Genomic DNA, 144,179 nt, shown 5'->3' with positions numbered 1-144,179 from the left:
TTAAGGTCAAGAATGTATACATAATTAAAGATAAACTCAAACCATATGACCGCCTAAGGTTAAGTTTTGGTCTACTAAGGGTCTATAATCAAATTCAAGCAATCTTATTTAAAATAATTATTATATTATATTATATTATATTTGTGGTTGCTAAAACTTCTTCATTTACCTTAATCTGACAGTGGTTTTTTTTCATTGGTACAACATCCTCGAGAAGTATCTCGAGGATGCCCTTGAGATCTCAATGCATGCAATTGCTCATGAAGGATTAGGGTTATGCAGGGGGTTTGTTAAGTTGTGCCTGAGGGTAATTTTATATATTTTACACAAACTAACGAACAAAAAGAGTTAAAATTAATGAAGTTGTACCAGAGAGTAATTTATTTTTTTAATACAAACTACTGGTAAAAAGAATTAAAATTTACGAATACTTTTTTTAATTGATGAAATCAAATTATAAAAATATTTTAATTTAATTTAAAAAATAAAAAAAATAATTTAATTAATTAAATTAGATTATTAATACACGATAATAATTATTTTTTTTAATTTTAATTGCAATAGATCTTTCTCTTCTTTTTCGATCATTATCAATATATCAAAATAAGTAAGATTAAAAAAAAATTAAGATCCTACTATTTTTTATATTTAAAAATAGAGAAAATCATTAAATTTTTTAGTAAGGGTGTTTTGTTTATTTTATTTTGTATTTTATTAAGTTTACCATTAAATTAAATTAATTAAAAATCTAATTTTGATTAAATTTATTATAATCTAAATGGACGTGAATTAAAAAAAACCATAATAGATAGAGAGAAAACAAAAGGGCATAGGAGAAGAAAAAGAAGATAGAAAGATTTGTTTGCTGCTAGCTTGCAAATTCCAAAATTTCTTTTGATTTATTTCTTAGTGTACCTATGGTGATCTTTCTCTTCCGTTTGCATGTTTATTTTGATTTTTGAGAGATTCTCTGATATTATGACGTCAATAACTTGAAACCGACTGCTAAGTACGGTGGCTTTCGCTCCCATAAGTTAGTTGATCAGCTAAAGTTTTACAGCGTCGCCTCCCTATTGGTTTGACTAGAGATGTTCTCATGTGGCTATGCCAATAGCCTTTCATGTGTCATTTCTCTTCTGTTTGCATGTTTATTTTGTTGGTGTGTTCCAGTTGTCATTGCATTAGCTTGATTGGTTGTTATTGGTATGAATTGTGTTTCATTATACTTTTGGTGCCTTTACAGTGGCGACTCAATGCATGTGTGTTTGGATGATTTTCTGAACAGTAGCCGATTCAATTTGTAATTTGTAATTTATTAGATTTTAAATTCAGTACTCTAATTTGGATTGATATATTTATGCACTTTGAATTTCTATTTTAAGTTTCTAATTTGAGTTTGAACTATTATAGTCTGTTTGGATATATGGAAAAAGGGGATGAAAAATAAAATGAGGAAAATAGCAAGGAAAAACTACTTTTCATTGTTTGAAAAAATGGTGGAAAATAATTTTCCATCAGTTTTTTTCTTCCAAAACTGAGAGAAAGTAAGAAAATCAAAGTAAAAAGTGTCTTGATATTTGTGAAATAACATGCATATCCCTTAATTTTTTTTTTTTTTAATCTATGCTTAACTTGTAGGGTTTTTTGGTATAGAAATTCTAACCTTAATATTTATAGAATTTCATTATTAAAAATAAAAAGAAATATTTCTTAAAAATTGTATGATTGTTATTATTACATGGTTAATTTTTAGTATTTTTTCATTTTAGTTATATAATAAAAATATAATTTATAAGATTTTAATGGGTATGAGAATATATTATATTATTTTATAATAATTTAGTTCTTTAATAATTTTTATTGTATAAATTTTTTGATTTTATAAAAAAAATTCTATAAAAATGCTAAGGCAAACTAATAATTTTAATAAAATATTATTATTTCATTGTTATCATCTTTTTCTATTTTTCAGTTTATTTTCCATCCATCTAAACATATAAATGGAAAATAAAGGGCGAAAAATAAAATATGTTTTTCTTTCTATATTTTCTTTCCTCCCCAATTATTTATCTAAACAGGCTGTTAGTCTTGTATACAGCCCTTTTATCCAGCAGGCCTTATTAATACAATATATTTATATGGTAAGAAAAGGACCGCCTTGTGAAATTTTTTTAAAAAGTTAAATGATATAATTTAAAAATTCTACATCATTATTAGCAATTTAAAGATTTACTATTTAATTTTTAGATATTATTATTATTAAATAAATTAATTTCTATATTTTCAAAAATTTATTAAAATATTCTTATCTTTTCCTTCTGTCAATAAAATAGTCTTTCCGTATATTTATGATGTTAAAAATATAATAAAAGACTAAATTATCATCCTCCTTCTTCTTCTTCATCTTCTAGATGTCTCCTCCTCCTCCTCTTCTTCATCTTCTTCTTCTAGACGCCTCCTCCTCTTCTTTTTCTTCTTCTTCTTCTTTTTTTTTTTTTTTTTTTTTGAGGAGAAGGAAGAGAGATAATTTCGTTGACAAATAGAAAAAAAAAAGGATATTTTAATAGATTTGAAAAAAGATAAGAAAGTTTTAATAAATTTCTAAAAATATAGGGACTGACTTGTTATCCAGGGACAAAATAAAGGGTTTTATTTAACGGCAAATTTGGGTTTTAAAAAATTTCTCTCTCATTTTTCATTTATTTTTAATGAAAAAGATGATGGAATGACTATTTTATTAACGGAGAGAAAAGATAAGAACGTTTTAATAGGTTTCTGAAAATATAGGGACTGACTTATTAATAATGAAAATATCCAGAGACTAAATAGTAAATCTTCCTTAATATAAATTGTTATATTTATAAATATAAAATGAAAATGAAATTTAGCGACTCACATGAAAAGAAATATATTTGTAAATGTCAATAATAAAATTATTATTAAAATTTTTTTAGAGATAATACGAAAAAATTTGATGTGGCCCAAATAAAACTATGTTGCGATTGGCTAATCCTACAAAAAAGAGAATGTGAGGTGATTGGCGTCTATGACAGCCACTCTGACATTCGAGTCAGTAAATTGAAAAATAGAGCGAGTATAAGAAATTGCTTAGAACTTAAGAATAGTTGTGTAAGAATTGTGTATATTTGTCTATGTGATCATTAACTTTTATACTGTAACAAGATGAAGTGAATTACAACATCTCCTGAAAATCTGGTTGGTATTGGCTACTTGTTGGGGGATCCTGTGATTGTAGGTGCAACGAGAATCTGCTGGATGATATACGCTAATGATAACTTTGTGTGAAGATTCCACTTATTTAGGAGAGAATGAGTCTTGATGAACAACTGAGTGCTACAGTGTCCGAGTCTTCCTTTCCACGAGTAGGACCGTGTATCGGCTTATCAGATTCTTGCTACGTGTCTCTATTTTCTGGTGACAGCTCATGGCTTACTCTGGGTGATTATTGTGTTACATCAGAGGTCCCCTGTTGGTCTTCGATTCTTCATATTTAAAGGTGGCGATTTGTCTTCTCGATCGAGGGCACATGGCTAATTTAGATTGGTCTTCCATGCTCGCGTCATTTTTTCTGCTCCTGCCTATAAACAACGATTGCCTTATTTCTCAAGCCGCATTCAAAATTTGATGGCAAAGCCATCGTATAAAAACCCTTTTTCCTCCACTTTTGCTCACAACTGATATTTGTGCTTTAGGAAAGACTTGACCACTCCTCTTTTCCATTCTCACTTCTTTGATTCAAGGTAATTCCTATTTGCTTTTTTCTTTTATAGAAATGAATAGGAATACTTCCTCTTCTTCTTCTCTTCTTTTGGTGAAAGTTCTGTCTCGAGCTCTTCTTCCGATGGCCCTATTCGTGCTCCTATTTCCATCTTTCCACTAAGGGCATTCTATGAAAGCGAAAGCATCCTGATCAACAACATCCCTTTCATACCATCCGAGAAGGACATAGAACGCCTTCATGACCAATACTGCATCTCTCGAGAAATCTTTCGAGTTTACGCTCCATCTCCTGGGGTTCGCATGAATGACCAGATCCATGTGGAGGATACCATTATGGTCCATGAAGAGCAGCTGAAGGCAAGTCTTCATGAAGGTGCAAAAGTGATCGAGAAACATGTTGTCCAACTCTGTGTATTGGCTGAGGACTACAATCAGCCTGACTATATTAAAATTATGAAAGGGCTTTGTGATGGTCATGGTGTTGGCCTCTTTAACGGTTCCTAGTGCCAAGACTCTTAGGGAGTGGGTTAGATTATGTAAGATTAATTTTGAGGGCAAGGCCATAAAGGTATTCGGGAAAGTGGTTCCCTTCTGAAGACTTTACCTAGATAGACAATATCTTCCTGGAGTAGGAAGGCGATGAGGACAAGTAAGAGGAAGATGGATAAGTTGAGAAAAAATCCCACCGACGGAGTCTTTGTAGATAATGTAATAAATGTAGAAAACACTAATGTAATAGAGACTCGAGAGGAGGAAACTGAAGACATCCCTCCTCCCATGTAATTTTTTGTAGTTTTCATTGTCATTATTTTCACTAGGTGTTTATATGTTCCGTACTTGTCTCGAACCCTCATCCAACCGTCGTCAATAAAGACTTAAAATAATCTCTTTAAAGAATTTGCTAAGGGGTTAATACCCGACCAAGCACCTGGCATCCTATGCTTTTTTGCCATAAGATAACTTTAAACTTTCTAATGGGACTTACCCCCGCCTTGTGAATCATTTGGAGGATACACTCCTTGTGGCTATAGAATAAATAACTTGGGAAAAATAATAAACTGATCAAATATAATTTAGCCACATTTTTACTATTATTATTAATGCTAAATTATACATTTTTCTAGCTAATTTTGTATTTTTATAATATTTTTGTAGAAAAAGATGAAGAATGAAGAAATTAGTGAAAAATAGCCTTAAATGCATGAAGAGTTGATTTGGCGGAAGTAATTTGGGCAAATCACTCCTAATAATGGCCAAGGGAGCTACACAAATAAATGGGAGCAAGATGCTGAAACACAAGGACTTGATTTGCCAGAAGCGATTTGCCCAAATCACTGGGCAAATCAACTGTTGCAAAATAGAGAAAGCACATACTCGCGATAAGAGCAAACGATTTACCCAAATTACTGGGCAAATTGAGCACCACAGGACAGAAGAGTGCAAAAGGCGGAAAACACCAGAATTCAAATTTCAAGAGCCCTTTTCCATCTCAAACACGCCAAGACTCATCAGAAACATATCCAACACTGTGTAAAAAAAAAATTCTTCACTCAATGAAGTCTATTTATGAAGAAATACAAGCAAGAAGGAATCAAAAACCAAGTCAATAGAAATTTCAGCTCATAAAGAACTGATTTAGGGTTTCTCATCTATAAAAAAGCAGCAACCAGCAGCATAAAAAATCATCAATTTTTCGCAGAGTTTCAGTAGTATCGAGTCTCCCTGTAATACCCGGCTAGATTCCGACATCGGGATTCCTGCCTTCCGGCGGAATCTAGGGTGTTGGATCTCTCTAGAAGGGTAAAATGTGTTTTCTAAAATGTTTTCACTTGATTTCATGGTTTTAAATGAAAAAGAGTTGAGTTTTGAAAAGAAAAGACCAAGGAGGCTTTTGCCAGGTTCGGCCATCGAAAGTGAAGTTCGGCCGCCGACCATGGAAAGGCTTCGGGAGCGCCTTTGGCCTCCGAAAGTCTTGTTTGAACGAGCCAAGGTTCGGCCGCCGAAAGTCAAGTTCGGCCGCCGAACATGCATGAGTTTAGGGGGCACGTTAGGCCGCCGAAGGTCTTCGACCAGGCCACCTATAAAAGGCCCTCAGACCGAAAATGGGAGAGTTTTCTCCCCATTCTCGAGCTCAGGTGAGTTTATGTCCTCCCTTGGTCGATTTCAAGTTTTCCTTTGACTTTCCAAAGTATTATGAGTTTTATCCTTGGTTTTGAAGAGTTTTAAGCTTGGATCAAGGATTTGGAGCTTGGAGACCCCGGAGCTAGTTTCCTCCACATCTCCAAGGTTCGGGTCACACCAACCCTCGATCTCCAAGAGGTTAGTGTAGATCTCTGCTTTTCTTTATGTTTTAATGAGTTTTAAGTAAGTTTTAAGGAGATTTGATGTATGTGTTTGGGTAGATATGCATGATAGGGTTTATGTGAGTTTTGTGCCCAATGTATGATTACATGATGTTTTGTTGGGGTTTTAAGTTAGTTTATGCCCCTTTATGCATGTGGGAGTGAGTATGCATGTTTGGGAGAGAGTATGTAAGGATTTGGGGTGTTTTGAGTTTGGTTTTTGGCTTGGCAGAATCGGACCTGTCGTCCAGAGGGGACCAGGTTCGGCCGCCGAAAGGAGTTTCGGCCGCCGAACCTGCATGGGAGGCAGTCTTTCGGCTGCCGAACGTGCCCCCGAAGGCTGAGTTTCGTTTCTGTCCTGGGGTTTCGGCCGCCGAACCTGCCGCCGAACCTACCCGAGTTTCGTCTCTGGAAGGGACTTTCGGCCGCCGAAGGTGCCGCCGAAAGTGCCCTGTCCAGCCGTTTCTTGGGTGTTTTCTATGCATGTTTTGGTGATGTTTAGAGGGGTTTTTGGGGGTATGTTTATGAGTTGTTTAGAGTGTGTTTGGCACCTCATTCGAGTCCACCTGTGTAGGATCGGACCCGAGAGACCGAGGAGGCCAGTAGTGCTAGCTGTTGCCGAGTCAGTCAGCGTCGGCCAGAGGTGAGTAGAACTAAACTTAATCTTTATTTTATGAAATCAAATGCCTAAAGCATGCTCATGCATCATGTTTATATGTAATTGGTTGATTGCACTAGTTTCACGAATATGGCGCATTGCATTATTTGATGTTGATTCAGGAGGTTTGGACCAAGGCGACTTCAATAGCCCATTTCTGTCATTGAGTCTTGGGTGAGTCCTTTGAGAGCCGGACAAGTACATATAGGAAAGTCCCTGTGAGCTCTCTGTGGACTAGGCACCCTGTCATGTATGTGAAAGTCCTGTGTGAGCTTCCTTGGGGGAGCCGGGCACCGACAGAGGGATTTTTGAGGTCATGTCCGATCCTTGAGAGTAAAGGATGCTAGCAAAGAAAGAAACTCTCAAAAACAGTCCGTGGGGAATATTTATTTGCATGAACCCCGAGACGGAAAAGATACAGTTATGTGATTTCCTTATGTTATGACGCATTTCATGAGAGCATGTAATTAATGAATTGTTTTCTATGTTTCTACTCACTGGGCTTTTTAGCTCACCCCTCTCCCCTAACCCCAGTGTTGCAGGTTTGAGGTTGATCGGGAAGTCTCAAGAGCAGAGGTTATGCCTTTTGTAATAGTTATAGATTAGTACTGTTAGTGTGGACATGATGTTATGTAACTGAGTTATTGTAATGTAAAGTTAAGTGGAGTTATGTTTATGGATTAGAACTGTGCTTGGCCCTAAGACTTGGTTAGTCCCTGTTTAATACATGATGTATGTAAAGTTTTAAATGTTGAGTTGTGTTGAACTGAACTTGTGGCATGTGTTGTTTACCACTTTAGAGATTGATGAGGGCCCTACAGGAGGTCTTATGTTTGTGGTTTAATGCATGCACAGGTTAGGTTCTAGTTCTTTAGATGTAATCCCAGCTTGATGTATGTTATGTTGACCCAGCTAGAGTTTTGTTGAGGGCTCTAGTAGGGGGTTCTTTATGTTTTCAGTTATGTTGCATACAGGTCAAGCTCAGTTTGAACATCAGATGTTTCAGTTTTTATGTTAAAGTTTCGATCATGTATGGGATTTGACCAGGTGATAGGAGGTATGTTTGGCTTGCTACGGGTCCTGGCGGCCTTAAGCCGATCTGGATCCTAGCGCCGGTGGCGGTTCGGGCCGTTACGGTAGGGTATCGGTTTCCGGGTCGTTACAGAATGGTATCAGAGCTTTGGGCCTCGAGAGTACGGTGTGTTGCACATCGGAAAGAGGTTGGTTTAGAGGTCATAGAAGGGCAAGCACAATAAGAGAAATCATGTCCACTAGGATAGGATGTAGAGTCTTGTCTTGTTTGATGATGATGTGATATGCCATGATGATATGCTATGTATGCTATGTATGTGTTGTAGGTTCATGTGTTTTCATATGAACCGTATGATGCTAATGATTGTTTGTGTGCTTGTGTGTTGTTCTTCAGAGGAGCCAGAATGCAAGGTGCTCGTCGATCTGTGAAATCGACTGGAGTTCCATCTGAGAGGGAAGGTATGGACACCTTTCCCCCTGCTCTGCCTAGAGCGCAGTCATGGGGAGTCAGCAGATGGGGAACATCAAGGGACCCTGGAAGGTCTTTTGATGCAAGCAGAGAAGGAATGGCTCCAAGAAGGATGTCAGCTAGTATGAGGGAAGTGGAGTTGGATGTGCAGAGAAGGGATGTCAGTTTGGGAATCAGAGTGCCAGAGGAAGGTATGGGAGATTCTCAGGAGGATGCTCAGACTCAGGATTCCAGAATCTCAGGTTCAGGAGGGATTGATCCCTCCACTCTGAGTACAGCCTCCACGAAAAGCAAGAAGTGGGGCAGAGGCCTCAGAAGGTCGAAGAAGAAGTTTTGGCATCATTTGAAGGCTAGTCTGGGTTTTGGTGGCTCAAGCTCTGGCTCAGGCAGTTCAAGGTGCTTGAGGTGCGGAAGGCCGCACAAAGGAGTCTGTCGGGTTGGGACGACAGCTTGTTTTAGGTGTGGACAGGAAGGACACATAGCACGTGAGTGTCCTACTGTGCCCCGGTTAGCACAGTCTCAGCCAGTAGCTCCAGCCGTGTTTCAGGTTAGTGGTCGAGGCAGAGAAAGAGGGTCAGCCTTTCTTTCTGAAGGTTCCCGTGGAGAAGGTCCGTCAGCTCCAGCTCGGATCTTCACCCAAGCTCAGCAGGAGGCAGACACATCGAACATGGTGGTGTCAGGTACGCTCACTTTTGAATGTTCTGATGTGTATGTTTTTGTGAACCCTAGTGTTTTTCTCTTTCTTTAGTTGCTCTAGGAGCCGTCGAGAGGTTGAGTTGATAGCTTCTGGGCTAGAGTGTTCTCTTTGGGTCAGTGGACTCACGTGTGATCCATCTGTGGCGGAGTCAGTCTGCCGGTCCAGTTCAGTGTCAGTTGAGGGTAGATGCCTTCCACTCGACTTTGAGGTCCTAGACTTGACTGTCTGGACGTCAATCGAGGGATGGATGGGTTTCTGCTCGTGATGCTATCTTGGTCTGTAGAGATAAGGTAGTCAAGTTCAGAGGACAGGATGGGTCAGAGGTAGTCTTCTGAGGGAACACAGTAGGGATGCCTAGAGGTTTGATGTCAGCCTATCAGGTTCGTAGGGTACGTAGGAGGGGTTGTCAGAGGGTTCTAGCTCTTGTTTGAGAGTTTAATAGTCAGGTCAGGGAACCAGCCTCATTGCCAGTTGTTAGAGAGAGTTCTTAGATGTCTTCCCAAGCGAGTTGTCAGGTTTACCATCTGTCAGGGAGTTAGAGTTTGGTATAAGAGTGGTGTCTGGACGCAGAACCATTTCTGTCCTTCCCTATAGGATGGCACCTGTAGTTGAGAGTTGTCAGAATAAAGGTGAGGCTTGGTAGATAAGGGTTTTATCCGACCTAGTACCTTACCCTGGAGTGTTCCAGTGTTGTTGTGGGAAACGAAGGGTAGATCCTTGAGACTTTGTAACAACTGTAAGCAGTCGACCAAGGTCACTACCAAGGGCAGGTATTCCCATGCAGGATGGATGATCTATTGGGACAGCTTGTAGGAGCTGTTTGTTTTCCAAGATAGATCGGAAATCCGGGTACTACCTGTGAGAGTTAGAGTTAGTTTTGGGTTAGCAGTGAGAAGAAGCCAGTTGGTAAAGGTGAAGAGGCGAAGAAGAGAGAAGAAGTAAGGATCAGAGTAGCGCAGCAGAAGATGGATGAGCAAAGGAAGTTGGGTATTGCTAGAGGTGTCTCCTATTGGAAGAGTGTTCTTAGGAGAACCAGGAGTTTTGACTCCGGCAGTGCCGTGCCTCTTTTAGGAGAGAGTTTTGAGATCTTGCTTGCTTGCTTGGTGTTATGTACGTTTGATGCCATGTTTTTATGTATGTTTGTTTGTGGAACATTCGGGGACGAATGTTCTTAAAGGGGGGGAGAATGTAATACCCGGCTAGATTCCGGCATCGGAATCCCTACCTTCCGGCGGAATCTCCGTTGGAATCTGGATTTCTGAAGATGCCAGAGGCTTCTAGAGGGGTAAAATGTGTTTTCTAAAATGTTTTCACTTGATTTCATGGTTTTAAATGAAAAAGAATTGAGTTTTGAAAAGAAAAGACCAAGGAGGCTTTTGCCAGGTTCGGCCGCCGAAAGTGAAGTTCGGCCGCCGAACATGGAAAGGCTTCGGGAGCGCCTTTGGCCTCCGAAAGTCTTGTTTGAACGAGCCAAGGTTCGGCCGCCGAAAGTCAAGTTCGGCCGCCGAACATGCATGAGTTTAGGGGGCACGTTAGGCCGCCGAAGGTCTTCGACCAGGCCACCTATAAAGGGCCTCAGACCGAAAATGGGCGAGTTTTCTCCCCATTCTCGGGCTAAGGTGAGTTCATGTCCTCCCTTGGTCGATTTCAAGTTTTCCTTTGACTTTCCAAAGTATTATGAGTTTTATCCTTGGTTTTGAAGAGTTTTAAGCTTGGATCTAGGATTTGGAGCTTGGAGACCCCGGAGCTAGTTTCCTCCACATCTCCAAGGTTCGGGTCACACCAACCCTCGATCTCCAAGAGGTTAGTGTAGATCTCTGCTTTTCTTTATGTTTTAATGAGTTTTAAGTAAGTTTTAAGGAGATTTGATGTATGTGTTTGGGTAGATATGCATGATAGGGTTTATGTGAGTTTTGTGCCCAATGTATGATTACATGATGTTTTGTTGGGGTTTTAAGTTAGTTTATGCCCCTTTATGCATGTGGGAGTGAGTATGCATGTTTGGGAGAGAGTATGTAAGGATTTGGGGTGTTTTGAGTTTGGTTTTTGGCTTGGCAGAATCGGACCTGTCGTCCAGAGGGGACCAGGTTCGGCCGCCGAAAGGAGTTTCGGCCGCCGAACCTGCATGGGAGGCAGTCTTTCGGCTGCCGAACGTGCCCCCGAAGGCTGAGTTTCGTTTCTGTCCTGGGGTTTCGGCCGCCGAACCTGCCGCCGAACCTACCCGAGTTTCGTCTCTGGAAGGGACTTTCGGCCGCCGAAGGTGCCGCCGAAAGTGCCCTGTCCAGCCGTTTCTTGGGTGTTTTCTATGCATGTTTTGGTGATGTTTAGAGGGGTTTTTGGGGGTATGTTTATGAGTTGTTTAGAGTGTGTTTGGCACCTCATTCGAGTCCACCTGTGTAGGATCGGACCCGAGAGACCGAGGAGGCCAGTAGTGCTAGCTGTTGCCGAGTCAGTCAGCGTCGGCCAGAGGTGAGTAGAACTAAACTTAATCTTTATTTTATGAAATCAAATGCCTAAAGCATGCTCATGCATCATGTTTATATGTAATAGGTTGATTGCACTAGTTTCACGAATATGGCGCATTGCATTATTTGATGTTGATTCAGGAGGTTTGGACCAAGGCGACTTCAATAGCCCATTTCTGTCATTGAGTCTTGGGTGAGTCCTTTGAGAGCCGGACAAGTACATATAGGAAAGTCCCTGTGAGCTCTCTGTGGACTAGGCACCCTGTCATGTATGTGAAAGTCCTGTGTGAGCTTCCTTGGGGGAGCCGGGCACCGACAGAGGGATTTTTGAGGTCATGTCCGATCCTTGAGAGTAAAGGATGCTAGCAAAGAAAGAAACTCTAAAAAACAGTCCGTGGGGAATATTTATTTGCATGAACCCCGAGACGGACAAGATACAGTTATGTGATTTCCTTGTGTTATGACGCATTTCATGAGAGCATGTAATTAATGAACTGTTTTCTATGTTTCTACTCACTGGGCTTTTTAGCTCACCCCTCTCCCCTAACCCCAGTGTTGCAGGTTTGAGGTTGATCGGGAAGTCTCAAGAGCAGAGGTTATGCCTTTTGTAATAGTTATAGATTAGTACTGTTAGTGTGGACATGATGTTATGTAACTGAGTTATTGTAATGTAAAGTTAAGTGGAGTTATGTTTATGGATTAGAACTGTGCTTGGCCCTAAGACTTGGTTAGTCCCTGTTTAATACATGATGTATGTAAAGTTTTAAATGTTGAGTTGTGTTGAACTGAACTTGTGGCATGTGTTGTTTACCACTTTAGAGATTGATGAGGGCCCTACAGGAGGTCTTATGTTTGTGGTTTAATGCATGCACAGGTTAGGTTCTAGTTCTTTAGATGTAATCCCAGCTTGATGTATGTTATGTTGACCCAGCTAGAGTTTTGTTGAGGGCTCTAGTAGGGGGTTCTTTATGTTTTCAGTTATGTTGCATACAAGTCAAGCTCGGTTTGAACATCAGATGTTTCAGTTTTTATGTTAAAGTTTCGATCATGTATGGGATTTGACCAGGTGATAGGAGGTATGTTTGGCTTGCTACGGGTCCCGGCGGCCTTAAGCCGATCTGGATCCTAGCGCCGGTGGCGGTTCGGGCCGTTACGGTAGGGTATCGGTTTCCGGGTCGTTACACTCCCTTCTTTTCTTCTTTCTTTTCTTTTATGTATTATTTACCCACCATGAGAGGCTAAACACCTTTTCTTCTAGTTGGAGTTGGAGAAATTTCAGTTTTGTTATGAATTAGGAGAAGTGAAACTCCATTGTCAAACTTCTATTTTTTCAATATTTATGCAACTTTATTCTTCATGTTAATATTGCCTTACTGTTAGAATCAATAGGGCATGTTGCTTTTAATTGTAAAGTAATAAATTATTAGTTTGAATATTTTAACTCCGTAATTATTTAGATTGTTCAAACACAAGTAACACATAGTGTAACAACTAAGAAGTTGCATGATCTAACTGAACCACGTAGTTGGCTAAGTTAGAATTAGGTTTTTCTATTTCTTAAAGCAATTAACAGATAAAAAGTAAAAACTCTTAAGTACGTTCCTTAGCAACTTGTTAACTAGTGTTTGATTAGCAAACGTTTCCTAATCAAACTAAATCTAAGGAGAAATTTGATTGTGTAGAGCGTCTTCCACAACCTAACTAATTTGTTGAAATAAACTGAAGAATCAAGGTATCGATGATCAATTCCCAAACTGAAATGGATCCTATGCTTCAACTAGAGTCTTTTTATCATTGATTTACTCTTCTTTTAATCACTGCTTTCTTATATTACTTTAGTTTTAGTCTTAGTTCATCATCATCAAAAACCATCCCCCTTTATTTTACTTTTATTAATTTGTCCGAGTCATTGTTAGGAAAGTCCTAAGTGTCAAATCCTTGTGGATTTGACCTTATTTGTAACGACCCCAAAATGGACCGTTACCGGCTCTAGGATTCAGGTCGGCTTAAGGCCGTCAGAACCCGTAGCAAGCCTGCTATACTCTCTGTGTACCTGTAAATCTCATACATGATCATACATTTTCTGTGAAAATAAAAACTATTTTCTGAACCAAGGCTTAACCTGTGCATGCACTATCTCTGTATTCTGTACTCTGTACTCTATACCCCTGACTAGAGCTGGCTCTAGATGGGTTAACTCATACCTGTTAAGCCTGATTTTTTTTTTTTCACACACTCTGTAAAACAGTTATATAAACAGACCATGTATACAACAGATTTACAACACAAACATAACTAAGTCAAGCACAACTCTAACTTTACACAACTGTTACATTTCGTTAAATATTACATGTCCACATTATTCTAGTACACAACTCTTCTCTCTTCTTGTACTCTGCTGGATTTCCTCTGTACACTGTACACTGAACCTGTAAGACTGGGGTTAAGGGAGTGGGATGAGCTCTATAGCCCAGTGAGTAGAACAGTAAAACAAGTCATTAACACATGATCTTATGGAATGCATCAGATCACAGACAATCCACATCAAGGGTCAACCTGTCACCACATAGTCCCGGTAGCTTTATCGTGCCCGGGCGTGGAATCGAGCACCTGATCTTCCTGTCATATATGTATAAATGTATATTACACCTATGTACTTACCACTGCCAGGGCGTAGTCAAAGGCTCCTGAACTTTTCTATACCTGCCAGGGCTTAGTCAAAGGCTCCTGGACTTCTCTATACCTGCCAGGGCGTAGTCAAAGGCTCCTGGACTTCTCTCAGAGACTATTGGATCATTCAGCATTTACCCACATCAACAAATAACTATGCAATGCAACATATTCGTGGATTCTAATGCAAACAACCTACTGTATACTCATGATATATGAATTATCCTAAAAGCATTGAGTTCTTCATTAAAAGTCTTAAGTATAGTTCCACTCACCTCTGGCTATCTGGAGTGACTCTGCAGGCTCTGTACCCTCTGGAGCAGTACTCACTGCTGCTCTCTCTGGTTCCTCTGGTCTGTGTAAGCACAGATAAACTCAAATGAGGGACCAAACGAACGCAAGAACAACTCTATGAACCTCCCCAAGACTCCCCGTAAACTCACACAAACAGCCATGCAAAGCGTGCAAAGGAAGGCTGGACAGAACACTTTCGGCGGCAGGTTCGGCGGCCGAAAGTCCTCTCCAGAGCCGAAACTCTTGCACCTTCGGCGGCCGAATCTCAACTTTCGGCAGCCGAACCCTTTCGGGGGCACGTTTCGGGGGCTGAAAGGCACTCCAGAGACGAAAGTCTCTAACCTTCGGCGGCCGAAACTCCCCTCCAGAGCCGAAAGTCCAAAAGCTTGGGGGCAAGCTTGGGCAGCCGAAGCCACCTCCTCAGCACATTCGGCGGCCGAACCATTCTTCGGCGGCCGAAGCTGGGTTCATCAGCAAGGCAGAAACGTGCTCTGCCTCTCGCCAAAATGCACAAAATCTTCCCAAACGCAACACCTCAATTCCTCAACTTGCATACACCCAAGTATATGCGCAACGGGGCAAAAACTACCTAAAAACCCCAACAACACAAAACATATAACACAGATACAAGCTTTTCTCACAAGATCATCAAAACCTCTCTTTTAACCCTATTCCCCCAAAACCTCAAAAAGCTTCCATAAAACATGAAAACAAGCTCAGGATCTTCACTTACCTCTTGAAAACAAGAAGATGAACGATCCTAACGTGGAGTTTTGAAGCAACTCTCCTTCAAACTCTCCAAACTTCAAAATCTCAAGTATTTAGCTCAAAACCTTCCAAATACCATAAAAATCAATCAAATCTTTGCATGAGGTAATGAAAACATGAAGAAACCTTCAGAAGGACAGGGTCTCACCTCAGAAAGTGAAAGAAAACAGCAAGAGTTATCCTTTCAACAGACTGAGGGCCTTTTATAGGTGGCTGGCCAGACCACCTTCGGCGGCCACACGTGAAACCGAAAGCCATGCATGTTCGGCGGCAGAACCTGGCTTTTCTGCCTTGGTTCATTTCTCTCAAAAACTCATTTCCTTATACTTTAAAACTATGAGATATAGCAAAACATGGTAGAAAAACATAAATCGGACCCTTCTAGAGACTTTCGGCATCCTGGCCTCTATCGGAAAGTAGAATTCCGATGCCGGACTCTAGCCGGGTATTACATTCTCCCCCCCTTAAGAACATTCGTCCTCGAATGTTCCTAAACACATAAACACACAAAAAGGAGGAAACTAACCTCAAAACAAATATGGATACTGCTGGAGCATAGACTCCCGCGTCTCCCAGGTGCACTCTTTGAGATTATAGTGGTTCCACAGCACTTTCACCATTGGAATCTCCTTGTTCCTTAGCTGTCTGATCTGTGTGTCCAGAATCCGCACTGGCTGCTCTACATAAGTGAGATCTCCTAGAATCTCCACATCAGGCTCACTAAGAACCTGATTCGGATCTGACACAAACTGCCGTAGCATAGAAACATGAAATACCGGGTGAATTCTCTCCATAGAAGCAGGTAAATCCAGCTTATACGACACATTCCCGATCCGCTGTAAGATCTCAAAGGGTCCAATGTATCGTGGAGCTAACTTACCTTTTCTTCCAAAACGAACCACTCCTTTCATTGGAGACACCTTCAGCAATACCATACTACCCTCCTGGAACTCTATCTGCTTTCTGCGTACGTCTGCATAGCTTTTCTGTCGACTCTGAGCTGTTCTGATTCTCTCTTTGCTCATAGACATAGTTCTACTGGTAATCTCTACTAACTCTGGCCCTGCAAGAGCCTTCTCTCCTACCTCTTCCCAGCAAACAGGTGATCTGCTCTTCCTCCCATATAATGCTTCATAAGGAGCCATCCCTATGCTAGCATGATGGCTGTTATTGTAGGCAAACTCCACCAGAGATAGATGCTGCCTCCAAGAACCGCCAAAGTCTAACACACACTTGCGAAGCATATCCTCTATGGTCTGGATGGTCCTCTCTAACTGCCCATCAGTTTGTGGGTGGAAAGCCGTGCTAAAATCCAATCTCGTGCCCATCGCACTTTGCAGACTTCACCAAAATCTGGAGGTGAACTGAGGTCCTCTGTCTGAAACTATAGACACTGGAACTCCATGTAATCTCACTATCTCCTCTAGATATACCTGTGCTAACTTATCCACAGAATAGTTACTCCTAACTGGAATTAAATGAGCAGATTTCGTGAGTTTGTCCACAATCACCCATATAGAGTCTATCCTGTTGGACGTTGCCGGTAAGCCCACTACAAAATCCATAGCTATGTTCTCCCATTTCCACTCTGGAATCGGCAGTGGGTTAAGCATTCCAGCCGGCTTCTGATGTTCCAGTTTCACCCTCTGACAAACCTCACAGGCTGTCACGAACTGTGCCACTTCTTTCTTCATGGCCGGCCACCAATAAACCCTCTTCAGATCCTGATACATCTTGGTGGCTCCTGGGTGAACACTATACCTTGCATTATGAGCTTCCCTCATAATATCTTCCTTCAGACTGCTACTATCTGGTACACAAAGTCGACTCCCATAGCGGAGGATCCCTTTGCTGTCAAATCTGAACTCTGCACTGTTGCCTGACTGAACAGTCCTGGCAATTTTCATCAACTCTGGGTCCTCGTGCTGTTTCTGAGCTATCTGCTCCAGAAACACTGGTGTCACTCTCATCTGTGCGATCAATGCACCTGTACCAGATAACTCTAGCTGTAACCCTTCCTCTATGAGCTTATAAAGCTCCATCACTACTGGCATCCGCTCTGCTGCTATATGGGATAAACTGCCTAGTGACTTCCGGCTTAGGGCGTCTGCCACCACTGTAACAGCCCGGCCCCGTACGACCGGCCCTGTTACCGCTCACAGCCCGTGACCTTCCTCTGGGCCCAGCCACTGTGAGCAGCTCTTAACATCCCTTCACCCTCACGGGTTCCAGGCAGGATTTGTCCCCTTGGGTTCTCGACAAACGCATCCTTCCCCAAGTGGATTTGGCCCAAATTTCCCTTAGGAAATTAGGTCGCCTCCCCCACTACTCGAACCCTTGACCTCCCACTTTAAGGGAATAGTCTGGTGAGAGTGAGTGCCATATGATATAATAGATCCAACTATAAAACCCATTAAGCAACCTTTCACAAAAATGATACCTCCATCACAAAATCCCATAGAAATAGTAACACTAAGTCCAAAAACAGAATTACATGATATGTCAAAATACTTACAAAACATAATAAAGGAACAAAGTACTTCCCCAAAACCTACAGGAGGCGTTAAAATAAAAGCACCTACACAAAGTAAGATATCAAGTGAGAATATGAACAAAGATAAAAATAAAATAACTATTTTAACAGAATATAATGACACTTCTGCTTCAGAGGAAGATACCATCTATAATCCCTTGGAAGCATCAGACTCTGATCAAGACAATGTTATTCCTTTAAATACCATAGGCAAAAGACAATATGAAACCAGACCAGATGATTTAAAAATATTAGATAGAAAACAAAAACAATATAATGCAAAAAATATTTATGAATGGAATATAGATGACTTATCTGAAACAGAAATAATACAAATCACCAAGGAAATGGTCATTGTAGGGAATATTTACAAACAAAGAGTTGGCATTACAGAAAAAGATGCCGCTGAAAATATCATATTAGGATTTACAGGAGAATTAAGGACATGGTGGGACAAATTATTAAGCAATGAAATAAAAACAAATATATTAAATGCAAGGAGAATAGATAGTACTACTGGAGAACCAGTAATTGATCAAACAACAGGACAACCACAATCCTTTACCTTAGCATACTTAGTAAATAATATTATATCACATTTTATTGGAGACTTAGATTTATATACAGAAAGAAACAGTGAAATATTACAAAATTTAAAATGTAGAAAATTAGAAAATTTTAGGTGGTATAAAGATAATTTCCTAAAACGAGTTTATGCTTTGGCAGACCCTAATGCATACCATTGGAAAGAAAAATTCTTAACAGGACTACCAAGATTATTTGCAACAAAAGTAAAAGAAACAATTGAACAAAAATTTGGCCATATATCATACGACGATTTAACATATGGAGATTTAATAACATGTGTAAATTTAACAGGTATCCGACTATGTAGAGATATGAAACTACAACAAAAATTAAAAATGGAAAATAGACAATCTCGAAAAGAATTAGGAAATTGGTGTGAACAATTTGGATTCGGAACCATAAAGAAACAGAAACATAAAAGATATAAACCTTTTAAAGAAAAAATTTATAGACGATATAAGTATTCTAGGAAGCCATATGATAATAAATATAATAAGCAAATTACTAAAAAACCTTTTACAAAGAGACCCTTTAAAAGAAATAATTATAAGAAAAACAATTTTAAAAGATCCAATGATAAAACTAACATAACTTGTTATTTGTGTAACCAAAAAGGACATTATGCAAAAGAGTGTCCTGCAAGAAGAAAAATACATGAATTAGGTTTAGAATTAAAAATAGATAACATAGAACAATTGTTAGAAAAAATTGACCAAATCAAGTTATCTTCTTCAGAATTAGATGATGAATATAGTAGTGACGATTCATCAGATACAATAAGTAGTTCAGATAATAACCATAATTGTCAAGGAGAAATTTGTAATTGTAACAATAAAGTAAATGTCTTAGCAGAATGTCAACAAGTTTTAGAACAAATCGAACAAGTACAAGATTCTAATATTAAGCTAAAAATGTTTAAAAAATTAACAAAATTAATTAATGAAGAAATAAGACAAGAAATTGCACCACCAACTAAGTTCGAAGATATTGAACAATTATTTAAACAGAAGAAACCCGTAACAACAATTTCTTCTATAGATTTACAATCAGAAATAAAACAATTAAAATCAGAAGTTAGACAATTAAAATTAAGATGTGATTATTTAGAACAAAATCAAAAGCTACAACAAAATTTAAATGAAAATCAAAATATAGGACAAAGTTCAAGAAAGGACAAAACTAAGATAGAAGAATTAATAAGCACAGACACAGAAGAAGAACAAGCATTAAAATTCAATGATATTACAAGAATAAAATATCAAAAATGGTATGTAAAAATAAATTTAACAATTAAAGATTTTACATTAGAAACTATAGCCATGTTAGATTCAGGTGCAGATATGAACTGCATAGACCAAGGAATCATACCAAGTAAATATTTTCATAAAACTAAACAAACATTATCTGCAGCAAATTCAACCAAAGTAAAAATAGATTACAAAATACCAAGTGCACATATTTGTAATCATGGAATATGTTTTAAAACCAGTTTCATGTTAATTAAAAATCTCAATACACAAATTATCCTAGGAAATCCATTTTTACAAATGTTATACCCCTTTAAAGTCACACAATTAGGTTTAGAAACCAATGTATTAGGACAGGATATTATATTTCAATTCATAACACCTATTAATTACCATGATGTTAATTTATTTCAACAAGAAAACATAAGTAAAATTAATAATTTAGAAAACCAAATAAGATTTTTAAAGAAAGATCTACATTCTATTAAAATAGCAGAACAGTTAGAAAATCCAAACACTAAGCAACAAATTATAACACTCCAAGAACAATTTGAACAAGACTTATGTTCAGATTTATCAACAGCTTTTTGGGATAGAAAACAGCACATAGTGACTTTACCCTATGAACCAGACTTTAAAGAACAAGATATACCAACTAAAGCCAGACCTATACAGATGAACCAAGAAATGTTAGAATTCTGCAAAAAAGAAATTCAAGATCTATTAGTAAAAAATTTAATAAGACCAAGTAAATCACCATGGTCATGTGCAGCCTTTTACGTAAATAAAAATGCTGAAATAGAAAGAGGAGCACCTCGACTAGTTATCAATTATAAGCCTTTGAATAAAGCTTTACAATGGATTAGATACCCAATACCAAATAAACAAGATTTATTAAACAGGTTATATAAAACACAGCTATTTTCAAAATTTGACATGAAATCTGGATTTTGGCAAATTCAGATAGCTGAACAAGACAAATATAAAACTGCGTTCACAGTACCATTCGGACAATATGAATGGAACATTATGCCTTTTGGATTAAAAAATGCACCAAGTGAATTTCAAAAAATAATGAACGACATATTTAATCCTTATAATTTTATAATTACTTACATTGATGATGTTTTAATTTTTAGTGAAAACATAGATCAACATATTAAACATTTAAATATTTTTTATAAAGCTGTAAAGAGAAATGGCTTAGTATTATCCAAACCAAAGATGAAATTATTCCAAACAAAAATTAGATTTTTGGGTCATGAAATTTATCAAAATACTATAGTACCAATTCAAAGAAGTATAGAATTTGCTGACAAATTTCCCGATGAAATTAAAGATAAAAACCAACTACAAAGATTTTTAGGATCATTAAATTACATCTCTGATTTTTACCCACATTTAAGAATATTTTGTAAACCATTATATAATAGGTTAAAAACAAATCCTAAACCATGGACAGAAGAACATACAAAAATTATTCAGGAAATTAAAAGATATGTCAAGAAGCTACCATGTTTAAATATTTGTAACCCTGATTTTCCTAAAATAGTAGAAACAGACGCATCCAATCAAGGATACGGAGGTATTCTTAAACAAAACATAAATGGTAAAGATTATATTATTAGATATTATTCAGGATTTTGGAATCCCACACAAGAAAAATATTCTACAATTAAAAAGGAAATTTTATCAATTGTTTTATGTGTAACAAAATTTCAAGGCGATTTATTAAATCAGAAATTCACAATTCAAGTAGATTGTAAAGCTGCTAAAGATGTTCTTACCAAAGATGTAAAAAACTTAGCAGCCAAACATATTTTTGCAAGATGGCAAGCTTTTTTATCTATTTTTGACTTTGATATTATTCATATAAAAGGAACTGACAATTCTATTGCTGATTTCCTAACACGTGAATTTTTGCAGGGACAGCATGACTGACAAAGGAAAGGAAGTTGAAAAAAGAATTTCTTTACGATCACCAATAATTAAACCATGCAATATAAACTTACTACCTTCAGGACAACATAGTCCTAGACCAATTTATACCAGTACCTCTTCTATTCTACAAAGACCAATGAATCCGATATCTAGTGCATTAGTAATACCAACTTCTCCAAGACCAAGGTTACCCAGTTTTGCTTCTACCAATAGATTCAGCCCATTACAACCAGCACTTATATCACCATCCACTTTCAAACAAGCAGTTACCGGCCCACCTGCCACAGAACCATCATCTTCCAATCCACTATTAACCCAAGAACCAACTCAAACAGAATACAGTTATAAATCCATAGCCGAATACATTTTGACCATTGAACCCGAATATTGGGCTCAAAATCCCAATTTAAATATTTATCAATTATGTAGTACGATTTTCCCAAGAAATCATTACTACATACCAGACAATTTCCAAAAATCTCAACAGTTCTATGAAACAATTCTCAGCAATACTTGTTCTATCGTTATGCATAATAATTATGATCCACAAAATCCCAACAAATTAAGGTATTGTAAAGTCAGAATTTTGAAAGTATGGACTTTAACAGATTGGGGTCTTGAACCTCACAAAATGAGAGAGATGATTATGACTATTGGACAAATAAAACAAAATATCAAATATAATTACTATGATTATCAGATTGCTTGGGAAAGAACCTTTTTCAAGCAAAATGAACAATTGTCTGTGTCATTCTTTTTCTTTTTTGATGACAATTTTTCTTATCCTTTACCATATTGGTTCTACCAATGGTGGAACAAATTTGGTTTTTGCGAAACCAATTGTAATACCCGGCTAGACTCCGGTATCGGGATTCCTACCGTCCGGTGGAATCTCGGTTGTCGGAAACCTCTAGAAGGGTAAAACTATGATTTTATGAAATGTTTTCATGTATTTCATGTTTTTAAGTAAGAAATTAAATGACTTTTTGCATGAAAAATCTTTGGAGAAAAAACCCAGGTTCGGCCGCCGAACTCCGAAGTTCGGCCGCCGAACATGCATGCGTTTTGGAGGCACGTTAGGCCCCCGAAAGCATGAGTGAGGGAAGTCAAGGTTCGGCCGCCGAACCTCATGTTCGGCCGCCGAACATTTGCATAGATGCGGAGGCACATTCGGCCCCCGAACGTGGTCTGGCCAGCCACTATAAAAGGGTCCCTTAGCCGAAAATGGGCGAGCTTTTTCTCCCCATTTCGGCCAAGGTGAGCATTCCGCCATCCTTCCCCAATCTTGAGTTTTTCCTTCCTTTTTCCCTGATTTTTACAAGTTTATAACTTTGTTTTTGAAAATCTTGGAGCTTAGAACGAGTTTTGGAGCTTGGAGACCAAAAGTTGGAACTTCCCCCATCTCCAAGTTTAGATCTCCTCAACCCTCGATCTTCAAGAGGTAAGAGCCGATCTTAAGCTCAATGTATGATTTAAACAAATTTTATGAAGTTTTAAGGGGTAGAATGCATGTTAGGGTATATGTTAAACCTATGGGTTTTTGATAACTTTTTGAACAATGTAGCTTGATTGTGTGTGATTGAAGTGTTGTAGTTGGGGTATATGCATGTTTGAGGCCCCTAGGAACTTGTATGCATGCTTTGGTTGAACAATATGCATGTTTGGAAGGTTTGGAGGCGAAATGTGCTAAGAGAGCCAAGTTTCTGCCCTTTGGCAGAAACCAGGTTCGGCAGCCGAAGGTACTTTCGGCCGCCGAACATGGCTGGGGAGGCAGGCCTTTCGGCTGCCGAAGTTGCCCCCGAAAAGAGACTTTCGTCTCTGTCTGGCACTTTCGGCCGCCGAAGGTGCCGCCGAACCTACCTGAGTTTCGTCTCTGTCCAGGACTTTCGGCCGCCGAAGGTGCCGCCGAAAGTGCCCTGTTCAGCCATTTCTTGCATGTTTTCATGTGATGTTTTCAGGATGTTTTAGGGGGTTTTTGGGGAGTATTTCAGAGTCATGTTCATGTATGTTTGGTGCCTCATTTGAGTCCACCTGTGTAGGTTCGGACCCGAGGAACCGAGACCCCCGGTTGTGAGATAGTCGTTCAGAGTTCGTTGTTAAAGCTTCAGTTACCAAGTGAGTGGAACAACCCCTTAAGTTTTAAAGTAAATGAATAAATGAATGAATCATAAAGCATTGCCCATGCATCATTATGCCATGCAATATTAGGTTGTTTGCATTAGAATTCACGAATATGTTGCATTGCATACTTTGTTGTTGATGTGGATGAATGTTGAATGATCCATTAGCCCTTGTATGTCATGATAGCCTATGTGAGTCCAGGTGTGCCTGCTACGGCTCTACGCCCCTGGCACTATGACTGATTATGGAAGTCCGGGTGTGCCCGCTACGGCTCTACGCCCCCGGCATGTATAAGTAAGAAAGATTGGGGCTAAATGGTGACAAGTTCATCCTTGTTGTGAAATGTTTGTGTTATGGCGCATACATGAAAGCATGAATAAGAAAAAGTTATATGATAATAATAATAATAAAATGAATAATAATATACCTAAAAATGGAGGAATTAAAACAAATGTTTTTAGTTTCTGCTCACTGGGCTCTAGTAGCTCACCCCACTCCCTTTATCCCCAGAGTTGCAGGTACAGGAGAGATCAAGAAGTCGGCTAGAGTGAAGTCAAGTCATGTATGTTGTAATAGATAGTAGTGGACATGAACATTGATGCAATGAGTATTTATGACCATGTGATGTAATGAATGATTTGATGATGTATTGAGGATTATAGTAGTGCTTGACCTAGAGGTGTGTGAATCCCCATTATGTACAGAGTGTTTAATGAGTAATGATGTTAATGACCATGATTATCCAAGCTGTTATGTATGATGATGATACCCCATTGGAGTATTTGATGAGGACTCCAGTGTGGGGTTTATGTATGATTTTGGGCATGCACAGGTTTTGCTTGGATAAGAGAAAAGAAAATTTTTTACAGATCATGTATATGTTGCTATGTATGGGATTCCACAGGTTTACAGGAGGTATGTAGGCTTGCTACGGGTCCCGGCGGCCTTAAGCCGATCTGGATCCTAGCGCCGGTAACGGGTCGGATTTCCGGGTCGTTACACCAATGTCCCAAACCAAATCGTTATAGCAAAAGAACAATTCTTTGAAAAACAGCAGTTACCCGAAAGTGTTTCTATAGCCCCATCCTGGCTAATATATAGTCACCATTTTCATATTCCATGGATACTCATGATCGAATACCAAATCAAGGACCAAGCTATAGGTATTTTTCAAGTTCCCACTATAGTCAGAAGATTCAAAACAAAATGGTGGAATAAAACCAATTTACATGGCTGTAACACTAAAGCCATTGAACAATTCTTTCAAGACCACCCACAATTTTGCAAAAAACCCAGTATTTCTATCATCACCAGACAAGAAACTTTCTTAGCTCGAAAACAGCAGATCATGTCTCAAATGGCTGCATGTACATCCGAAGAAGAATATGACCAATTAATTAATGAATTAAATGATGTTAGAAGCTCAGCAGCATCTCCATCACCAATCAGCCTGGATAACGACAATGATGATTTTTTCACCCAGGCAGAAATCTAATACATCAGAAGACAACAAAAACAATGATGCAAGCAATGATGACACCCAGACAAGTGGCAGACAAAGACAAAAACATTGGGACCCACAAAGCACTCAACCGACACCAGAAGCCAACAAAAACAATGATGCAAGCAATGACGTCACCTAGACAAGTGGCAGACAAAGACAAAAACATTGGGACCCACAGAGCACCCAACCGATAAAATGGCAGACAAAGGTGGCAGACAAAAATAAATGGTGGAGCCCACATAGCACTTACCAGAAGATGACCGCTGAATTCCATTTGAAAAAATTTGACGTTCGACGTCTATAAAAGGAAGAGTCCAAGACCAGTTGAAAAACACACCGAAATTTCACAAAAGAAAATTTCTCTCTATGTATTCAAGCTCTAGCTTAGTTTTATGCTCAATCATTTGTAAGGAGTTCCAAGTTTACAACAACTGGAACGTAGCAGTTTATTTTTAATATTTATATTTACAAAGTTTGTAATTTATAATACAATTTGTATTATACCAACTGTTACTTTGTAAGACCGTGTTGACGGCAACTATTTCTCTCTCTCTTCGATCATCACTCTGAGTTATTTCTGGGAACTCCAGGATAACGTTGCAGGAACCCTGACCAATATAAGTATGCTTTGTGCTTGCAGTTTAAACTGATCTGGCACATCAGAAATTGTATTCACCATGATAATTGAAATAGGAATATTTTATTGTTCTATTTGTAACCAATTTTATATTAAATATTATTGTTATAAATGTAGATGTTTTTATACTGTTGATATTATTGATCCCTATTGTACTCTAAATATTGCATAAATAATAAAATATGTTTGTTATTCTATTTGATCATATTGAATTACCAAATGGATATATTCTTAAATATTATATTTCAACAAGAACAGAATATGTTATTATATATACTCATTACGAATATATTAATTAAGTAGAAATGAGATTTATAAAATCAGCATTAGAAAATTTAAGTTTAATTGATTTAACCAATAGACAAGAAGTAATAAGTTTTAAAAATTGTTTAATTCAACAAGGCAGATTCATTAGTGATTATCATACTACCAATCATAATGAATATTGCGATTGTAGAGAAATAGAACGGACATTAGAATTATTTAATTCTATGCTTATGTATCTTGAAATATTATTAAGTAATAATAATTTTTAAAACCATGCTTATTCACCTGTATGTATTTTTATATTTATCAGGTATACTGTATGTATGGACCATTGTATGTATACTTTATGAATTCTGTTTCAATTATTGGTATTTTGCTGACAATGACTTCTAGAATATTAGAATTTTCTGGTTTTCTATCATAATATCATAAATTTAAATCATATTTAAATCATACCTGGGATCGTGAAAAACACTTTACAAGCATATTAGAATAACGCTTTTGATAAAAACGTCAAAAAAATTATATTTTTTTAAAATATATTGGCTGAACATTCTAAATTTAGTTTGGCATCGCTGTGATTAGTTTTTTAATTATTAATATATTATAATAATACATTTATATTATATTAATTTGATAATATTATTTATAATATAACTTTTTATAATAATAAATTTTTTATAATAAATTTTATTATTTTTAATATATTATTATATTAAAATAATACTATTTATAAATTTATTGATAATGTTAGTCTTTATATTTTATTATTATTAATGTATAAAAATATTATAAAAGTTGATAATAAAAAATTATACAGAAAAATATTTAGAATTATAATATTATTTTATTATTAAATATTTATAAAATTACTGAATTAAATAATTTATTAAAGAGAAATAAATAAATTAATTAATTAATTACTATAAATATCTAAAATTATAAAAATTAAATTTATATTTAATTAATTGTTTTGTACAACCTATATGTGCAGAATAATATTAATTCTATAATATTAAAATTATATAATATCAATAATATTTTTAATTTCAATATTAATAATAAAATATATTTAATATTAATATATTAATATTTAAAATTATAAAATCACATCATGTTGAGATTAAATGCTTTATGACTAAATTATTTATAATTCATCATATATTTTATTTTTTAACATATTAGTATAATAATACTATAATTAAATAATATAATTATAAGTTTATTATTACACAGTTATTATATTTTTTAATTACAGTATTTTTTGCAGAGCGACTCAATAAAAATTAAATTAAATTAAATTTTTGTATTTTAAATATTTATATTAATTTATTTATTTATTAAATATAAACAACTCAATAATATTATACAAAAATTAATTAATTAATTAGTATAAATATTTAAAATATAAAAATTAAGTTTAAAATATTTTAATATTATTTATAATATAAAATTTTATAATGATAAATATTTTAATATTATTTTTAATATTTTATTATAATAACACTGAAATTAAAAATAGTATCAAGTTTATTAATACATAATTATTATATTTAATATAATTTATTATACTTACTATAAAATCCATAAGAAAAAGTTTAGAATTATGAAATGATATTACCCTTTAATTATTATAAAATATTTTATTATTTTATTTTAAAATATAATATAATATTTATTTCATTTTCATCTATATTTATATTATTCATACAATATAATTAAATTTAAAAATATTTATTATTTAATCTCTAAATATTATTATTAAGTCAATATTTATATTTTTAAATATCTGTGAAAATATTTTTATTTTTTATTAATAAAATAATTATTTTATTCTTCTTTCCATTAAAAATAAAAAAATTTTTTAAAATGTAATTTTACATTCAATAATCTCCTTTTTCTTTTTTTTTTTCCAATATCTCAATTTTTTTATTCAATTAATCTAATTTTTAAAACTTAATTTTTTAAATTTTTTTTATTATTTTACTATATTTTACTATATATTTAATATCTGTAATTTGAAAAATTTTATTAATTAAATTTTCAATTTTATAAAATATCTACTAATAATTATTTCTGTATAAAAGTATTTTAATTTTTTTATAATATTTACAGTTAAAGAATAAGCTAATTAATATATTTTTTATAACGTTAAAAATATTTTAATATATATTTTAAAATTAAAAAATTAACTAATAAATTTATTATAATATAAAAATTAAATAATAAATATCTAAAAAATTAGACTCGTTCTCGGCACAAGTATGCTTGCAAATAATCACTATTCGATACATTATTTATAGGAAGAATTCCTATAAGTAGGTCAGAGTTTTTAAAATTACAGTGTACATATATTTTATAAAATTAAATTATTTAGCCTTTATCAACCAAATTATTATTCAATTTATTTTATTTTTAATTAAAGAAATTAAATAATATAAATATTAAAATTATATAGATTAAATAATATGTATAGATATTGATAAACAAAATAATATGTATAGTTAAAATTATAAAATTTAAATAATATAAATATTTAACGCGACTAACAATTTTTTAATAAAAAATTAAAGATTTTAATTTCATATATAAAAGAATAACAACACCAAAATACTAATGATGCTCCACTGAGGAAGAATAAAACACTTTGCGGTTATTGTGCGAGATTTACTTAAAAATTAAAACTAAATCGATGTTTAGTGAAATTTTAATTCGATTATTTCTTGTTTTGATTTCAATTCGTTATGATTTTCAATTCTTTAATTCTATTCGGTTTCGATATAATACGTACTTATTATGGTTATACAATAATTTTAATATAATTTTTAATGAAAAATAAAAAAAAATTAGTAATATAAACTATATTTAATATAATTTTTAATATTTTAATATAATTTTTCGATTCATTCCGATCCCAACAACCATACACAATCCTATATTTAATAATAAGTGTAGATAAAGGAACAAAACTTAAAAAATAATCTAAATGAATATAGATTTAAGTTTTCTTTTGGAGAGATTTAGAGATTATTTATAAAAAAACCATATAAAAAACTAAAACAAGAAATTGCCGGAGAAAGGAGGAGAGCCCTAGCGAAAAATTCACCGATGGCCTCCAAAAGAATTGAGAGAAAAGAAGAGTGAAAAAAAGAGAAGAAAGAATAAGGAAAAAAAATGTAAGGGGCCATGTGAGTTTCTATGGATTTTTATTTATCCAATTGATTATTTTTTTTAGAAAAAAAAAATTATTTCATTAACAATAAACAAAGTATAATAATAAATAATGTTATTTTAAGTGATAATTTGGATTTCACTTAATTTATAAAAAAATATTTATTTATATATATAAAATTTTTAAGGTAAAATAATATTACATATATACTCACTATTACATATGAGTTTTTAAAAGTTTTTAATACGAGTTCTCACTATTATCCATTAAAAATACTATTTAATTTTAATATTTTAATCTATATAAATTTTATAAATTTAAAATAAAAAGGTGAACTATTAAAATTATTTTTTATTTATACTAAATAATAGTGTTAAATTGTTATCGTTTAATCTTATCAATTCATAAAAAATTAAAATACAATTAACAAATTTAAAGCGTAATTAATAATATATTTTGATTAATTTAGAAACATCAAGCATTACATTATTTCCAAGTTTATTGTACTTTTGGCTAAACATAACATATATTTGGATATGAATACCAAAGAGTTGGTTTGAAAGCTTCTTTATCTGCAGTTAGTTTAATATCTTATTTAGGTATTTATTTATTTAGTTTTTAATACTTTATTCTTTAATTTTTTGCTCCCTTATACTGGGTCTTCTTTTTCTGATTGCTTGCCTTTTATTCCTTTTTTTAATAATTTTTTTCTTTTCTAATTATCATAGTTTGTGCTATATCCTATGCATTTATCAACACAGGGGAGGAGGAGATATTTCTAGATTCTAAAACGGTTATAGAAAATGATGGTAAATGTGGTATTATATTTACTTTTGCTACTCTCATTAGGTGTCGTATGGGCAGAAATTCAATTGCAGATAATATATATATATATATATATATATATGTGAATTGCCACAATGATATTGAAAATTTGGTATTGAAAGGGTTTTTACGTGGAAAGTTTTAGTTGGCAACATGGATTGCAGTAAGCAAAGTTAATTACATTTCTATCTATTATATGCACCTCTTATTTTGGAGATTACTCAATCTTATCCTTTTTTAATTTTATTATCATTATTTTTTAACTTTAGTATATTTTTCCAGTAGACGAGGATTAATTAATTTCATGTGTTTTTATTATATAAGTTGTGAATTACTTTACCTGTGCTATATTTTATAATCTTCTCTTACTTTACTAAAAACACCATATTAAATTTTCTTTTTTTTTTACAGGTTAATTTACTGACTATATGGTGCTTGTACATGGTGTCAATAATATTTGGCAAAAGATGCAAATGGTGGGCAAAAAGAATTGTTGCATCAATTGTTACTGATGATGAGAAGAACAAAGTGCCTCTTGTATATATGATTGTTGTCCAAGAACTTGATTTTAATATGTAATTTACTTTATTTTTCTTATAAAGATTAAAAACTTTGTATGAATCATTTAATTTTAATAATATTTATGATTTGTGTATTAAATAAGGTTATCATGATTGATATCATATTTATTTATATATTAGTTTGCAATTATAACAATAAAATGTGTAAATAAATAAATTCAATAATAAATTGTATGAAAGCATTTTAGTATTTTTCTGACGGATTTGCAACAGATTTGGAAAAGAATTTTAATCGAAAGCAGAGCAATTTTCTGATGAATTGGCTATTAAAAGCTGGTGTTGCTAAATTTAGCGACAAAGATTTTCCGTCGCTAATATTTCCGACGGATAAAAAATCAGTCGGAAAAATTAGCGACATGACTTTAAGCGACGGAATTTTGACCGTCGCTAATCCGTCGCTAAAGGTATCAGCAACGGATTTTAGACTATTAGCGACGGAATTTTCCGTCGCTGATAGTCTTTTTTTTGTAGTGTAAATTAAGTTTCAAATAACATATCAGGATCCTAAGAATATTACTAAGATTATTTATAATTTTTAGGGTCTCACACATTAATAAGCAGAGATCATTGCTTATACTCTCATTATTGATCACAAGCACATGTGGTATAAATCTCATGTTACGGTATCCTTTCTGTTCATAATGGAGCGTATGTCTCTATTTACAATATTGTACAGATGATAGTTTGAGCATACTTAATTTTTAAATTTAAGTTCTCTAAGCTACTATTTTCTTATCAAAACTCCATCTGACTATTAAGACAGATAATGTGACTTATTCACATAAGATTTATATATTTAGTATAATAATCTCTCACTATTATTCTTAATCTTTTTTAGATGACAATTCGTATTAAGTTTTTGAGCTATCAATTTTATCCAATGATAAAATAAAATTTATAATTATCTTACGTTTTATTGTCTCCCTAGATAATAAAATCAATTTCATATGAGCAGGTATTTGTTATCTGTCTGACACACTTCTCATAATTATATCCCTTAATATAAAATAATATGTATGAATTATACTATTACAATAATATTTTATATACGTTAATTCAATATTTTATCATCTACCTAACTCAATTACTTTACAATACTGTATAAAATATCTTTACTAGTCTTTATTAGAGAAACCAAAGTCATTTCATGCGTAGAAAAAGTTTTCATGTTATGTATATCTATGTCCCTAATATAGTAAATAGAGCTTTTAACTATAATTTCTTACTTTTTCAGAAGGTACATCATAAGTGTAACGACCCGGAAATCCGACCCGTTACCGGCGCTAGGATCCAGATCGGCTTAAGGCCGCCGGGACCCGTAGCAAGCCTACATACCTCCTGTAAACCTGTGGAATCCCACACATAACAACATATACATGATCTGTAAAAATTTTTCTTTTCTCTTATCCAAGCAAAACCTGTGCATGCACAAAATCATACATAAACCCCACACTGGAGTCCTCATCAAATACTCCAATGGGGTATCATCATCATACATATCAGCTTGAATAATCATGGTCATTAACATCATTACTCATTAAACACTATGTACATAATGGGGATTCACACACCTCTAGGTCAAGCACTACTATAATCCTCAATACATCATCAAATCATTCATTACATTACATGGTCATAAGTACTCATTACATCATGTTCATGTCCACTACTATCTATTACAATATACAAGGCTTAACTTCACTCTAGCCGACTTCCTGATCTATCCTGTACCTGCAACTCTGGGGATAAAGGGAGTGGGGTGAGCTACTAGAGCCCAGTGAGCAGAATAATAAAACATCAATTTAAATCATGCTTTCATGTATGCGCCATAACACAAACATTTCACAACAAGGATGAACTTGTCACCATTTAGCCCCTATCTTTCTTACTTATACATGCCGGGGGCGTAGAGCCGTAGCAGGCACACCCGGACTTCCATAATCTGTCATAGTGCCAGGGGCGTAGAGCCGTAGCAGGCACACCTGGACTCACATAGGCTATCAGGACATACAAGGGCTAATGGATCATTCAACTTTCATCCACATCAACAACAAGGTATGCAATGCAACATATTCGTGAATTCTAATGCAAACAACCTAATATATCTCATGGCATTCATGATGCGTGAATCATGCTAAAACGTTTCATTAATTTGCTTTAAAACTTAAAGTTTATTCCACTCACCTCTGGCTAGCTCTGAAGAGACTCTGAAGCAGCTGGCTCACAGCTGGGGGTCTCGGTTCCTCGGGTCCGAACCTACACAGGTGGACTCAAATGAGGGACCAAACATACATGAACATGACTCTAAAATATTCCCCAAAAACCCCCTAAAACATCCTGAAAACATCACATGAAAACATGCAAGAAATGGCTGAACAGGGCACTTTCGGCGGCAGGTTCGGCGGCCGAAAGTCCCTCTGCAGCCGAAAGTCATGCAGGTTCGGCGGCACTTTCGGCGGCCGAACCTCCCAGACAGAGACGAAACTTGAGTTTCGGGGGCAGGCTTCGGCAGCCGAAACTGCCTCCACAAGGGGGTTCGGCGGCCGAAAGTCACTTCGGCGGCCGAACCTGAGTTTCTGCCGAAGGGCAGAAACTTGGCTCCCTTGTGTCCACAGCCTCCAAAATGCCTCAAAACATGCATAAACTTGTTTCTACACATGCATACACATCATACATCACACCTAGGGGTCTCAAACTATAATATACCCCAACTACAACACTTCAAACAACACATTTCCAACATACATTGTTCAAATCACAACATAAACCCATAAACCTAACAACAAGCCTAAACATGCATTCTACCCCATCAACTTGCATAAAACTTTCATAAAACATAAAAGAAGCATAGATCGAAGCTTACCTCTTGAAGATCGAGAGGAAGAACGACCCTAGCTCGGAAAATGGAGGGATTTAGCTCTAAGACTTCCAAGCTCCAAAACTTGTTTCAAAAGCTTAAATCTTCAAAACCAAGGGGAAAACAAGTGAAAATCTTGAAAGATTTAGAGGAAGAACATCAAAAATGGGTGAGGGGCGGCGGAAAGCTCACCTTGGCCGAAAATGGGGAAAAACTCGCCCGTTTTCGGCTAAGGGACCCTTTTATAGTGGCTGGCCAGACCACGTTCGGGGGCCGAATGTGCCTCCGCATGCATGCCATGTTCGGCGGCCGAACATGAGGTTCGGCGGCCGAACCTGGACTTCCCTCACTCATGCTTTCGGGGGCCTAACGTGCCTCCAAAACGCATGCATGTTCGGCGGCCGAACTTGACTTTCGGCGGCCGAACCTGGGTTTTCCTCCAAAGACTTTTCATGTAAAAAACTCATTAAATTTCATACTTAAAATCATTAAAATACATGAAAACATTTTATAAAACATGTTCTTACCCTTCTAGAGATTTCCGACGTTCGAGATCCCACCGGACGGTAGGGATTCAGATACCGGAGTCTAGCCGGGTATTACATTCTCCCCCCCTTAAGAACATTCGTCCCCGAATGTTCCTCAACTAACATACAAAGCATGGCATCAATCATAACATACAACATAGCATACAATATATCATACATGCAACACATAGAACAACTAACACTCACCTCAAAACAGATGGGGGTATTGCTGGAGCATAGACTCCCGTGTCTCCCAAGTGCATTCTTCTATGTTGTGGTGGTTCCAAAGGACTTTCACCATTGGGATTTCCTTGTTTCTTAACTTTCTGATCTGAGTGTCAAGAATCCGCACTGGCTGCTCTACATAGGTGAGATCCTATTGGATCTCTACATCAGGCTCACTAAGAACCTTGCTCGGATCTGACACGTACTTCCGTAACAGAGAAACATGGAAAACCGGATGGATTCTCTCCATCGAAGCAGGCAAGTCTAGCTTGTACGACACATTACCGACCCTCTGAAGCACCTCGAAAGGACCGATGTACCGTGGAGCTAACTTACCCTTCTTCCCGAACCGAACCACTCCTTTCATAGGAGACACCTTGAGCAAAACCAAATCCCCCTCCTGAAACTCTAGCTGTCTTCTGCGGATATCTGCATAACTCTTCTGCCGACTAGCAGCAGTCTTGATCCTCTCTCTGATTATGGGTACCACCCTGCTGGTAAGCTCTACTAACTCCGGACCCGCAAGAGTCCTCTCTCCTACTTCCTCCCAGCAGATAGGTGATCTGCACTTCCTCCCATACAAAGCTTCATATGGAGCCATCCCTATGCTAGCATGATAGCTGTTATTGTAGGCAAACTCCACCAAAGGTAGATGCTGCCTCCAAGAACCGCCAAAATCTAGCACACACATTCTGAGCATATCCTCTATTGTCTGGATGGTCCTCTCTGACTGTCCGTCTGTCTGTGGGTGGAAGGCAGTACTGAAGTCTAATCTGGTACCCATAGCGTTCTGCAGACTCCGCCAAAACCTGGAGGTGAACTGGGGCCCTCTATCTGACACTATAGACACCGGGACCCCATGCAGTCTGACAATCTCATCTACGTACACCTGCGCCAACTTGTCCACAGAGTAACCACTCCTGACAGGGATGAAGTGAGCAGATTCGGTGAGTCTGTCCACAATCACCCATATAGAGTCCAATCTGTTGGACGTCGCCGGTAACCCCACTACGAAGTCCATAGTTATATTCTCCCATTTCCACTCTGGAATCGGTAGTGGATTCAACATTCCAGCCGGCTTCTGATGCTCTAGTTTCACCCTCTGACACACATCGCAGGCTGACACGAACAGTGCCACGTCCTTCTTCATAGCTGGCCACCAATACACTCTCTTCAGATCCTGATACATCTTGGTGGCTCCAGGGTGAACACTATACCTGGTATTATGGGCTTCCCCCATAATATCTCCCTTCAGACCAATGTCATCTGGCACACATAATCTGTTCCCGTAGCGGAGGATCCCCTTATCATCAAACTTGAACTCATTACTCTGGCCTGACTGAACCGTTCTGGCTATCCTGACCAACTCTGGGTCCTCATGCTGTTTCTGAGCTACCTGCTCCAGAAACACGGGTGTTTCTCTCATCTGAGCCACTAAGGCACCTGTGCCAGACAACTCCAACTGTAATCCCTCACTCATAAGTCTGTGGAACTCCTTCACCACCGGCCTCCTCTCTGCTGAAATGTGGGATAGACTGCCGAGTGATTTCCGGCTTAGGGCGTCTGCCACAACATTCGCCTTACCCGGATGGTACTGAATCTTGCAATCATAGTCACTCAACAGCTCTACCCATCTCCTCTGCCTCATGTTCAATTCTCTCTGACTCAGGATGTACTGCAGGCTCTTATGATCTGTGAAGATCTCACACTTTACCCCATAAAGGTAATGCCTCCACATCTTGAGAGCAAAGATCACTGCTGCCATCTCTAGGTCATGTGTGGGGTAATTCAGCTCATGCTTCTTCAGCTGCCTAGAAGCATAAGCGATCACCCTCTCATTCTGCATTAGCACACAACCCAGTCCCACACGGGACGCATCACAATATACTGAGAAGTCATCATCACTTTTTGGCAGAGCTAACACCGGTGCTGAAGTCAACCTCCTCTTAAGCTCCTCAAAGCTTTCCTCACACTGATCGGTCCATATGAACTTCTGATTCTTCTTTGTCAATTTGGTCATAGGAGCAGCAATCCTTGAGAAGTCCTGAACGAACCTCCTGTAGTAACCTGCTAAACCCAGAAAACTCCTGATCTCGGTCACTGTGGTGGGTCTAGGCCAGTTAGCTACAGCCTCTACCTTCTTGGGGTCTACTTCAATACCCTGTTCTGACACAATATGCCCCAAGAATGAAATGCTCCTAAGCCAAAACTCACACTTGGAGAACTTGGCATACAAGCCATGCTCTCTCAAGGTCTGCAAAACTGTCCTCAGGTGATGGGCATGCTCCTCTGCATTTCTGGAATACACTAAGATATCATCTATGAAGACAATAACGAAGTGATCCAGGTACTGACTGAATACTCTGTTCATGAGGTCCATGAATGCTGCAGGGGCGTTGGTCAACCCAAACGGCATCACAAGGAACTCATAGTGCCCATACCTGGTCCTGAAAGCTGTCTTCGGTACATCTTCATTCCTTATCCTCAACTGATGGTACCCTGATCTCAGATCTATTTTGGAGAAACAACCTGCTCCTGCTAGCTGGTCGAATAGATCGTCGATCCTCGGCAAAGGGTACTTGTTCTTGGTAGTGACCTTGTTCAACTGTCTGTAGTCGATACAAAGTCTGAGGGATCCATCCTTCTTCCTCACAAACAAAACCGGAGCACCCCAAGGTGAAGTACTCGGTCGGATGAAACCCTTATCTACCAGCTCTTGCAACTGTTCCTTCAGTTCTTTCAATTCAGCTGGTGCCATCCTGTAGGGAGGGATAGAGATCGGTCTGGTACCAGGCATTAACTCAATCTCGAACTCTATCTCCCTAGCAGGTGGTAACCCTGGCAGCTCGTCTGGGAAAACATCTAAGAACTCACTCACCACAGGCACTGAGGCGGGCTCTCTGACATGACTATCTAACTCCCTCACATGAGCTAGAAACCCCTGACATCCCCTCCTAAGCAACCTACGAGCCTGAAGAGCTGAGATCAGACCTCTAGGTGTACCCCTCTTGTCTCCTCTGAAGACGACCTCTGACCCATCCTGATCTCTGAATCTGACTACCTTGTCTCTACAGTCCAAGGTAGCACCATGGGTCGATAACCAATCCATCCCTAGAATGACGTCAAAATCTGTCAAATCTAGAACCACAAGGTCGGCGGAAAGGCATCTTCCCTCTATGAAAACTGGACTACATTGGCAGACTGCCTCTGCCACTGACGGGTCACACTTGGGTCCACTGACCCATAGGGGACACTCTAACCCAGAGACCATCAATCCTACCCTCTCCACGACTCTCGGAGCAATAAAAGAATGAGATGCACCCGGGTCCATTAAGGCGTACACATCAGAACAACCAATGATGAGATTACCTGCCACCACAGTGTTGGATGTGTTGGCCTCCTGCTGAGTCATAGTGAAGATCCGTGCCGGAGCTGATGGACCTTCACCTCTGTATCCTGCTGATGAAGAGGCTGACCCTCTCCCTCTGCCTCTGCCACTGGCCTGTGTTGCGGCTGGAGCTACTGGCTGCACCACACTGCCGGAGGCTGTCTGCTGAGACGGTGCTGCAAAGGCTGCTCTAGGACAATCTCGAGCCAAATGACCCGCCTGTCCGCATCTGAAACATGTGTTTGTCCCTGCCAGACATACTCCCTTGTGTGGTCTCCCACATCTCATACATGCTGTAACCTCTGCGCCAGAGCTTGAGCCACTGCCTAAACCCAGACCTGACTTGATCTTGTTCCAGAACTTATTCTTCTTAGATTTTCTGTGGCCTCTGTCCCACTTCTTACTGCCTGCAACTGCTGCACTCAGAGAAGAAGAGTCTAACCTTTCCCCACCTGGGGTCTTGGAACCAGAAGACTGTGCCCCTGACTGTTTTACCTTCCCCTCAACGATAGCACTAGCCTCCATTCTCCTAGCCATATCCACTATGGCATGGAAACTCTCCCTCTCTACTGACTGTATCAAAGAGGAATACCTGGAGTGCAGCCTCATAATATATCTCCTTGACTTCTTTTGATCTGTGTCCAAATTCTGCCCAGCATATGGCAACAACTCCAGGAACCTGTCTGTGTACTCCTCCACACTCATCTGTTCAGTCTGCCTCAACTGTTCGAATTCTATCATCTTCTGCTCTCTAGAGCTCTCAGGGAAAGCCCATCCTGCAAACTCATTTGCGAACTCCTCCCAGGACATACTGTCCGCTCTCGGGTTCACATAGTTCTTAAACCAACCACGTGCCTTCTTGCACTCCAGTGTGAACCCAGCCATCTGAATGGCTCTACTGTCATCAGCCCCTATCTCATCTGTAATAGTCTTGACCCTGCTCAGATACTCAAATGGGTCATCACCTGCTCTGTACTGAGGAGCACCCAACTTCACGTAGTCGGTCATCTTGACCTTGCTCCCTCCAGATGAGGTAGGTTTGGGTACTTGTGTTTCCGGGACAGTAGGTACTGGTGGTGGTGGAGGTGCAACATCCCCTGGGGTAGGGTTTGCTGTACTGGTATAGGGAGGTGGAGGTGGGTACATGGGGTACTGAGAGTATGGTGGGTAGTAAGGTGGGTATGGCATATGTGGAGGATAAGGGCTAAAACTGGGGTTATCCGATGTACCTCCCATCGAATACCCTGGATGGTGTGAATAGGGTGGGTAGTGATGTGGCTGGACATAACTCGAGGCCTGAGTGCCTCCTTCTGATTCTCCCATGCCCTCTTCCGGCATGCTCACACCGAGACTGCCATCCCTCCTCTGGTCTACTTCCATATCCTCAGACATTCCTTCCTGCACTGTTCCCCTTACTGATCTGCTTCTACCCAGATCCAAAGACCTTCTAGGGTCTCTAGCTACTCTGTCTCTGTTGGACCTACTGGACATTGCCCTAGGCAATGCTGGAGGACGGGCATCAGTGCCCTCGTCCTGAGGTGGCACTCCAGTCAATCGTGCAGATCGACGAGTTCCTCTCATTCTATCTTCTGAAAAACAGCACATAGCACAAGCAATCATTAGCATCATATGGTTCATGTGGAAACACATGAACCCTCATCACATACATAGCATCACATCATAGCATTTATGCACATGCATATCATCATGGCATATCATATCATCATATAGACAGGACTCTACATCCTATCCTAGTGGACATGATTTTCCTAGTGTGCTTGACCTTCTAGAACATCTATGAGCCCGACACTCTAGGTCCGACCATATGAACCTAGGGCTTTGATACCACTCTGTAACGACCCGGAAATCCGACCCGTTACCGGCGCTAGGATCCAGATCGGCTTAAGGCCGCCGGGACCCGTAGCAAGCCTACATACCTCCTGTAAACCTGTGGAATCCCACACATAACAACATATACATGATCTGTAAAAATTTTTCTTTTCTCTTATCCAAGCAAAACCTGTGCATGCACAAAATCATACATAAACCCCACACTGGAGTCCTCATCAAATACTCCAATGGGGTATCATCATCATACATATCAGCTTGGATAATCATGGTCATTAACATCATTACTCATTAAACACTCTGTACATAATGGGGATTCACACACCTCTAGGTCAAGCACTACTATAATCCTCAATACATCATCAAATCATTCATTACATTACATGGTCATAAGTACTCATTACATCATGTTCATGTCCACTACTATCTATTACAACATACAAGGCTTAACTTCACTCTAGTCGACTTCCTGATCTATCCTGTACCTGCAACTCTGGGGATAAAGGGAGTGGGGTGAGCTACTAGAGCCCAGTGAGCAGAATAATAAAACATCAATTTAAATCATGCTTTCATGTATGCGCCATAACACAAACATTTCACAACAAGGATGAACTTGTCACCATTTAGCCCCTATCTTTCTTACTTATACATGCCGGGGGCGTAGAGCCGTAGCAGGCACACCCGGACTTCCATAATCTGTCATAGTGCCAGGGGCGTAGAGCCGTAGCAGGCACACCTGGACTCACATAGGCTATCAGGACATACAAGGGCTAATGGATCATTCAACTTTCATCCACATCAACAACAAGGTATGCAATGCAACATATTCGTGAATTCTAATGCAAACAACCTAATATATCTCATGGCATTCATGATGCGTGAATCATGCTAAAACGTTTCATTAATTTGCTTTAAAACTTAAAGTTTATTCCACTCACCTCTGGCTAGCTCTGAAGAGACTCTGAAGCAGCTGGCTCACAGCTGGGGGTCTCGGTTCCTCGGGTCCGAACCTACACAGGTGGACTCAAATGAGGGACCAAACATACATGAACATGACTCTAAAATATTCCCCAAAAACCCCCTAAAACATCCTGAAAACATCACATGAAAACATGCAAGAAATGGCTGAACAGGGCACTTTCGGCGGCAGGTTCGGCGGCCGAAAGTCCCTCTGCAGCCGAAAGTCATGCAGGTTCGGCGGCACTTTGGGCGGCCGAACCTCCCAGACAGAGACGAAACTTGAGTTTCGGGGGCAGGCTTCGGCAGCCGAAACTGCCTCCACAAGGGGGTTCGGCGGCCGAAAGTCACTTCGGCAGCCGAACCTGAGTTTCTGCCGAAGGGCAGAAACTTGGCTCCCTTGTGTCCACAGCCTCCAAAACGCCTCAAAACATGCATAAACTTATTTCTACACATGCATACACATCATACATCACACCTAGGGGTCTCAAACTATAATATACCCCAACTACAACACTTCAAACAACACATTTCCAACATACATTGTTCAAATCACAACATAAACCCATAAACCTAACAACAAGCCTAAACATGCATTCTACCCCATCAACTTGCATAAAACTTTCATAAAACATAAAAGAAGCATAGATCGAAGCTTACCTCTTGAAGATCGAGAGGAAGAACGACCCTAGCTCGGAAAATGGAGGGATTTAGCTCCAAGACTTCCAAGCTCCAAAACTTGTTTCAAAAGCTTAAATCTTCAAAACCAAGGGGAAAACAAGTGAAAATCTTGAAAGATTTAGAGGAAGAACATCAAAAATGGGTGAGGGGTGGCGGAAAGCTCACCTTGGCCGAAAATGGGGAAAAACTCGCCCGTTTTCGGCTAAGGGACCCTTTTATAGTGGCTGGCCAGACCACGTTCGGGGGCCGAATGTGCCTCCGCATGCATGCCATGTTCGGCGGCCGAACATGAGGTTCGGCGGCCGAACCTGGACTTCCCTCACTCATGCTTTCGGGGGCCTAACGTGCCTCCAAAACGCATGCATGTTCGGCGGCCGAACTTGACTTTCGGCGGCCGAACCTGGGTTTTCCTCCAAAGACTTTTCATGTAAAAAACTCATTAAATTTCATACTTAAAATCATTAAAATACATGAAAACATTTTATAAAACATGTTCTTACCCTTCTAGAGATTTCCGACGTTCGAGATCCCACCGGACGGTAGGGATTCAGATACCGGAGTCTAGCCGGGTATTACAATAAGATAGATTTAAGCTCATCTAAATCTCCTTTTCCGATCTGCATCCTTATAGCCTCCCATTTGTAGGCTATTTTCTTGATAACATAATAAACTATATAATATTGTGTCTAAGATATCTCAATATCCATTTCATTATATCCAGTGTGCTCGCCTAGTATAAGATTGATATCGACTTACTATACTCATAGCATAGAAAATATTCAGTCTTGTACACTTTATAGCATACATTCTACTCTTAACCATATTTGTATATGGAACATTTTCATTTGAGATCTTTCTTCTGAAGTCTTAGGACGTAAACTACGACTTAAAACTTTTCCTTTGAAAATAGGAGTATCTATAGATTTGAAGTCTTACATATTTAATCACTCTAAGACTTTCATGATATATTGCTCTTGAAAAGAGACAATAATCTTCTTACTGATCCCTTAGAATCTTGACTCTAATATTATGTGTAACTTTTTCATCCCTTTCATCTCAAAAGACAATAACCATTGTGATATATTTATTATCATTTTTAGCTATTAATATGTCGTCTATATACAATAACAAGATTATTAATTTATTTTTGGATCTTTTTAGTATATTTACAATGATCCTTATTGATCCCAGTGAAGTCATAAAATCCGATTGTATTATGAAATCTAATATATCACAATCTCAAGATTGTTTATAGCCCTAGAATGACTTCAAGAATCTCACTACAAGAAAACTATGAATTTGGGGCTTTTTTTTAAGCAATAATTTTTAAAATGTCCCAAAAGTAGGCTTTTAGGAACGTTTATTTTAAAGATGTCACTAAATAATAATTTATTTATGGCAGTCCTTCATATAGTCTCTAAAACCTTTAGACACTACAAAATAACAGACTATCAGCAACGGCTTTTTCTGTTGCTGATAGTCAAAAATCTGTCGCTGATACTTTCAGCGACGAATTTTCAACGGACTCAAATCTGTCGCTTAAAATCATGTTGCTAATTTTTTTCCGACGGATTGGAATTCCATCGGAAATAGTAGCGAAGGATTTTCGATGGATCTGAATTCCGTCGGATAAATTTGCGATGGCTTTTCCGACAGATAATTCCGTCAGAAATTTTTGCGACCAACGTTGTTCGTCACTAAATCTGTTAGAAATTTCAAATTCATCCGATGAACAATCCGTCGCTAATCTGTCAAAAATATTAATACATTTTTAACAAAAATTCTCACAAATCCGTTGCTAATCTGTTAAAATTCGATCACAAAAAATAATTTCCTGCTTTTATTTAGATATTCCTTGTATAATCAAATAATTTATAATTAAGAATCATATTTAATATAAATAAAATATCATTCATAATAATTATAATTCATGTTCATAATATTTAATAATGGTCATAAAATTTAAAATAAATTTATAATACTTAACAATGTTTATAAAATTTAAAAGGAAAAATTACTTTTTAGTCCCTGAGGTTTAACGTAATTAACACTTATGTCCCTCTATTTTGACGACCCAACACTTAAGTCCCTCACTTTCTCTTCCGTCCGAATTCGTAGTCCTTCCGTCTAAAATAACCATTTGGGACACGTGAATTGACAAAATTGACCCTCACCAAAAGTCCCTATACTTTAAAATCACGATGTAACGACCCGAAAATCGGACCGCTACCGGCGCTAGGATCTAGGTCGACTTAAGGTCGCCGGGACCCATAGCAAGCCTGTTATACTCTCTGTGTACCTGTAAAATCCCATACATGATCATACATTTTCTGTAAAAACATAAAACTGATGCTCTGAACCAAGGCTCAACCTGTGCATGCACTATCTCTATACTATAAAACCCCTTACTAGAGCTTGCTCTAGACGGGTTCAACTCATACTCTGTTAAGCCTGGTTTTTCACATACTGATAAAAACAGTCACAGCACATAAATAGACCATGTATACAAAAAGGATTTACAACATGGGTCAAGCACAATACTCTACACTATACAATACTAAACCATTTCTTTACAATATTACATGTCCACACTATGCTATTACAAAATTCTTTACTCTTCCTGAACCCTGCTGAACTTCTCCTGACCTCTGATCCTGCAAGACTGGGGTTAAGGAGAGGGATGAGCTATACTAGCCCAGTGAGTAGAACAGATCAAACATGTCAATAAAACATACTCACATGGAATGCATCACATCACAAGTAAATCACCCATCTCAGACGGACTGATTCAAAAATCCCTCAACTGTGCTCGGCCTGCGAAGGAGCTCCTCAAGACTTTATTACGCACCCTAGGGTGCCCTGTGCCCGGCCCTCTCAGGGCTCCTCAGGACTTTACTACGAGGGCTAATGAATCCACTATGTCCGATCCGTACAAGCATAGAATAATGCATCACATTAGTGTAGTCTAATGCACTCAACCTAGTATATAGCATGATGCATGGTAACATGCTAAAAGCATTTCATTTCTCAATTTAAACCATGAAGTTTAGTTCCACTCACCTCTGGCTGACTCTGAGCTGACTCTGAAGCAGTGCTCACTGCTGACCTCTTTGGTTCCTCTGGTCCGTTCCTACACAGATGGACTCAAATGAGGGCCCAAACTAACTCAAGAACAACTCTAGAAAACTCCCCAAAACAAAAGAATCAAGAAAAACATGCAAAAGAAGGCTGGACAGGGCACTTTCGGCGGCAGGTTCGGCGGCCGAAAGTCCCTTCCAGAGCCGAACCTCAAGCACTTTCGACGGCACTTCGGTTGCCGAAAGTCCTCTCCAGAGACGAAAGTCTCTAACCTTTGGCGGCACCTTCGGCGGCCGAAACCGTCCTCCAGAGCTGAAAGTCCAAACTTTTGGGGGCAAGCTTGGGCAAGCTTCGACAGCCGAAACCACCTCCTTGCATGTTCGGCGGCCAAACCCTCTTTCGGCGGCCGAAACTGGATTCTCCAATAAGGCAGAAACGTGTTATACTTCATGCAAACCAACCCAAACGCCACTCAAACATGCAACCAACAACTTCACAACCTGCATATACTCAAGTATAGGCACAAAGGGGTCCAAAACTAACTTAAAACCCCAATAAACAACACAATTAAACACATAAGCATGCTTTGAACACAAATCAACCAAAACCTCAACTTACTCTCAACATACATCTCTACCCATAAACCTCCATAAAACCTTCATAAAACATGAAAAGAAGTTCAGGATCTTCACTTACCTCTTACAACAAGAAGATAATCGATCCCAACGTGGAGATATGGAGAAACTCTCCCTCAAAGTCTCCAACTTCAAAACTTTTGGTTAATTTGCTCAAAAGCTTCAAAACAACATAAACCTCATCAAAACTTTGCAAGATTTGAAGAAAACATAAAAATCACCCAAGGAAGATCATGGTCTCACCTCTGGCTGTGAAAATGGAAGAAATCTTATCCATTCACCGACCTAGGGCCTTTTATAGGTGGCTGGCCAGACCACCTTCGGCGGCCTAACGTGAAACCAAAACTCATGCATGTTCGGCGGCCGAACTTCACCTTCGGCGGTCGAACCTTGCATTTCTTCCTTGGATCTTTTCTTTCAAAACTCATTTCCTTCTGTACTTAAAACATTAAAACATACTAAAATCCTTTACAAAAACATAAAGCTTACCCTTCTAGAGGATTCCGACATCCGAGATTCCACCGGAAAGTAGAATTCCGATGCCGGACTCTAGCCGGGTATTACACACGAAACCCTATCGCTCTTTCTTCTCCCTCTTTCTTCTCTCTCTCATGCTCTCTCTGTCTTTGTCTAAACTTCTCTCTCTCTCAGTTTTGTCCGTTTCTCTCGCGCTCTCTCTATCTCTCTCTATCGAAACTAAACCCCTCTATCTCTATCAAAACTTATCCCTCTCTCTTGCGCTCTGTCTGTCTCTGTTGAAGTCTTGTCCCTCTCTCGCGCACTCTCAGTCTCTTTCTCTATCAAAAGTTCTCTCTCTCTATGGTCCCATTGTCCTTTATTTTCTTAATCTTCTTAAGAAACACTGAACCCACCATATTTCGAAGGTGGAATCAGTGTTCATATAAGCAGAAGAAAACAAAATTGTGGTCCACTTCAAAGGTACGAAAATCCCTTTTGTTTTACAGTGAAGACAAATTTTTTGCTTTATTGTTTAGATTTTTTGAGTTACAATTAATAATTTTTTATTTATTTATTTTTTTAGGGTTTACTGTTAAGATAAGGGGTTTAATGATTTGGGAATTAATTTTGTAATTTCTTTTTTATTTTTGCAGATAGCAATAGATAAATCTAAGAGGTGTGCAGGTTGTGAGTTTTTTGTTGGATATATTAAATGTGAAACATGTTTTTTTTTTTTTTTGACAGATTTGGTGAGTTTTAGCTTAGTCCAAATTGGATAAAATTGTGATTTTTTTAGACATAATTAGCATTCACCTTTTGATGTTTGTTTTTTTGTTTTACAGATTTCATTTGCAGGTTTTTGTTTTTTTTTTTTAACAGATTTCATTTGCAGATTTTTGTTTTTTTTTTTTAACAGATTTCATTTGCAGGTTTTAAACATGTATTGGTCTTCTTGAGATCTTTTGATGTGCAGCTATTTTGGATATATACTGCTCATTTCAGATATTTTGGACAACTTTGGAGAATTTAGATAGATTTTTTATATATATTTTGTGATGTAATGGAAAAAATTTTATTTGTAATGTAATGAACTTGATCAATGGAATGATAAGACTGATGTTGTCATTCAAATGATCAAGCTTTTATATGAATGAATATTCAGTTTTTTCACATTGTGTGTATACATTTACATTTCTTGTTGGCTATGTTTTTATAACATTTTTATAGGTAAATAAGGATGAAGTATTTTGTAACAAAATAATATATCTGTGAATGATACTGTCACTTAATTAACTAAAAGTTTATAACATTATAGTCCTCATACATTTAAATATTCAAACACTATAATCCTCATATTTTTAAATTTGTAGACACTTTAGTCCTCATATGTTTAGTTTTTTAAATACTTACGTTATCATAAAATTAAATATTCAAACACTTTAGTCCATCGTACTACTGTAAATTCAAAATATATATTCACAGTAAAAAATGTAATTTCTATTATCTAAATTCTTTGTTCTTCCTTCATCTTCTTCAAATCATTCTTCATCTTTATAATATTTTCTATTACCTTCTCTAGCATGTGAGGGAGAAGAAAGATATGAGAGAATAGAAAGATAGAGAAGATGTGAGAGAGAAGAAAGATGGAAATGAGAAAAAAAAAATCAACAATGGCCAAAAGGAAATAGAGAAGATATGAGGGAGAAAAAAGATACGGGAGAGTAGAAAGATATGAATGAGAATAAAGATGGAAAAGAGAAAAAAAAAAGAGAGAATCAACCATGGCCAAAAAGAAATAAAAAAGATATGAGGGAGAAGAAGGATGGAGGGATTGTTGGAATGAAAGGGGTTTTAACAAGTTCATTAAGGGCATTTTTGGTAAAAAATCTTACCTCTCACCTTAGACTCTTTGACCAAACGGACTATTTTGGACGGAAGGATTACGAATTCGGACGGAAGAGAAAGTGAGGGACTTAAATGTTGGGTCGTCAAAATAAAGGGACAGAAGTGTTAATTATGTTAAACCTTAGGGACTAAAAAGTAATTTCTCAATTTAAAATAAATCCATAATACTTAATAATGTTCATAAAATTTAAAACTAATCCATCAACTTGTCGAACTATCTAATAGAGAAGTAGAATCTGCAGTTGTGTTATACGATGAAAATCTTTTTTTGTTCTTCAATAATTTCATCTGATCTTTTATTTGCTTTTCTATCTGCATTCGCATTTGCTCTTGCATGTGCTCCGTGTCTTCTTTTATTTTGATTTAGTTTTGCTTTAATATTTGTTCAACCTCCTCTAAAGAAAATATAGTTTGAAAAGGTCCTCCAGAATGAGCTGATGTGCATGAGAAAATGGTAGTTGGAGTTCCTGATTTTGCAATATTAGAAAATTCAAAACCATAAACCCTCCCTTTACTACTTGCATGTAACGACTCGGAAACCGATACCCCTCTGTAACGGCCCGAACCGCCACCGGCGCTAGGATCCAGATCGGCTTAAGGCCGCCGGGACCCGTAATAAGCCTAACATACATCCTATCACCTGGTCAAATCCCATACATGATCAAAACTTTAACATAAAAACTTAAACATCTGATGTAAATACCGAGCTTGACCTGTATGCAACATAACTGAAAACATAAAGAAACCCCCTACTAGAGCCCTCATCAAAACTCTAGCTGGGTCAACATAACATACATCAAGCCGGAGTCACATCCAAAGAACTAGAACCTCACCTGCGCATGTATCAAACCACAAACATAAGACCTCCACTAGGGTCCTCATCAAACTCTAGCGTGGTAAACAACACATGCCACAAGATTAGTTCAAACACAACTCAACATTAAACCAATACATACATCATGTACTAAACAGGGACTAACCAAGTCTTAGGGCCAAGCACAGTACTAATCCATAACACAACTCTACTATACTTGCATTACATTACATTCCATTATCTTACTATACATTATCTCAGTTTACATTGCATGTCCACACTAACACTAATCTATTACAAGCATAACCTTAACTCTTGAGACTTCCCGATCGACCTCATACCTGCAACACTGGGGTTAGGGGAGAGGGGTGAGCTAAAAAGCCCAGTGAGTAGAAACAAAGAAAACAGTTCATTAATTACATGCTTTCATGAAATGCGCCACAGCACAAACAATTCACATCACGGATTGGACATGACCACCAAAACTCCCTCTGACTGTAACATAACATGGTGCCCGGCCCTTCGGGCTCCTCAGGACTTCATTATGTCCGGCCCTTCGGGCTCCTCAGGACTTCATTAACATAACATATCTAGGGCTATTGGGGTCGCCTTGGTCCATCCACATCAACAGTAAATAATGCAATGCGTCATATTCGTGTAACTAGTGCAATCAACCTATTACATATAAACATGATGCATGAACATGCTTTAGGCATTTGAATTTCGTAAAATAAAAGATTAAGTTTAGTTCTACTCACCTCTGGCAGACGCTGGACTGACTCTGCAACAGCTAACATTGATGGCCTCCTTGGTCCCTCGGGTCCAATCCTACACAGGTGGACTCGAATGAGGTGCCAAACACACTCAAACAACTCATAAACAACTCCCCAAAAACCCCCTAAAACATCACTTAAACATGCATAGAAAACAACCATGAAAAGGCTGGACAGGGCACTTTCGGCGGCACCTTCGGCGGCTGAATCCTCTCTCCAGAGACGAAACTCGGGCACCTTCGGCGGCACTTTCGGCGGCCGAAAGTCCCTCTCCAGAGACGAAAGTCAGGCATTTTCGGCGGCCGAACCTTCCTTCGGCGGCCGAAAGTCTGCTTTCAAGCCAAAACTCAACTTTCGGGGGCAAGGTTAGGCGGCCAAACCATGCATCCACAGGCAGGTTCGGCGGCCGAAACTACCTTCGGCGGCCGAACCTAAGTTCGTCCAGAACTCAGCCTCTTATGCATACAAGCCTCCCAAACCTTCCAAACACCCCAAACCAAGCACCCAACCTCCAAAAACATGCATAAACCCTTAACCATGCACAAAGGAGCTTAAACAAGCTTAAACTCCAACAAAGAACATCAAAAAGCATACTTAATTAGCCTATGACCGACATAAGCCAAAACACTCAAAACCTCACTTGCTCTTTCCCAATCATGCATACACTCTCCCACATGCATAAAGGAGCATAAACTAACATAAACTCCTCAACACAAACATCACATAACATACATAAACAGGCATAAGCATACATTGAGCATAAAACCCACATAAACCTAAATATGCATATCTACCCATTAAAACTCCAATAAACTTACTTAAAACTTCATTAAAACACAAGGAAAGCAAGGATCTACACTTACCTCTTGAAGATCGAGGGGTGGTGCAATTTCTAACTCGGAGGTGTGGAGGATCCAAGCTCCAAAAGCCTCCAAGCTCCCAAAACTCCTACTTAAGCTTCAAATCTTCAAACACAAGGGTAGAAATCATGAAAAACTTGAGGGATGGGTAGAGAAAACATGAAAATGACCAAAGAAAGGCAAAGACTCACCTGAGCTCGAGAATGGAGAGAAAACTCGCCCATTTCCGATCTAAGGGCTCTTTATAGGTGGCCTGGTCAAAGACCTTCGGCAGCCTAACGTGCCTCCTAAACTCATGCATGTTCGGCGGCCGAACCTTGGCTCGTTCAAACGAAGCTTTCGGAGGCCAAAAGCGCTCCTGAAACCCTTCCATGTTCGGCGGCCGAACTTCACTTTCGGCGGCCGAACCTGGCAAATGCCTCATTGGTCTTTTCTTTTCAAAACTCAATTCTTTTTTGTTTAAAACCATGAAATCAGTAAAAACATTTTAGAAAACACATTTTACCCCTCTAGAAGCCTCTGGCATCTTAAGAATTCCAGATTCCAACGGAGATTCCGCCGGAAGGAAGGGATTCCGATGCCGGGATCTAGCCGGATATTACATTCTTCCCCCCTTTAAGAACATTCGTCCCCGAATGTTCCACAAACAAACAGGCATTCTAAAATCATAGCATCAAGCATACATAAATAAGCAAGCAAACAAGCAAGCAAAACCTAAAACCTCTCTCTAAAGAGAGACACAAGTACTGCTGGAGTATAAACTCCCGGGTCTCCCAGGCACACCTTTTCCCAAAAGAAACACCTTAGCAATACCCAATCTTCTCTTAAACTCCACTGGCTTCCGCTGCGCTTCTCTGATCCTTACTCTTTTCTCTTCATTTTTACTAACTGGCTTCTTCTCATTGCTAACCCAAAACTAACTCTAACTCTCACAGGTAGTACCCGGATTTCAAATCTATCTTGAAAAACAAACAGCTCCTACTAGCTGTCCCAATAGATCATCCGTCCTGCATGGGAATACCTGCCCTTGGTAGTGACCTTGGTCAACTGCTTAAGTTGTTACAAAGTCTCAAGGATTCATCCTTCGTTTCCCACAACAACACTGAAACACTCCAGGGTGAGGTACTAGGTCGGATAAAACCCTTGTCTACCAAGCCTCGCCACCATTCCTACAACTCTCACAACTCTGCAGGTGCCATCCTATAGGGAAAGATAGAAATGGTTATGGTACCAAGTACCACTTCCATTCCAAACTGTATTTTCTTCGCTCATTCCATACATATCGAATTTACAAGTAACAATCAGTGTTATGTAAATTTAATAAACTTAAAATGCATATTAAAAATTTTAGAATATCAGTTGTATTTACCCGAAAAAGTTTGAAGAGCTCGTCTTTTGTCTTTAAAGGTATTTTTGACCAAGTTTTTCATGGAGCAATGTAGCGCATCTTAATGTCATTAGTGATTGATCTAGTAACTGTAAAATCTAAAGAACTACAATATTTATATATATAATGAGTAGTTATAAGTAATAATACATATTAAATCAATAGTAAAAAGTTGTATATTACTTACACATTTCCTTTCAACCTAATCAATTGTCGATCAGACAGGTTTGATGGGATAGGATGTCCCAAGTTCGAACCTCTAGTTCGAACTGATGATGATGAGAATGCATTTGCTTGCCCCCCTAATGCTTATGGAGTGTGTTCCAGTGTTTCCTCTTGCACCTGTACTGGTTCATCTGTTTCATTCATAGAGAGTTGTTGGCTATGTCCTCTACCTCTAGATGATATTACTCTTCGAGGCATCTGAAAAAATAATTGTTCATAAGTTTATAAGTTGACATCATCATCTTTTAAGTTGACATCATCAGAATACATATAAAAATATGATATACTTTATCATTCAAAATCATCTTCTAAGTTGACATCATCATCACTATCAACACCATCAACTTCTAAATCGTCATCTGACTCTTCAGTGTCCTCTTCCTCTACATTGTCATCTTCATCTTCCACCACTCCAAGTGGTTGTTGCACATGTTGCAATTCATTAACATCCACCTCAACTATAATACTTGAATCAAGTAACATTGTGGGATCATTAAGCTCGGTTGGTGGTACAATTTCTTGAGGTCTTGAGACATCATCATCCTAATAAGCAACATCATTGGAGTATTACTCATTTGAATTGCTATTAACCATGGAAGGTCTAATATTGTAAGTGCTCCTAACTTTGGTTTTGAAAACCGCACACCATTCAACTCTTACTTTATTGATTTTAGGGTATTTAATATAGCAAATTTGATGAGCTTGTTAAGCTAAAATAAATGGATCAGATGATACTAGTCTTAATTTGACATTGATTTCTACAAGACCATGTTGAGGATGGACTCTTACCCCTCTATTAGTGTCAAACCATTCACACTTGAAAAGGATTATCTTGTTTCTCTCTCCAAAGTACTCTAATTCTAATACTTCATTTAGCAAGCCATAGTAATCATTTTCATATTCATTATAACAACATTCTTTCACCCATACACCACTATTTAATATTTTTCGCTTTCTACCATAATCATGTCTATGGAATTCAAATCCATTTACAAACTATCCTCCTTTATATGATTGTACTTTTCGGTTGGGCCATTGAGCTATTTGATAAATGCAATTATCAACTTCTTTCCTTCCCACCTAATGTTGAAACATTAAGTTAGAAGTCAACAATAATGCACATGTTAAAATAATCACTTGCAATACTTACATAGTCTTTTAACCAATTAGCCAGTTCTCGCTCTCGCATTCACTCAATTTGTTGATCGCTGATATTTATTGTTTCTCATAAATGAGAATAAAAAATCCTACACAAAAAATTAATTTTTTGTATCATAATTTATTTTATATGATTAATATGTTAATATTTAATTTAAATCACTTACTCAATAAACGGATAAATTTCATGATAATTCAACAACACATATAAATGTGTTGCGCAGTACTTTTCATTTGACAATATTTTGTCATGACCCAAATACCCAAAAGGCCGACCTGCATGAGTGAAAATCAAAAGGCGTTCCATAGGTTCTACATGTCCACCATCATCATTTCTTGGAACTCTATTTAGCCTTGTCGAGATAGATGGCTCAAAGTAATGTGAGCAAAAAGATTAAATTTCCTCAATAAGATATGCCTCAACAATTGAACCCTTAACATAAGCTATATTTTTAACTTTTTTCTTCAAGTCAAAGAGGTATTTAGTAAAAGAATAACTAGATTGTTAGTTGAAGAATAACTAGATTGTTAGTTGATTTATTTGACATTTATTTACAATACACCATATGTAAAAATTTAGTATTGCATTTATCATTCAAAAGGATACATCCAATAATATTGCACAGGTCCACCTACTTTTGCCTCGTATGCCAGGTGAATAGGTAAATGATCCATTGAGTCAAAGAAACCGGGTGGGAATACCTTCTCCAACTTGCAAATGCTCTCAACAATATTTTTTTCTAAGATATTCATATTTTCTTCTGTGAGTGTAGTTACAGTTATGTCTCTAAAAAAATGACTCAACTCAGTCAAAGCATCCCAAACTGCTTTAGGCAATATGTCACGAAATGCAATTGGTATCAATCTTTGCATCAATATGTGGCAATCATGGTTTTTTAATCCATAAAATTTACAATCATTCACACTAACAGACTGAACAATGTTCGAATCATAACCGTCGGGCAACCTCAAATCCTTAAGCCACTAACAAATTGACCATTTCTATTCTTTGTTCAAAGAATAAGTGGCTTTAGATTTGTATATTTTACCATTATTATACAATAATTCTAACTCGAGACGATTGCAATAGACTTTCAAATCTTGTCTTGCCTTGATATTGTCCTTTGATTTGTCATTCACATCCATAATTGTGTAGGATATGTTATCAAACACATTCTTTTCTATATGCATAACATCCAAATTATGTCGAAATAAATTTGATTGACAATATGGAAACTCCCAAAATATACTCTTTTTTACCCAATTATACTGTACTCCAAATCCCGGTATTATTTGCTTGCCAGCAGTTGTTCCAAACACAACATCACTCAACAAATTAACTCGATGTTGTATAACATACCTGCCATACGAGGAGGAGGAGGAGTTTTTTCTATGAAATCTTTTCTAAATTTATCTTTCTGTCTTTGATATGAATGGTTAATAGGAAAGAATTGACGATGACAATAAAAAAAAGATGCCTTCCCACCATGCTGCAGTACAAAGGCCCTACTATTTTCATACAATATGGACATGACATTCTACCATGTGTGCTCCATCCAAATAGCATACCATATGCAGGAAAATCACTTATTGTCCATAACAGTGCTGCTTTCATTTGAAAGTTTTGATTAGAATTAGCATCATGAGTCCAAATTTTTTCATGCCACAACAATTTCAACTCATCAATCAAAGGCCTAAAAAAAATCCAAGCTTTTTCCAAGGCTTTTAGGACTTGGAATCACCATATTTAGAAACATGTAAGGTTTTTTTCATTGCCATCCATGGAGGTAAATTGTAAAATATAACAATTACGGGCCAACAAGAATACGGATTAGACCGTTGTCTAAAAGGATTGAATCCATTAGTACATAATCCAAGCTGAACATTCTTGGATTATATGCGATCAAAATGTTTTCATGCCTCACTATCAACAAGATGCACCATACTACTATCTACATGTTGGTTAGAAGCATGCCAAACCATATGTAGAGTAATTTTGGATGACATAAAAAGTATTTGGAGTCTGAGAATCAAAGACAGATATCGCAACACTTTAAATGGTCTCTTTTTCTGTCGCCCCATAAATAATTGTATTGGTTTATATCGAGGGTAACCATATATTGTACATAATATTCTATCGATGTTTTCTTGAAAGTATAACATACAATTGTTTACACAAACATCGATTTTTGTATAACCAAAGTCTAGAGTGGACATCATCTTCTTCGTATTATAAAAGTTATCTGGTAAGAGGTTTTTTTTCTGGTAGCATACTTTTTACTGTTCCTATAAATTTATTAAAACAACTATAACTAATGTGAAATTCTGACATTAAGTTCAGTAATTGAGATACAGCAGATAACTTGGTATGATTATTGCAGCCTTCCCATAATGGCACATCCGCACTATGTAACAATTCATAGAATTTTGAAACTTCTAAGTTCGGCTCCATGGTTTTATTACCCATTTCAGAACTACCAACTATAAATGTACCATAATTCATATCCATTGCTTCTATGACCATACTTCTAAATCATTGACATTGTTGGTTGTAGCAAGATAATCAGAAGACTGTTCCTCAAGTTGTTTAGAATTTATTTCATGAGTGACAGATTCACCATGCGCAATCCACTTAGTATATCCTCCAACAAATCTATTTTTACAAAAGTGATAAGTGACATCTTGCCTATTCTGAAATTTTCTATTCTGACACTTAGAACATGGATAATGAATTTTATTTTGGCATATAAATTGTACTTGTATATAGACAAAGTTTAGAAATGTCTCTACTCCAATCTCAAATTCAGAATTAAGGAAGCCATTTTGATCTAGTCGCTTCTACATCCAACTAAGATCTACGGACATGATAAACATATTCTGAAATATAAATAAATTCAACTCTAATTATATGCTAATCAATAAATCAAACACACTAATCAGTTTAACAAATCAAACATACAAATCAAATATTTTTCAATTAAAGAGGAAATTAAGCCTTTTTTAAAATTATCTTCTCTAATTTAAAAAAGAAAAAGATATTTTTTTTAAACTAAGAAATTAAATACTAAATGTTATGGAGGTTAAAATGTAATGGAACAACTATCTTTAATTAACTTAGAGAGAAAAGCAAATTCTGAATTACTTTGTATTCCATATTTCACTTAACCACTTTAACCTAGGGTTTTAAGTCTCAAAGCCAATTCTCTTTGATATTCTTCTTTCAATCTAGGGTTTGAGTCCCAAAAGTACTCTTCCAAAATCTTCTTCTACATGGTATCTAACTAATTATTATTATTAAGATCAAAATAGGGGAGCTTGCCTGTGAATCCTTAATTTTAGCAAAAAAAACTCATCAAATGGAGGATTGAAAATGATAGGGTTATTTCATGGGATATGATATAACAAAATAATAAGATTGATTAGCAAAATCATTGGCTTGACTAGTCCTTGTACTAAGTAATAGTTTATGGAATGCCATATATATCATGCATCTTTCATTATAAATATAGACTGTTCTTTAATGTCAATATAACTTATCAAGGTAAGTACATATTCTTATAATAATGATAAAGAGATAAATATATTTGACTTTAGAGTAAAATAACTCAATAATTCTCCCTAAATATAATTTATTCCAAGCTGAATTTATTATTTCAAGCTCAAATTTGTTTTTTATTATCATCTATTATATTTATTTGATGTAATAACTATTAACTCATCGAGTTTTTCTGTCTTCTCTAATAATATTTTAATCTTTATTTTTTGCACATGTTACTCTTCAATTTCCTTTGTCATGTTGATATTAAGAAGTTTTTATGTTTTCTCAAAGAATCAACCAATTACTCTTTGAGATTTCGATAATAATTGTAACGACCACTACCGGCGCTAGAATTCAGATCGACTTAAGGTCGCCGGAACCTGTAGCAAGCCTACCATGTATCCTGTGTACCTGATAAAATCCTATACATGATCATATATTTTTATAAAAAAATTTAAACTTTTCATATACCAAGCTCAACATGTGCATGCACCATAAACTGTATACATAAAACCCACACTAAAGCCCTCATCAAATGCTCTAGTATGGTAAACATCACATGCCTCAAGCTTGGTTCAACATAACTTATCATTAAAACTTTTACATAAAGATCATGATAAACAGGGATATACAAAACATAAACTAGGGCAAAGCACAAATCTAATCCATTACATAGTACATGTCCACCACTATTCTATTACATAAACTTATACCAACCTCTAGCCGACTTCCCGAGCTATTCTTGACCCTGCAAACCTGGGGTTAGGGAAAAGGGATAATCTACAAGAGCCTAGTGAGCAAAACGTAAAAACAGTTTAATAAACATATGCTCTCATGGAATGCATCACAACACAAACAATACACATCAAGGATGGACTTGTCACCAGTAACCCCCTACGTATTCCAAATCAATGCCCGACCCTCGACGGAGCTCCTTAGGACTTCCTCTTAAACATAACATAACATATCCAACTGTGCCAGGGGCATAGAATGGGCAGCCTTGATCTTTCCCTTACATAGTGCCAGGGCGCGTAGAATGAGCATGTAACGCCCCGGAAATCCGGACCGCTACCGGCGCTAGGATCCAGATCGGCATAAGGCCGCCGGGACCCGTAGCAAGCCGAACATATACCTGTAAACCTGCTCAATCCCATACATGATCAACCATCATTCAAAAAAAAAAAAAAAATTAAAACTTTTCTTTTATACATGTGATCAATCACCAACTCAACCTGTGCATACTCTGAACATATACATAAAAGAAGTCCCTCTGTGGGATCTCATCAAAGCCTCGGAGGGCTATACATCATGTGTTGAGTTAGTTTTGCATAAACATCATCTCATAAGATCATGTACTTAAAATAAACGGGATTAGCAATACATTGTAGTCAAGCACAACTCTATCCTCAATAACATAATTACACAACTGTTCAAAACTCTACATTACATTCTTATCATTGTCATGTCCACAAACTCTAACTATTACATACATATGACTTTTCTCTTCTTTGCTTCTCTATCAAACCCGTACCTGCAAACCTGGGGGTTAGGGGAGAGGGGTGAGCTAGATGCCCAGTGAGTAGAACTATATAAAAAAAGATAGTTAAAACATGCTATAATGGAATGCATCATTGCACAAACATTTCACATCATGGAAGGACCGACCCAAAAATCCCTCAGCTCCATGCCCGGCCCTATTATGGGCACCACAGGACTTCGTATTGCCCGGCCCTATTATGGGCACCACAGGACTTCGTAAATCGGAGCTATTGCCCGGCCCTATTATGGGCACCACAGGACTTCGTACACAGGACTAGTGAGTCGTGCAATGTCCCTCCTCATCAACCACAATACAATAATGCAATGTAGCATATTCGTGATTCTAATGCAAACAACCTATATTATAGTCATGATGCATGAAACATGATAAAACATTCACTTTATTAATTTAAAAGGTTAAGTATAGTTCCACTCACCTCTGGCTGACTCTGTCAAACTCTCAGCAGCTGGCTCACTGCTGGGGTCCTTGGTTCCTCGGGTCCGAACCTACACAGGTGGACTCCAATGAGGGACCAATATATATAATCATAACTCTAATGTATCCCCCAAAAACCCCCTAAAATATCATGAAAACATCACAGAAAATATGCATGAAATGGCTGAACAGGACACCTTCGGCGGCACCTTCGGCGGCCGAAAGTCCTGGACAGAGACGAAACTCAGCTAGGTTCGGCGGCACCTTCGGCGGCCGAAAGTGCCAGACAGAGACGAAAGTCTCTTTTCGGGGGCACCTTCGGCAGCCGAAAGCTGCCTTCACAAGAGGGGTTCGGCGGCCGAAACTCCCTTCGGCTGCCGAACCTGGTTTCTGCCAAATGGCAGAAACTTGGTTCAAATGAACCTCCTGCCTCCCAAAGCCACAGATCATGCATATTTCTCAACCAAAACATACATACAAGTTCCTAGGGGCCTCAAACATGCATATACCCCATCTACAACACTTCATACACACACAATCAAGCTACATTGCTCAAAAACTCAACATAACCCATAAACTCAACATATGTCCTAAACATGCATTTCTACCCATAGATCTTACTTAAAACTTGTTTAAAACATAAAAAGGGTTCAAGATCGACCCTTACCTCTTGAAGAAACGAGAGGAAAGTGATCCTAGCTTGGAGATGGAGAGATTAAGCTCTTTGAACCTCCAAGCACTCAAAACTTGCTCAAAACTTGCTCAAAGCTCACAAATCTTCAAAACGAAGTTATAAACTCGTTAAAACCATGAAAGATCTAAAGGAAACACTCAAGATCGAGGGAGGAGCGGTGGAGACTCACCTTGGCCGACAATGGGAGAGAAAAAGCTCGCCCGTGCGGACCTAGGGGACCCTTTTATAGTGGCTGGCCAGGCCACGTTCGGGGGCCGAATGTGCCTCCGCATCCATGCAATGTTCGGCGGCCGAACATAAGGTTCGGCGGCCGAACCTGCACTTCCCTCTCTTAGACTTTCGGGGGCCTAACGTGCCTCCCAAAGTCCATGCATGTTCGGCGGCCGAAAGTGAGTTTCGGCGGCCGAACCTGGGTTTTCCCTTAAAGAAATTTTCATGCAAAAACTCATTTAAAATCATACTTAAAACATTAAAAACATGAAAACATTTTATAAAAACATGCTTTTACCCTTCTAGAGGTTTCCGACACCCAAATTCTACCGGACGGTAGGAATTCCGGTACCGGAGTCTAGCCGGGTATTACATTCTCCCCCCCTTAAGAACATTCGTCCCCGAATGTTCCTCAACTAGCACATGCATAGCAAAACAACATAACATACATATATAACACATAGAGACTAACCTTAAAAGAGATGGGGATATTGCTGGAGCATGGACTCCCGTGTCTCCCAGGTACATTCTTCCATATTGTGGTGGTTCCAAAGGACTTTCACCATCGGGATTTCCTTGTTCCTTAGCTTTCTGATCTGAGTGTCTAGAATCCGCACTGGCTGTTCAACATAAGTGAGATCCTCTTGGATCTCCACATCAGGCTCACTAAGAACCTTGCCCGGTTCTGACACGAACTTCCTCAACATGGAAACATGGAAAACCGGATGGATTCTCTCCATAGAAGCAGGCAAGTCCAGCTTGTACGATACATTCCCAACTTTTTGCAAGACCTCAAAGGGTCCGATGTACCGCGGAGCTAGCTTACCCTTCTTTCCGAACCGAACCACCCCTTTCATTGGGGACACCTTGAGCAATACTAGATCCCCCTCCTGAAACTCTACCTGTCTCCTGCGGATGTCTGCATAACTCTTCTGCCTGCTTGTGGCAGTCTTTATCCTTTCTCTGATCATGGGCACCACTCTGCTGGTGATCTCTACAAGCTCGGGCCCTGCTAAGGACCTCTCTCCAACCTCTTCCCAGCAAACGGGTGACCTGCACTTCCTCCCATACAAAGCTTCATATGGAGCCATCCCAATGCTAGCATGATAGCTGTTATTGTAGGCGAACTCTACCAAGGGTAGATGTTGCCTCCAAGAACCGCCAAAATCTAGCACACACATCCTGAGCATATCCTCTATTGTCTGGATGGTCCTCTCTGATTGTCCATCAGTCTGGGGATGGAAGGCAGTACTGAAATCCAACCTGGTACCCATAGCATTCTGCAGACTCCGCCAAAACCTGGAGGTGAACTGGGGCCCTCTATCTGACACTATAGAAACTGGGACCCCATGCAGCCTGACAACTTCATCCACATAAACCTGCGCTAACTTATCCACAGAGTAGTTGCTCCTAACAGGGATGAAGTGAGCAGATTTGGTGAGTCTGTCCACAATCACCCATATGGAGTCTAGTCTGTTGGATGTTGCCGGTAACCCCACTACAAAATCCATAGCGATATTCTCCCATTTCCACTCTGGAATCGGCAGTGGGTTAAGCATTCCAGCCGGCTTCTGATGTTCCAGCTTCACCCTCTGACATATTTCGCAGGCTGACACGAACTGTGCCACTTCCCTCTTCATAGCTGGCCACCAATACACCCTCTTCAGATCCTGGTACATCTTGGTGGCTCCAGGGTGAACACTGTACCTTGCATTATGAGCCTCTCTCATAATGTCTCCTTTAAGCCCGATGTCATCTGGTACACATAGTCTGTTCCCATAGCGGAGGATCCCCTTATCATCGAATCTGAACTCACTGTTTTTGCCTGACTGAACAGTCCTGGCAATCTTCACTAACTCTGGGTCCTCGTGCTGTTTCTGAGCCACCTGCTCCAGAAACACGGGGGTTACTTTCATCTGTGCAATCAAAGCACCTGTACCAGACAACTCCATCTGTAGACCCTCATTGATGAGTTTATAAAATTCCTTCACCACCGGTCTCCTCTCTGCCGTGATGTGGGATAGACTGCCAAGTGATTTCCGGCTTAAGGCATCAGCTACTACATTAGCCTTACCCGGATGGTACTGGATCTTGCAATCATAGTCACTCAACAGTTCTACCCATCTCCTCTGCCTCAAGTTCAGCTCTCTCTGGTTCAAGATGTGTTGCAGGCTCTTATGATCTGTGAAGATCTCACATTTTACCCCATAGAGGTAATGCCTCCACATCTTGAGGGCAAAGATAACTGCTGCCATTTCCAGGTCGTGTGTGGGGTAATTCAACTCATGCCTCTTCAGCTGTCTAGAAGCATAAGCGATCACCCTACCATTCTGCATCAACACACAACCCAGGCCTACTCTGGATGCATCACAGAACACTGTGAAATCCTCATTGCTGTTTGGCAGAGCTAACACTGGTGCTGAAGTCAACCTCTTCTTGAGCTCCTCAAAGCTTTCTTCACACTGATCGGTCCACTCGAATCTCTGATTCTTTCTGGTTAATCTGGTTAAAGGAGCTGCAATCTTAGAGAAGTCCTGAACGAACCTCCTGTAGTAGCCAGCCAAACCCAAGAAGCTTCTGATCTCTGTCACTGAGGTGGGTCTTGGCCAGTTAGTCACAGCTTCAACCTTCTTGGGGTCCACTTCTATCCCATTCTCTGACACTATATGCCCCAAGAATGATATGCTCCTTAACCAGAACTCACACTTGGAGAACTTGGCATACAAGCCATGTTCCCTCAAGGTCTGTAATACAATCCTCAGATGCTGGGCATGCTCCTCTGCATTCCTGGAATACACTAGGATATCATCTATAAAGACAATAACGAAGTGATCCAGGTATGGTCTGAATACTCTGTTCATGAGGTCCATGAATGCTGCAGGGGCGTTAGTTAACCCAAACGGCATTACAAGGAACTCATAGTGCCCATATCTGGTCCTGAAAGCTGTCTTTGGTGTGTCTTCTTCCCTTATCCTCAGCTGATGGTACCCTGATCTTAGATCTATCTTGGAGAAACAACCCGCTCCTGCTAGCTGGTCGAATAGATCATCGATCCTTGGCAATGGGTACTTGTTCTTGGTAGTGACCTTGTTCAACTGCCTGTAGTCAATACAAAGTCTGAGGGATCCATCCTTCTTTCTCACAAAAAGCACTGGAGCACCCCAAGGTGAGGTACTCGGTCGGATGAAGCCCTTATCTACCAGATCTTGCAACTGTTCTTTCAGTTCCTTCAATTCTGCTGGTGCCATCCTGTAGGGAGGGATAGAGATCGGTCTAGTTCCAGGCATCAGTTCAATCTCGAACTCTATCTCCCTAGCAGGTGGTAGTCCTGGAAGTTCTTCTGGAAAGACATCCAGAAATTCTCTGACAACTGGCACTGAGGCTGGCTCCCTGACCTGACTATCTAGCTCTTTCACGTGAGCTACATACCCCTGACATCCCTTCCTAAGCAGCCTACGAGCCTGTAGGGCCGATATCAGACCTCTAGGCGTACCCCTCTTGTCTCCTCTGAAGACAACCTCTGACCCGTTCTGATCTCTGAACCTGACTACCTTGTCCCTGCAGTCCAAGGTAGCACCATGGGTAGATAGCCAATCCATCCCTAGAATGACGTCAAAATCTGTCAAATCTAGAACCACAAGGTCGGCGGAGAGGCATCTTCCCTCAACAAACACTGGACAGTACCGGCAGACTGACTCTGCCGCCGTCGGGTCACACTTGGGTCCACTGACCCATAGGGGACAATCTAACCCAGAGACCATCAACCCTAACCTCTCAACTGCCCTCGGAGAAATAAAGGAATGAGATGCACCCGGGTCCATTAATGCATACACATCAGAACACCCAATGATGAGATTACCTGACACCACGGTGTTGGATGTGTTCGCCTCCTGCTGAGTCATTGTGAAGATCCTGGCTGGAGCTGATGGACCTTCACCTCGGGAACCAGAAGAAGAGGCTGCCCCTCTCCCTCTACCTCTGCCACTGCCCTGTGTTGTGGCTGGAGCTGCTGGTTGTGCCACACTACCCGAAGCTGTCTGTTGGGGCTGGCCCATGAAAGGTGCTCTAGGACAATCCCGAGCTATGTGTCCCTCCTGGCCACATCTGAAACATGCATTGGTCCCCCATCGACACGCTCCCTTGTGTGGCCTCCCACACCTTTGGCATTCTGCACCATCTGAGCCTGAACTCGAGCCACCGCCAAATCCTAGACCGGATTTCAGCTTGTTCCAGAACTTGTTCTTCTTGGGCTTCTTAGTGCTACTCCATCTCTTACTACCTGAACTCTGAGTAGAGGGTCCTAGCCCTCCTCTGCCTGGGGTCTTAACCCCTGAAGACTGGGTCACTGACTGCTTCACTGACCCCTCAACTATGGCACTGGCCTCCATTCTTCGAGCCATATCTACCACTGTGTGAAAACTCTCCCTCTCAGCTGATTGAATCAATGAGGAGTACCTGGACTGTAATTTCATGACATATCTCCTGGCCTTCTTCACATCTGTATCTAGAGCTTGCCCTGAGAAGGGTAATAGCTCCAGAAATCTGTCTGTGTACTCCTCTATGCTCATGTCTTCTGTCTGTCTCAGTTGTTCAAACTCAATCATTTTCAACTCTCTGGAACTATCTGGAAATGCCCATCCAGCAAACTCATTGGCGAATTCCTCCCATGTCATACTGTCTAGTCTCGGGTCCACATAGCACTTGAACCATTCCTTTGCCTTTTTGCACTTCAGGGTGAACCCTGCCATCTCAATGGCTCTTCTATCATCCGCCCCTAGCTCATCAGTGATCGTCTTTACTGCTCTCAGGTATTCAAAGGGATCATCCCCTGACTTATATTTAGGAGCATCCAGCTTAAGGTAAGCTGTCATTTTCACCTTACTCCCACTGGCTGAGCTAGGTCTAGGAGGTTGAGTATCTGGGGCTACTGGTTCTGTAGGTGGTGGAGGTGGGGATGCAGCATTCCCCGGGGTGGGGTTTGCTGGGTGAGGATGGAAGGATGAGGGTGGATAGGCTGGGTACTGTGGGTACGGTGGATAGAAAGGTGGATAAGGCATGTGAGTAGGGTAGGGATTAAAGCTGGAGTAATCCGACGTACTTCCCATCGGATACCCGGGACTCTGTGCATAGGGTGGGTAATAGGGTGGAAAACCATACCCCGAGGCCTGAGTGCCTCCTTGTGACTCCCCTGTCCCTTCTTCTGACATGCCAACATCCAGATTCCCATCCCTTCTCTGATCTTCTTCCATAACCTCCCTCACATCTGAAGAACTCCCTCCTCTTTCTGTTCCCCTTCTGCTAGTATCAAAAGACCTTCTAGGGTCCCTTGATACTCTTTCTCTGTTTGTTCTGCATGACATTGCCCTAGGCAATGTGGGAGGACGGGCGCTTGTGCCCTCATCCTCTGGTGGGACTCCTGTCAATCGTGCAGATCGACGAGTTCCTCTCATTCTGTTTCTGAAAAACAGCACATAACTCACAAGCATTAGCATCATATGGTTCATGTGGAGTCACATGAACCTACATCACATACATGGCAAACATAGCATATCATTTATGCGCATGCATATAGTCATGGCATATCACATCATCATAGTAAGACAGGACTCTACATCCTATCCTAGTGGACATGACCTTTCCTATTGTGCTTGACCCTCTAATACTTCTATGAGCCCGACACGCTAGGTCCGACCATGTGAACCTAGGGCTCTGATACCACTCTGTAACGCCCCGGAAATCCGGACCGCTACCGGCGCTAGGATCCAGATCGGCATAAGGCCGCCGGGACCCGTAGCAAGCCGAACATATACCTGTAAACCTGCTCAATCCCATACATGATCAACCATCATTCAAAAAAAAAAAAAAATTAAAACTTTTCTTTTATACATGTGATCAATCACCAACTCAACCTGTGCATACTCTGAACATATACATAAAAGAAGTCCCTCTGTGGGATCTCATCAAAGCCTCGGAGGGCTATACATCATGTGTTGAGTTAGTTTTGCATAAACATCATCTCATAAGATCATGTACTTAAAATAAACGGGATTAGCAATACATTGTAGTCAAGCACAACTCTATCCTCAATAACATAATTACACAACTGTTCAAAACTCTACATTACATTCTTATCATTGTCATGTCCACAAACTCTAACTATTACATACATATGACTTTTCTCTTCTTTGCTTCTCTATCAAACCCGTACCTGCAAACCTGGGGGTTAGGGGAGAGGGGTGAGCTAGATGCCCAGTGAGTAGAACTATATAAAAAAAGATAGTTAAAACATGCTATAATGGAATGCATCATTGCACAAACATTTCACATCATGGAAGGACCGACCCAAAAATCCCTCAGCTCCATGCCCGGCCCTATTATGGGCACCACAGGACTTCGTATTGCCCGGCCCTATTATGGGCACCACAGGACTTCGTAAATCGGAGCTATTGCCCGGCCCTATTATGGGCACCACAGGACTTCGTACACAGGACTAGTGAGTCGTGCAATGTCCCTCCTCATCAACCACAATACAATAATGCAATGTAGCATATTCGTGATTCTAATGCAAACAACCTATATTATAGTCATGATGCATGAAACATGATAAAACATTCACTTTATTAATTTAAAAGGTTAAGTATAGTTCCACTCACCTCTGGCTGACTCTGTCAAACTCTCAGCAGCTGGCTCACTGCTGGGGTCCTTGGTTCCTCGGGTCCGAACCTACACAGGTGGACTCCAATGAGGGACCAATATATATAATCATAACTCTAATGTATCCCCCAAAAACCCCCTAAAATATCATGAAAACATCACAGAAAATATGCATGAAATGGCTGAACAGGACACCTTCGGCGGCACCTTCGGCGGCCGAAAGTCCTGGACAGAGACGAAACTCAGCTAGGTTCGGCGGCACCTTCGGCGGCCGAAAGTGCCAGACAGAGACGAAAGTCTCTTTTCGGGGGCACCTTCGGCAGCCGAAAGCTGCCTTCACAAGAGGGGTTCGGCGGCCGAAACTCCCTTCGGCTGCCGAACCTGGTTTCTGCCAAATGGCAGAAACTTGGTTCAAATGAACCTCCTGCCTCCCAAAGCCACAGATCATGCATATTTCTCAACCAAAACATACATACAAGTTCCTAGGGGCCTCAAACATGCATATACCCCATCTACAACACTTCATACACACACAATCAAGCTACATTGCTCAAAAACTCAACATAACCCATAAACTCAACATATGTCCTAAACATGCATTTCTACCCATAGATCTTACTTAAAACTTGTTTAAAACATAAAAAGGGTTCAAGATCGACCCTTACCTCTTGAAGAAACGAGAGGAAAGTGATCCTAGCTTGGAGATGGAGAGATTAAGCTCTTTGAACCTCCAAGCACTCAAAACTTGCTCAAAACTTGCTCAAAGCTCACAAATCTTCAAAACGAAGTTATAAACTCGTTAAAACCATGAAAGATCTAAAGGAAACACTCAAGATCGAGGGAGGAGCGGTGGAGACTCACCTTGGCCGACAATGGGAGAGAAAAAGCTCGCCCGTGCGGACCTAGGGGACCCTTTTATAGTGGCTGGCCAGGCCACGTTCGGGGGCCGAATGTGCCTCCGCATCCATGCAATGTTCGGCGGCCGAACATAAGGTTCGGCGGCCGAACCTGCACTTCCCTCTCTTAGACTTTCGGGGGCCTAACGTGCCTCCCAAAGTCCATGCATGTTCGGCGGCCGAAAGTGAGTTTCGGCGGCCGAACCTGGGTTTTCCCTTAAAGAAATTTTCATGCAAAAACTCATTTAAAATCATACTTAAAACATTAAAAACATGAAAACATTTTATAAAAACATGCTTTTACCCTTCTAGAGGTTTCCGACACCCAAATTCTACCGGACGGTAGGAATTCCGGTACCGGAGTCTAGCCGGGTATTACAGAGCAGCCCTGGTCTTCTGTATCTGTATCATATCATAACCTGCTCGAGGGCTAGTGGATCATCTAACATCCATCCACAATAACAGTAAATATGCAATGCATCATATTCGTGAATTCTAATGCAGACATCCTATAAACATGGCATTCGCGATGCATGAACATGCTCAAAAGTTTGATTACTTAAAAATAATAGATTAGTTTAGTTCTACTCACCTCTGGCTAACGCTCGATTGATAAAGACGCAGTTGGCTCACTGAAGGCCTCTACGGTCTCCATGGTCCGATCCTACACAGGTGGGCTCAAATGAGGGACCAATACAATTATTATATGACTCTAAACACTTTTCAAAACCCCTTAAAACATCACAAAACATGCATGTAAAACAAGCAAAGGAAGGCTGGGCAAAGGACTTTCGGCTGCACCTTCGGCGGCCGAAGGTCCTCTACAGATCCGAAAGTCGGGGTCGTTCGGGGGCAGGTTCGGCGGCCAAAAGGCTGCCTCCCATGCAGTTTCGGGGGCCGAATCCTGCTTCGGCGGCCGAACCTGGATTCTCCAGAATGGCAGAACCCAATTCTGCCCTATGCATTTTAGCCCCAAAACTCTCCAATCCTCACACCCAACTTTCCACAATATGCATACTCACTCCAACATGCATAAGGGGTATAAGAACTAGCCTAAACTCCAACAAACGACACCAAAACATAAGAGAGAGCATACATTTACCAAGACCCAACTCAAAGCCTATAACCTTAGATCTAGCCATATCATGCATTTTTAACCCTTACCACTTTTTAAAATTTACTTAAAACATATAAAAAGGCAATGATCTACACTTACCTCTTGAAGATCTAAGGTAGATGCAACCCAAGCTTGGAGTTGAGGAGAAACGGTCTCCCAAACTTTAAAATCTTGGATCCAAGCTTAAAACTTCAAAAACAAGCGAAAACTCATGAAAATTTGAAGGAAAAACATAAAATCATCAAAGGAAGGGCAAGAACTCACATTTGCCCGAAAATGGAGAGAGAAACTCCCTCATTTTCGGACTGGAGGCCTCTTATAGGTAGCTGGCCAGACCACCTTCGGGGGCCGAAAGGAAAGCTCCCGCAGCAGCACCATGTTCGGCGGCCGAATCTGGACTTGTCCCTCAAAAATATTTTTCTTTCATTTTAAAACTTTAACTCAAAACCAAATAATAAAATCATGAAAAACATTTTGTAAAAACATATTTTACCCTTCTAAGAGGTTCTGGCATCCAAGATTCCGGATTCCAATGGAGATTCCGTCGGAAGGTTGGAATTCCGACGCTAGAGTCTAGCCAGGTATTACAATAATTACAATCAATTGATATAGGAGAAAAGGGATTTCTTGGTGTTAATAAGAATAAATATCTCTGATATCAAATAAAATAATTACTATCATATTCAGTTACATAATATAAAAGTATTTGCATGTAAGAGTAATGTAAGATAAATATTGATATATACAAAGAGAAAGAGTTAATCTTATTATATGATAAAATTGATCAATTAATTCTCGATATTTTATAAAAAAAATACTATTAATAAACTTTATCTTATTTTATAATTAAATTTAAATAAAATAATTAAAATAAAAATTTTAAATAATATTATTTTTATAATTAATAAAATAAAGATAATTTATAATAAATATAAATATAAATATTTTAGATAATTTTATTATTTTCTCTTTCTCTATTTTTTATGCAGCATAAATTACATATAAAATAATAAATAATAAATATTATATGAATTTATTATTAATAATTATTTAATTAAATGTTTAAATATCGAGGAACATAATATGAATTTATTATCTCAACCTTATCACCTTACAGCATGCAACTTTTAGTTTCCAGAAGAGAAAGAAAGGAGGAGTTGACTGAGAAAGGTGACAATTCTATTTTTAATATTAAAAAGACAAACTAAACTGTAGTGTTTTAGTTTTGTTCGAGTTGGTTTTCATAAATAGTCTGGTCTGGTTTGATATCAAAAATTTCAGCTTGGTTTGAAAACTAGTATTAGACCCCACCAAATTAGATTGTTCAGGCCCACACTTGCTACAACAGAAAACAATTGTTTTTATCCAGTAAATGCTCTAAATTCTGCATGGCCCTATGAGATAAATTTTACATCAGATGTAACCTCATGCTATATTTCTCATGCATCGAAAATTGATATCAATATTCTGATGTAGTTTTGAGTGAAAAAGGAGAAATATTTCATGCACCACTCCACTGCATGTTGAAACTTTGAAAAACTTCTCAGGAAGCCATAAAGCAGAAACTTCATAATCAGTTAAGATGGCATGACAAAAATTACATAACTAAGAAAAACATATGTAGGCATCCAACTTAGTTCGTCTTTTTAATGTGCTAAATTTTCACCTCATGGCTAATCACCTATAACATAACTTTTATTTAAGTTCTATTCATGATTTTAAATAAAGTTGTTAGCATTCAAATTATGGACTCAATGTTCCACCTATTATCATCACTACACTAACCATTTTATTATTGAATATTTACATTTAAGCTTTTACTACTTCATGTATTTTTATATGGCAATAATCGGAAAATATAAAAACAAATATAATTAAACTTATATTATTAGACCACAATGGAGCTAAAAATTCATATCAAAATTGGGAGGTAATTATTGAATATTTACCTTTTATTTATTTCTGAGCAGTAGTGGCAGTGGCAGCAGCGACGAGCGGCATACAGCGACGAGCGGCATACAGCGGGAGTGACAACAGCGGTGGCAGTGTGTTCTGAGAGGAGCATCCAACAGCGGCGACAACAACAGCAGCAACGACAATAATAGCAGTTGCAGCAGGAACAGCAGCAACAAAGAGCAACAGCAACAACAACAATGATGGTAGCAGCAACGAGCGATAGCAGCGGAAACAGCAGCAGCGACGACGACAGCGACAAGGAGAAGGGTGCGACACTGAGGAGAGGAGAGAAGAGTGCGGCTGAAATCAAAAGAGGATGAAAAAGATGATTAGTTTTTTTTTTTTATATTCTTCGCATTTTCTGACGGATTAGCGACATAATAAATTCCATCGCTAATTTTTTTAAAATCTGTTGCAAGTCTGTTGGAAATATAAAAATAAAGTATTCATCGCTAATCCGTCGCTAACTTTTTTCCTACAGAAGTAATTTCTGTCGCTAAATCCGTCGCTGATAGTCCAAATTTTATAGTGAGAGACAGTATCATAATGTCTCTGAATGACACCTTATTTGTGACATTTCTCTAAAATATTCCTAGAAGACATTGAATTTTCCCTCCACCAATTAGGAATTGACACCAACCTTTATAATGACATTTTTATTTCGTGTGTAAAAATATTTACAAATAGCAACGTCATAAAAACATTTATAAAGATGACTTTATTTGTGACATTCCACTAAAACATCTTTGAAAACTTTAAAGATAGTATCAAAATGTCCCTAAGTAACACCTTATTTGTGAAATTTCACTAAAATGTCCTAAAAAAATGATAAATTTCCTTGCATCACTTAGAAATTAGCGTCAAGTTTTATAGTGACATTCTAATTTCGTGTGTAAAATATTTACAGATAGCGACATCATGAAAACATTATTGAAGAGAAATTTATTTATGACGTTCCACTAAACTGTATTTAAAACTTTATTGATAGCATCACAATATTCTTCAATAACATATTGTTTGTGACATTTTACTAAAACATCCCTGAAAGATGATATATTTTACCTCCCCTAGTTAGAAATTAGCGCCAATTTTTATAGTGACATTCTTATTTCATATGTAAAATATTTACAAATAATGACAGTACGAAAATGTCCTTAAGGAGGAATTTATTGGTGATATTCTACTAAATCGTCTCTGAAAACTTTAGAGACAACATCAATGTGTCCCTCAATAATACCTTATTTATGATATTTTACTAAAATATCCCTAAAAGATGATGAATTTTCCCTTTCCTAGTTAGAAATTGGCCCCACGCTTTATAGTGACGTTCTTATTTCGTGTGTAAAATATTTACAGATGGTGACGTTATGAAAACTTTCCTAAAGATGAATTTATTTTTGACATTCCACTAAAGCGTCTTTGAAAACTTTAGAGACAGTATCAAAATGTCCCTGTATAGCACATTATTTATGACATTTCACTAAAATGTCCCTGAAAAGATGATGATTTTTCCTCCATTAGGTAGAAATTGGTGCCAAGTTTTATAGTGTTATTCTTATTTCGTGTGTAAAATATTTACCGATAACAATGTTATGAAACATCCCTAAACATGAGTTTATTTGTGACGTTCCACTAAACTGTCTCCAAAAACAACATGAGAATGTCCCTTAATTACATCTTATATGTAACATTACATTAAAACATCCCCAAACGAAGATGAATTTTCCCTCCAATAATTAGAAATTAGCGCCATGCTTTATAACAATATTCTTATTTTGTGTGTAAAATATTTATAGATAGCAACGTCATAAAAATATCCCTAAAAATGACTTTATTTGTAACGTTTCACTAAAACATGTTTAAAAACTTTAAAAACAGTATCAAAATATCCCTAAATAACACTTTATTTGTGACATTTCACTAAAATATCCTAGAAAGATGATGAATTTCCCTCCACCAGTTAGAAATTAGCGTCAAGTTTTATAGTGACATTCTAATTTTGTATATAAAATATTTATAGATAGTGAAATTATGAAAATATTCTTGAAGAGAAATTTATTTATGACGTTCCACTAAAATTTATTTAAAAACTTTATTTAAAGCATCAAAATATCCCTCAATAACATATTGTTCGTGACATTTCATTAAAAAATCGCTGAAAGACGATGAATTTACCCTCCCCTAGTTAGAAATTAGTGTCAAGTTTTATAGCAACGTTTTTATTTTGTATAAAATATTTACAGATAATGACATTATGAAAATGTCCGTAAGGAGGAATTCATTGGTGACATTCCACTAAATCGTCTCTGAAAACTTGAGAGGCAGCATAACATGTCACCGAATAGTACCTTATTTGTGAAATTTCACTAAAATGTCCCTAAAAGACAATGAATTTTCCCTTTTCTAGTTAGAAATTGGCCCCACATTTTATAGCGATGTTCTTATTTCGTGTGTAAAATATTTATAGATAGCAACATATGAAAACGTTGCTAAAGATGAATTTATTTGTGACATTTCATTAAAGCGTCTTTGAAAACTTTAGAGACAGTATCAAAATATTCCTATATAGCATATTATTTATGACATTTCACTAAAATGTCTCTAAAAAGATGATGATTTTTCCTATATCATATAGAAATTGGTGCCAAATTTTATAACAATATTCTTATTTCGTGTGTAAAATATTTACAAATAGCGACGTTATGAAAATATCTCTAAACAAAAATTTATTTGTGATGTTCTATTAAACTGTCTCTTAAAATTTTAGAGATAACATCAAAATTTCCGTGAATTGCATCTTATGATATTGCACTAAAACGTCCCCAAAAGAAGATAAATTTTCTCTCCACTAATTAGAAATTAGTGCCATGCTTCATAGTGATATTCTTATTTTGTGTGTAAAAAATTTATATATAGCAACATTATAATAACGTTCCTAAAAATGAATTTATTTATGATATTCTATTAAATGATCCCTAAATGACATCTTATTTGTGATATTACTCGAAAACATTACTGAAAAATGATTAATTTTTCCTCTATTGAAACCAAAGTTACATGAACATCTTTATTTCATCTGTAAAATATTTATAAATAGTAATATTATAAAAATGTCTCTAAATAGTTATTTGCTTGTGACATGTCTTCAGGACATTTCTGAAAAAATTTAGAAATAGTATCAAAATGTCTTAAAATGACATCTTATCGGTGAGTGGTGACTCTCTAAAATGCCCCTGAAAGAATGATAAATTATTTATGACTTTTCTCTTTTATGCACAATTTAAAAACAGTATCAAAACTTTCTTAAACGGTATTTATTTATTTTTATTTTGTTGATAAAATTTTAATCCATATAAATATCATTAGGACTTTTTTGATTGATGATTAATTTGTGATATTCTTTCAAAATGTCACTGTGGAGAGTAATTTGTTTTGAAAAATTACTAACTTATATTATGAAAAATAAATCACTAAAGTTGACAAGATTAATAATTGATTTTCTAATTTCATGCAACTTAAAAAAAAAAAGAACCATCACTATTAAATAAAAAAATAATTGGAGCAGAACACATCTCTACTAATTAAATACTTCAATAAAAAAATAAAAATGAAAATAAAATAAATTAATTCAATTTAATTTAATTTTGATAAAAAAATAATCAAATTAAATTGAACTGAAAATTTATTATATATATATATATTTTATTTTTTAACTTAAAAATTGTCTTTTAACGCTTTAAAATGAGTCGTCAAATTGTCCTATTGTTGTAGTCTCTCGTGAATCTCTTCTAGTCCTCTTAAGTTCATTTGCCACTCACTCTACAATACTTTCTTCTCTGACTCGACCTTTTCAAAATCTTCTCTAAAAGTCATTAATAATAAAATTAAAATTTTATTATTAATAATCTAAAAATAACAACAGATAATATAATTGATCATAATTATATAAAATCTTAATAACTATTATAAATCCTTGACTGTCAGTATCGAGACCCACACCTCCAATTATTTCCCTCTCCACCAGCTTGCCATCTTCACTCTCTATGTCCATCGTTCTCTCAAAACTCGACAGCGATCGCTCACTCTCCGTCTCCGTCGATTACCCACCCTCGTCACTTACCCTCACTCTCCTGAACAAGACCCAACTCATCTCCATTCCCCTCAAAACCAACTCTTACCCAGCCCGCTCCTCCACCACAAAACCAGACCTTACCTTCGATATCCATGGAAACAAGCCAAAAATTTCACTCATCCTTAAAGCTGCTGTCTATACCAGCTCACGAAGACCCCTCTGTAGCATCGATCTCTGTTTGGTTTCTGGATTTGAACACGACGCATGTGGGACGTCTCAATCATCGTTCTTCGTGGCACCAAATAAGAGACAGACGACAGTACACCCGGACGACTGCACACAGACCAGCTTTGCACCGATTTAAATCCCACAGTTGAAACTCTTACCCCCTTATTCCAGATCATTCACGGTGATACAGGTAGACAAATTTATTTATTGGGGCTTTTTTTGACATGGAATTTCTGTCAGATCATTCTCGGCGATATAGGTATAAAAATTGATTTGTTGGGGCTTCCTTTTTGAAATGGAATTTCTATCTCTTTTGATTGTTTTGATGTGGTGAGCATGAAGTTTAGTTACTGAATATACACTGATAGTGAGTAAATCTGTTAAAATGCTTTGCTTATAATGCTGTACACACCTAGGATGCATGGTTCTGTCACGAGAATATGAGTTTTGAGTGTGTGCAGTGATAGTTTCTTGCTATTATTTTACTACTTAGTTGTCCCAACAATGATTCAGCAGCAGATTAAAGGAGTAATGCTCGCCCTAGCCCCTCACTCTCACTCTCACTCTCACTCTCATTCTCTTGGTATAGTGTTGATTTAATATATTTCTGTTTATTTGTGTTGATAGTTTGTTAATTTGATGTTCTATGGGTATGGGCTTGCTGATATGATTTTTTTTTTTTTCTTTTGGCTTTTCAGATTAGTGTTTAATTCCTCATCATTCTTCACTGCTCTAACTATTGTTATTCCGTCTGTGCAGGTTAGTGGGTTTAGGAATTGACTGTTAATTTTATTGCTATTATATTGTTTCACTTGAGTCATTAACTAAAAACCAGAGAAGGGAATGGTCATTAATTTTATTATTACCAGCAATTTTTTCAATATCAATCCAAGGTGTGAAAGAAAATAAATAAATTTCATGGATTTAGATTTTGTTGTTGCTTGGTTGTGGAAATTGCTGAGATAGCTAGAGAGAATTCTTATAAATTTCAGGAGTTCAATCTCATTTCTGGGTTTTTTCCCTTTCTTTTTCCTCCCTAAAGCCTGCATGGTGGTCTTGCTTATCTAATTATGGGTTTGGTACATGTTGGAATTTAGAATCTTGAATAGAAGTAGACTACTTGATCTTTATTTGGCAAAATGAAGTTCATAGGTGGATGGAGACAATATTAGGTGAGACTTAGATGCTTTTTTGTTATCTTTTAATTTTCATATTGTGAAATCTAGGAACTGTCACTATGAGTTCAAATCTCATCAATGAAACTCCCCTTTCCTTATACATATTTAACTGATTTTTTTTGTGACAAACTTTCCTAGTTCTTTCCCACATGAATTGAGCTAAATATTGAAGTGTATTTTTAGTGTAGGCTATCCTATTGATTTATACATTGTATCCAAGCTTCTACTGCGGGGCAAGTTAATTAATTGAAGTGTATTTTTAGTGTAGGTTGGACCTAATTCAAGGATCATTCCCTTCCGATAATAAAGCTATTTTTTGCTTTTGTGATGAGATATTTACCCCTTATATTAGTTGATATTTTCCATTGGTTCCCTTGTGTTGTTGGGCATCTTTGTGAAAAGTGTTTGATGCACTACAAAAAATAGACTATCAGCAACGGAATTTTCCATCGCTGATAGCCAAAATCCGTTGTTGAAAGTATCAGCAACGGATTTTCGACGGCCTAAGATCCGTCGCTTAAAGACTTGTCTCTAGTTTTTTTTCGATGGATATGAAATTCGTTGAAAATATTTGTGATAGATTATTCCGTTGGAAACATTAGTGACCAACTTTGCTCATCGCTAAATCCATTGGAAAAAGCAAAATCCATCTAATAACCAATCCGTTGTCAATATGTTGGAAATAATTAGCGATGGAAAATAGCCGTCGGAAATCCGTCAGAAATATTAAGACTATTTTAACAAAAGTTGTCGCAAATCTGTCGCAAAATTATTTATATTCTCAATGATATTTATTATCATCAACAAAATAATTTTCTGTTTTTATTTAGAGATTCTGTTATGGTCTCAAATTATGGATCGCGTTACGGTATAGTTAATAGGAAAGGAGCTCATTAGAGTGAGCTCTTAACACCTCAGACTCGTTAACGAGAGTCTTAAATCTCACAATTTTAGGAATAGATTCTGCTTTATTGTGGAGGTTTATACAAATCATAATATTTCTAATTAAAGTAGAAGTCTAATACAAGCAACTATTAGATAAAACACTCTTAAGATAAGATAACAAAAATTTAATAACAAATGCATAATATAAGATAAGATACTAGAGATAAGATAAAATAGCAGAGATAAGATAACATATAAATATAATTTATTTGTTACGGATTTAATATATCCGTTATCCATAACATCAGTTCCCTTATGGAAAAAGAGCTTATCCTCAAGTTCAAAGGTAGAATATGCAGCCTGAAAAATAATTGTACGACTCTCATGTAGCTTCAAATTGAGGACATCCTTGCCAACTAATTAATAATTTCCAAACTTGGGTGTCTAGACCAAAAGCAACAACTCTATGCCCCTTTTGATCATCACACGAAGAAAAGCCAACTTTGGCATTTTGGGGCACCACAGGTACCTCTATCCTCTCATTCACTTATTGACCAAAATTTTGTTGGCTACTGCTGGATATATCCTGGTTCTGGTTATGAACTAGTTTAAAGATTTGCTGAGCTAAGTCATTCAAATGTGATCGTTGTATGAAGGAATTTAACTTCTTGATAAATTTGTTGAATCGCCCATGACGACTGACTTTTCTTTCGCCTTTTCTGCTAAGGTTAAATGCTTAGCTATAGCTTTAAGCAAAACTCATATCTTTTTTTGTTCACAATATTGTTGTTGATACCGTTCCTCAGATAATTGGATATAGGAATCCAATTTCTGTTATAAACTAGATTGATCTCTGATAGCGGTTGTCGAAGCCGTAAAAAATAAACCTATTAAACAATCAACAATTAACTTGTAGATAGTGGCAATAGGGTCGAACCACAGGGATTTGACACTACGAATTTTCCTACTAATGACTTGGACAAGTAAATAACAAGAAATTAAAAGAGGGGGGTTTTGTTTTGATGATTAAAACTAAATAGCAAGAGAAAGCAATAATTTAAATAGATGAGAATTTCAATAGGAGAAGAATTCTAGTTGAAGAATGGATCTATTTCAGTTTGTTTAGAATTGATCATTGATCTTTTCGATACTCCTATTTATTTCAATAAATTAGTTTAGGATGTGGAAGACGCTTCTCACAATCCAAATTCCTCCTTAGTTCTAGTTTGATTAGGAAACGTTCGCTAATCAAACACTAGTTAACAAGTTGCCAAGGAACGTCCTTGGGGCTTTTAGCATCGAACAACTGTTAACTGCATTAAGACTTAGAGAAACCTAATTCTAACCTTGCCAACCGCGTGGTCAAGTTTAGATTATGCAACTTGATTAAATGTGTGTTTAAATAATCTAATCAATTACGGACCTAAATTATTCAAACAATTGTTACTCAAACAATTAAAAAAATAGGCCTAAATTGATTCTAAAAGCAAAGCAACAATTATAGAAAGATCAAATTGCATAAATATTGAAAATAAATAGAAGTTTAACAATGGAGATTTAAATCTCCCAATTCATCACAAATCTGAATTTTCCAACTTCAACTAGAAAAGATTGGATTTAGCCACTTATGGTGGACAAAATCACAAAAGGAAGAAGAAAGAAAAGAAGAAGAAATTGCTGTATTTTCTGCAGAATTGCTGAAGATGAGATATCCTTTTGCTGGTTTGGAGGCTGCCCTTTTATAGCTGAAGAATTCCATCCTTCTAGGGTTTTGAAATCCCTTTTTAATTTGGCTTGTGATTCCTCTTTTGATGTTGAATTTAATTGCAACTGGAATTCCTTAGGTGAGAAACTCTTTCGTGGCTCTTGGAATTGTGTTGGTAGTGATTTAGTTGGATTTAGACTTCTGAAAATTCGAAATTCGGTTCCCTGCTGTTTTCCCGCCTCTGCTGTCAAGGTGATTTGGGCAGATCACTTGCTCGATCTGCCCCAATCGCTTTCTGGGATTCAGTCCAGTTTCTGTCTCTGTCTCTGCGAGTAATTTGGCCAGTCTCTGCGAGTGATTTGGGCAAATCACTTTGACCCAATCACTTTTCCAGCTTTTTCTTCACTTTTTCTCCAACTTTCCAATTTCTTCCTTTTCTGTAAAAACATAACAAAAACACAAATTAAGCTAGAAAAATGTGTAAATAAACAGTAATAAATATAATAAAAATGTGGTTAAATTATGCTTGATCAATCTCTCATGACGCCTTGCTTTGATACCAAGTTACGGTCTCGGATTATGGATCCCGTCACAATATGGTAAATAGGAAAGGAGCTCATAAGAGAGAGCTCTTAACACCTCAGACTCGTTAATGAGAGTCTTAAATCTCATAATTTTAAGAATAAATCCTGCTTGTGTTATTGAATAAAAATAAACCTCTTGTATAGTGGAGGTTCATACAATCATAATACTTCTAGTTAGAGTATAAGTCTAATATGAACAACTATTAGATAAAGAACTCCTATGATAAGATAACAAAAATCTAATAACTAATGCATAAGATAAGGGAAGATACTAGAGATAAGATAAGATAGCATAGGTAAGTTAATAGATAAATATAATCTGTTTGTTATGGATTTAATCTATCCTTTATCCATAATATCACTCTCCTCCTGGATAAAGAGTTTGTCCTCAAGCTCACAGGTAGAATATGCAGTTTGGAAATAATTGTTCGACTCCTATGTAGCTTCAGATTTATGGCAGTCTTGTCAACCAACTAATAATTTTCAAACTTGGGTGTCTAGACCCAAAGTAATAACTCTACGCCCCTTTTTCATCATCACATGAGGAAAAGCCCACTTTGGCATTTTGAGCACCACAGGTATCTTTATCCTCTCATTCACTTGGTGACCAAAATTTTGTTGGCTACTACTTGATATATCTTGGTTTTGGTTTGCGTTCCTGTCGAAGGTATGAACTAATTCAAAGATTTGTTGAGCTAAGTCATTCAAACATGATTGTTATATGAAGGTATTCAACTTATAGATTTGTTGAATTACCCAAGATGACCAACTTTTCTTTCGCCTTTTCTACTAAGGTTAAATGCTTATTTATAACTTCAAGTAAAGCTCGTATCTTTTTTTGTTCATGACATTGTTGCTGATACCGTTCCTTAGATAATTGGATATAGAATCCAATTTATGTTGTAAATTGGATTGATCTCCCATGACGCCTTGTTTTGATACCAAGTTGTTAACGATCCTAGATTATTGACCGTGTCACACTATGGTTAATAGGAAAGGAGATCATTAGAGGGAGCCCTTAACACTTCAAACCTATATGAGAGAGTATTAAATTTCACAACTTTAGAAATAAATTTTGTTTGCTTTATTGAATAAAAATAAACCTCTTATATAGTGGAGGTTCATACAATTCATAATACTTCTAATTAGGGTAGAAGTTTAATACAAGCAAGTATTAGATAAAGAACTCCTAAGATAATATCACTGAAATCTAATAACAAATGCATAAAATAAGATAAGATACTAGAGATAAGATAATATAGATAAGATAACATATAAATATAATTTGTTTGTTATGGATTTAATCTATCTATTATCCATAACATATTCTCTGTATAATCTAAATAATTTACAACTAAGAAATATATTCAATATAAATTAAACATCATTCATAATCATTATAATTCATGTTCATACACATAAATACTTTATAAACACTTAATAATGTTTATAAAGTTGAAAGTTTAGAATATATCTATAGTACTTAACAATGTTTATAAAGTTTAGCCTCCTCAATGATAGACAACTTGATACCCTTGCCCTTAGGGAGAGACACTCATGGTTTGTTACCCTTTCCAATAGTGAAGTCATTGCCCAAGCGAGTGGCAAACTCATGAACATAGGCATCTTGAATGTGAATGGTTTTGAAACTCTCCTTGTGCTTCTCTCTGTTCTTTATAACTCTAGTCTGCCCCATATTCCTTCCTCCAATGTGAATGGTTTCGAAACTCCCCTTGTGCTTCTCTTTGTTCTTTATAATTCCAGTCTGCCCCCTATTCCTTCCTCCAATGACCATGACAATGTTTCCACATCAAACTTGATGAAGTCTGCAATTTTGTTAGTCTCTAGGTCTAGCTTGATGTTGTTGTTAGCCCTGATGAGTGGGTTTGGGTAGCAGATAGCGCGACCATCATAAGTGTATAGGAAAGGAATAACCTTTTGGCCAAATTGAACAAATCGGACTTTGCTAAACTTGAACTGCATAGCATTATTCAACCCATAAATGGCATTGACAAGAAGTCATACGCTATTTTACCCAAACATGAAAAACACCTTTCACTACAAATACAACAATGTAAAATAAAAAGAAAAGAAACTTGCAATAAGCAAAATAACAAAAATGGTAGAGGGTATTTTCTCATAGAATAGCAACCATGCTCAATTTTTATACACAAACCAAAATCGCTGATAATTTATCACTTTACTTGATCTAAATATAAAATGAAGAAAATTTTGTTGACTGAAAGCATGCAAAATAAAGTACTAATTGAAGTACCTCCTGTTGATGGGTCTCAGTTAACTCCAATTGTCGTTCTAAGCTAGCTTGTTTCTCAACCACTTTTGCCACCTCAATCTAAAGAATAATGTATTATCAGATAATAAAATGCAGAGATGAGCACAAATAGCAAATTTGCTGTTAATATCTTAGCCTCATCATCTCTAACAGAGTGGAGACGGAAGTGGTTCTCATTTGTCTTGGGAATTGACACAACATCTGTTAATATAACAAAATAGAGAATATGATAAAAATGAAGATAACATCATTGCAGGACAAAAATGCACAAAGAACAGATGGGCATTAGTTTACACAATGGACAAATCATGTACTCAGTTCAATGCTAGTCAGATGTAATGACCATCTTCAATCAACAATAGTCTGTTTAATAGCAGAATCAAATCTCACATTGCATAATAATATCACTGCCAGTGGATGTATTACATATTTCCAGATCATATTTGCCTAAAATTTGAGCAGTTGGAATCATTCATTGCATTTAAATAGATATCTCCAAGCCCCAATTCATAAAGAAAATCAATTCTTTTTAAACATACAAGTAAATAAATGAAAAAAGAGGCCAAAGAGCTTAAAATTGTGAAGATGAAGTGACAAACCCATGATACTTGTAGGGTACGTCTTGATGTGAGCACAATTATGGACGGTAAGAGAAAAAGAGCAAAGGAAGATGTAACATTACTTCAAGGACCAATTACAAAATTGAGAGTCAAAAAGTTTAAGGTATCACTTTAAATTTATATTGGCAATAGAGGGAATGGAAGCTCAAGATGCATTGAAGGCCAATGGAGTTTCGTCTAATCAAATTGGGCTGAATATGCAAAAAGATCCTACTCATTTTTAATTAATTATTTTAAGTTGGAAGAGTAAATTTTTGATAGCCACTAAGTGTATTTTTATATATGGGCAATATTTGCATTGACATGCTTAAATAGCTTAGTTTTTTGCTGTTTTAATATTTATTTAAGTATTAGACTTATTTATTTTGGTGTAGGGTCCAAGTTTAAGGCCTAGTTTAATTGTTCAGGTTCAATTAACTTGAGCAGATATAATTATCCTCTCCAAAAAACGTGATGGGGTGATTTTCTAAATGAAAAATGATTTGTTTGAGTTTGAAACGCTTCTCCACGATTTGGCTTTGGCTTGAATCTCTACTGCATTAAGAATTGATCTTCATCAAGGAATTTGCATAATAGTGAATTTCTGTTTTTGATTTCTTAATCAATCAATTACTTGCGTTTCCATTTGCATCAGTTATTTGTATTAGTTATTTGGGGTTCAATAGATACTATAGTTATTGTGATTATATTCATGCCTGGACAGAAGCCCTTTTATATGAGAATAGACAAAGAAAATTCAGCTGGTTCATGCAATTCCAACTAGATAAAGAAAGTTGGGATTTTCTCCCTTGTTCCACGATTGGTTTTTCAACTAGAGATTATTTCCTATCACCTCACCTAATAAGGTAAGATCAATATATGAACAATTTGTTGAAACAAACAGAGCTTTAAAGGACTCAAGACTCTTATTCACAATTCTTTATAAAATACCTTGAATTGTCATATGAGACTGTATTATTGCCACAAAAAAATAGAAAAAATTTAATGAATTCTCAATAGAAAGAATACATTGGCTAACAATGAGAATCATGATTAAATAGTGGAATAAATATGAATTTTTTGAGACCCTATCAGTCTATAGTAATAAAGGATTAATTTGTTGGGCTAAAAAGCTAAATTCATCTAAAACCACATCATCTCTCAATCCATCATAATTCTTTAAAGGCTTGTTAGAATCTGTCCAAGAGAAGAATTGTAGAAACAATTATTCACTGCACTAGGAGATATAGACAAATCTGCCAACTCAAAAGTAATGGCAGAATCCTCCAGCTTAAAAGCCAAAGGAGAATGTTCAAAATCAAGATTTGATAGTATGAAAGACACTGACTTAGAGGATGAGGATAACATGTCAGAACAATTATTGATGGACTGCTCGGACTCTTATGAATAATAAAAGGTACTAAAAAATTTCCTGAGCACTCCACTAAGTGGTCTCTAAAATAGTGACAAAAACGATGACGTGAGCCTTGACGATCAAAAGATTCCATCCACTAATATAAATAGCTATGCAATGTAAATAAGTGTCAAGCTTTTATTTCAGAGTGTTTTGAGTGTGTTTTCTACATTTTGTAGGTTCTTATGAGTGTTTGGAGTGTGTTTGTACAATTACTATTATCAATAAAATTTTCAAATTTATAATCCTAAAACGACTTAAAACTCAAATAGATGAATTAAATGAAAGAATTCAGCAACTCCGAGATGATGTTGTGCTGATTACTAGACAAAAAAAACCTAGTAGAAAAATTATTGAGAAAAAAAAGATTTATTAGGAGAACCTTGGACTATTGGTTGGAAACTGCACCCGAATGACCAAGATGACTGTAAGATTTTTGTAAATATATGATTAGTTTTATTAATGATATTGTGCAAAAAGTACTTTTAATATATGTTACTAATAAGCAGGAAGTATTAGCTTTTAAATGAAAATTAGTAAGTGAAGGGTTTGAATTATTTGATAATCATTTAAAAACCCATCATCATTATTGTGATTGTAAAGAGTATAAAAAAAACTTTAGTTTTGTTTGATATTATTATTAAGTTTTTAGATAGTTTAATTAGAGATAATAATTTTTAATAAAAGAATCTTGCGTTAGCTTCCCCTATTGGTATCAGAGTCTTGTTGGAGAAGGTCTATTCACATAGTCTAGTGAAATCCAAGTCGCATATCCGTTATCGCCGTGAAAAAATTATTTGAAGGCTTAAGGAATTATTGTTATTTTGCGCACTTGTATACATGATTTACGTGTAATAACTTGCAAGTGATCATTTTGAGGTTTAGAAACATCAAATATGTCCTTATTTGGCAAACTTGTTCCATAGCTTCGGGTTCCACTTTTGTAAAGATAAACATTTATCGTCATTTCGCGCACTTACACAAATGATTTGCGTGTAATCATTTTAGGGTTAGAAAACATTAAATATGCCCTCAGTTGGCAAAATTGTTTCGGAGCTCCGGGATTCACTTTTGTAAAGGTAAATATTTATCGTCATTTTGCGCGCTTGTACAAATGATTTGCGCATAAAAACTTGCAAATAACTATTTTGGGGTTTGGAAACATCAATTATGTCCTTAATGGGTAAACTTGTTTCGGAGTTCCGGGACTTACTTTTGTAAAAATAAATATTTATCGTCATTTCGCACACTTGCACAAATGATTTTGCGTATAAAAACTTGTATGTGACCATTTTGGGTTGAAAAATATTAAATATGCCCTTAATCGGCAAACTTATTTCGGAGCTTCGGGATACACTTTTGTATGGATAGACCTTCTCCAACCAGGCTTTGATGCCAACAGGGGAAGTTAGTGCAATTATTAGATTAAAAATTATTATCTCTAATTAAACTATCTAAAAAATTTTATAATAACATTAAACAAAGCTAATTTTTCTGTTGCTCTCTACAGTTAGAATACTGATTATGGATTTCTAGACAATTCTCAAATAATTTGAACTCTTCACTTACTAATTTTCATTTGAAAATTAATATTTCTTGCGTATTAGTAAGATCTATTAAAAGTAGTTTCTGCACAACATGTTTAATAAAACTAAACATATATATTCACTAAAATCTTACAGCGTCGTCTTGGTAGTTTGAGTACAGTTTTCAACTAGTTGGCTTGATTTCAGAAAGTGGAATGTTTGCAGACGATGACTTGGAATAGTATACCTAGTAATTGGACTTGCCAGAAGGTTCTAATAAATCTTTTTTTTTTCCTAATAATTCTTTTACCGGAAGGTTTTCTTGTTTAGCAATCCGCACAACATTATTTCGGAGTTGTCGAATTCTTTCACCTAATTCATCTATTTGAGTTTCAAGCCGCTTTAAGACCATAAATTTGAAAATTTTATTGATAGTAGTAATTGTACATTCTTCAAATACTTACAAGGACTTCACGAAATGTAAACACACACAAGAACACTCTGAAAGAAAAAGTTGGCAATTATTTACATCACATGGCTATTTATATTAGTGGATGGAATCTCTTGATCATTATGACTTACGTTATCATTTTGTCACCTTTTTAGGGACCACTTAGTGGAGTGCTTAGGGAATCTTTTAGTGTCTTTCATAATTCATAAGGGTCCTGGCAGTCCATCAATAATTGTTCTGACATGTTGTCCTCATCCTCTGAGTCACTGTCTTTCATCCTGTTAAATCTTTATTTTAAACATTCTCCTTTGGCTTTTAAACTCGAGCATTCTGCCATTGCTTTTGAGTTGGTAGATTCGTCCATATCTCTTAGTGCAATGAATAATTATTTTTTTAATTCTTCTCTTATGGCAGATTGTAATAAGTCTATGAAGAATTCTAATAGATTAGGAGATGAAGTGGTTTTGGATGAATTTGGCTTTTTGGCCAAGCAAATTAATCCTTTATTACTATAGACTGATGGGGTCTCAAAAAATTTATATTTATTCCACTATTTAATCATGATTCCCCTTGTTAGCTAGGGTATTCTTTCTATTCTATTGAGAATTCATTAAATTTTTTCTGTTTTTTGGTGGCAATAATATAGTCTTATATGACAATCCAAGGTATTTTGTAAAGGATTGTGAATAATAGTCTTGGGTCCTTTAAGGCTCTGTTTGTTTCAGTAAATTGTTCATATATTAATCTTACCTTATTAGGTGAGGTGATAGGAAATAATCCCTAGTTGAAAAACTAATTGTGGAACTAAGGGGGAAAATTTCAGCTTCTTTTTTATCCAATTGGAATTGCATGAAGCAACTAAATTTTCTTTGTCTATTCTCATATAAAATAGCTCCTGTCCAGGCATGAATATAATCAAAATAATTATAGTATTTATTGAACCTCAAATAACTAATGCAAATGGAAATGCAAGTAATTGGTTGATTAAGAAGTCAAGAACAGAAATTCACTATTATGCAAATTTCTTTATGAAGACCAATTCTCAATGTAATACAGATTCAAACCAAAGCCAAATCTTGGAGAAGAGTTTTAAACTCAACAAATCGTTTTTTATTCAGAAAATCGCCCCATCACGTTTTTTAGAGAGGGTAATTATATTTGTTCAAGTTCATTGAATCTGAATAATTAGATTAGGTCTTACACTTGGGCCTTACACCAAAACAAATTAGTCTAATATTTAAATAATATTAAAACAGTAAAAAACTAAGCTATTTAAGTATGTCAACGCAAATAAAGCCCGTATGTAAAAATATATTTAGTGGCTATTCAAAAGTTTACTCTTCCAACTTGAAATAATTAATTAAAAATGAGTAGAATCCTTCTTGCATATTCAACCCAATTTGATTTGATTAGATGGAACTCCATTGACCTTTAATATATCTTGAGCTTCCATTCCCTCTAACATTCTGCCAATATAAATTTAAAGTGATTTCTTAAACTTTTTGACTCTCATATCTTGTAATTGGTTCTTGAGATAATGCTACCTCTTCCTTTATTCTTTCTCTTACCATCCATGATTGTACTCACATCAAAGACGTATCCTGCAGGTATCATGGGTTTGTTACTTCATCTTCACAATTTTAAGCTTTGTGGTTTCTTTTTTTATTTATTTACTTGTATGTTTAAAAGGAATTGATTTTCTTTATGAATTGGGGCTAAGAGATAAGACAAGTCTGAACATTTTAAATTCATTAATTGTTTTTGTGACTGATCCATATACATACTGGCTGGTTCAATAAAATGCATCCCTATAGTATATAAAAGGGTATTAATGCAGTCTTGTATTGTTTTAGTGCCTTCTTGTTTTACTACGTTAAATATCTGCATTTTTCTTTCATTTGATATGGAGAAGTTTTACCAACTTTTAAGTTGTCCTGTAAAGCCTGCATTAAGGCTTTTGCTCTAGTTGGATCATTGTTGCCTTTTGCTTTTGAGGCTGTTGTATACATAGTCATATATTGAAAGACATTTTTAATCTGGTAATCAAATAATCTGTCAATATTCCATTCTATAATAGATGAACTATCATACTGAACGAAGTTATAATTCGCATCGTCATATTGTAAGTTCACAGGGGAAGGCCTTGGATGATAATGCTTAACTTCTATGGTTGCTTGTGGTTTAGGATACGTTGTCCTATTAATCTGATTAGAATATGATGCTTTAAGCATATATTCTATTTTATCTATATACTTTTCATTTTCTTCTTCTGAATTAGGAGAGTATTTTAGATTGTTCTGGTTCCATAGTTAATGGAACAATAGATTTCTTTCTGGTTCCATAGTTAATGGAACAATAGATTTCTTTTTTGAATCTCCTCCTATTTCCAATTATGTTATGGTTCCATAATTAGGTACTACCGTATTTATTGCCTTATAATGAATCTTATAAATTAGGATTATATTTTCAGATTTAGGCATCATATCATAACTAGAGATTTTGATGTTCAATGACAATACCTTTATTATGTGTGGATCTATTAAAGGCAGAGTGGGGTTTGGATAACAAGAGAAATAGACAGGTCCATCACATAAAGAAGATTCTATAACTCATAATAAGGAGTCATTAAATTTACTATGCCTTTTATCTTTGACACAAAACATGGCTGATGTATTTAAATCTAGCCTAGTTGTAGGTTCTAATGGAACTTGTACCATTCCCATATGTAGGAATAGGTATTTTTCTTGATATTTCTCTATGAGCTCTTTAGACAATAAGCTCAATGACTAGAACCCTTCATGGATAGATGTTGCTTGTTCCACCATTTTTACAACATAATCCGAGTTTGCTTTATAGATGAGATTAGTAGAAATAGATGGTAACTTCCAATTGTTTAAATTACTATCTATATTAAATACTAGCAATATTTATTTGTTTTTGATTTTTTCTTTTCACTAGTACTTCCTCTTGAATAGTACTCCTAGAAAGACCAGAAAAATTTTCAAATAATCTATTCATAAATCTAGATCACGGTCAAACGATTTACTCCTAAAACCTTCAAACAATTTTTTCACGGCGGCAACGAATACGCAACTTGGGTTTCACTAGACTCTATGGATAGACATTTTCCAACAAGGTTTCGATACCAATAGGAGAAGCTAGCGAAAGACTCTTTGATTAAAAATTATTATATCTAATTAAACTATACAAGAACTCACTAATATTATTAAATAAAGCTAAAATTCTCTGATACACTACGATCACAATACTGATTATGGATTTCTAGATAATTCTCAAATAATTCAGATTCTTCACTTACTAATTCTCGTTTAAAAACTAATACTCCTTGCTTATTAGTAAGCTGGAGCTTTGAAAAAAGTTTGCCAACTAAGGGTATATTTAATGTTTTCTAGTTCTAAAATAGTCACACACAAGTTTTTACGTGCAAATCATTTGTGCAAGTGCGTAAAATGACGATAAATGTTTATCTTTACGAAAGTGGGTTTTAGAGTTTCGGAACAAGTTTGCCAACTACGGGCATATTTAACATTTTCCAACCCTAAAATGGTAAAACACAAGTTTTTATGTGCAAATCATTTGTGCAAGTACATGAAATAACAATAAATGGTTGCCTTTACAAGTGGGTCTTGGAGCTTCGGAAGGAGTTTGCTAACTAAGGACATTTGATATTTTCCAACCCTAAAATGGTCATTCGTGAGTTTTTATGCTCAAATCATTTGTGCAAGTGTGCGAAATGATGATAATGTTTACTTTTACAAAGTGGGTCCCGGAGCTCCGGAACAAGTTTGCCAACTAAGAGTGTATTTAATGTTTTCCAATCGCAAAATGGTCAGACACAAGTTTTTAAGTGCAATCATTTGTGCAAGTGCACGAAATGACAATAAATGTTTTCCTTTACAGAAGTGGGTCTTGGAGCTTCAGAAGAAGTTTGCCAACTAAGGACATATTTGATGTTTTCCAACCCCAAAATGGTCACTCGTGAGTTTTTACGCTCAAATCATTTGTGCAAGTGCGCGAAATGACGATAAATGTTTACCTTTACAAAAGTGGGTCTCGGAACTCCGGGACAAGTTTGCCTACTAAGGGTATATTTAATGTTTTCCAACCCCAAAATTGCTACGCGCAAGTTTTTATGCAAAAATCATTTGTGCAAGTGCACAAAATGACGATAAATGTTTACCTTTAGGAAAGTGGGTCTTGGAGCTTGGGAATAAGTTTGCCAACTAAGGACATATTTGATATTTCAAAACCTCAAAATGGTCACACGCAAGTTTTTTCGTGCAAATTATTTGTGCAAGTGCATAAAATAACGATAAATGTTTACCTTTACAAAAGTAGGTCCTCTAGCTTCGGAATAAGTTTGCCAACTAAGGGCATATTTAATATTTTCAAACTCCAAAATAGTCACATGCAAGTTTATACGCGCAAATCATTTGTGCAAGTGCGTGAAATGACGATAAATGTTTATCTTTATAAAAGTGGGTCTTGGAGCTTAAGAAGATGTTTGCTAAGTGGGCATATTTGAGATTTTCCAATCCCAAAATAGTCACTCCCGAGTTTTTACGCTCAAATCGTTTGTGCAAGTGTGTAAAATGATGATAAATATTTACCTTTATAAAAGTGGGTACAAGAGTTGGGTTTCACTGATAATCTTGCGCTAGCTTCTCCTATTGGTATCAGAGTCTGGTTGGAGAAGGTCTATCCATAGAGTCTAGTGATACCCAAGTCGCATATCCATTGCTGTTGTGAGAAAATTGTTGACAGTGATTTGAATTTATGGATAGATTATTTGAAAACTTTTTTTGTCTCTCTTCCTTAGTAGTTCAAGAGGAAGTAGCAGTAAAAAGAAAAAATAAAAAAAACAAATAAAAATTTTGCTAGTATCTAATATAGATAGTAATCTAAACAATTGGAAATTACCATCTATTTTGGCTAATCTCGTCTATAAATCAAACTCCAACTTTGTTTTGAAATCAGATTATGTTGTCAAACGGTGGAACAAGTAACACCTGTCCATGAAGAGTTCTTGTTATTGAGCTTATTTTCTGAAGAGGTTATAGAGATATATTAATAAAAATATCTATTCCTACATGTGGGAATAGTACAAGTTGTATTAAAACTTGCAATTAGGCTAGGTTTAAATACCTTAGCCATACTTTGTATCAAAGATAAAAAGCATAGTAAGTTTAATGACTCCTCATTATGAGTTATAAAATCTTCTTTATGTGATAGACCTATCTATTTCTATTGTTATCCAAACCTCACTCTGTCTTTGATAGATCCACACATAATGAATGCATTGTTATTGGACATTAAAATCTCTGGTTATGGTATGATGCTAGGATCTGAAAATATAATCCTAATTTATAGGATTTATTATAAGGCAATTAACATGGTAGTACCTAATCTAAGGGAAGAAGCAACTAAATTGATTACTCCTAAAGGAACTACTACCTTATTTGTGACAAATCTATCTAGAGGAAATCTTATGGTTTCAAAATCTATATAGTGGGATCATATTAATCTACCTGAGAATTGGATTTTAGAGGAAGCTGTACCTCCTAAAAAGGAGGATTCTATTTCGTTGCAGTTTATAATTGAAACCAAGGAAGGAACAATAGCGATCTCTTTTGCTAGAAATAGAAGTATTATAGATGCGAGAAGATCGTTCTCCGGAACATCTATAGCTTCTGAACCTTTACCACCTAGATCTTCAATATCTTCATTCGAGGCTCTTAATAGGAGCAATTCGATAGGTGGAGTACATAGGATAGAAGAAAAAATTGCTCAGTTAGTTTATGAAAAAGAAAGCCCTACTCTTTCAGACATGGGCTTTGACAAAGAAAATATTGTTATTAGACCATTTAAAATAATGGTATCAGAAAGAAAAGAAGCACCATTTAATAAATGGTTTTGTGTCTAACTTCCTTGAAAATGAACAAAGGTTTTGGTTTAAAAGATTCGAAGCCTATAAGCAAAAGGAAGGGATTAAAACTTTCCATGAATTTTTAAAGCATTGTCTTTTCATAGAAGGAAGAAAGTTTCATGATTTTGATGACACAATTTTCCTCAACACACTTGAATCAACATATAGGAATTTTATTAAAAAGCAAGGGAAAAATAATAAAAGATGTGCATCCTCCTCTCGCTGATGTCTCCTACAAATCACAAACTTATGTCTCCATACTATTGGTCAACAACTTAGTAGGGTAGAAAACCAAGTCTCAAAGTTTAAAACAACGACCAACTACATTCCTAAAATGGAAAGAGGAGAAACTTCTAATCTTAATTTAGAAAAGAAAGTCCTATTTAAACCCATGGAGTATGAAAATCTAGGCTTAAAACTAGTAAAAAAAAAATCATTTTGAGATAATTGATGAGTTAACTAAAAGACTAGCAGAATTGGGAATAGGAGGAGACTCGAAAAAGAAATCTATTGTTCCATTAACTATAGAACTAGAACAGTCTGAGATAGACTCTCCTAATTTAGGAGAAGAAAATGAAAAATATATAGATTAAATAGAATCCATGTTTAAAGCATCATATTCTAATCAGATCAATAGGATAACGTATCCTAAACTGCAAGCAACCATAAAAGTTAAGTCATATTATCCAAGGCCTTCTCCTGTGAACCTATAATATGAAGACATGAATGTTAACTTCGTCCAGTATGATGGTTCCTCTATTATAGAATGAAATATTATCTGATTATCAGATTAAAAATATCCTTCAATATATGACTATGTATGCAACAGCCTCAAGAGCAAAAGACAATAATGATCCAACTGTTGCAAAAGCCTTAATTGCAGGGTTTATGGGACAACTTAAAGGTTGGTGGGATTTCTCCATATCGAGTGAAGGAAAAATACATATGTTTAACGCAATAAAGCAAGAAGACACTAATATAGTGCAAGACGCGTTAACACCCTATTATATACTAATTGAGATACATTTTGTTGGACCAGTCATTATGTATATGGATCGGTCACAAGAATTGTTCATGAATTTAAAATGCCCAGACTTGTCTCATTTCAAATGGTACAAGGATACCTTCTTCGCCCTAATCTTCATTAGAAAAGATAATTAGTGTGATTTTTGGAAAGAAAAGTTCTTAGCGGGATTTCTATCTCTTTTTGCTGAAAGAGTTAGAGATCAAATAAAAGCAAAGCATGAAGGTATGATTTCCTTCCATATATACACACTTATGGAGAACTTGCATCTGATGTAGTCTCCGCCGGAGTAGCATTATGCAATGAATTAAAAATTCACAGGCATATGCAAAAAGATAGAATTAATGGAAGAAAGATGTTAGGCAATTTTTGTGAACAAATAGGATTTCAATCTATAAAATTTCTTTATAAAAGGAAATTTCAGGGGGAAAAAAGGAAGAAATATTATAAACCTAATAGGTTTAGAAAATCTAAAGAAGACAAATCCTCTAATCTAAAAGGGGAGTCTAAAAGAAGGAAGGGTGGCCCTAAAAGTGGCAAAGTAAAGAAAACTATAGTATGCTATAAGTGTGGCAAGGTAGAACATTACGCCTAAAAGATACTTTAGTAAAATTGTCCTTAAATGATACTGATTCAGAACAAGAGGACCTAGAACTTAATGTGATAGACTATACTTCTGAAGAAGAAGAAACAGAAAAGGAAGATAAGGCTGAAGAAAATTCAGATTGTGATGGTAATTGTGATTATTACAAATCACTGTGTGCCTTAAATGGCTTGTTAGTCCTCACAAAAGAAGAAAACTTGATATTTGATCTAATAGATAATATCGAAGATCCATAAAAGAAAAGAAATAAATTAGAAACCTATATATATTCTAAGAATCCTCTATAACAGAAAATAGAAGAAAAATAGTCTCTTTATGATTTGAAGTACTATAACAGAAAATAGAAGAAAAATAGTCTCTTTATGATTTGAAGGAGATACTGGATAGACTTAAAAACTCAAAAGAAAGTGAGGGAACTTACTCTAGGAGATTTAAAGGCAGAACTGAATTCAGTAAAAACTGAATTACAATGGTTAAAAGAAAGAGTGGTAATTTTAGAACTACTCAACGAAGAACAAAATCAATTTGACCTCAAAAGGCCCGAAAAGGATAGTGAAGTTGAAACTAATAGTATCAATAATCTTCACTGTGTTAATCTGGTTGATAGAGTAATAACTCACAAGTGGCATACTAAAATAATAGTAGTTGTCCCCAAAGAATATGTGTTTAACACAATCGGCTTAATAGACTCGGACATAAATTTGAATTGCATAAATGAAGGATTAGTCCCATCCAGATATTTCTCCAAGATTATAGAGGAGCTCAAAACTGCAGACGGGAGCAAAATGGTGGTTAAGTATAAACTGAACAACACTGCAATCTGTAATAAATGTATTTGCTTTGAAATTCCATTCCTAATGGTAAAAAGATTATCTCATCTGTTATCTTAGGAAATCCTTTCTTATATATGTTATATTCGATTAGAGAAGTATTGGAAGATAGAATAAGTACTGAGATAGAAGGAAAAGTAACTACTTTTCATTTTGTATCTCAGCCAAGAGTAAAAGAAATAGATGTGCTTAAAAGCCTTATTAAAAGCAAAAACAAATTTATCAACTCCTTAAAATAGGTATCTCTTTTAAAATTATAGAAGAAAAAATTAATGATCTCAAGATTCAACAAAGAATCAGGACATTTCAGGAACAAATACTTAATAGCATTTGTACTAAAAGCCCTAATGCTTTTTGGGAAAGGAAAAGACATGTGGTAAATTTACCATATGAACCTGACTTTAATGAAAAATAATTCCCACAAAAGCCAGACCAATAGCAATGGGGTCAAGGCAATTGGAAATATGTAAAAAGGAGATTATTGAATTAGGAAAGAAAGGACTTATTAGAAAAAATAGAAGCCTATTGGGTTGCTTTGCATTTTATGTGAAAAACGCAGCAGAGTTAGAAAGGGGAGTTCCTAGATTAGTAATCAATTACAAACCTTTAAATAAGCCCTTAAGATTGATCAGATATTTTTTGCCTAATAAAAGAGATATATTAAATAGACTCTATGAGGCAGCTATCTTCTCAAAGTTTGGCATGAAATTTGAATATTGACAGATCTAGATTGCAGAAGAAGATAAGTATAAAACAATATTTACATTTTCATTCGGACATTACGAATGGAATATAATGCTATTTGGGCTAAAAAATGCCCCCTCAGAGTTTCAAAAAGTTATAAATGATATCTTTAATGTTTATTCAGCATTCACTATAATCTACATAGACGATATCTTAGTATTCCCTAAGACGATAGATCAACATTTTAAACATTTAAATATGTTCATTAAGATTGTTAAAAACAATGGATTAGTGGTCTTTGCTCGGTCTTTGCTCGGAAGATTAAACTCTTCCAAACAAAAATCAATTTTTTAGGTCACAATATAGAAAGGAGCACAATTATCCCCATTGATAGAGCAATAGAATTTGCCGATAAATTTTCTGATAAAATAAAAGAAAAAACTCAATTGCAAAGGTTTTTAGGAAGTTTTAATTATGTGTCAGCCTTCTATAGATATCTAGCTCAGGATGCAAAACCTTTATTTCAAAGGTTAAAAAAAATCCCCTAGGATGGTTTAAGGAACATACATTGGCAGTAAGAAAAATTAAAGATAGAGTAAAATCTCTCCCTTGTCTTGCTATACCTCACTTTGAAGCCTTTAAGATTGTTGAAACAGATACATCAGAAAAAGACTATGGAGGAATCCTTAAGTAAAGGATTAATAATAAAGAGTCATTAGTTAGATTACTAGTGACATTTGGGTTGAACCTAGGGCTAATTACTTTATGGTAAAAAAAGAAATATTATCGATAGTTTTATGCGTCAAAAAATTTGAGTCAGATCTATTAAACCAGAAATTCCTTATAAGGATAGATTGCAAAAGTGTCAAAGAAATACTCTTAAAAGATGTTAAAAATATTGCCTCAAAACAAATTTTTGCTAGATGGCAAGCAATCTTATTTGTGTATGATTTTGAGATTGAATTTATTAAAAGATAAAGACAATTCATTGTCTGATTTTTTAACTTGAGAATTTCTTAAAGGAGATGAGTTCAAGAGCTCCAACAACTCCATCAAAAAGATCACATGAGATATCGCCTTTTCCATCTAAAAGTGTGGATAAATTAAGAGAAGATGCTTATAAAATAAGCATTGAAGCTACAAACAATAAAGAGGTTAATTGTCCATATATACCTATTAGTTATTTCTTACTAAACACTGTTGATAGGAAGCACGAAGGCTTAAAGCCTCACGAGGTTGCTAATTTTTATACAGAGCACCATTCTACAAGTCCTTGTCTGTCTAAGGCTTTTGACTATTATCAGGTTATTCTAGCAAAAACTGGATTTGTAGTATTCTCCCAATCTCCCTTACTGAAAGATTAGCATATAAATGGGCTTTTAGTAAGTTTATTATTAAAAGAGTGATATCCAACGATGAATGGGAGACTCTATTTTTAAACAAAGAGAACTAAGCTACAAAAAGCCTAGATACTATAGTTATTTTGATTATATTCATGCTCCTCCACCTAAAAGTGTCGATAAATTAAGAAAAAATGCTTATAAAATAAGCATTGAAGCTACAAACAATAAAGAGGTTAATTGTCCATATATACCTATTAGTTATTTCTTACTAAACACTGTTGATAGGAAGCACGAAGGCTTAAAGCCTCACGAAGTATTGTATAACTTCTCTCTCTTCTTTTCTGGATCTTCAATGTTGTCTATCAGGTCAAGGATAAGATTATCCTCTTTTGTCAGCACCAGAAGTCCATTCATTGTACACAGCGATTTATAATAATCGCAGTTTCCTTCACAGTCTTCCTTCTGATTCTCTTCTTCCTCAGTACTGCTTTCTTCTTCTTCTGTGGTGTAGTCCATTGCTTTAACTGCCATTACTTCTTGCTCAGAATCTGTTTCATTTAGCAAAATTTTTGCTAATGCTTCTTTTATGCTTTCCTCAATAGTCAATGCCTATATTTGCTGTTTAACTCTACATTTGTTGGCATAGTGTCAAACTTTTCCGCATCTGTAGCAAACTATAGTTTTCTCTGCTTTGCCTTGATTAGGTTTCCTTTTCTCCTTTGGCTTGCGGCTGGTTTCAGTCTTCTGGAACCTTTTATGCTTTTCTTTATAAGGACGTTTGTCTTTGAAGAATCGCTTTGTTCGTCGGTGCCGGTGCTGCCGAACTCTGTCGTCGTCCTCTCTCCTACCCCCCTTAAATTTCGTAGACGGAAATTTAATAGGTGGTTATCCATACTGTTCACAGAAGTTGCCAAGAATTTGTTTACCATAGAACCTTTCTTTCTGCATTTGCTTATGAATTTTTAATTCATTGCAGAGATAAATCCCTGTAGTAACTACTTCAGAGGCTAATTCTCCGTACGTGTAGTCATGATACGGTATATTACCGTTATGTTTACTTCGTATTTGATCTCGTACTCGTTCAGCAAAGAGTGCGGGAAGTCCTGCCAAGAATTTTTCTTTCCAGACATTATTCTGGCTATCTACTCTGGTAAATACCAGCGAGAAGAAGGTATCTTTATACCATTTAAAATGAGAAAGATCTGGGCAGCGCAGATTTATTAATTGCTCTTGTGCTCTATCAGTAAACATGTTGACTGATCCGATAAAGTGTAGCCCTATAGTATATAATAGGGTGTTGACTACATCTGGTACTTGTTGAGCTCCTTCTTGTTTAACCATGTTGAATATCTGGATTTTTCCTTCATTGGACACTGAAAAATCCCACCAACCTTTTAGTTGGCCACTGAACCCTGCTATTAGGGCTCTTGCAGCAGCAGGGTCATCATTACCCTTTGATCTACATGCTGTAGCATGCATGGTCATATACTGGAGGACATTTTTGATTTGATAATCGGACAGTCCATCAATGTTCCATTCTATAATGGAGGATCCGTCTACTTGGACTGGATTGTAATTCATATCCTCATACTGCAAGTTGATTGGTGAGGGTCTAGGATAATAAGGCTTCAGATCCATTGTTGACTGAGGTTTATGATACTTTATCCTGTTTACCTCTGCTGGTTCGGTTTCTTGAAGCATTGATTCGAGTTGGATTAACTCTCTTTCTTTATTTGGCAAGTCCACTTCTTCTTCTTCTAACTCCATTGTTAACGAAGCAATTGCCTTCATTTTTGTATCTTCTTTTATCCCCAGTTTAGCTAGCCTCTTAGATAGTTCTTCCAGCATTTCTTCATTTTTGCTTAATTTGATGCCGATATTCTTACTATCCATAGGCTTGAATAGCACCTTTTCTTCTACTTTGGTTCCTAAGGGTTCTGCAACTTCTTTTCGTGAAAGAATGTCTATTGCTTTTGGTTGGGCAGCTATTTTTGAGACTTGATTTTCAACTCTGTTTAACTGCTGTCCGATTGTGTGAAGACTCAGGTTTGTATAATTCTGCTGTCGAGCTGCTGGATTGTCAGTTTGATCATGAGAAAAGGGGATGCATTCAACTTTTGTGTTTTCAGTTGGTTGGTATGTCACATCGGTCAAAGGTGGATGCATTTCTTTGAGAATTTTCTTTTGGGGGGTCACGAAGGTTTTATAATGAGTTTCAAGGATAGATAGGAAGGAAGGGTCTTCGAAGTTTGGGTATGGTCTTTTGACTATGGAAAAGCAGTGTTGAATAAAGTTAGGGAAGTCTTTACTTCCTTGTTTTTGTACTTTGTATAGCTCATATTTTTGTGCCACATTCGTTGCTCTTTGATGGGAATCTCCATGCTGAACCATTTTTCAAATGGTGTTTCTTCAACTTCGAGCATCATAATTTTGAATGATCTTGAGAGTATGCTTTCAGCATCATAGCCCATATCTGACAGAGTTGGGCTTTGAGGTCTTGGAGCTGGGCTTTGAGACCCTGCATATATTGGATTTGCTATCTGCTCTTCAGATCTTTGTACCCCAATAACAGAATTACTCTGCTGGATAGGAGTTGATATTGAAGACCTCAGAGGTAATGGTTCTGATAATAAAGAAACTCCCGAATAAGATCTCCTTTCTGCAACACTTCTACTTCTACCGAAAGAAATAGCTACTGATCCTTCGTTTGTCTGAACAATTGATTGAACAGTAGTTGATTCTTCTTTCTTCGAAGGTACAGCTTCTTCAAGGATCCAATTATCAGGCAAATTAACCTGATCCCATTGAATTGGTTTTGGAACTATCAAGTTTCCCTTTGACATATTAGTCACAAACAAAGTAGTAGTTCCTTTTGGAGAGATCAACTTTGTTGTACTATCCCTCAAATTAGGGACCACTGTGTTCATTGCTTTGTAATGGATTATGTAGATCAAAATTAGATTTTCTGATCCTGAAGCCATATCATATCCCATCGTTTTTATATCAAGAACCAGAGTTTTCATGATATGTGGATCTGTGAGGGACAAGGTAAGATTAGGAAAACATTGAAAAAATATTGGCCCGTCACAAAGAGAGGATTCCACCACTCCTAATAAGGAGTCATTGAATTTGTTGTGTCGTTTGTCTCTGACACAAAGCATTGCGGCTGTATTAAGCCCTAACCTGGTTGCCGGTTTTACCGCAACTTGAATCATTCCTATGTGTAGGAATAAATATCTCTTGATGCCTTCGAATGAGTTCTTCAGATAATAGACTCATCGATTGTAGTTCTCCATGAACTGGGGTAGCCTGTTCTATAGTCTTAACTACATAAACAGATCTCAATGTAAAAGGATTACTATATATAACATTAGAAGATACTGGGGGCATTTTCCAATTACTTAAACTAGTATCTAGGTCTGCTGCTAATAAAACTTCTTTATTTTTTCCTTTTTTAGGGGTGGATGAACTAGTTCTCCTAGATCCACCAGAGATAGAGTTGAGTAACCTTTCCATTTTTAGTCTTAGTTCACTGTCAACGATTTACTCCTAACAAGCCAACCTTTTAATCTTTTGGCGACAGGACACGCGACTTTGGTTTCACTAGGACTAAGCAAGATTGGGTTCAACCGGGCTTTGATACCAATACAGGAAGCTAGCGCAACACAGCACAACAACAATAACAATAACAATAATAACAAAACTAAAAGCTATTATTTCTAATTAACTGATAAAGATAATTTAAGATTACTCTAAACAGACTTAAAGTTCTTTGATACTCTCGGCAATCACAAAATTCATTATGATTAACAGTATGATAGTTATACAATTCTCGTCCTTCCTGGATTAATTCTTGTTGAAAACGTAAAACTTCTCGTTGATTTGTTAAATCTATTAAAACTAATTTTCTAATAGCAGATAGTATATTATAAGACATGAAGTACTTACAGTGTCTTTAGATTGAAATTCGTCTCCCCAGCCTGTTGGCACGATTTCTGAGAATGGGGTTTCTGCAGACTCTGGCTTTGTATACCAAACCAAGTAATCGAACTTTCCTGTTGGTTCTCCGAGAGTGTCTTGCACTCTGACTAAATCGTTGATAGGTAGGTTTCTTCTTCTGCAAATCTTCGCAGTTTCAGAGTTAAGAGCTAATTGAGATAGTTTCTTTCCGAGAGATCGACACTCAAATTTTGAAAAGGTGTTTTTCATTCAACAACAAGAGATACAAAATAGTTCTGGCTTTTACAAGAGAAAACAAGAAAACTTAATATTACAGGGAAAGCTAAGATTTTAATACAAAAGAGAGAATTTTTTCTCGTTCGTTGCTTGAAATAGATCTTCCCCTTTTATAGACTCTGAGAGAATCTTTGATTAGGTCATTGCATGCGTCAGAGCTTTTGTCCATACACTTCTTTTTATCTCTTGGGAATCTGCTTTATCTTATCTTATCTCTTGGGAATCTGCTTTATGGCCACGTTACCTCATCTGGCTCGTCTGGATCCTGATTGTCTTGAAAAAGTGAGTTTGACAGCAAGTCATCATCATCATCACTGCTTTCTTTGGTCCTTTTGACTTTTGTTTTTGAGCACTCTCCTTTTTCTTGAGTCTTATCTTTTGTAGTGGCAACATCTGACAGTTCTTCCAAGGCTAGTGACAGTCGTTGTTTTAATTCTTTCTTAGGGATGGAGTGAAATAACTCTTTAAGCATTTTAGTCATTTTTTACTGTTCTGATTCCTCTGGTTTTTTAACCAGCTCTATTATTCCGTGATGATAAAATACTGATAATTTTCCAAAGAAATCAGTTTTATCCCACCATTTTACTATTATTCTCCTAGTCAGCCATTTTACATTATTAATGGCAAACTCATTAAACTTTTTAGGTTTTTTAGAGATCAATATATAATCTCATCTAGCGATCCATGGTATTTTATACCGCAAAGTGAATTCCAGTCTGGGATTTCATAATGGTTTATTAACCTTGTCAAACTGCTCATAAACAGTTCTAACTTTGTCTGGTAAAATTATTGGGAAAATTCCCCAATTAAAAAACCATTCATGGAATCATGGAGGAAATTCTTTAACTTCCTTTTCCAATTGAAACTGAATAAACCAACTAAATTTTTTCTGTCGGTTCTCATATAGCAATGCTCCAGTCTAAGCTTGGATATAATCAAAATAATTATACCATCTTGGGGTTCCATATCTCATTTCTCTCTGTTTGAAGAGAGAGTCTCCCCACTGCTCACTAGTGATAATATTTTTGATAACAAATTTACTATAGGCCCATTGATGGCCCGTTCTCTCAGTGGGTGCAATTTCTACAGAGCCTGTTTTAGTGAGTATAGCCTGATAATCATAGGCCTTAGGATGAAATGGGGCAGGTGAGTGGTGTTCAGTATAATAGGCTGCAATTTCGTATGGGCTCAAGCTTTCATATTTCTTTTCTATGGGGCTCAGTACATAATAACTGATAGGAACATATGGATATTTTACCTCTTTGTCGTTCGTAGGCTTGATACTTATTTTATAAGTATCATCTCTCACATGATCCGATTCTTTAACCGGAGGAGGTGGCGACTCTTCATGCTGCCTTTTGGCCGGAGTCCTTGTACTCATTTCCTGTAAGAAACTCTCTTGTTAGAAAATCAGGTAATGAGTTAGATTCTCCTTTTATGAATTCAATATCAAAATGAAAAACAGATAAAATGGTCTGCCATCTACCGAAGATTTGTTTAGATGCGATGTTTTTAACATCCTTAAGGGGTATTTCCTTCGCACTTTTACAGTCAATCCTTATTAGAAATTTCTGATTTAATAAATCAGATTCAAACTTCTGAACACATAAAACTATTGATAATATTTCTTTTTTAACCGTAGAGTAATTTACTCTAGGTCCTACCCATATTCCACTTGTAAATCTAACTAGGGTCTCTTTGTCATCAAGTCTCTGTTTAAGTATTCCTCCATATCCCTTATCTGATGCATCGGTTTCAACTATTTTAAATGACTCTGGGTGTGGGATTGCCAAACAAGGAAGGGTTTTTACCCTTTCTTTGATTCTTTTTACTGCTAAGGTACAATCTGTTGACCATTCAGGGGGATTCTTTTTTAGACGCTGAAATAGGAGCTTAGCATCTTGAGCCAGGTTTTTGTAAAAATCAGCTACATAGTTTAGGCTTCCTAAGAACCTTTGTAACTGAGTTTTTTCTTTTATTTCATCAGGAAACTTACTGGCAAACTCTATGGCTCGGTTTATTGAAATAATGGTTCCTTTGGAGATATTATGACCCAAAAATCTCACTTCAGTTTGGAAGATTTTTATCTTCTTTGCTGAAACAACCAGACCGTTTATTTTAATGATCTTTTCAAACATTTTTAAATGCTTGAAATGTTGATCTATAGTCTTGGAAAAAATCAGAACATCATCAATATAGACTATAGAAAACGCTGAATAAACGTTAAAAATTTCATTCATAATTTTCTGAAACTCAGAAGGAGCATTCTTCAAATCAAATAGCATGACATTCCACTCATAATGCCCAAAGGGCACAGTGAAAGCTGTTTTATATTTATCTTCCTCAGCAATCTGGATTTACCAATATCCAGACTTCATATCAAATTTTGAGAAAATGGTGGCTTCATAAAGCCTATTTAAAAGGTCTCTTTTGTTGGGCGGAGAATACTTTATCCATCTAAGCGCCTTATTTAAGGGCTTATAATTTATAACCAATCTTGGGGCACCTCTCTCAAGTTCAGCAGCATTTTCTACATAAAACGCTGGACAGCTCCATGGGCTACTACATTTCTAATTAACCCTTTAGTCTCTAGCTTAGCAATTTCCTGCTTACAGATTTCTAGGTGTCTTGGTCCCATAGCTATGGGCCTGGCCTTTGTAGGGATAGCCTTTTCTGAGAACCCAGGCTCATATGGCAAATTTATCACATGCTTTTTCCTGGTCCAGAATGTATCTGGACTTTCAGCACAAATACTACTTATCATTTATTCTTGGACTGTTTTAATCCTCTGTTGAACTTTAGGCTCTTTTAACCTATCATCTATACTTTTATAGATAACTTCCTGTTTTAAGGAGTTTATGAATCTAGTTTTATTTTTCACTGTGTTTTTTAACACATCTATCTCTTTCAACTTAGGGTGAGAACTGAAGTAAAAGGTAATTACCTTTCCATTTATCTCGGTGCTAATTCCTTCCTTAGTTATTTGTCGAATGGAGTATAGCATGTGTAAGAAAGGATTTCCTAAGATAACAGGATGAGATAACTTTTTACCATAAGAAAAGGGATTTCGAAACAGGTACCTTGATTGCAGATAGCGGTATTGTTTAGTTTGTACTTTACAGACATTTTGCTTCCATCTGCCGTATGCAACTCTTCAAGCGTTTTTGAGAAGTATTTTGAAGGCACTAGTCCTTCATTAATGCAGTTGAGGTCGGCTCCCGAGTCAATTAGTGCATTTGTATCGAACACATATTCTTTGTGCACTACTATTGTTATCCTTGTATGCCATTTGTGAGTTATTACCCTATCAGCCATGTTAATGTAATGGAGGTTATTGATGTCTTTGCCTTCTTGATTTTCTCCTTCTGGTTCCTCCATGGCTAAATGTTGCTGTTCATTTAACAGTTCTAGGATGTTTATCCTTTCTTTTATTTCCTTAATCTCAGTTTTTACTGAGTTAAGTTCTGAGCGTAATTCTGCTCCTTTTGCCTCTTCGAGTTTTTAACTCTTTCTAATATTTTTTTGAGGTCGTAAGCAGGTTGTCTACTTTCTATCTTCTTGTCTATCGGTCCTTGTACTACGGTGTTGGTTTCTTTATCTTTGTAAAGGCCAATATAGGTCTCTAACTTCTCTCTCTTCTTTTCTGGATCTTCAATGTTGTCTATCAGGTCAAGGATAAGATTATCCTCTTTTGTCAGTACCAGAAGTCCATTCATTGTACACAGCGATTTATAATAATCGCAGTTTCCTTCACAGTCTTCCTTCTGATTCTCTTCTTCAGCCAACAGTAGCAGAATTACGCTCAGAACTTAACTCAGTAAAAACTGAGATCAAGGAAATGAAAGAAAGGATAAACATCCTAGAACTGTTAAATGAACAGCAACATTTAGCCATGGAGGAACCAGGAGGAGAAAATCAAGAAGGCAAAGACATCAATAACCTCCATTACATCAACATGGCTGATAGGGTAATAACCCACAAATGGCATACAAGGATAACAATAGTAGTGCACAAAGAGTATGTGTTCGATACAAATGCACTAATTGACTTGGGAGCCGACCTCAACTGCATTAATGAAGGACTAGTGCCTTCAAAATACTTCTAAAAAACGCTTGAAGAGTTGCATACGGCGGATGGAAGCAAAATGTCGGTAAAGTACAAACTAAACAATACCGCTATCTGCAATCAAGGTACCTGTTTCGAAATCCCTTTTCTTATGGTAAAAGGATTATCTCATCCTGTTATCTTAGGAAATCCTTTCTTACACATGCTATACCCCATTCGACAAATAACTAAGGAAGGGATTAATACCGAGATAAATGGAAAGGTAATTACCTTTTACTTCAGTTCTCACCCTAAGTTGAAAGAGATAGATGTGTTAAAAAACACAGTGGAAAATAAAACTAGATTCATAAACTCCTTAAAACAGGAAGTTATCTATAAAAGTATAGATGATAGGTTAAAAGAGCCTAAAGTTCAACAGAGGATTAAAACAGTCTAAGAAGAAATGATAAGTAGTATTTGTGCTGAAAGCTCATATGCATTATGGAAAATGCATGTGGTAAATTTGCCATATGAGCCTGGGTTCTCAGAAAAGGCTATCCCTACAAAGGCCAGGCCCATAGCTATGGGACCAAGACACCTAGAAATCTGTAAGCAAGAAATTGCTGAGCTAGAGACTAAAGGGTTAATTAGAAAAAGTAGTAGCCCATGGAGTTGTCCAGCTTTTTATGTAGAAAATGCTGCGAACTTGAGAGAGGTGTCCCAAGATTGGTTATAAATTATAAGCCCTTAAATAAGGCGCTTAAATGGATAAGGTATCATCTGCCCAACAAAAGAGACCTTTTAAATAGGCTTTATGAAGCCACCATTTTCTCAAAATTTGATATGAAGTCTGGATATTGGCAAATCCAGATTGCTAAAGAAGATAAATATAAAACAGTTTTCACTGTGCCCTTTGGGCATTATGAGTGGAATGTCATGCCATTTGGTTTGAAGAATGCTCATTCTGAATTTCAGATAATTATGAATGAAATTTTTAACGTTTATTCAGCGTTTTCTATAGTCTATATTGATGATGTTCTGATTTTTTCCAAGACTATAGATCAACATTTCAAGCATTTAAAAATGTTTGAAAAGATCGTTAAAATAAACGGTCTGGTTGTTTCAGCAAAGAAGATAAAAATCTTCCAAACTGAAGTGAGATTTTTGGGTCATAATATCTCCAAAGGAACCATTATTCCAATAAACCGAGCCATAGAGTTTGCCAGTAAGTTTCCTGATGAAATAAAAGAAAAAACTCAGTTACAAAGGTTCTTAGGAAGCCTAAACTATGTAGCTGATTTTTACAAAAAACCTGGCTCAAGATGCTAAGCTCCTATTTCAGCGTCTAAAAAAGAATCCCCCTGAATGGTCAACAGATTGTACCTTAGCAGTAAAAAGAATCAAAGAAAGGGTAAAAACCCTTCCTTGTTTGGCAATCCCACACCCAGAGTCATTTAAAATAGTTGAAACCGATGCATCAGATAAGGGATATGGAGGAATACTTAAACAGAGACTTGATGACAAAGAGACCCTAGTTAGATTTATAAGTGGAATATGGGTAGGACCTAGAGTAAATTACTCTACGGTTAAAAAAGAAATATTATCAATAGTTTTATGTGTTCAGAAGTTTGAATCTGATTTATTAAATCAGAAATTTCTAATAAGGATTGACTGTAAAAGTGCGAAGGAAATACTCCTTAAGGATGTTAAAAACATCGCATCTAAACAAATCTTCGCTAGATGGCAGACCATTTTATCTGTTTTTGATTTTGATATTGAATTTATAAAAGGAAAATCCAACTCATTACCTGATTTTCTAACAAGAGAGTTTCTTACAGGAAATGAGTACAAGGACTCCGGCCAAAAGGCAGCATGAAGAGTCGCCACCTCCTCCGGTTAAAGAATCGGATCATGTGAGAGATGATGCTTATAAAATAAGTATCAAGCCTACGAACGACAAAGAGGTAAAATACCCATATGTTCCTATCAGTTATTATGTACTGAGCCCCATAGAAAAGAAATATGAAAGCTTGAGCCCATACGAAATTGCAGCCTATTATACTGAACACCACTCACCTGCCCATTTCATCCTAAGGCCTATGATTATTATCAGGCCATACTGACTGAAACAGGCTCTGTAGAAATTGCACCCACTGAGAGAACGGGCCATCAATGGGCCTATAGTAAATTTGTTATCAAAAATATTATCACTAGTGAGCAGTGGGGAGACTCTCTCTTCAAACAGAGAGAAATGAGATATGGAACCCCAAGATGGTATAATTATTTTGATTATATCCAAGCTTGGACTGGAGCATTGCTATATGAGAACCGACAGAAAAAATTTAGTTGGTTTATTCAGTTTCAATTGGAAAAGGAAGTTAAAGAATTTCCTCCATGGTTCCATGAATGGTTTTTTAATTGGGAGTTAGAACTGTTTATGAGCAGTTTGACATGGTTAATAAACCGTTATGAAATCCTAGACTGTAATTCACTTTGCGGTATAAAATACCATGGATCGCTAGATGGGATTATATATTGACCTCTAAAAAACCTAAAAAGTTTAATGAGTTTGCCATTAATAATGTAAAATGGCTGACTAAGAGAATAATGGTAAAATGGTGGGATAAAACTGATTTCTTTGGAAAATTATCAGTATTTTGTCATCACGGAATAATAGAGCTGGTTAAAAAGCCAAAGGAATCAGAACAGTAAAAAATGACTAAAAATGCTTAAGGAGTTATTTCACTCCATCCCTAAGGAAGAATTAAAACAACGACTGTCACTAGCCTTGGAAGAACTGTCAGATGTTGCCACTACAAAAGATAAGACTCAAGAAAAAGGAGAGTGCTCAAAAACAAAAGTCAAAAGGACCAAAGAAAGCAGTGATGATGATGATGACTTGCTGTCAGACTCACTTTTTCAAGACAGTCAGGATCTAGACGAGCCAGATGAGGCAACGTGGCCATAAAGCAGATTCCCAAGAGATAAGATAAGATAAAGCAGATTCCCAAGAGATAAAAAGAAGTGTATGGACAAAAGCTTTGACGCATGCAATGACCTAATCAAAGATTCTCTCAGAGTCTATAAAAGGGGAAGATCTGTTTTAAGCAACGAACGAGAAAAAAATTCTCTCTTTTGTATTAAAATCTTAGCTTTCCTTGTAATATTAAGTTTTCTTGTTTTCTCTTGTAAAAGCCAGAACTATTTTGTATCTCTTGTTGTTGAATGAAAAACACCTTTTCAAAATTTGAGTGTCGATCTCTCAGAAAGAAACTATCTCAATTAACTCTGAAACTGCGAAGATTTGCAGAAGAAGAAACCTACCTGTCAACGATTTAGTCGGAGTGCAAGACACTCTCGGAGAACCAACAGGAAAGTTCGATTACTTGTTTTGGTATACAAAGCCAGAGTCTGCAGAAACCCCATTCTCAGAAATCGTGCCAATAGGCTGGGGAGACGACTTTCAATCTAAAGACACTGTAAGTACTTCATGTCTGATAATATACTATCTGCTATTAGAAAATTAGTTTTAATAGATTTAACAAATCAACGAGAAGTTTTACGTTTTCAACAAGAATTAATCCAGGAAGGCTCCCTTACTGAAAGATCAGCATATAAATGGGCTTTTAGTAAGTTTATTATTAAAAGAGTTGTAACGACCCCAAAATGGACCGTCACCGGCGCTAGGATTCAGGTCGGCTTAAGGCCGCCAGAACCCGTAGCAAGCCTGCTATACTCTCTGTGTACCTGTAAATCTTATACATGATCATACATTTTCTGTGAAAATAAAAACTCTTTTCTCTGTATCAAGGCTTAACCTGTGCATGCACTATCTCTGTACTCTGTACTCTGTACCCCTGACTAGAGCTTGCTCTAGATGGGTTAACTCATACCTGTTAAGCCTGGTTTTTCACATACTCTGTAAAACATATACATATACAGATCATGTACATAACAAAAGAGTTACAACACAAACATCACTAAGTCAAGCACACTTCTAACTTTATACACAACTGTTACATCTCTTTACTATTACATGTCCACTATATTCTATTACACAGCTCTTCTCTTTTTCTGCACTCTGCTGAACTTCCCCTGTACACTGAACCTGCAAGACTGGGGTTAAGGGAGTGGGATGAGCTCTATAGCCCAGTGAGTAGAACAACACAAACATCACTAAGTCAAGCACACTTCTAACTTTATACACAACTGTTACATCTCTTTACTATTACATGTCCACTATATTCTATTACACAGCTCTTCTCTTTTTCTGCACTCTACTGAACTTCCCCTGTACACTGAACCTGCAAGACTGGGGTTAAGGGAGTGGGATGAGCTCTATAGCCCAGTGAGTAGAACAGTAACATAGTCATTAACACATGCTCTGATGGAATGCATCAAACCACAGATAATCCACATCAAGGGTAAACCTGTCACCACATAGTCCCGGTAACTCTGCCGTGCCAGGGCGTAGAATCGAGCACCTAGTCTTCCTGTCATATATGTATATGTGTATATAACACCTCTGTACTTACCATTACCAGGGCGTAGTCAAAAGCTCCTGGACTTTACTATACCTGCCAGGGCGTAGTCAAAGGCTCCTGGACTTCTCTATACCTGCCAGGGCGTAGTCAAAGGCTTCTGGACTTCTCTTAAAGACTATGGGATCATTCAGCATTCACCCACATCAACAAATAACTATGCAATGCAACAGATTCGTGACTTTTAATGCAAACAACCTACGATATATTCATGATGCATGAATTATGCTCAAAGCATTTTATTTCTCAATTTAAAACATTTAGTTTAGTTCCACTCACCTCTGGCTATCTGGACTGACTTTGCAGGCTCTGACAACTCTGGAGCAGGACTCACTGCTACTCTCTCTGGTTCCTCTGGTCTGTACCTATACAGATGGACTCAAATGAGGGACCAAATGAGCTTATGAACAACTCTAAGAAACTCCCCAAGAATCCCCTTAAACTCACTCTAACATCCATGCAAAGCATGCAAAGGAAAGCTGGACAGGACACTTTCGGCGGCAGGTTCAGCGGCCGAAAGTCCTCTCCAGAGACGAAACTCATGTACCTTCGGCGGCCGAACTTGAGTTCATCCGCAAGGTAGAAACTTGCTCCGCCTCTCACCAAAAGCACAAAACTCTCTCAAACTCAAACACCTCAATTCCTCAACTTGCATACACCCAAGTATATGCTCAAAGGGGTTAAAAACTATCTAAAAACCCCAACAACACAAACATACAACACATATACAAGCTTCTCTCACAAAAATCACCAAAACCTCAAAACTAACCCTATTCATGCAACTCTCTCCCATAACCTCATAAAACCTTCAGAAAACATAAAAACAAGCTCAGGATCTTCACTTACCTCTTGAAACCAAGAAGCTGATCGATCCTAACGTGGAGTTTTGGAGCAACTCTCCTTCACACTTTCCAAACTTCAAAATTCAAGTTTCTAACTCAAAACCTTCAAATAAACACAAAAATCAATCAAATCTTTGCATGATTTAATGAAAACATGAAGAAAACTCTCAAAAGGACAGGGTCTCACCTCAACAGGTCAAAGAAACGGTGATCTTATCGTTTCAACCGACTGAGGGCCTTTTATAGGTGGCTGGCCAGACCACATTCGGCGGCCTATCGTGAAACCGAAAGCCATGCATGTTCGACGGCCGAACCTCAATTTCGGCGGCCGAACCTGGCTTTTCTGCCTTGGTTCATTTCACTAAAAAACTCATTTCCTTATGCTTTAACACTATGAAACATACCAAAACATTTGAGAAAAACATACATCTATCCCTTCTAGAGTCTTCCGGCATTCGAAACTCCATTGGAAAGTAGAATTTCGATGCCGGACTCTAGCCGGATATTATATCCAACAATGAATGGGAGACTCTGTTTTTAAACAAAGAGAACTAAGCTACAAAAAGCCTAGATACTATAGTTATTTTGATTATATTCATGCTCCTCCACCTAAAAGTGTGGATAAATTAAGAAAAGACGCTTATAAAATAAGCATTGAAGCTACAAACAATAAAGAGGTTAATTGTCCATATATACCTATTAGTTATTTCTTACTAAACACTGTTGATAGGAAGCACGAAGGCTTAAAGCCTCACGAAGTTGCTAATTTTTATACGGAGCACCATTCTACAAGTCCTTATCTGCCCAAGGCTTTTGACTATTATCAGGTTATTCTAGCAGAAACTGGATCTATAGTATTCTCCTAATCTCCCCTATTGAAAGATCAGCACATAAATGGGCTTTTAGTAAGTTTATTATTAAAAGAGTGATATCCAACGATGAATGGGAGACTCTCTTTTTAAACAAAGAGAACTAAGCTACAAAAAGCCTAGATACTATAGTTATTTTGATTATATTCATGCTCCTCCACCTAAAAGTGTGGATAAATTAAGAGAAGATGCTTATAAAATAAGCATTGAAGCTACAAATAATAAAGAGGTTAATTGTCCATATATACCTATTAGTTATTTCTTACTAAACTGTTGTTAGGAAGCATGAAGGCTTAAAGCCTTATGAGGTTGCTAATTTTTATACAGAGCACCATTCTATAAGTCCTTATCTGCCTAAGGCTTTTGACTATTATCAGGTTATTCTAGTAGAAATTGGATTTGTAGTATTCTCCCAATCTCCTCTACTGAAAGATCAGCATATAAATGGGCTTTTAGTAAGTTTATTATTAAAAGAGTGATATACAGCAATGAATGGGAGACTCTCTTTTTAAACAAAGAGAACTAAGCTACAAAAAGCTTAGATACTATAGTTATTTTGATTATATTTATACCTGGACATGAGCTCTCTTATATGAGAACAGTCAAAGAAAATTCAATTGGTTAATGCAATTTCAACTAGATAAAGAAAGCTGGGATTTTTTCCTTTGGTTCCAATTTGCTGAAACAAACAGGGTTTTAAAGGACCCAAGGTTATTATTCACAATCCTTTACAAAATACCTTAGATTGTCAGATGAGAATATATTATTGCCACCAAAAAAACAAAAAAAATCTAATGAATTCTAAATAGAAATGATACTCTGGCTAGCAAGGAGAATCATTATTAAATGATAGGATAAATATGAATTTTTTAAGACCCCATCAGTCTATAGTAATAAAAGATTAATTTGTTTGGCTAAAATGTCAAATTTATTCAAAACTACTTCATCTTCTAATCTATCAGAATCCTTCAAAGACTTATTATTGTCTGTCCCAAGAGAAGAATTGAAGAAACAATTATTCACTGCACTAAGAGATGTGGACGAATCTGTCAGCTCAAAAGTAAAGGCAGAATGCTCTAGCTCAAATGCTAAAGGAGAATGTTCAAAATCAAGATTTGACAGGATGAAAGACAATGACTCGGATGATGAGGACAACATGTCAAAACAATTATTGATGGACAGACAGGACCCTTATGAATTATGAAAGGCACTAAAAGATTTCCTAAGCACTCCACTAAGTGGTCTCTAAAAAGGTGACAAAGATGATGTAAGCCATGACGATCAATAGATTTCATCGATCAATATAAATAGCCATGCGATAGAAATAATTATCAAAATTTTCTTTTAGAGTGTTTTTGTGCGTGTTTACATTTGGTGAAATCCTTGTAAGTGTTTGAAGTGTGTTTGTACAATTACTACTATCAATAAAATTTTTAAATTTATAGTCTTAAAATGGCTTGAAACTCAAATAGATGGATTAGGAGAAAGAATTTAACAACTCTGAGATGATGTTGTGCGGATTGCTAAATAAAAAAACCTTCTAGTAAAAGATTTATTGGGAGAACTTTCTGACAAGTTCGATTACTGGGTATGCTATTCCAAGCCATCGTCTGGAGATATTCCACGTTCTGAAATCAAGCCAATTGGGAGGAAACTGCACCCGAACTACAAGATGACACTGTAAGATTTTGGTGAATATATATGTCTAGTTTTATTAAAGATGATGTGCAAAAACTACTACACCCATAACCAATGAATATGATTAGAAACATAGATAATGAAGTAAAGGTTGCTCTACTACACTCCTAACCAACCAATGTGATTAGAAATATAGATAATCAAGTGAATGTTGCTTTACCACACCCATAAGCAATCAATGTGACCAGAAACATAAATAATGGAGTGAAGGTTGCTCTACTACACTCTTAACCAACCAATGTGATTGGCAACATAGATAATCAAGCGATTCCAGTTTTGAGAACGCCACAAGAAATTCTAGATAAGTTAACTAAATATGGAGGAGATCCATATTAGAACGCTACAAGATTAAACTTTAATAAGTTGTTAAAAAATGGAGAAGAACCAAATATTGTTCATAATATCATTTTTATTCATTAGCTAATTGTGGCTGTTATCTTAAGACTGTTTTTATAGCTCTCAAAACCCTAATTATATTGTAGGAAAGTGTAATTATAATATAATATCTAGTCAAATAATCAAACTTAAGTTATATTAAAGATCATTTTCCTAAATCATCTTAGAAAAATCTCTTTCCTTAATGGGCTGCACGAATTTGGCTTCCAATATATGCTAAATTAATTTAAAACAAATCCTACAAAATACTAAAATAACAAAATTGACCTAAATGCAATTTGATCATACATATATTATGCGATCTGAAATTGTATTGTGCGTCTACATGTGTTGAAGAGTGTGTTGCTTATTTCCTTATTCTCCCATACTTCTCAAATATAGTTCTCATTTCGTAAGTCTTGAATTAAGCGATAGTAGCTTGATTTGTCATGATTTGAAGTTTTTCATTTAAATATTTAAAGTATCGTGTTATTTCTTTGCTCGTATCATTCTTTCCTTCTTTGAAAAGATTCGACCTAGAATCTTCAACCATAATGACAAGAAAAGAATCGACATACATGGGATTCTCTTTGAATTCAGTATGACATTTCGCAAATGAAACACTAAACTTTGACATTTCTCCTCTTTTTTTTTTAAAATCAAACAATTGAAACGATTTTTTTCTTTACTCTTCTTTTTTTTTAATCTCACATAACTGAAATAAAAAAAATTTTCTTTATTTTTTATTTTTTGTAAGAGAAACTATAAGATAAATTTAAATAAAAAATTATATATAAAAAAAATTAAAAAAAAAACTTATATAACAAATAAATGTAGGTAAATAGAAATTTATCTATTACCATGTTCTGATATCAACTGATGTGGAATCCAGGATCAACATGTGATCAAAAACTCCGAACACAAATAATCAAGCGAAGGTTGCTCTACTACTCCCCTAACCAATCAATGTGATTAACAACATAGATAATCAAACGATTTCATCTTCGAGAACGCCACAAAAAATTTTGATAAATTAACTAAGTATGGATGAGATCCATATTAGAATACAATAAGATTAAATTTTGATAAGTTGCTAAATAATAGAGAAGAACCAAATATTATTCATAACATCATCTTTGAAGTATCGTGTCATTTCTTTGCTCGTATCAATACTTCGACTTGGATGGTTTCATGGTACCGGGTACTTTACTAAAATTGATCTTATGAGTGGATATTATCATATTAGGGTGAATCCTGATGATGAATAGAAAACTGCATTTAAGATTAAATATGGTTTGTATGAATACTTAGTTATGCCTTTTAGCTTGTCGAATGTACCTAGTATGTTTATAAGACTGATGAACCATGTGTTGCGTGCATACTTGGGAGTGTTTGTAGTTATTTATTTAGATGATATCTTGATCTATAGAATGTCTCTTGATGTACATATTGGGCATATTAAGTTGGTTTTGTAGGTTTTGAGATAAGAGACATTGTATGCTAAATTTACGAAATGCACATTTTGTAAAGATAGATTTGTTTTCTTTGGTTTTGTTGTAAGTGCATAGGGAATTGAGGTAGATGAAGAGAAGGTGAAAGCTAAGGAGTGGTTTATTCCTAAATCTATTTCAGATGTGAGGAGCTTTTGTGGCCTTGCAAGCTTTTACAGGAGGTTTGTGCAGGATTTCTCTATTATTGTAGCATCACTCACAAGAATTATTAAGAAGGAAGTTGGCTTCAAGTGGGGAGAGGAGCAACAGAAAGCTTTTGATTGCTTAAAAGGGAAGTAGCATTCTCTCATATATTATCTTTACCTAATTTTGATAAAGTTTTTGAAATTGAGTGATATTTCTGGCATAGGTATTGGGGCTGTGTTGATGTTAGAGAAGAAACCAATAGCTTATTTCAGTGAGAAGTTGAATGGAGCACAACTCAATTACTCAACCTGTAATAAGGAGCTGTATATATTGGTGAGAGCACTGAACATGTGACAACACTATCTCCTACCCAAGGAGATTGTGATACATACGGATCATGAGTCCTTAAAATACTTGAAGGTATAAGGCAAGTTGAATAAGAGGTATGGTATGATACGGATCTAATAAATTAAAATTTGTAACAATGGTGTGGAGCAATCTTATATCATTCAAATAGGTCTAAAAGGAGCTCAAAATAATATTTATATGATCCAAATACACTTGGAGCATGTTGCAATTCATATGGAGCAAATTTGGTGCAACACTTGCAAGAGGCTTAGAGGGTCTAATCAAGCATATGAGCCAAAACTACACAAAGGGAAGTCTAAAGTGAAGATTAAGAAAGACTTTTGTAAAGATTCAGTTTTGTCATGTTGGCTTGCTATGTTTTATGATTTAAACACTTACTTTATTTTGGTTTTGTTTGGACTTATGTTCAGCAAGTAACATATTATCAACAAACACATCTAAATCATCACAGTCATTATGAGCATCAATCAATTTAGTCATATCAACATATATCTCATCATCACTATGATCAGAATCAGACACTACACTTCCATCAGCAGTTGCCATCACAACTCTCTTATTAAGGCGTTGAGATGCAATATGTCCTTTCCCAAAGCATTTAAAATATTTTATATCTTTACTAGAGGTAGAAGAGTTAGAATTAAGAAAGTCATTTGTTAGTAGAGACCAAATCTTTGCCGCTTTGGATTGGGCTTTTGTAATATTTTTTTTCTCTACTTCTATAGCCTTGAAACCCACCACTACTGTTTGAGGACTTGTATGTGGTTTTAAGGTTATTTTTGCTCTTGTGACGCTTTTCTATTTTCATTGTTTTATCAATCATATCCTCTATGGTATTGTATTGGTACATGTTAAGTTGTTCAACTATGTAGTGGTTAAGACCACCTAGAAATTTGGATATCAACATTTGTTCATTCTCCTCAATATAAGTCTGAGCCATTATCATCTCACCTCCTTGTGATATTCTTCTATATTCTTTCCTCCTTGCACCAATCTTGTCAACCTGCTGTACAAATTCCTATAATAGTGTGAAGGAATGAATCTCTGATGTATCAACTCTTTCAAATATTTCCATAGTGAAACTGCCCTTAAACCCTTATTCCTCCTAGTGGATTTCAATTGATCCTACCAAAAAGAAGCATATAACCCGTTGAGTTCAACGACAATGATATGAGATTTATTCTCCTCAGTATAGTTATGACACTCAAATATCTGCTCAGTTTTTCTCTCTCAATCAATGTACTCTTCAACATTGTTATTTCCTTTAAATTTAGGAATTTTCATCTTTATGGAGCTCAAGTCATCATTAATTGTGTTGGTTTGGTAAGTCTTGTCTCATCATCATTTTGGCCAAGTCTAGCATCTCTATCTCTATTCCACCCAATGCCAGTTATATTACCTCCATGAACTTCATCTCTTCCCCTTCCTTGTCCGGCATTATCTTCTGTGTCATCAATTTACGTCAAACTTGAGGTTCTCGGACTTGTGGTCTATTAGGGTTAAGAATTCTATGAGCCATTCTTATAGAAGTGGAAGCTCGTGAAACTTTTAAACTCTCCACAGTTTCGGTCATCCTCTCAAGAGCTCTATTGAGCCTTTGAAACTCACTACCAATTGACTTCTTAAAGAGCTTATAATTATTAGCGACGTCCGACTCACTTTCATCAATTCTATCCATCACATTCTTTTCTTTACTCATCCTGCCTTAAATCAATAAAGAACAAAGAGAACTAGCAAATATGGTATTAGAAATAAAAGCACTTAAATGTTTGTACTTTTACCACTCTTTTACTTATTTTTCAATTACATTTCAAAGTTTAAGGTTAACCAATCAACCATAAGATGCATTTAAAGAAACAAAGAAGAAAACCTAAAGAAAGAAGGAAGCACGCAAAAATTAGAAAGAAGACACTGATAATTTGAAAAGTAACACGCGAATAAGGTTTTGTGCTATTTGAAAAATTATCACCTAGAGTATAAATACAAGCAAACAGTGCTCTAGCAATATCAAGGAAACAAAAGCGAGTTTAAACCAGAAACAGAAACTTAGAATTCAAATGGAAACGAATTTGAACAAAATTTGAATTTTTAATTCACTTCAAAGCAAATTAAATATGGATCTATTTAAATCTACCCTAAAAGGAAAGTATCAAAATCCCACAAATAGAATCAGAAAAAATAAAAATTAAATTTCACTCAATTCAACATCATGGAGGAATTTTCTGGTCTTAAAAGAAAGATTTGATACCAAATCAATTTAAGATACAATTGCCTTAAATGTGCACTTTAGAAAATATACAAAATTTCATTGGTCTCCCAATTTGAATTCAAGCCAATTCAATATTCAAATTGAAACTCATAAATTTCAGCTATTAATTGAGAAAGATAATGTAATATAGATGAAATAGAAAGTATATCACAATTTTGGTTAAGATCAAGATAAATAAGGCAAAGATTTTTTTTGGCCAAACAAGAGTAACCTTTGGAATTTCCTTTTTTTTTTTTTTTGTACATTTTGAATTTATCTTCCAAAAAATGAGATTAGGTAATAATTCAAACAATAAAAAAGGTGCAGCCATAGACACAATGAATCTTCAACGAATTCAACAAGAAGAAAGAAAAACTCAAAAAAAAAAAAAATTTAGAACCGAAGATAAATAAGAATTTACTTCACTTTGGTTCTGAAATCAACTGACATGAAACTTTATGGCACAAGTCTCAAATCCACACGCACAAATAGATATGAAATTCAAAAATTTGATAAAATTCACCTCCTATGACACCCCACACTTAGAAAAGCTGAAATACAAAAAAATTTAATAAACTCACCTCCTATATGCTAAAGACATGAAAAAGAATTCTGAAAATTTTAATTCGGATGTTCCCTCTTATACGTATTCTTTAACCTTATATAGTAAGGAGAAAATTAAAAAGTTAAGATACTTTTCTTAAGTTTGACCAAACCACACACGAGGTCTAAGCCCAATTACACAATAAAATAATACATTAAACTCATAAGTATTAAAACATAAATCCGAAACATAGCTCAACACTCTAAAACTTAAAAGATAAAATATGGTCAGAATACAAATCCAAACAAATCTAAAATAAAGCAAGTGTTTAAATAATAAAACATAGGAAGTCTATTATGATAAAATTGAATTTTCATAAAAGTCTTGCTTGATTTTCACTTTAAGTTTTCCTTTGTATTACATAGCAAGTCTATCATGTCATGGTTCAATTAGCACCAAAATGAGGGTACACGCATGGTTTCTAAGTTCAATTCAATACATGGCAAAGAACGTGCCCACTAGGTTTCTAAGCATATATTCCAAAGTCTAATTTTATGGTTAACTTGCCTTAAATCATTAGTCATTTTTCATGTTAAAGTGTAAATTACACTCTAAGCATGCAAAATTATGTCAGTATCATGCAAAGACTAATTTTAGAAATTATCAAGTGAGTTATCTAAATTTCTGATTTGTTTATCTAAATTACTGATTTGTTTTGTGTATATTTTGGTGAAGTGCATAATTAAAATATCTAAAGAAAGGGTAATGGGGAAAGGAATTAATGAAAATTAACTAAATCTTAGGCTAAAGAAAGAAGGAAGGATAATAGAATTATCTAAGACCATAAAAAAAAGAGAGAGGAGAAAAAATATATTTATGAATCTCGAAATAAATAAAAATAATTAATAAAAAATTAACTAAGCTACTCCTAAATTATTATTAAGACTTTAGGCCATCACCCTTTTACAAAAAGTTTTTAAAATGTTCTAAATACTTTGATTGGTAAAATTGGGCTTTTACCATAGATTTCTTAGGTCCACCAAGGAAAGACTTGCACATTAAAGGTAGAGTGACATGCAGCCGAAGTTGAGAAACCATGACAAGTGAATTTTTTTTAAAGATTACTTACCAAAATTAAAATTGCAAATAAAGATTACTTACCAAAATTAAAATTACCGTATTTGCAAGAAAAATAAAATACAATAAGAATGTATACAAATAAAGCAAGAAATAAATAAAAATAAACCAAAAAATAGATAAAAATAAGGTAAGAAATAATTTAAATAATGTAATCAATATTCAAAATAAAGAAAAAAATATTTAATTAAGGAATGCAATAAATAAAATATAGGGCAAGAAATAATTAAAAATATGATAAAAAATAATTAAAATAAGTAAGTTACAACAAATGAAAAAGGAAATATGGTCTTGAGCAAGAAAACAAAGCAAATATTCTTTCTCAATTTTGGAAGTAATTTTCAGTCAAAGCTAGCACCAAAGTGAAACTCTAATCTCTATTTATCTCTTGTTTTAACATCAAATCACATGTTAATAATATAAAAATAAAAATTAAAACACAAAAAATCAATGGCAGCTCGTAAGAACATAAAAATATAAAAGAATAACTTATCAAAAAAATTATACTTGATTGTTAACAATTCTAGAATTAGAATATAAAATTAAAGGAAAATATCAAATGTACTAAAAAATTGTAAAATTTTATAGGGATGTTCTACACATATAGAGTGAGTGAATCGAAAATGACAAACACAAATATATGTATATGAATCGAAAATGACAAACACAAAAAGGATCTATAGATTTTGAGTTATACCCGGTTGTGAATACAAAAATTTGAATAAGTGGGTTCAATTTCATTTTAAGTAATACTTTTAATTTCGATCATTTTAGAAAATTTTCTATTTAGATGTATACGAATGACAATTTTTAAATTGATATTTAAGTTCATTTAGAGCAATTGAAAAAAATATTATTTTTTAATAATAAATATGGTATATAAAAATAAATTAAATAATAAGCCTTATTTTATACATATTGAAAAAAAAAATTAAGTAAAATATTTAGAGTTGAAATTTTAAAGATTAAAAATAAATTTTTTGAATTGCAAAAAAATAAAGATGGAGAGGAATATATGGATGAAGGTAGTTGCTATAAAAATAATATTGAGAATTAGGAGTTTTATTTATGAGAGAATTATTATTAAATATTTAAGTTTTAAAAAAATTTATTAGTTATCTTTATATTAAAATCATTCTATTAAAATATTTCTATATTTTATGAAATTAAATTATTTAGTCTATTTTTACAATATTTTAGTTTTGGCCAAATGGACTGAATAGTTTGAATATTTGAAATTATAGAAATTAAATAATATATATAATTAAAATTATATAGATTAAGTAATATAAATTTAAAATCAATTAATAAATTTTTTGACATAAAGATTAAAGAATTTAATTTTATAAAATACAAAAACTTTTTAGTTAGATAATTTTTAAATAGTGATGAATTAATAAATTTTTTAAAAATTAAAGGACTTAATAATAATTTTTAAAGGAAAATTATTTAAATCTAACTGTATAATTTAGAAAATTTTAGGAAAGCCATATCCCCAAATCCATACATAGATCCGTCTCCTGTTATAGCCTATACATTAAGGCATGTTAGAATATAAGTACTAATTATGTAAGTTGACACTATATATATAAGTGAATAACTCAAAAAATAAAAGTTATACTAAACTTTTAAAACTTAATTTTAGGTTAAAAATCACGTAAAATCAAAAGATTAAGATTATAATTACAAGTCCTTGAAATTTTGGGCACTGTTTTGGAATTGTCTAAAAAACTTGATTGCTATGTAATTTTAAAAATTCATATCTAATTAAGAAAATTAAGTAAAATGTAAATAATATATAAAAATTTAAGGAAATTTCTAAAAAAAAGTTTATGGAAGCTATAATCTTTCCCAATCAGAATAATAACCTAAGTCTACCGGTGGCTGTAAAAAAGAGATGAGAGAAAAAAAAATTATTACTAGGATTCTTTGAATTAAAAATGAGGTTTAATTAGGTTGAAAATAAAAAAAAGAAGTAAATCCTCACTCTAAGTTAATATGCCGTAGTTTTTGTTTTTGTTTTTTTTTTTTTTTTTTTTTTTTTTTTCCTAATAAGCCTATTTTATTTAAATGGTTCCAAGTACCAGCCCTAACATACTTCCAGCAAACTCACCCCTAACCCCTTCCCTCAGCGACAGCTGTCTCGCGATCGAAGTGCTAGAGACAGCCAACGGCCACAGCCACCGATTCCACCGGCGTCGCCAACAGCCACAGCCACAGCCACAGCCACTCACGATTGGATGGGGAGGCACAGCCATTTGTTCAGTTAGACCTAATTGAATGAAATTAAGGTGATTGCTCTTTTAATTTGCCCTAGAGACCGTAGGCTTTTAATATCTGCTTTCATATCGAATCAACCGGTGTATAACCTAATTTGGGGTGTACTGATTTTTAATTATCATCATATACGCACTTCCATAATTTTTCTCCTTGAAATTCTTGAAATTTCTTCTAGGTTCTCTTTGGAAGGTTGAAATTTGAAGGCTTCAAGATTTCATGGCCTGCATGGTAGGATGCCATTATTTGATGGTTACTTTCCTACTACTGAGAAGTGTTGATAAAGAAAAAAAAAACTAGTTGATATTACTTCCCTATTATTCTGTTGGCTTTTTAATTTGCTAAATACTGATTTTGCTTACTCTCATTGTGTTTTTGTTAGGGTAAATTGCGGCATTGATCACTAAACTAGTTGTTGAATTCCATTGTGGTCATAAAGGAGCAATTTAATTACAATTAAGTAACTAAACCTTAATTTCATTTCAATTAGGTCTAATTGAATAAATTCCGGTTACTATTGAACAAAAAAGCTAGCATGGACTTTATTTTTTTAATGACTTTCTTAAATTGGTCTTAAATCATTTTGGGGCCATAAGCTCAATTCATAATGATTTTCTCATAATATTTAGCTTAGTAGGAGAAAGTAAAGTGCTGGTAGTTGGTCTTGTGGATCCCAAGTTATTCGGTTCAACCTAAAACAACAATACAAAATGCCATGCATTTCCATTTATTGATTGACCAGAATTTATTTGATCAAAGTAATTAAGATAAAGTTAAATTAAAGTTTAGTGACCTAGTTGTAATAATTTGATATTTTGTGATTCAATAAAATTTAGTGATTAGTTTAGTGTGAAAATTGGTACAATTTACATGTTCTATGGGTACTAATGTTTTGTTTTTCTGATAATCATGTTTGTTACTTTGGCATATGCTCTTTTTTGGTGTTCATTCAAGATGCACTTCATTGATTTTTTCACTTATGCAGTGATAATGGACCTGGAAAGGTGGATATGAAAACCGTTAAATTGGAGTCAGATTTGGTTGGGAGTGGATTACAAGGGGAAAATCATCAAAATGCGCAATTGGCTGAGTTCAGAAACTCCATTGCACAATCTGGGAGACAAGAATTTGAAGAAAATAGATGCTCAACTGCATTGAGTAACGGTCAGAGTGCCTCAAGCGTATTAGAACAAGGACAATCTCCAGTAGATGACACTGGCATTTCTTCTGCATCAACCATATGTCCAGCTCCATTATGTCGTCAATTTTGGAAAGCTGGGAACTATGATGATGGGCTTGGTTCCAAGGTCACATTTCAAAGTACGTATCAATTTATTTGTATGGTACAATCAAAGATCATTAAGGTTGCATGTGAACCGTAGTGAGCCAAGTCTTGCATGTATTTGTTTGGCTTGTTTATAGATTGGCTTAAAACTTGGAAATAAGCTTGGTTCAAACATTGAATGCACTGTGGTTTGCATATTAAGTTAGTCTAAATTAGAGTTAAGGGCTTTTTCTTGAAATTTAGTTCATTTATTAAACATGCCCAAGGAGAAATATTGAAAGAGTTGATAATGTAATTGGTACCATCCTTAAGAATATATGGTTTTCTAAACTCTCTTATATAGTGGTGATATAATTAAATGACTTTCATCCAATCGATAAATTGCCAATGAAATCATTCATGTATTTATATTGAAGATTTAGACTATTATCCTAAACAAATTCATAGACTTGTAACTTGTTTCTTTTCAACAATATAATTGATACTTGATAAAACTTGTGTCTTTTAGGGAATCCTAAAAATAATGTGGAATAAATAAACAATACAGTTTTTGAACAATTATCTTTTCAATTAAATGATTTTTGATACATTTTTTAATTCATATTAATATTATTGATAAATACAATGAAACTAAAATAAAAAGTAACATTATTGAGCCTTTGCTTCTTCTTAGTAGCTAAGAACAAGCTAGCTTAGTAACCTAAATAAGATGACCTTGACTTAGGTTAAACTTGAATTAGTTGTTATGTAATTTTCAAATTGGACTTTGTTCACTAGATTTAACACAAGTCAAGCCAATTTCTTGTAGTTCATGAGCAGTAGTTTTTGTAATATTCAAGATCATTAAAATAGTGGGAATTAACAAACTAATGGACTATTGGAAGGTTTATGCAATTTGTCATACATTTTCTATGGTTAAATTCCACCTCACTTTGTTTTTGAGTCATATGAGAAAACCTTGTAGATTTCATATGAGCATCCATGTGAACTCTTGTTGATGCTTGATCAGTTATTTTCTAACGTGTTGTATATATTAAATTGTGTTACTTTTGGGGGGTTTTGCAGATGGCAAAAATTATCTCCATGTCCATCCCATGTTTCTTCATTCCAATGCCACTTCACACAAATGGGCATTTGGTGGTATGTACAGCTGATTTATTTTTTTTATTCCCATTTCTTTATTTACTTTATTTTTTTAAAGGGTGAATTACTTTTTACGGCCTGCAATTAGGTCGTAATTATTACTGAGTCCGTGCTATTTGAAAATCTAACTGATTGTTCCTTGATGTTTTATTCAGTGAACCATTTAGTCTCTCAAATCCATATTTCGGTTACTCAACTGCTAAAAGAGCCATTAAAAATGCATTTGAAATTTGAAAAATACTTCCCATTAACAAAATTTTTCTTGTTAAAAAATTTTTTTTAAACAATTATTTAAGTTTCTTTTTTAAATTATTCAAAGAGAAACTATTAATAATTTCACCTGTATTTATGACCTTTGGTTTCTCTTTTTTTTTTTAAGAAAAAGAATTTTTGTAATGGTTGATTAACATTAAGTGAATAAAAGAGTAAAGTGGTTCATTAAATCAAATGTAAGGGACCACAATTACTTTGGTTTTCTAACAGTATGGACTTGCTAGTAATTATGGCGTTACCACAAGGGGCAGATAATAATTCACTTTTTTTATATAAAAAAATTATGTTCCTGATTCCCTTCTTTTTAGTATTTTGTTGATGAATAATTGAATTCGCTGAAGATGTACTCATCAATATCTTTCTCACAATGTTTTGCAGCCATAGCGGAACTGCTTGATAATGCTATTGACGAGGTATTTTATGATATCAACTTTTTCCTTGCATGTTGGAAAGAAAAAATATGAATTGAAAAAGCATATTTGAAAAGATAGCTTTTGATACAAGATGGTAGCTGATGATATGGTTCTAATGTACAAGATGTTTGTTGATGATAGTCCTAATTTTTTAACCCTTTGAGTTAATAGAAAGTTAGCTATGGAGAAGCACCTTAAAGAAGTTTAAGTTGAATTTAAATAAAATATATGTGTAGTAACTTTATCACCAAAAGAGGAAATAGATTAAGTTGTAGTTTTTATGGTGTGGACATTATGCAGGGTGTTCACAGTTTGCTTTAACAATGAGTTTTTTGTTTAGCAGTCTTAACCAAACTTCTTTCTAGTTAGCTAAATTTAGTTTATCTCATTTTATTAAACTTTATATTTCACTCACAATATTTGATTAATTTTTAATAAAAAATATATCGTTTGAAGCTATTACAATTATTATAAAAATTTATTGTTTATGACCGGTATTATTATAGTATCGTAATCATTATTATTGTAGGGTAACTATTAATGTGTCCCTTTTTGTTATGTTATATATTTTCATAATTGTCAGAAATTTATAGGCTGTGATTAAAAGTTTAAATTTTTTTTTGAGAATATTTATATATTAAATCATAATATATATGTTTATACATTTCAATTGGTTGACTGTTGATTTTAGTAATTAGTAACCTTGTACCAAATCATCCGAAATTGATTGGTTTGGTTAACCTCTTTTTGGTTTAGTTTTGTTGATTGTAGGTCAATGGTTTACTTTGTCCCACCTTGCACCCATTCAATACCTCGACTATATCATCATATAAAGAGATGGTGAAAGCAAGAAGGATTGCCAATTATAGAGTTAAAGTAGGATGTGTAAAAGGAGTTGGTGCAATATATTTTATATGAGATAAAATCCCCAAGTTACATTGAAGAGAAAGTTCTAGAAGACCATAATTCAATCAAATGATGTGACCGTGAATGATGGGTTGTTAGCAAAACATGTGTAAAAATCAACCATAGAGGTGATGAGTCCTGCTAAGGTATATGCATAGATAAAAGGATGGATTTGTTAAGAAATAAGTACATCTCTTAGAAGTTAGAAGTGGTATGCATTGAAATAAGTTGAGATATGTGGCATGGGGATGCCCATCTTAAACCAATAAATGCTATAATATGGAAGGTTGGCGTTGTCAAAACTTTAGGATTGGAGGTGGGTTGACCTAGGATGACTTCAAATAATGAAAAGTACTTAGCAGCTATGGATATTTTTGTACTTGTAGCTTAATTTATCTATTATGGAGAAAGAGATTTTATATAGTCAAGGCCTAACTAGATTAGGGTTGGAAACATAATTTTTATTAGTAAAAAGGCAAGGCAACAAAGGTGAATTTCTTTTTCTTTTAGGGCAAATTACCATCATATCCCTAATGTTTAACCAAAGTAATTAAAATATCCTTGTACTTTCAAAATTACATTAAGAAGTCCTTATGATTTAATTTTATTAATTAGTAAGGACATTCGTCTATTTAGCTACTATTCCACCGTTAGTTGCCATATAAAAGACTTAATTACCCTCGTTCAAAATAACTCTTTGAATCATATTAGAGAAACTGATCTCTCATCAGCTAGAAACCAAAGAGCTGCCTGAGAAATGCATGTCAGGAGTCACCAAGCAAGAGGAGGACAAGAAACCCGCTGATCAATCAACTCAAATCAATCTCAAGGTCAAAGGACATAAACAATAATGAAGATTTCTTCATGATTAAGAGAAGCACGCAACTAAAACTTATGAATGCATGCTGTGATAGACAATAAGTGGCGAGGAATTCTATTGCATTTCGTCTTCGTGGGGAGAGAATGGAGACGAGATAAATGCAATGCTGCACCAAACTGGTGGTGCTATTGCCTAATGCCTGGATTTGCAGAGTTATTAGTATGTTATGGATAAAATATTTGTATCAAGACTTGGATAAAATAGTGTAAGGAGCCCAATTTGATTATCAGATGTTGCAATATATCTATGGCATCAGATGGCAAAGAACACCCAATCAATTTATCTTCCTCTTGATAACTCCACATTCTTCTTGTGTTTCCAATTGAGGGAGAGAGCTCAATAGGTATTTGAGAGAGAGAGAGCCGCTGCAATTGCTGCATGTAAAAATATTGCTAGCAATTTGGTTACCAGATATATGAAGAGGATTGAATTGTCTCTGCTAGGGTGAATTGAATCCTCCATCTTGGTTTCCACTTAGCATAGTGGATGTCAGTGGATAGAAAGTGGCCTTTGTGAGGCTTGGTTTGAGGAAATGCTCCCTCATTGTTGGCCCTAACAATCTCCCTCCTCCCTTATTCCCCTGCAAGTGAATGATGTGTCAAGGTCTGCAAGCCAATGTTTTTGAGGTAAAAAGTGCCTCCATTTACATGGTTTTTGTGTGGGAGGGAGCTTAAAGACAAGTGGGAGTTTTCTCTTCATTTTATTTCTATTTTATTTTAGGATATTTAGGATATTATAAATGTTTCTCTCAGCTTTGACCAAGTTAAATTAGAGTGACTAATTGTAGAATATTTCATAATTGGACAGATGTATTTAGGATATTATAAATGTTTCTCTCAACTTTGACCAAGTTAAATTAGAGTGGATAATTGTAGATTAGTTCATAATTGGACAGATGTCCTTCCTAATTAACGGAATTAAATTCTAAGGACTTTTTAATGTAATTTAAAAAAAATACAAGGATATTTTAATTAGTTAGGTTAAACCTTAGGGATACGGTAGTAATTTGCCTATTAAGAAATTGCTTTTATAGTAGATGAAGGCAAGATTCAATGATGCTTGAGTTAACTCCTGAGCAATTTTGTTAATAGACATGTAGTGTCACAATTAGTATTGACATTGACTTACACCTGCTGCTTTATTGGTGGTATGGGATTATTATATTTTAATTTTAATTTCTTCTCTTCATGATATCCTTGGCATGAGTTCTATGGTTTTTAATAGGGGTGAGTAGTATTCGGTTCAAGCCGAAGTAACTGATCAAACTGAATTAATTCAAAATTTTTGTTCGGTTTCATATTCTTTTTGGTTCAATTTTAAGTTCCAAAAAGTTTGGCTATTTTAATTCAGTTTGGTTTTGGTAAGAAAAATTTGGCAAAACGGAATCGAACCTATTAGTTACAATACTATATCGTTTTGATAATATAAGGAGATCAGACTCTAACTTAGGTTGAAATATTTTAATTAAATCTTAGAACAATGAAAATAAGGTGTGAAAAAATAGAAAGGCTATTAAAAAGCTCAACCGATCGAAATGAACCCAATCAAAACTGTTCGATTCAAATTGGTTTCTCTCCTAATTTGGTTATGTTTGATTTTTACAAATACCTGAATTTCAACTTTTAGTTTATTCAACAAATCGAACCGATCGAATGTTCACCCTTAGTTTTTGAAGAGGGGGCAAGTCAGGACCTACATCTCATGTTCATGGTTCAATAAGGTTCACTGTATATTTGTATTTGTACAAGACATTATTATAAAGTAATTCCAGTTAGCACTTATGGATGATGAACTAGCTTGCATATTCAAAATTATTATAAAGTAATTCCAGTTAGCACTTATGGATGATGAACTAGCTTGCATATTCAAAATGATATCCTAGATAACCCTAGAGTTGGGGTAAACCAAAAGTTAAATAGAATATCTTAGATGTAAAAGATTCTCAATTAAGATTTTTTTTTTTTTTGAGAAGTATTTGTGTTTGCTGTTACTGCAAAACCAGATAGCTTTCTTTCTCTCTTTTTCTTTTAGCTTTTTTTTTTTTTAATCCACGTTAGCTAATGGTTTATTCATTTGGTGGTTTTCGTAAGGGGTTTTCGTATTAATTATTCTCCTTTTAATTGTTTATTATGCATGTTATTTGAGGGAAGGATGAAGCTTTTCTGCTAACTGCACTCAATTTCTTTTCCTTTCTTTACAAAATGTTTTTTTTTTATCATAAAAAGGACAAGATGTCATTCTATTTAGAGTTTAATCTCTTTTGAGGGTTTTTTTTGGGATAATTACAAAAAACTATTGTGTGGTTTGACTTCTTTTTCAAGTAGGTCTTGTGATTTAATTTGTGAAAAAAAATCATGTGGTTTCATTCCGTTAGCAAAATAGGGCTTTTCTCTCTAACACAGCTAATAAATGCTGTTGTGGCATTTGAAAATTAATTAAAAAATAATTTTTAATTAGGATAAATTACATTTTAATCCTTAAAGTTTTGTAAAACATATGATTTAGTTTATATATTTCTAAATTTAGTTATAAAGTTTTGTTTTATAATAAAATAGTTCTTTTAGTTATAACTCATCCTTATATTCTTACAAATTGGTCTCTAAATAATATAATTGCTTACATAGTACTTATATTTTGAACAAGCTAATCTTTCATGTTCATTAAATTTAATATCTTATTTTGGCAATAAATTCATAAACTAAAAATTAAATCATGAATCTTAGCACAATATGCATCTAAATTCAAGCTCAAAGAATTCTGTACTATTTAACTTTTCCCTTTTCAAAGATTTATTTATTTTTTATTTTATTAGGACAAAAAGTAAATTCCAGATTTTTATTTTTTTTTTCATATATAAGATAGTAAAATTTAATAAATAGGGAGATTAATTTGTAAATATAAGAATTTATTAATAATTACAATATTTGGAGACCAATTTATAAAAATATAGGGATTAATTTTAATTAAAAATATAAAGTTTAAATTAAGTGAATATTTTATTAATCAAATAACATTTGAAGGACTAAATTTAAAAATATAGAGATTAAAATGTAACTTTCACTATATGTCATGGAGTAAATTGTAATTTGTCATTAATAGTTAACAATGTTAAAGGAGAAGTCTCACTCTACTAACAGCATGAAAGCATATGAGTCTTTTGTTACAAATTAAAGTACAAGACCCTATTTGAAAATGTGTTAAACCACAAGATAGTTTTTCATAATTATCCCTTTTACTTTTAACCCCTTGCTTGTCTTATGTTTGTGAGTTATAGTATGTACTAGTTGCTCAGTTGTACTATGATTTTTTCACCATTTATCTGTGTTTATCATCCAGTGATGTCATCATGCTTTGCATGTTACATTTCATTTCCTTTTTATTGAATAGTTTATAATCCAGTGATGTCATCATGTTTTGCGTGTTACATTTCATTTCCTTTTTTTCTTATTGAATAGATCCAAAATGGAGCCAGTTTTGTCATTGTAGATAAAACTCTAAATCCAAGAGATGGGAGTCCAGCACTGTTGATTCAAGGTATGCTGAATACATCTATTAGGGCAACTCTATGGTCTTTGTTGATATATAATTTATCTACATAAAAGAATACGAGCTAACGCTTGCCCAAAACTTGGTACATTCAATAGACAATGGTGGTGGAATGGATCCAGAAGCAATGCGGCGATGCATGAGTTTTGGGTTCTCAGATAAAAAAAACAAATCTGCTATTGGACAATGTATGGATCATGTTCATGTGTTCTATAAATTTTATAGTTTTCTTCTTTCATATTTATGGACTAAACACTCACTTTCAGATGGTAACGGCTTTAAAACTAGCACTATGAGACTTGGGGCTGATGTTATTGTTTTCAGTCGCCACTTGCATGAGAGGTTCGTACTATAATCTCATGCTGATTTATGCACTGAATTTATATTTTCAAAGTTTTTATTTAAGACATCTAATAGTTAATGCAATTTGGTATTGTCTGTGAATTTTTCTAGTTGATCAAATTGTTGTATTGAAGGTTTTCACTATCTGAAATTTTAGGGAAATTTTGGGTCTGCCTTGTTACCATTATTTTTTTTTTGTTCATTCAAGTTTTCAACTTTCATTTCTAGTCTAAATAGAAGATTTTTTGTTGCTAACCTCTACAAATCATTTTTCAAATTTTCCTTTTCTTTCTTGGTGAGAGGTTGTGAGGGCATGGGAAGAATTAGATTGAGGAAGACAAGATAAAAATTCTGGATTGAACCCAAATCTTTTCCTATAACTCTCAAGAACTAAATCTTCATTAATGTCACTGAGAAGTTCAAGAATTCAAGGGTCCAAGGTTCTATGTGGCTTTTCGAAAGAGTAAAAGAAGGAAAAGGAGTTTGTTGAATGCTTTCTTCATTGTGCCTGGCTGCTCACTGATTAGTACTTGCCATGGCTAGCTAATCTTTTTTGGAATGCTATGTGTATGAAAAATAACTAAATTTATTTTTTTAAAAACATTTATATTGTTAAACTCTGCCATTAATTTTTTTTTCTATTCACTGCTATTGCTTCTTTCCTCTTTGAAATTTCTGTTTGATTTATAGTAGAAAAATGATAATAATATGCCAATAATAATAAAAGTACAATTCCGTGCATATATTAAAATTGTTTGTATAATATGTAGTTCCGCAGTTAATCTCCTCACATTATTAGTTTATTTGATTGGCAGGGCATTGACACAAAGCATTGGCCTTCTCTCTTATACATTTTTGTCACGAACAGGCCATGACAGGATAGTAGTGCCTATGGTCAGTTTCATTGACTACCTGAGCTGATGGTTAATGTTCTCTCTGATTCTTAATGTCTATATTTGAGGATTTTCTTGGAAAATAATAGAGGCAACACACATGGCATGTAAATAAAGTGTGTTTTGCACATGCAACAATTTTTTGGATTTGAGCTTCCTGCTTGTTTAAGTGACAAGTAACTTATTTCATTAATAATGCAATATGCACAGTATATTACCTACATCTGAAGTGGCATGAAGATCCTAAAGAAGGAAAAGTGTACAGGGACAATTTTCTATCTAAAACATTTTGGATTCCTGGGTTAAAGTTTGATGAGTGATAATGGCATTTTAAGTCTCAATATTCTGGTCCTATATAATTTCGTCATTTTGTTTGTGAATAGGGTGCTGCTTTCCTTATTTTTGATTTTGTGCTATGCTAGCTGGCTGTAACTGCTTGTTCTATTTGCAGGTGGATTATGAGTTTAACTCTGCAAAAGGGAAATTAGAATTTTCTCAACGCCGTGGCAAAGAGCACTTTATGTCTAATCTCTCTATGCTATTGCAATGGTCTCCCTATTCAACAGAAGCTGAGCTTCTAAAGCAAGTAAGGTTCTATCCTCCTTTTTTTTCCAATCATTTGTGGCTTACAAGTTTCTGCTCCTTGGGATATTCATTTTAATAACATATACATATTCTCATGATTTAATTTAGTTTATTAAATATTAAGAACTTAAAAATTCTCTGATGCCTACCAATTTCCCATGGTGGCTCTTGCTCCCGTGCAACTTATATTATGTTTATGCTAGATTGTGCTAGGACTAAGAACATGAACGTGTGCAGTGTCTTGTTATCAAGCATTTGATGGTATGTTTCATCTAAATGATAACAGCTGGCACTGAAGGGTTGCTTTACTAAGATATTTTGAGAATGAGTAGTATGAACTCAACGTGGAATAGTTCTTACCCTTTGTTAAATGGAGCAAGTGGTAACTACACCTTGATTATTTTTAATAAACATTTATTCACAAAAGATCTCCTTTTGATCATATTTTATCAACTTCAAAGTTCTATTCCTTTTTCCTAGTAAAGCAGAACAGGGTCAAAGGTTTCTATTTCCTTTTTTCATTTGGATCTTCCAAATGGGCTTTTTGTGTTAAAAAAATCCATTACTTGTGCATAATCTCTTATCTTAAGTATTTCATAACAGGTTTTATTATTTTCCGCTTTTTATTACCTGCCATTGAAACATATCCTCCACTTTCAGAAACACCGAAACGTCATAATATGTTTTCATCAAACTCTTCTATCTCCCAAGTTGGAGGCTCCTTATGAAAACCAAACTCTGAGCCACTTGTTCTCTACCCAACGTTGATGTGAGTTTATACCAACTCTTTTCCATTGGAGGCTGACTAATGAAGTATTGGCAACTGAATATTAAAAGTGTGGTTGGGGTTTATCACTTAACGAACCAAGAATAATGCCCAATAAGTCATGGAATGCTCATCTGCTTTAAATATAATGCAGATAATTTTTCCCACTCCCTCGTAGATTTCCACAATGCAATTCCATAATAATGTGTGCATGTTTTAGATATGGAGCAAATCTCATTTTTGCCCTTGAATTTTGGGGTGACGTGCAATTTTATCCAAAATTAAGTTTTTTTTGGCTAAATTTGTTCAAAGCCTTTGATATAGAATCAGATTTGCCATGTTTGGCTGAAAATATTAAAACAATAATTTTCAATTTTTTACAATAAAATATTAATTTATATTTTTATTTTTTAAAATTATTTAATAATAGTTGTTAATTTTTGTTTATTTATTATAATTATATTAATAAATAATTTTTAATATTAAAAATATAAAAATGATATTACTAAAGATTGAAGATTATTATTTTAATTTTTTTTGGGCAAAAAAAGCAAACTTGATCCTAAATCAAAAGGTTTGATTAAATTGGGCTAAAAACTTAGTTTTAGACAAAATTGGACATTGGCTCAAACTCAAGGGCGAAATGAGATTTCTTCCTCAGACATATACCAGCAGGCTCCCTTTATTTTTTGTCCATGGCCTTTTCCTATATCCTAAAGCTCAAGACTTCTAATCCAGGACCTCAATTTATATAGGAAGAGCAAGAAGCCAAGGACCCCTACCAAGTTTCAAAATATGATACTTCAACTTTTCTCTGCCTTTTCCCCAAAGAAAGCTCTTTTGCATGAATGGAAGTTCCCTCACCACTAAATATTGAATGGGGAAAATAGAAACTGAATAGGTCAACTTAATTCCTTGTTCAAATGCAATGCAATAGATATTTTCTTGCTTTGTTGATCTCTCAATGCCTTCTCGCTTTTTGAAAGCTTATCCTAATGTGATATATCTTGGTGCAGTTTGATGACATAGGATCACGTGGCACAAAAGTTATCATCTATAATTTATGGTTAAACGACGATGGGATTGTGGAGCTAGACTTTGATACAGATCCTGAGGTTGAAACTCCTTTTTCTGTTTCTTTGTATCCTTTTTTTTTCTTTCTTTAATTTCGTTGATTAATTTAATGCTATTATTCTTGGTTAATTTCTATCGTGCTTGGATTGTAGGATATTCGTATTGGTGGGGATATAAAAAAAGTTGACACAATCCCTGCTTGGAGGACAGTTAATGAACAGCACATTGCTAACCGGTTGCACTACTCTCTTCGAGTATGTTTATAATAGGGACTTGATAATTCCTGTATTCATGTGTGCATGTACACATGAACTCCTATTTTTAGGCATGATCATTCAAGTTGAATCTGTTCTTTTTGTGCTTGGCAGGCGTATTTGTCCATCTTATACTTGCGGACACCTGAAACTTTCCAAATAATATTGCGTGGACGACTTGTTGAGAATCATAATCTTGCTAATGATCTTAAATTCCAAGAATTCATCTTGTATAGACCACAATCCGGTGGATGTGTAGAGGTTGTATGAGCTTGCTGCAAAAACTTCCCTGCAAAGTTAATTCCTTTACTGCATCCAATAAGATATTGAATGTTTACTTTTAATCAAGGCATGTCAATTGTCAAACATGAATCATTAGCATTAATCGTGTCCTGTAAATCAGCAAATTATTGTTACTGTTTGTGATAAAAGAGAAAGAAAGAAAAAATTTGTTAAACTGATGAGAGGTGTAAATGGACTAATTTCGCCTTTTAAAAAGGAGATTCTTCTTGTTTTCATCAGGTCTGATATCAGATGAAACATTTGACAGGAAGTTCCTCCTGCTACTCTTTGAAACAGTGGTGGGATACTGGAATCTCTTTGTTATCTCCATGTATACTTGTGGAGGATATAAACCTTCATGGGTCTACTAACAATTTTACTTGTGTTGCTGCCTTCCATGGCATTTTACTGCATTTGTCAGATGATTATGCTATAGAAGGAGATATGGTTCACAGTTCCAATGATTATTGTTCACATTGCTTTCTGGTTTGACAATGCAGGGTCAAGTCATAACTACGATTGGGTTTCTAAAAGAAGCTCCACATGTCTGTGTTCATGGTTTCAATGTCTACCACAAGAATCGTCTAATATTGGTAGGTGTCTTTTGTAAGAGGTTTTGCCATATGTTTCTATTTTATACAAGTCAAAAAACTATATGTAGATGATGTTGGTATTTATGTCTGTGCTTTGCGGCTAAATATTGCTGTATTTGAATAAAAGTAATATTACATTGTTTCAATCTGTCATATTTGAGGGGCAGAAGGATGCCCATATCTACATGTGACAATTTATACCTAAAGGTTTGGAAGCATAGCCTTCATAACAGCTGTTTTGAGCTTTTGGTGCATTGTAGAAAATAGAAACATCCATATTGAGATAGTTGAGTATTCAAGAAATGAAATCATTTTAGCATTTTAGCTGGTTATATGAAGCAGAATAAGTATTGTTGTTTCAAAAGTTTACTGTGAAATAATTTGTGGAATTATTAAATGATATCTCTTGTAGTTTTCAAAATAAAACGGCATAGGAGTTCAAATGATAGCTAATTTTCCCATTCAACTGCCTGGAGAGGAGCAGTCATTATTTGTTGTGGAAGACTAAAATCAACCGTTGGTTTTTATGCTATGTTTAGGTGCTTTCATTATGGTATGTGAAAATCAGAGTAATTACAGGTTGGCTGTTGGCACACTTGTTTATGTACATAGTGAACTTTTGCCTGGAGCACTTGTAAAGAATGTCATACATAGATGTTACTTGGTTTCCCTTGTACTCACTTTCTTCTAAGCAGTTATGAAAAACTTGTTAAATCTTGCTTCTTTCTCATGTTGCAGCCCTTCTGGCCAGTTGTGAGCTATGCAGACAGTAGGGGTAGAGGGGTGGTTGGTGAGAAGCACCAAAAACACACTTCTAATTTTTCTTGTTTTGAAGTGAATTTGTGGAGAATGTCAATGAATGCATAATAATTATTAATTGTTACTTCTTAGGTGTTCTGGAAGCAAATTTTATTGAACCAACACACAACAAACAAGACTTTGAGAGAACTTCTCTTTTTCAAAAGCTTGAAGGTCGGTTGAAGGAGATGACATGGGAGTACTGGTAAAATTTTACGCAAAAATTTTTCTTTCATTAATTTTGAATTTTTCCTCAGTTCTTTGCATGGTCTGTTGACTTGTTTCTCAAACCATTTAGGAGTTTCCAAAAACAGCAAACATCTTCATTTTGTTTGAGACCTGTCATTGTGCACCACGTTGTATATTGCATAATGTCATACTTTAAAATTTTTGTGATAACTCTTCATAGTTTTACCTATTACTCTGCAAGTACACCACATGCTCAGAATGATAAAGTTTCTATGGCGGCGGAAAAGGTTTCTAATGTCAATCATGTCGTTTATGGTATCTTAGCACAATGTACTATAATGACGTGATGCAACTTTTTTTTCCTGAATTTTTGGCAGGGATTATCATTGTGGACTAATTGGGTACCACGTCAGAAAAAAGTATCCGGCCCCAGGGCCTAAACAGGATTCATCTCTTATTATGGCAAATGGTAAAACAAAGCCTGTCAAGTTTAGTCAAAGCTCCCCTGCTGTTGGTAGTGCAAGAGCATGGTCTGCCACAGGTAAGAGCATTTCATTTGAAAGTTGTACCTCTAAAAAGAGGTTAACTTTTATGTTTACTTGTTCACATACTTTTACTGATCTATTTTGAAATAATACTCATGTTGGGATAGGGTTACCTACAAAAAGGAAACCCTCTAATGATGTAATGGAACTTGAAAGTGTGAAAAGGCGTGGACAATCGGGGGCCAATCCAATTGTTTCGGGAATGAGTTCGGAAGCACAGGTCTGTAAGAAATATGGATCTAAATGTGATTGATGCTGACATTTATTTCAGACACTATTCTTTTTGCTTTGACTGATGCTGAAGTGTATTCCAGACACATTATTCTTTTGCTCTGACATGCAAAATTTATTGTTTTTTCGTAACATTTTTTATTTTTATTTATTTTTTATTTTTTTTTCATTGATTAAGTAGAAGGCAGAGAAATAGGATTCAATTTAGCTTAGCAATTTAGAATCCAATATACTAGTACAGTGTTTTATGCATGCCAAGACACGTTCATGTATGTTTGTGAACACACATGAGAAGACAAAACTCTTCCGAATATTTGGAATTGGATAATTGTTCTACTTCAAGCTTTCATTGTTGTTTGCTAACTATACCTTCTTTGTATAACCCACTTTTGCATTCTATTTCTTGCACAAATGAGTCTTGCAATTTCAATATTTAATTTGTTTAAATTCACTTTTTGCATTTTGTCATATTGTTCTCTGCCATGAAATCTATGGCTGTTTGCTAATATATATGTGCTTGCTTTTCCTTTTTGTGGTAGCCTGCCACTACTGCAAATCAGTCAAGATATCAGGAAGCTGCAAACTTAATTCAGGAGAACAAGAAACTCCAAGCACAGTAAGTATACTAGAACTGGGTGTTTTATCTGATTCTCTCACCTTCTTTTTCCTATGTCACACACTGCTTGGATGTTACTCTGGTAATTTTAGGGGAATTCTCCTGATGGTAAAATGCGGTAGGCTTCCATGGCATAGTTTCATGTTTTGGTAGTACTTGTCAGCCATGGCACATGGATGTGTTTATCCATGCTAGAATAATTGGTTCATGATTTGGGCTGACTAAATTGATGTTTTAGGCGCCATTTGCTTCATAGAAAATAACTTTCATGTGGAACATATTCTGAAAAAAAAAAAGACTTAATTTTTTGTATATTTGGTTGCAACATTAAAATTGGCTTATTTTTTGCAGTGGGCTTCCATGCCTTGGGTTCATGTTTAGTAATCGATGTCAGCCTTCGCAATATCATGGGAAAATGGCTTATTTTTTTGGTATTTGGTTGCAATATTGAAAATCTGTAGGAAAACATTTTCTGCCATTTGGATTTCTTTGAAAAATCTTTTTTTTTTTTTTCAATATGTTTACGGAGAAGTTTGAACTTATAAAACTTTTCAACTCCTGCCACTCCATAATTTTTGTCCATTTTGCTTTTCCACACATATTAAAAATTATAATTTTTTTTAATTAACTTTTCAATTATACCCATCTTAAATAAATTAAAATTTATTAAATATTAAGAAAGATTTTGAGAGGTTTCTTGAAAATAAGACAATTAAATAGGATTATAATAGTTAATTTATATGTTATTATAATCTAAAAAAAAGAAAGTGGATAATAATATTGGGACAAAGGAAAGATGAATAAAATTATGGGACGGAGGGAGCATTTATTATCAAGTATCAACTATTAGAAAAGAAAACATATAAAATGCTAAGTTATAGTTACAACAAAAATTATCATTGGTTGCCAGGGGCCAGTCATGGCCTAGGATTATTAAGGGTGTTGGTAGATGAAGGGGTGTATGTTTATAGGATTTCCTAGTAGTTTCTTTCTTTTTGATAAATCTTTTGAAATAGTCATTTTCCTTGAAAAATATATTTTTCTATGTGAAAAGAAAAAGGTTTTATGTTGATCTTTTTTTTTATAGTGTGCCAATCGTTGGAAGATGCAAACAAATGTTTCTGTGAAACAAATGAAGCACTAGTCTTGTTCTGAGGAGTTAACTGAAGATCAATTTTAGGCTACTTCTGCTAGCAGTAGCTAATATAAAATGAATATACATTTCATGCTACAGTTTGTAGGACTTGGGCGCATTACATGTATTATTCTTTTAAAAAAAGGTCTATTTACATTTTCTTTGAACTTAATCTTCAGATGCCTGGAATATGAGAAGAGGAATGAAGAACTTAATACTAAGGTATATGGCATCAGCATCATTATTTTTTATTTTTTATTTTTTATTTCTTTTGTGTTGCAAACATCACAGTTGTGTCAAACCTGAGAATCATCATTATTCTTTGCAGGTGACGCAGCTGAAGAAGGAGCTGGAAGAAGTTAAACGTGATTATGGCCAACTTATGACTGAAGTAACATCACTGGATTTGATAAAGGAGGAAAATGATGTACATATGTAGATTTGATCTGTAACTTTGCTTCAATTCTTTTATTGGTAGAACAGTCTGTTGTATTTATCCTGAAGTAGTGGGTCTTCAACCATCAATGGGCTTTGGGATGATCGATCTAAGTTTTAGTCCTACTATGACCTTTTGTGAAAGAGAAGAAAATCAAAGTGTAGTCAGTGATTTAGGTTAGATTTTGATTCATAAGTAGTGACTAACCTCTAATGTCTGCAACTCGTAGGTCAGGAAGTAGAACTGATTTAGTGTTGTTTTGGGAATTGTTCCCACCAATGTACATTCAAATAGAATCCTCTCACCCTCACAAGTAGTCGATCCCTTCTTCCTGCACATCAGGTATTTGTTCTTTGACTTCAATTTCTCGCTCATTCTTACTTTGTACGACAGAGTAATACACATTATAGCTATAAAAGTTATTTATATGCTCAGTAATGTTTGTATTAACTAGTTCTTCCGTTGAGCTTTGCCTGTGACTTGTGTAGCTAGCTGTGTAATTTTTGCTTTACTTATGGAAGACCAACTTTAGGAATTTGTGGTTCTTTCTACCAATGTCTATTTCAATGATTAAGTTTCAATTGTTTCTTTAAGATCACAGTGGATCCTATTACTGCTTTGTTGATTTAGTTGGATAGAGTACGAGTACGACCCTTTTTTTTATTTTAATAAATTATAAAGTAGGAAGAGGAGACGAGTGTCTAAAAATGCATATACCATTGGATTAAGCATTAAATTTGGAGCGATGTAGGGGCATGGATTGTATATAATTATACAGAAAATATGGGACAAGTATTTTGTGTTTGCATTTGGCCATTGATTGGATCAACAACTTGTAAAATAAATTTGCAGTTTAACACTACAATTAACTAAAGGCGTCATCTTCTCTCACTAACATATGACCTTTTCTCGTTAAAGCCCGTGGGTCGTCGTTCTTACTGTAAATGGAAAGCCTCTAAGTAGTCGTTAAATATCTCGAAAATGGATCGATGGGAATTTTTTATTTTAATTTTTTATTGGTTGGACGTACAAATCAGTAAAAATTTTTCAAATTAGCTTTAATATTTTCTTAAATTAGGATTGCTTTCATTTTTTAGTTTTGAGTTTATTTACCTCTCATTTGGTATGATTTTTTTTTAAAGAAAAAACTCAAAATGAATTTTTATAAAATTATAAAAGATTTTTAAAAAATTGAATTATTTTATTTTAAATAAAAAAATTAATTAAATTGAATTTTTATGAAATTTTTTATTTCAAAAAAAGAATGTTAGTATTTGTATTTTAATTAGATTTAATATTCTAGTTAACAATTATAATTTTGAAATTCATAAGAAGATTACTTCATCAGATACGGGATAATGGTCCTTAATGTTTTGTTTTTCAGTCCAAATAGATCAAATAATTCTAAAAGATAAATTAACTTCTCCAATTTTTTTTTAAAGAAATGAAATAATCGCCTACTTTCATATTTTACCAAATCATTTCTCTATTGCTAATTTGCTTTGGCAATCTCTAAGAGATTAGATCGCTTGCTTACTTTCACACCATGACCGAGTACTACGAAGAAGCAAAAGCACAAACAACAATGAAAATAGAAATCTAAACAAGCACAAACAACAATGAAAATAGGAATCTAAACAAGATATTGTGCATAATATTATGTTGGGTCATAACGGAAGAAATAAAAAAAATAAATTTTTTTACCAATATGGATCACAGTTGGGTGTCGGACACTCCGATTCTATTCTTATTAAACCTATAAGAGAGGGTCAGACCAAAATCTCATAATAATTCAGCACACTAGTCCATTTTTCTAGGCGCGGTCCAAGTCTCAAGCTTCCAGGTCTGACCTAACGCAGTTAGGGCCCGAGATGTCAAATAAGAGTGAGCAGTATTCGATTAAAATTGAAAAAATTGATCAAACCGAATTAATTTAAAAATTCAATTTGATTTTTTATTTATTTCGATTTGATTTTTAATTTCAAAATTTTCGATTATTTCGGTTCGGTTCGGTTCGATTTTAATAAAAAGAAAATAAAAAAATCGAACTGAATCGAATCGATTAGTGATAATAATATATTATTTTCAATAATATAGAGAAATTAGATCATATTAAGGTTAAAATATTCTAATTAAATTTTAAAATACTAAAAATAAAAATAAAGTGTAAAAAATAAAAAAAATATTAAAAATCAAACCGTTCAAACCAAACCGAATGAAACCGAATTAGACTGGTTCGATTCGATTTGGTTTCTGATCAAAATCGATTCGGTTTGATTTTTATAAATACTAAAATTTCAGTTTTCGATTTATTCGGTTCGGTTTGATTTTAAACTGAACCGACCGAATGCTCACCCCTAACATCAAAGTCCAGCTTACTCGATTTGATGGATCAGTAGGGCTACAGACCCCTATGCATCCAGAACCAGACCCATATAGACGCAGGAGGAAATTAAATAGTCGTCTGATAATGGAAAAAATGGGACGTCCGCACGTATGGCCCTACATGATAATGACATGTTACCAGAAGACAAAAGGGGAGGGATATAGGGAAGAAAGAGGAGAAACCAAAAAAGGGGGCTCATACACACAGATCAAAACCCTACCCTCTTCTGGATTTCAGATCATCTCTGTGAGACAAAAGAGATCTTCTCATCATCGGAGTTCTCATCCTCATTACACCCATTGAGATCCACATGGCCAATCACAGCGAAAATTACACTGGAAACACCCCAAACAATGTGAGCTCTGCTCGGGAAGGACCGCAGTTCTCATTCTCTAGCTCTATGATGCCACGAGAAGGTGAAAGACCCAAGACTCACCACCTACATCAAAAAGCCACACGATAAAAATCGGATAGAGGAAGATGCCGACATAAAGAGAAAGAACAACCCAGGGGTGATTCACAAATTATGGAAGAAAGGCGTCACAACTATGTTGCACGGTCACTTCTTTAGCTCAAAGTATTTTCATTATTATATGATTAGTTATAAAATTAAGATCATAGACGAAGGTCTTGTGTATTAAAATAGTTTAAAGGCATGAATTTTTATGCATATTATTAAGAAAAAACTGTAAAATAAATCACGTATGTGAATTATTATTTAGTGAAATCTTTAAATCGCATAAAAAAAAAGGTTGGTCAAAATTAATATTTGCATTCACTTGTAATATACCCTGTGCATGCTTTTATTTTGCAAAAAAATCTTAAAAAGAAATAAAGAAGACCCCAGTGAGGTAGGTAATCAATCTCGAAATATGACCGCCGACACCACAAAACCGGCTGGGAAGATGAACCCCACAGTGAGGTAAATGTTCAATTTTGAAAAATGACCGTCGGTACCACAAAATCAGCTGAGGAGAAGAAAACTCTAGTGAGGTAGGTGACTATTCTCGGAACATGATTGCTGGCACTACAAAATCAGCTAGGAAAATGAAGCCCTCAATGAGGTAGGTGACCGGCCTCAGAACGTGACCGCCAGCACCACAAAACCGAGTGGGGAGCGAACGCCAACACAGAAAAATAGCATCAACAAAGACCATAAGCTTCCAGGAGAATAGGTAAAGGCCTGACTCCGACCTCACAAAAAGAGCTCAAATAGCACAAAAACAACACATAAAAATCCAGCTCCGACCTCACATGAAGGATCAAAACACTGGACCACAAATAAAAAATTCAAATCTGACCTCACAAAAGAGCTCGGACCACAGGATAGTGAGACTTCAATCTCACAAACAGCCAGCGTATAAAGAAATCAGCCTAAGGCATCCTAATGCTTGCTTTATGAAGCAACGTGGCCTACTAAAGGCCAATTCAAAGCTCACAATGCCAAAACGCCACGCCGACCTCAGAAAAATGAGCTCGGTGCCAATAAGGCCAATAAGCAAACAGAACTAAGGCAAAACGAATCCTAGATAAAATACATATCGAGATAGAGAACTAAACGAAAGACCAAGGGAAATCATGAGAGGCGCCAACCTCGAGAATTGACCTATGGCATCAAACCACGTCGGTTAGGTTAGAGAAAGGTCTAGGCAGTAAAAAGCCCAGAAAATGCTTGAGGGCAGACAGCCCTGAAAGTGCTTAGGGGAAAATAACCCAAACAACCAGGACACACCTAAGAGCAAAATGCTCAGATAAAGAATCAAGGAGCCTGGGATGATATCAAGAGCTAGAGAGCTCGAACGAGGAGGCAGGGCCAAAGAGCTCGGAGCGATATAAAAAGTCGAAGAGCTCAAACAAAAATCAGGGTTAAAGGGCCCGATAAAAAGCCAAAATACTCGTAAGAACTAATATGTAAGATTGATATGTAAAAGGAAAGCACAAAATAGCAGGACAGGTTCCTTTCTCCGACGGTCATAAATAACCATCGGAGATGTGAAAGGGCAATACCAAAGCTAAGCAAAATAAGACCCATCAAGATCGTGACGCATGAACACGTAATTCGAAAAGGTCGAATAAACCATTCCAAATGGTCGAATCGGGCAGTAGAAAGCCCCAATTTATTGGGTACAAAAAAATCAAACTCCAGTATGGTCAGGTCCAAAATAGATAGACCGACCTCTTCAACCCTTGGCCGATCTCTCCAAAGCCTAGAGAGATCGGACATACCTCTTCAAAGGCCTACACCGACAAGGCTATAAGCCCATAAGAGAAAAGTTGAGAAATAAGCAGCCAACCTAAGAAAAGGGTCTTGGTATGCATAAAGCTCAGTAAATAAGATAATAACATGACTCCGACCTCACACATAGGCTCGGATTACAAAGACGTAAGTGAAAAATTCGAATCCAACCTCACCAAAGGACACGAATTGCAAGAATACCAACAGAAGGTATAGCTCCGACCTAGTCAAAAGGCTCGAACCGCAGGAATATGGGACCTCGATCCCACAATAACTGTAAAAGTGTAATTCAATAATCAATTCATTATTTATCTCTCTGTGTATGTATATGGCCAATTTAAGTGGGCCCTTCTTCTTTCGCATTTTTCTTAAGAAGGGAACAAAGTTAAAAAGAGAGGACCCCGGTGAGTGCAAGACTCGAGGAAAAGGGTGCAAACCTAAGTGACTAGCCTCATAAAAGGGCCCGGATCGCAAACATGGAGCCCATTTCTGACTTCTCTGAAGAGCTCGGATTACAAGAAAATGAGAGTCCGACCTCACAAAGAAGCTCGACTCACAAGGAAAACTAACTTAAGGTATGATGTCGACCTCATGAATAGAGCTCGGCAAGTAGAAAAATAAACCTAAGACATCGTAATATAAATTTCACGAAAAAGTGTACTTCATCAGAAAGTTAATCTAAGGTTTGTAAAGTCTAAGGCACAACACCGACCTCAAAGAAGAGCTCGGTACCCCTAAGACTTAAAGAAAAACAAAGCTAAGGAAAAATCAAAATAAAAATGAAACTCAAAAACTTCAAAGAAGCAAGAGATAGGAAGACACAAAGGTATCCAATAGATAAAAAATAATAAATAATACAACAAATAAAATGGTCCGCAGATAAAATAAGTCGGCAGAACACCAGCTCAGCACAATTCAACATGAAAATAGCCTGAGTATAGGAAGGAATACAAATAAGTCCAAATTAACAAGTTAACAGCCCGACTACATTCACAAGTTATTCATACAAAAGCAGACTAGGTGGAAAAAATACAAGCAAATTTAATAAGTAAGGGAAATAAAAAGTGAACAGAGGAAAAAAAACCAAAAATTGAGCTTTATTAAATATTTGAATGGGTTACAGAGGTAGTAGGGGAAGAGGGGGCAGACTTAACTAAGTCATTTATAGGGTTATCTACAACATTCTCCCCCTGAGGTCCAAAAGGCGAGCAAGGAGCATTTTTGGGCAAAGAGTTGTCATCCTCTCCATAGCATACCTCCTCGCCGTCAGAGTCCAATTCAAGGGCTCACAGGTCTGCCAATGGAGTGGAGGGTGCATCCCTAACCACTTTAAGGCCTTGATTATACCCAGAAGCGAACATGCGGAAGGCCTTCTTGTATATATTTTCCTTCATCTCCGCAGAGACCTTATACTCTTCTAACCACACTTCACAGGCCTGCTGGATTTGGTCCTTCAGCTCTACCGAGTTCTTATACTCTTGCAAATGCTCCTCACATGCCTGTTGGACCCTATTCTCTGCAGCCTGGACATTCCTTAACAATGCAATACACCTCTCCTCCAAGACAGAAACCTCTTGATAGAGTTGTTGCTGAACATGAGACTCCTCCGCTGCGGAAGCCATGCCTTTTAGGTCCTCGATGTGTTTATTAATCTCTTGTTGGAGAACAGCAGCATGGGCTAAAGCCTCATCGCACTGAGCCCTAGCCTCATCATGTTGGCGGTAGGACTCGTTCAAAGCAGACAACTGTGCTAAGGCTTCGTCTTACTGAGACTACGTCGTAGAAGCCCTTGAGAAGCCCTGCCTACCCCTTCCTTTATGTCTCCTAGCCATTTGGTGAGGCCCTTGATTTGGTTTTGAAACTCGATGATATGCCCCCGGGCCTCACTAGTGGCCACAATATTCTCCTCACGGCGCACTTCAGCACTGCACTGGTCCATTGAGCTCTAAAGGGACTGGTCCCAAGCATCAATCTCCATGAACACAAACAACGCCTGTCAAGGAAAGGCAGCAAACAAAGTTACAGAGACTAGAAAATAGAAATGCATTCAAGGAAAGCAGGCGACTCACCATGAGGAGCATTTCTCTCAGGCTATCCACTAGGTTCTCTCGAGACCGTGAACTGAAGTCGCCTGCTGTTTAGTAGAGCAGGCTAGATGGCTGGCGAGAGCGAGGAAGCGAGGATCGAAAACATTAGAGACCTCCCCCCCCCGAACATCTTCTCACCCAGCATCTCAGCCATAAAAGCCGAAATGGACTCAACAGTCACCTTGGTGGCACTTAATAGCTTATTGTTTGGGGCAGACGCTAGGTGCTGCACCGTTTTCTTCCCTTTGTCGGCTGAAGGAGAGGGGGCTGCCCTAGTGAGTTCAGGAGTACGAGTGCTTTTAGCAACCTTGCCCTCGGTTGTAGTCTCGGCAGTTTGGGCTCACTTGGCAGCCTGGCCCCCAATTACGATGGCCCCCACGGCCTGGATAGATGGGATATCCAAAGGAGCCGCTCCGGTGCCTTCTTCCGAGCTGCTCCCTACAAACTCACTGGGTGCAACGGGCTCCCTGATGGCTTTCTTGGGAGCAAAGGGAGTCTAGATTGAAGCTTGGGCTTTAACGAGGATAGAGGTCTTGGACGTAGCGGAGCGAGAGCCCTCGGCCATAGGCACTAGAGCCCGGGAAGGTGCCGAGGCAGGAGTAGCACGGCGAGTTGCGGGTGTAAAGTTGGCAGTGTGGAAAACCTTGCGAGTCACGTCGACAATGGACTTGTTGGCCTTGAAGGCCGCCAGGGTCGCCTTCATACCCTCCCGGGATAGGGTAAAATTCTTGG

The 144,179-nt window shown here is 35.8% G+C and overlaps 1 protein-coding gene and 1 long non-coding RNA gene across 6 annotated transcripts; both read left to right on the top strand.

The window, feature by feature from the left end:
• The first annotated feature begins 73,346 nt into the window (after nt 1-73,346).
• Nucleotides 73,347-114,476, top strand: LOC110627140. 3 transcript variants are annotated; one of them, XR_006352607.1, is made up of 2 exons: nt 73,347-74,428; nt 112,974-114,476. It is a non-coding gene; the product is annotated as an uncharacterized LOC110627140 (long non-coding RNA). The 3 variants fall into 3 exon arrangements; XR_006352605.1 differs by having other exon boundaries at nt 112,910-114,476; XR_006352606.1 differs by having other exon boundaries at nt 112,903-114,476.
• Nucleotides 114,477-119,354: 4,878 nt separating this feature from the next.
• On the top strand, nt 119,355-137,331 carry LOC110626596 (protein MICRORCHIDIA 6). Of its 3 annotated transcripts, XM_043961709.1 has the most exons (21): nt 119,356-119,567; nt 119,732-119,784; nt 120,539-120,873; nt 121,904-121,978; nt 122,633-122,667; nt 127,909-127,987; nt 128,098-128,187; nt 128,266-128,341; nt 129,157-129,235; nt 129,686-129,820; nt 131,602-131,700; nt 131,812-131,913; nt 132,028-132,174; nt 132,696-132,788; nt 133,527-133,578; nt 133,680-133,791; nt 134,153-134,316; nt 134,428-134,540; nt 135,091-135,167; nt 136,482-136,524; nt 136,631-137,172. In XM_043961709.1, the coding sequence occupies exons 3-21, from the start codon at nt 120,564-120,566 to the stop codon at nt 136,739-136,741; spliced, it is 1,992 nt and encodes a 663-aa protein (XP_043817644.1). In that variant the 5' UTR covers nt 119,356-119,567; nt 119,732-119,784; nt 120,539-120,563; the 3' UTR covers nt 136,742-137,172. The 3 variants fall into 3 exon arrangements, with proteins under 3 accessions (XP_043817645.1, XP_043817644.1, XP_043817643.1); XM_043961708.1 differs by lacking the exon at nt 119,732-119,784; XM_043961710.1 differs by lacking the exons at nt 119,732-119,784; nt 134,428-134,540 and having other exon boundaries at nt 119,355-119,567; nt 136,631-137,331.
• Nucleotides 137,332-144,179: the final 6,848 nt, after the last annotated feature.

The sequence above is a fragment of the Manihot esculenta genome, chromosome 11 (assembly GCF_001659605.2).
Source record: "Manihot esculenta cultivar AM560-2 chromosome 11, M.esculenta_v8, whole genome shotgun sequence".
NCBI classification, from domain to species: Eukaryota; Viridiplantae; Streptophyta; class Magnoliopsida; order Malpighiales; family Euphorbiaceae; genus Manihot; species Manihot esculenta.
Note: the sequence above shows the minus strand (reverse complement) of the source record. Positions and strands in the feature narration are given on the sequence as shown.

Coding starts and splice junctions, on each gene's coding strand:
- LOC110626596 (XM_043961708.1), top strand. Junction 128,342..129,156: donor AGTCGCCACTTGCATGAGAG/GTTCGTACTATA, acceptor TTTGATTGGCAG/GGCATTGACACAAAGCATTG. Junction 134,541..135,090: donor GAATGAGTTCGGAAGCACAG/GTCTGTAAGAAA, acceptor TTTTTGTGGTAG/CCTGCCACTACTGCAAATCA.